This window comes from Oncorhynchus clarkii, chromosome 19 (genome assembly GCF_045791955.1).
Source record: "Oncorhynchus clarkii lewisi isolate Uvic-CL-2024 chromosome 19, UVic_Ocla_1.0, whole genome shotgun sequence".
Lineage (NCBI taxonomy): Eukaryota > Metazoa > Chordata > Actinopteri > Salmoniformes > Salmonidae > Oncorhynchus > Oncorhynchus clarkii.
The window spans coordinates 48,975,592-49,097,487 of record NC_092165.1 but is presented as its reverse complement, the minus strand read 5'-3'; the positions used below and the strand labels follow the sequence as shown (position 1 = coordinate 49,097,487).

Genomic DNA, 121,896 nt, shown 5'->3' with positions numbered 1-121,896 from the left:
TTGAAATGTAGCCTACACGTTTTGTGCTAGGAAGCAGTAAATCCCTGTTGCTGACCAATATTTAAAACTGGGCTAATAGCTTGCTAACTAACAAAGAATATCAACAAACGTGCACACGCTATGCTCGCTGACCTGAACAGCACATTCACTTATGGGTGTTTGAAAGACGGTTCACACCTGTCAATAGAATTCTATTCCGTGGCACTCTGGCAACTGCCTACAACAAAATCACAGACTCTTGCAAAGTTAGATTTGTTTTGTTGCATTGAAAAGGGGCATATATGTTTATTCGATCACATGAAATGGTGCAATCTAATGGGGCGAACTCAGTGAAGTTTAATCTCGTGTCTCTGTGCGGCCTGGCACTTCTTCTGCGCAACAGTCTTGGAGGAGGTCCACGCCGCATGCGGTTTAGAGGGGGAATTGTTGTGACCATTGTGATTCAAATATTGTTTGTTGAAATCTTTCTTTTACACTTTTTTGGATAGTTTGAAAATCGGGATCTATGCATAGAGTCGACATGGAAATAAATAATATTGAAAGCATTTTAGAAAAATTCCAAAAACAAATCTTTTCACTTATAGAATTCCTCTAAAATGTACATTTTAAGCTCAAATAATGCAACAAAATGTAAAAAAATTAAATGAATAAATTTCCCCGCCGGACAAGGATTGACCCGACTTTCAAGAATCTATGAGCTATGAGCTAATTTCCTGCTATTTTACACATTTTGCCATGAGGCTGAGGGAACATTTTGCAGTTTTAAAGGTAATGTCCTGTAATTCTAAACATTTCCTTCATGGCTTATGATGTGTTCATATGCTTTCTGGGGGGGGGGGGGCTCGACAAAAACAAATATTAATAATACTTTTTTTTTGGGGGGGGGGGGGTTGAGGGCCCCACTGATGTTCAACGCCCAGGTTCACAATACTTGTCTTCTGGATACGTGACCTAATCTTTAAGTCATTCATTCAAACTCATACTTGGAACCGCCAGACAAACAGCAAGTAATAAAGTGTCTTTAATGGAAGTCAGTAACTTCAGAACAAATCCAGAAAAGGCCATACATCTTTGAGTATGTCCTTTACATGACCATGATAATGTCACTCATCTGAGTAGCTCTGTATTCATTAGTTTCACCTCATACAACTGAGGTCTGCTCTCGCTTATGGACCTCCGCACCTCGCTCCCCCTGTACGGCATCTCCATGGTAATGGATAGGGGTAAAGCCCACCTTCTGCTCTATCCACTGGGCTACTGTCAGCAGCAGTCCTGGAGGGTGGGGCCTATTAGCTGCAGGCCAATGGGAAGGTATGCTCGATAACGCTGTTGTCACAGAAACAGCAAGGAGTCCTGGAGCAGAAAATTAGAGTTGGAGGGGTAAATGTGAGAAAGTCGAGAGGGAGAGGGGTTGGCAGGGTAAGGTTGTTTGAAGGCCAGACTGTGAGGGGGATAAAAGATGGGTTAAACTTTAACTGCCCGCAAAGTTATCAGCTTCCCTGATGGAGATGATTTGTTTCAGATAGACCTTCATCTGGATTTGTAATCAAAGGGTTGACCGAAATAGGAATTCCAACCCAATTCCTTTGAAAAGGGAGAGTTAAATGATGAACATATTATTTCCTGCCATGTTGCTGTGTGAAGATGTCCTCCTGGGCACTACGTGTGGGGTTGTCTTCCTGCATGAAGTCTGTGTTGTGCATGGCGTCACTCAGTGTGGTGGGCATGAGCAGCACGTCAACACCCGAGCTGGACACTTGCTTGAAGTCCTCTGCTATCAGACAATGCACCTGCTGGGTCATCACAAAGTAGTGCTCATAATTCCTGTTAGAAGGGAGGCAAACATGAGGGTCTGTCTTAACTCTTGTCCAAATATTCAAATTCCTGCTTCCATCCTCAACACGACCACCGATCTTACAGTAGCAGAAAAGTCTGGGTTTATACTGAAAAATGTGTTTGCTGTGTCTTACTGTCTGAGCAGGAAGTAGTTCCCCGAGAGGATTCTTCCTTGTATAACATTGTTAAATCCCTGGTGGCATACATGGCCACTACGGTGGCCTGTGGAGAACAATTCACAAATAATTCCATTTCAATCTTGCTTTACAATAACAAAATCCCTTGTAAATGTAAACAAATACGAAGTACACATACAGCAACAATTAAAATAAACAAAGGTCGCCATCAAGGGCTAGTTATAATAGCAGCATAATATTTAGAATCCACTCATGGTCAATTTGACTTTATTTGGCTTCATAGCAATGGACTTCTGTCTTTGTCTTGCATTAAGTAAGCGCTATTAATTCACATCATAGATCAACAATGAAACAACAGCATAGCCAGACAGACAAACAGTCTGACAGATGTGCGGCATGTGCCACATGCCTCACATGTTCAAAGTTTTACCAACAATCTTCATGTTAATGTTAAACCACTGGGATGAACTGAGATGCCTGATCCTACTGGGAGGATAGGGTGATCTCACCTTGGGAATGCCCACACAGATGTTCCTGACATCAAAGTCACCCGGTAGGTCTGTCAGTGTGGAAGGGTTATGGTAGTAGAGTCTGACATCATGGCCTTGGAGAATACCTGTGTGACACAACAACCCGCACCCCAGGTCAACAAACCCCACATTGCAGTTTTACATGCCATAAAATTAACATTTCAGAGTAATACTTTTTACCTGGTCAGGAAAAAAATACAGGCCCCATGGGATGGCCATATAACATGCCTGACCCAGGACGGTGGCTGAGTCATGATGCCTGGGACCTCCATCGAGTTGACCAGGCGGATGAGGCCGTGTCTGGACACCAGGCCGTAGGTTGGCTTCAGGGCCACTATGTCACACAGAGCCCTTGGGTTACGGGTGGAGCCACCTGTATCCGACCACAAAGAGCTGTCAGGGGCCAGAACCAGGAGATAAGACCTTTAGTGTTTCAGAGTTCAATAAAAAGGTGTTGTTGAGTCTCTTTGCTCCACTACGAGCTAAAAGTAAAGTGCTTCATAAATACATAAACTACGGTATTAGTCAATGCTCAGGAAGTTGCATTGTTAGCCACAGTGGTTGAGTATGTTCCTATTATGCAGCATTTTGCAACAGTATGGGAAACTTGAACTCAGACCTGTGTCTGCAGACTCACAGGAAGCTGGTGAGAGAGGCCATAGCTGCAGCACTTCCTCCAGAGCTGCCTTCCGTGATGACCCAGTTAGAGTCAGGGTCAGCCCCAGTCTGCTCTCTGTAAGGGGCGGCGTAGCTCCAGGTGTTCCGGACAGGTTCAAAAGCACGGTCAGTACTGCCTGCACTGGAAAATAATGGAGGGAGGGTACTATACACTCACTTTCAGTCATGAATGCAGGTTGGGGCAGTTTACAGATATGATAATACTTTGGTAATTCTGCAAATACATGTATTTCCTAAAGGGAGATTGAGAGCCTTAGCATATAGCAAACTCATCCAAGTTAGTTTCCCCAATGAGAACAGCACCCTGGTCAAGGAGCTTCTGAACCACTGTGGCATTGTATGGATGAGTGTATTCTACAAAACAGATACTATAATAATAAATGCATCCAACTGTAAAGAGGAGGAATGAATCAATTTTTAGGCCTGTCAGCAGATATACCTTTCAGCATTTGAGGTACAAGTGTTCTTGATGTTCTCTGTGTAGAAGTTGTCCTTCACAGCAAAAGGGATCCAGTGGACCTTTGGGGGCACCTGCAAGGAAGATAAAAATGTGAGACCAGATCATAATGTGCAACACATGCACGTCCAGTACACACAGGCAGGCAGACAGACAGACAGACAGACAGACACAACACACACCTTTGAGGAGCCTGCGCTCAGCCTCCTCTACCTGTTTCAATGCCAGCTCCTCTGTCACCGTGATGTAAGCATTGAGATTGTGGGTTTTCTTGATAAGTTTCAGGCATTTTTTAGAGCCAAGGAGACCAATAAAATAATGTTGAATAGGTACTGTATAATTATTTCCATTTGTTATTATTACCAGTATGCTAGCTGAATCAACATGACTGAGCAGACTGCTGAAAGGGTGGAAAATAATGTGTAACGTTCCAACAGGAATCTGTTCCAAAAACGTTGTAAAGTACAATGTTGCCAACAAACAACGCATACAAAGTAGCACGATCAATTCATGAAGCTAACTAGCTGCCGAATAGGCATCAACTCACCACGTAACATATTCTTAATTCTTGTCCATAGGCTACCAGAGTGAGGACATACATTTTTCGGAATAAACGTGGGGAGTTAAAAACTTAATGAAATAGCCCACTCCCTACCGGGTATCTTATTCGGCCGCTATACAGCTTTGTATGCGTTGTTTGTTGACAACCTTGTATTTTACGTTTTTGGAACATATTCCTGTTGGAACGTTCCACAAATTATACCCACCCCAGCTGAAATGGTTGGAAATGTGTGCCATTCAACTTTGACCATGTTTTTGCTAGATGTGATAACGTTAATAACTAGCTAGCTCCCACCAGAGTTTGATGTAATAATTGAGTTGTGTAATTGTTACATTGCAGCTAGCAGACTAAATCAAATCAAATTTATTTATATAGCCCTTCTTACATCAGCTGATATCTCAAAGTGCTGTACAGAAACCCAGCCTAAAACCCCAAACAGCAAGCAATGCAGGTGTAGAAGCACGGTGGCTAGGAAAAACTCCCTAGAAAGGCCAAAACCTAGGAAGAAACCTAGAGAGGAACCAGGCTATGTGGGGTGGCCAGTCCTCTTCTGGCTGTGCCGGGTGGAGATTATAACAAAACATGGTCAAGATGTTCAAATGTTCATAAATGACCAGCATGGTCGAATAATAATAAGGCAGAATAGTTGAAACTGGAGCAGCAGCACAGTCAGGTGGACTGGGGACAGCAAGGAGTCATCATGTCAGGTATTCCTGGGGCATGGTCCTAGGGCTCAGGTCCTCCGAGAGAGAGAAAGAAAGAGAGAATTAGAGAGAGCATATGTGGGATGGCCAGTCCTCTTCTGGCTGTGCCGGGTGGAGATTATAACAGAACATGGCCAAGATGTTCAAATGTTCATAAATGACCAGCATGGTCGAATAATAATAAGGCAGAACAGTTGAAACTGGAGCAGCAGCACAGCCAGGTGGACTGGGGACAGCAAGGAGTCATCATGTCAGGTAGTCCTGGGGCATGGTCCTAGGGCTCAGGTCCTCCGAGAGAGAGAAAGAGAGAAGGAGAGAATTAGAGAACGCACACTTAGATTCACACAGGACACCGAATAGGACAGGAGAAGTACTCCAGATATAACAAACTGACCCTAGCCCCCCGACACATAAACTACTGCAGCATAAATACTGGAGGCTGAGACAGGAGGGGTCAGGAGACACTGTGGCCCACTCCGAGGACACCCCCGGACAGGGCCAAACAGGAAGGATACACGCATTGTGACAAAATTAATCAGAATACAAACTAGCTAATGCTATTGGTAACGAGTTGATTTAACTTACGTCTCTTATTGACAAGCTCAGCATGCTTTCTGTGTGTCAAATCAACCCAAATATACAGTAACCTTCAGTTTATGCGGTGACAGGGGGTTCTACCATGTTTGTTTAGCTTCTGGAAGCTCAACATCGTACTCTGTGATTGGATGTAGGATGAGTAAACCGCACTCCAATTGCTTGAGTATTAGCTGTCAAATGGTGTTTGCCAGATGAGGAAGCAGCATGAGTGCAAGAGCTAGCTACATTTTTGTCCTTCCAGAGTGTAAAAACGATAACACAGGTAGAACAATGAGACAGATATTTCAACGGATGTACAAATGTGAAGCATCCGTTTGGCGTTTCTACTCAGTACCAAATATGGAAGTGAGAGGGATCCCATCCCAGCAGTTGGAGAATAAGGAAGGAGAAGGATTTTGGCCGACATTCTGCAAAATCGATTAAACATTTGATCTCAATACAGTTTTCTGTTCCCAAAACTAAAATATGTTATGAACAGGGTGGACTAAGTTTTGTAGACTTTACCGTTTGCCAAAGTTTATAAAATGTCATTGTTTAGACGAAGTACAAATGCGAATTGAGTTATTGCACATGTGCACTTCACAGAGTAATTATTCCCTTACTGAAATATGCAGATGTGTGCTAGAACAGACCAATTTGAATCTTGCTAGCTCGTACTTGGCTCTGTCACCTTGCTTGTTCTGACCGCTATGACTCATTTGTTCCCATTGGAAACAGCAGGCTGTGGTCTATCTATAAACATCTTTGGTAGTATCCAACTTCCTTGCTCATTTTTAGGTCAAATATACACTATGCAAACTACCATGAACGTCTTGCAAACTAGTTTTGCAAATTAAGACTAGTCTCAAATTATGGAAGCAACACTTCACTAAGGTCTAGTAAAAAAATATCGACCAAGACCACTGCTCCAGAGTTCAATGGCGGGCGAGCTTTACACCACTCCAGCCGACGCTTGGCATTGTGCATGGTGAACTTAGGCTTGTGGAAATTCCTTTCATGAACCTCCTGACAAATATTTATTGCGCTGACGTTGTTTCAAAAGGCACTTTGGCACTCGGTAGTGAGTGTTGCAACCGAGGACAGACGATTTTTACAGGCTATGTGCTTCAGCACTCCTGTTCAAGGTTCAGCCTTTACTGACATTTTTTGTCTATGGACATTACATGGTTATGTGCTCGATTTCATACACCTGTCAGCAACAGGTGTGCCTGAAATAGCCGAATCCACTAATTTGAAGGGGTCTGTAGTGTATCTGACTCTGCTCATTCATGTCACGTCCACTCCCGCTCCGGAGCTTGACATCGCCGGTTTACTAACCACCCGCCCTGGCCCTAGATACGCGACCATTTGGATCCGGCACAGTTACCCACATCACTGCAACACTCACCCTCACCAATGGACCCATGCACCAGGAAAGTCTTCCCTTCATCACCACAGCACCCGTACACAAGGTAATCCTCGGCCTCCCATGGCGCCAACGTCACAACCCCACAATGTCAACTCATGTTCCATATCTCCCTGGCACACTCCAGCAGGGAAACTCCTTCCCGTTCCCATGCCTCAGCGGCCATGGTCTCATCTGTCCATTGATCTCACTTCTGATGGTTACACTACTATTATGGTTGTTGTGGACAGATTTAAAAAATCCTGCTATTTTATCCCTATCTCTTGTCTCCCTACCGCTCTCCAGGTCGCTGAGGCCCTGTTCCAGCTGGTCTTTCGGCACTATGGCCTTCCAGAGGACATTGTCTCTGGCCGTGGCTCCCAATTCATGTCACGGGTATGGAGGGCCTTCCTGGAGAAGCTGGGGATCACTGCCAGATTCACTTCCGGGTACCGGCCTCATACGGGCAGGTGGAGAGGATGAACCAGGAGCTGGGGAGGTTCCTTAGGAGTCATTGTCAGTACCGGCAGGGGGAGTGGGCCCAGTTCCTTTACTGGGCGACGTTTTCCAAGAACTCACTTCGTCATTCCTCCACCGGGCTGTCTCCTTCCAGTGCGTCCTGGGGTACGAGCCGGTCATGGACCCATGGACCCCGATCCAGATTGAAGCCACTGTGGTGGACGAGTGGTTTTGCTGACAGAAGGAGCAGGCGGACCGCCACTGCAGTGAAGTTCCCGTGTTCCATTCTGGTGATCATGTCTGGCTCTCTCAGGAACCTCCCATCTGCTTGCCCTGGGTTCCAGTGGATGACATTCTAGATCCCAACATCATCTGAGATTTCCACCTTCGCCGTCTGGACTGGGATGTCTCATGGTCTGTCAAACATAGCTCTAGCTCTTTCACTTTTCACCGCAGATGCAGAAGTGAGACATTGGTGGATGTGGTGGATTGAGACAGGCGATTTCGTGAGAAGAGCGGGTTGGCATACTATTATGACCCCTCTATGGAAAGATGAGACTTTTACGAACACCATGGTGTACTCCGTTTTGCTCTATGACCCCCCACAAGCATCTGAAGTTGGTATAGCCGATCTGCCAACTTCTATCTGTAGCGTCAGTACAGCTTGAACTACACACTAATATTACCCCTCTGTGGAAAGGTGAGACACTCACGAACACGTACAGTGACAGTCAAAAGTTTGGTGGAGGGCATACAGAAGATATCCCTATTTGGTAAAATACGAATTCCATGTTATGGCATGAACAGCTCAAATAAGCAAAGAGAAACGACAGTCCATCATTACTTTAAGACATGAAGGTCAGTCAATCTGGAAAATGTCAAGTTTCTTCAAGTACAGTCGCAAAAACCATAAGCTCTATGATGGAACTGGCGCTCATGAGGACCTACTCAGGAAAGGAAGACCCAGAGTTATCTCTGTTGCAGATGATAAATTCATTAGAGTTACCAACCTCAGAAATTGCAGCCCAAATAAATGCTTCACAGAGTTCAATGATCAGACACATCTCAACATCAACTGTTCAAATGAGACTGCGTGAATCAGGCCTTCGTGGTCGAATTGCTGCAAAGAAACCACTACTAAAGGACACCAATAGGAAGAAAAGACTTGCTTGTAGGATTGTAGGATTTTTTATTAATTTATTTGCAAATTATGGTGGAAAATAAGTATTTGGTCAATAACAAAAGTTTATCTCAATACTTTGTTATATACCCTTGGTTGGCAATGACAGAGGTCAAACATTTTTTGTAAGTCTTCACAAGATTTTCACACTATTGCTGGTATTTTGGCCCATTCCTCCATGCAGATCTCCTCTAGAGCAGTGATGTTTTGGGGCTGTTGCTGGGCAACACGGACTTTCAACTCCCTCCAAAGATTTTCTATGGGTTGAGATCTGGAGACTGGCTAGGCCACTCCAGGACCTTGAAATGCTTCTTACAAAGCCACTCCTTCGTTGCCCGGGTGGTGTGTTTGGGATCATTGTCATGCTGAAAGACCCAGCCATGTTTCATCTTCAATGCCCTTGCTGATGGAAGGAGGTTTTCACTCAAAATCTCACAATACATGGCCCCATTAATTATTTCCTTTACATGGATCAGTCGTCCTGGTCCCTTTGCAGAAAAACAGCCCCAAAGCATGATGTTTCCAACCCCCATGCTTCACAGTAGGTATGGTGTTCTTTGGATGCAATTCAGCATTCTTTGTCCTCCAAACACGACGAGTTGAGTTTTTACCAAAAAGTTATATTTTGGTTTCATCTGACCATATGACATTCTCACAATCTTCTTCTGGATCATCCAAATGCTCTCTAGCAAACTTCAGACGGGCCTGGACATGTACTGGCTTAAGCAGGGGGACATGTCTGGCACTGCAGGATTTGAGTCCCTGGTGGCGTAGTGTGTTACTGATGGTAGGCTTTGTTACTTTGGCTCTCTGCAGGTCATTCACTAGGTCCCCCCGTGTGGTTCTGGGATTTTTGCTCACCGTTCTTGTGATCATTTTGACCCCACGGGGTGAGATCTTGTGTGGAGCCCCAGATCGAGGGAGATTATCAGTGGTCTTGTATGTCTTCCATTTGCTCCCACAGTTGATTTCTTCAAACCAAGCTGCTTACCTATTGCAGATGCAGTCTTCCCAGCCTGGTGCAGGTCTACAATTTTGTTTCTGGTGTCCTTTGACAGCTCTTTTGTCTTGGCCATAGTGGAGTTTGGAGTGTGACTGTTTGAGGTTGTGGACAGTTGTCTTTTATACTGATAACAAGTTCAAACAGGTGCCATTAATACAGGTAACGAGTGGAGGACAGAGGAGCCTCTTAAAGATGGAGTCACAGGTCTGTGAGAGCCAGAAATCTTGCTTGTTTGTAGGTGACCAAATATTTATTTTCCACCATAATTTGCAAATAAATTAATTTAAAATCCTACAATGTGATTTTCTGGATTTTTTTCCTTCTCATTTTGTCTGTCATAGTTGAAGTGTACCTATGATGAAAATTACAGGCCTCTCTCATCTTTTTAAGTGGGATAATTTGCACAATTGGTGGCTGACTAAATACTTTTTTGCCCCACTGTATATGTATATATATATATATATATATAAATAAATGTTTTCCTTGGTATGACCTTCTAAAAAACAAATTCCCCCTCTCCCCCCCGGGCTTTGACAGGGCTTAGAATGTAATGGGATTATACAAGACTGAAGAACATATTGACATATTATAGCTAGTTGATGAACATAATCATGCATCTTTTGAGACAGTTGTCATGCGGTCAGGGGTCTTGTCTCCTAATCAGGAGAGCACCATGTGTGAAAACATTCCTCCATGGAGGTCAGAAGAGACTGTTCAACACCACCTCCAACAGCCGTATGACAATCATGCCTGCTTGGGAGATCAATAGATACGGCAGCAATGATGTCTTTCGGTTCACTAAAAACGCTGGGTTATGGACTAAGGAAGTTATCCTCAAAGTCCATGCTGCAGGTCTTAACCACATTGACGTCAGCATGATAGGTTGTTGTGATATTCTAGCTTGATAGATTCCTTCTTCTTCTTCTTCTTCTTCTTCTTCTTCTTCTTCTCCTTCTTCTTCTTCTTCTATGAAGTTTAACGGCTGTTGACATCCAATAAATACTGCATTAACGCCACCAATTAGACTTGAGTACAACTCCATTATACTTTGCTTTATAAAAGGTAAATTAATCAACAAATAATCTACCTTCTAACCCTACATTCATTAAAAACCCACCACCTTACTCCACTATTTAAATCTATCTAGTCCTACCTCAGGCCAGCAGCCTGAAAGGAGGGGACACCACCACTCAACACAACCTGTAACACAACCTGACGTCAAATCTCTTACACCCAAATACTTTTCTGCAGCTGCCACCACAACCTCTATTTTCTGCGACTTGCATTCTATCCCTGCAGTACAGTTGATAACCATTGCTATGAACACTAAAAAGCCAATCTTACTGAAGCATATATCATTTATTGGCCTATCTCTCTGTACTGATACATATCTACTACTCACACGAATACTCTAAGGATCCTTCCCCCTTGACCCATCTTCCTCAACTTTCCTCACTGCCTCAGTATGCGACACCCTTCGCTCTACTCTAACCCTGGTAACCTCAACCTGCCTCTCTCACACTGGACATTTCTGATGCCTAGCCCCATGGGCACCCTTACAATTAACACATACCGCTTATTTCCCCAATGCTACACATTCCTTCGTCTCATGCCCTTCTGCACACTTCTCACACCTAGGAACCTCCCTCCTACGCACTGCTGCCAAATGCCCATAAGCTTGACACCTGTAACAACGTAATGTATTCAGCACATAAGCTCATACGGGATAACTGAAATAACCTAACAACACATTGTCGGCCAGAGACTCAACATCAAAACAGACAATGACTCTTCTGCTTCACCACTCACCCGATTAATTCCCTTGAAGTGACCTTATTTTTATAGGCTAACTCTTCATTTCAAGTCAGTGGTTTTCCTATGACCTTCTCAGAGTTCTTAAAGAAGATAGACTATCAGATCTTTTATAGATAGCTTATATGAAGACAGTTGTGAGACATCTTCACAATAGCCTTTTTGTGCACACACCACAGTCTCGTGAAAAGGAAACTGCCATCATTCAGAGCTGACTGAGCATCTGTTGTTTTGCTATTCACGTTTGGTCTGTGTATGAGAGAGAGAGATCTGAGTGTGCAAAATAGATCACCCCTGGAGATGAGGAGAGCTCTTCTGACACAAGGGAAAGTTGACTGCTATAGCACATTTGGTTTGGGTGTTAAATTCAAACTGTGAATGTTAGGCTAAACCTCACACGTAGGCCTAGATGTGCTCTTTAAAGAGGTGGGGACCTGCTGTTTCTTATTAGACCTCTCAGTCTAATCAGTGATGATCTTCCCAGCTAGTTTCAGTGTTCTTGTCATCTTGTGGCCTCTGTTCGTATCTGAATGTACTTGTCTACTTGAACTGATTGCGTTTTGCCTTATTCCTGTGTTGTTTCTGCCCTCTCAGGTGGGTATGGGGCTGCCACCAAGGCCATGAAGAGAGACCTCCTAAACATCAACCAATCCGGCAGTGAGTTTCCCCTGATCCTGGGCCGTGATGTGTCCGGAGTCATCATCGAGTGTTTTCTGGATGTGGCACCAGACTACTTCAAATAGGTGGATGAGATAACACAAACAAATAGGCCCCAGGATGCAGTACAATAGGGTGGTACTCTCTGTGGGAAGGGTTGGGGTTGTGTGTGTTTGTTTGTTTGTTTTTGTGTTACCGCTTTGTTTATTTAATCCAAATGCAGCTGAAATGTGAAGCACCTCATTGTATCATTGTTAATGTCAGTGGTTTTAATATTATGTTTCTCATAGCTTTCAGAGAACATAGACTATCAGATCTTTTACACAATAGCCTATAAGAAGTCAGATGCGAGACATGTTCACAATAGCATGTTCACAATAGCCTGAATTTCCCTTTCACCTAGTGAAAAGGATATTCAGCAACCCTTGGAGGACAGTGATAAAAGAGCTTCTTTATGGATAAAAAGTAAAACCAACGCGTTTTGTACCTTGGCCTTCGGGAATTACAGATGGTGATGAGCATTTTTTAAATGTTTGTATAATGTTACATCATCACACCACCTTGGGGCCAACTGGTCAACTCGTCGTCAGTGTGTCAGTGAAACACGATATGGATGTGAAGATATACACAAACAGAGAATTAAAAATGTCACAATCTTGGTATCTGTGCCATCCATGCAGGGTGTTACCAGTGCTTGGTTGGTTAAGCCAGTGTTTTTTTCCTTCTCAGGTGTGGGCGGCCATTCCCCCTTGGAAACATGGAAGCCTGGCTGAGATTGTGGTGTTGAGTGCAAATGTGGTACTGTTTTGTTTATGATCCCTTTATGTTTTTGTGTTGTAGTTTGTTTTCCAAACCATTGTTTGTTTGTGGTTATTTCTACAATAAACATATGAGTAGTGAATATTACTACTGCCAGGGATACTCTGCTTTCTTTAGCATGTTCAAGAGAGAATGCATTTGGATACATTAGTATAGGCAATTTTAGGTGTCTCCTGTGGGCTAAATGCTATTGCTAGGCTGGAATGGAATTTTGGGATGGTGTCAGATTTGAGAATAAAAGCTACCAGCAGAGTTAGACTCCATGGTGCTGCTCAGTGAGGCATGGTCATTAATGACAGACTCATTAAATAGGCTTTCTGTGTGATGAGGAGCCAAATGAGGAGCAAGCAGGACTGCAGACAGACTAGCCAGCTCTGAGTTGGCATCGTTACGCAGGGATTTTTAATGGATGATGATGACTCAACATTTTCAGATAGTGACAAGTTTGGTCGGAGGTTTGTGAGGCTCAAGGTAGAAGTTATCTAGGATCAGATTTCCCTTCCCCCTTATCCTACCTAACCTTTTGAAGGATGAACCTATATCTTTGACCTACTCTCGAGTCCTGAGTGTGACTGGGTCCGGTGTCCAAAAAGCCCAAATTTCTGAGTCACACGGAGGTGGCGGCCGCTCCTTACGTGTCTGTCAGAGCCTGGTCTGCCCTGGTCAACTCAGGAGGCCTTAACAAGGACAACTGTGCCAAGAAACAGCAAACACACACACACACATGCACATCTCCTGCCAATTTGAGGTCAACTTGTCTCTTTCCCCCTCGAACCCCTGCTGTTGTCCCTATTCATCCCAGATAATCCTCATGTCTTTGATCTTGTTGATTATTCCACTTGGTTATTTCATAAAAAGCCTGTCTGTATGAAACCAGTTGGTTATGAGCATGGGGAGGGAATTGTACTGTGGCATAGTGGGCCCATTGGAAATGGGCTTCAGCAGTGGCTTATATGGCATGGGACTTGGCACTCTGAAGCCACTGGTTCACATGCAATAGACAGAAGAGTTTAACACGTTTTTGTGTTGGATTTGATATAAATGTATTTTATTTTCTCCATTTTCACTCTGTGTCTACTTATCTGGTGTTTTTCCGTCCCCATACAGCACTCTGATCCTGGGAGCTTCAGGAGGCGTCTGAACATTTTCCATACAGATGTAGATACTGATGTTGACGACGACCATAATGTTCTGGTACTGTAAATTCATGACTTCATTTTCACTGTGAAAATGTTTACCGGCAATCTTAGGTATTCAAACCCCATCTCCATGACAATAGCTACATGGACATAATACAAAGCCTTAATAACAAATAACAATGACATATCATTTCTCTAAAAAAATGTTTATATTTGTGTGAGTAACATCATACGTGTGTCTGGGCCCGGCTGTCCTATTGTGTCGCCCTAACCCATTGCTGTGACCTCAATCAGCACATCTAGCAGTGGGGTAAAAATACTTTAAAGTACTACTTATGTAGTTTTTGGGGGTATCTGTACTCAACTTTACTATTTACAGTTTTGCCAACTTTTACTTTTACTTCACTACATTCCTGATGAAAATAATGTACTTTTTACTCCATACATTTTCCTTGACACACAAAAGTACTCATTAGATTTTAACACAAAAATTCCCACACTTATCAAGAGAACGTCCCTGGTCATCCCTACTGCCTCTGATCTGACGAACTCACTAAACACAAATGCTTTGTTTGTAAATTGTTTCTGAGTGTTGGAGTGTGCCACTGGCTATCCGTCAATAAAATTTTTTTAAAAAATGATGCTGTCTGGTTTGCTTAATATAAGTAATTTTTATAGATCATTTAGGCTAAAAAAACAACCTGATGATTGAAAAAAAAAATGGTTTGACATGTTTCTATGAACTTTATGGATACAATTTAGATTTTTTTGTCTGATTGTTTTGACTGAGTTTGGGCCTGTGGATTACTGAAGAAAACGTGCTAACAAAAAGGAGGTTTTTGGATATAAAGAGACTTCATCGAACAAAAGGAACATTTATTGAGTAAATTAATGTCTTCTGATTGCCACCATATGAAGATCATCAAAGGTAAGGGATTCTGCTTGGCTGGTTACTGTTTGTAATAATTTGTCAACTGGGCTATGTTCTGGGCTAGGTATGTTCTGGGCTAGGTATGTTCTGGGCTAGGTATGTTCTGGGCTAGGTATGCTTTCGCCGAAAAGCATTTTATAAACATGACACTGTGATTGGTAAAGTTAATCTTTAAACCTATGTAAAATATGTTTTCTTTTCTGAATTTTTATAATGAGCATTTCTGTATTTGAATTTGGCGCTCTGCAACCTCACTGGATGTTGGCCAGATCACATACCCTAGAGAGGTTAATGGGATTCTGAGAGATTCTGGCGTTTAAGCCCTTGTTCTACTTACCCAAAGCAATACTACTATACAGTCGACACAAATATTAATTTTCACAAAGTTTTCTGCTTCAATGTCTTTAGATATTTTTGTTAGATGTTACTATGGAATACTGAAGTATAATTACAAGCATTTCACAAGTGTCAAAGGCTTTTATTCACAATTACATGAAGTTGATGCAAAGAGTCAATATTTGCAGTGTTGACCCTTCTTTTTCAAGACCTCTGCAATCCGCCCTGGTATGCTGTCAATTAACTTCTGGGTCACATGACCCTGATGGCAGCCCATTCTTGCATAATCAATGCTTGGAGTTTGTCAGAATTTGTGGGGTTTTGTTTGTCCACCTGCCTCTTGAGGATTGACCACAAGTTCTCAATGGGATTACGGTCTGGGGAGTTTCCTGGCCATGGACCCAAAATATCTATGTTTTGTTCCCAGAGCCACTTAGTTATCACTTTTTCCCTATGGCAAGGTGGTCCATCATGCTGGAAAAGGCATTATTCGTCACCAAACTGTTCCTGGATGGTTAGGAGAAGTTGCTCTCGAAGGATTTGTTGGTACCATTCTCTATTCATGGCTGTGTTCTTAGGAAACATTGTGAGTGAGCCCACTCCCTTGGCTGAGAAGCAACCCCACATATGAATGGTCTCAGGATACTTTACTGTTGGCATGACACAGGACTGGTGGTAGCGCTCACCCTGTCTTCTCCGGACAAGCTTTTTTCCGGATGCCCCAAACAATCGGAAAGGGGATTCATCAGAGAAAATGACTTTACCCCAGTCCTCAGCAGTTCAATCCCTGTACCTTTTGCAGAATATCAGTCTGTCCCTGATGTTTTTCCTGGAGAGAAGTGGCTTCTTTGCTGCCCTTCTTGACACCAGGCCATCCTCAAAAAGTATTCGTCTCACTGTGCATGCAGATGCACTCACACCTGCCTGCTGCCATTCCTGAGCAAGCTCTGTATTGGTGGTGCCCCGATCCCACAGCTGAATCAACTTTAGGAGACGGTCCTGGCGCTTGCTGGACTTTCTTGGGCGACCTGAAGCCTTCTTCTCAACAATTGAACCGCTCTCCTTGAAGTTCTTAAAACGTTCTCAAAACGATCGCTAACTTCCTTCATGCTGCACGCAGAGACATACAAATGGTATCCACAAGTTCATCTGACTCTGGGTAAGTAGAACACAGAATCCCGCAGCATCCCTTAAAAACCTCCATGGTGGCATTTATCTGAATAGGATGAGGATTGTTCCCCTTGGGTCAGTTAACTGTAATCAAGGATTGGGCACCTCTCTCTCACTGCCACAGTAAACTCTCATTAGTGTGTGGGAAAATAAGTCTCTCCAGTTAATGAAATAAACTCTCCCTCTCTCCCTCTCTTTCTCTCTCCTCCACCGTCCTAGTTTTGATCTGGTTCTGGATAATGTGGGCGCGGACACAGAGAGCTGGTCTCTGGGCCTTCTGAATCCGTGGTATGGCACCAAGCACGTAACCCTGGTAACGCCCTTCCTCCGGAACACCGACCTGCTGGACATCGCTGACAGAATGCTCCGGGTCTCCGTGTTATCCAAAGCACTCAAGGCAACCATGGCAGCATTTCTGTATTTAATACAATGCATTCTTTATTTACACAGATTGACGACAGAACCATATACAACACCTACCATGAACATGTACAGCAAAGCACTTACTAGACTTTTGAAATGTCCCCTTATAAGGCAACACCCAATCTCACTCCCTTTGCTTGTCATCCCGCCCTCACATAGTAACACCGACATCCTGTTGGCATTTGTGGTGTACAAACTGCAAAATGTGCAGTGCATTTGAGGTTTTGTGCACGCCTTTTTTCTCTCCTTGTCATAGTCCCACCCACCACATCACCACATGATCCACAAGATGTACTGATAGCTGTATGTTTAAGTGGGTCTCATCACGGAGAACCAGAGCAGTGCTGATTACATTTATCACTGCTCAAATACTGTAGCAGGAATAGGTAGGACTTGAACACAACATTTGTTCCTCAACTGCAGTGTATGATATACCATTTTCTAGTCTCTACTTTTATCCACTGTAAAGAAAAACATTTCACATTTTGCTACATAGGATTGAATCCAGGTGGTAGGTCACAAATGGTACTCCAGTGCAATCAGTAATGTAGTAATTTCTAGTAACGGAAATGGAAAACCATTTACTCTGGGAAATAGAAACTTAAGATGAGGTGGATGTGTGTGTGAAGACATGGTTTGTCTTGGGGGAGCCCCATAGAAACATGCACTGTCCCTGTCCCCCACTATAGGTGGAATGGCACGGTGGATCTGAACCATGGGGTTTGTCCCGTAGCAGTGTTGACAGTAGAAAGAGACAGACCTTGGTTAGAATATAGAAGAGGTGGGGGGAGTAAAGTGTTATCACACCGTATCTATTTCGCGCCCCATACTGTCGATCACTTTTTGAACACCCACTTGTCTCCCCCTATTTCTCCCTTCTATCACTCACCCTGTCTCTCTCCACTCACTCATATGATCTCTCATTTCCAAGACAAAGTGCAACCAGATCTGTAAACCATGTGTCTTAGGAGGTACAGCCAGGGAGGCCATTGTGTCTGTGACAGAAAGTAGGAGGTACAGCCAGGGAGGCCATTGTGTCTGTGACAGAAAGTAGGAGGTACAGCCACGGAGGCCATTGTGTCTGTGACAGAAGGTAGGAGGTACAGCCACGGAGGCCATTGTGTCTGTCTGGGTCTTGACTTGTGTGTGCCAACACTGGCTCACAATGGTATAGTGAGTGATCAACTGCAAAAATAAAACCATTGCATTCGTAATGAGATTAATTATTAAACATGTATAACACATGCAACGAAGGAAAATGTAATCAGATATTCAGACTGAGGTGGCCATCTACATACAAATGTTTCTATATATTATTTCAGTTTATAACTCACTCATAGTTAGGAGTGAGTTATAAACTGGTAATAAACTCTGATTATGGACAGTTTGAACGAGATATGGTATACAGTACATCTTAGACACAGATCTTTACTTAAGCATCTGTACTTTAGTCTGTGTAAGGGCTGACAACAACACCCAACATAAATGTCTTTATTTTATTTGAGTGTAACAAAACACTAGTCTGGCACGTATACTGCATGTGGTTTCCTGTTTAACCTTGTTCCTATCTCTTTTTCGCCTTGTGCACTATCGCTGGGGGAAGTTTGCACCCAATGGACCCACACTTGATGACATCAGCGAGATGGTGGTTAACATGCATATGCATTTCTGTTGAACCACCAGCTGTAATCCCTTTTATAACAGCAACCGAGCTGATTAACAAAAGCTTAAAGCTTCCTGACTGAATGGTTAGTGGTACAATATTAAACTATACAACCATCTAGGAAATTATGAATACTTAATAGCAATGGCTAACAGAGCCACAAGCATGAAGATAATCAGACAGTGACGTTTCAAGGTTCTGTTCGACTCGACTTGTAACCTAACTTTTTAATCTGAATCGAACAAAGATACATTTTAGTGTTTCTCTCCTGTCTCATTTTTTGTGTATTTTATAGACTTGTTTTAGTACTGGTGAATCATGATTCAGGATTTGACGTAAATAGGGAAGTAAATTAATCAGCTAAATTTGACCTGTTTCTCAATCCCTATGGGTGTTCTGGCTCGGAAAAGGCTTGCTTACTACTTATCCTACTTCACAATCTCTTAAACCCAACTTGTTCGCTTTTTTGGCTTCGATTTTACTGTTACTTTAAAGCTGAACAAATCCTGTTTTCTCACTGCCATTTTATCCTGCAACATGAAAGCACACATCAAGACTAGAGGTTCAAACAGAGATAGTAGAATCAAATGAGGTGGACAAGTTGGCCATGATAGTATGAATTGCCAAGTTAGGAATCTAGCCAAGACACAGGGATTAACATCCCTACTCTTGGAGAATGTACCATGGGATGCTCAGTGACCAGCATCAAGACCATGTTGTCTATCATCTGAAAGAGATAAATGTGATTTGGACAAATATGTAACATTCATAACTGTATAGAAAACTTAACATGGAATAATTGTAACGGTTTTCTTCCTGGGAAGGATTGGAGGACCAAAATACAGCGTGGTTATTTATAAACATCTTTAATGAAAGATGAAAACATGAACACTATACAAAATAAGAAACCGTGGAAAAACTGAAACAGTCCTAACTGGTGCAAAACACAGAGACAGGAACAATCACCCACCAGATACCTAAAGAATATGGCTGCCTAAATATGTTTCCCAATCAGAGACAACGATAAACACCTGCCTCTGATTGAGAACCACTCCAGGCAACCATAGACTTACCTAGAACACTCAACTGAACACAACCCCATAGACTACAAAACCCCTAGACAAAACAAGACACATAAATCACCCATGTCATACCCTGGCCTAACCAACATAATAAAGAAATCACAGAATACTAATGCCAAGGCGTGACAATAATACTACCCCTAAAAATCATTTTGGTCATTGATAAAGATACTTTTTCTCATATCCACATCCCTCTTTGCCAATGTCAACAAGGTATTTACTGGCCTCCTGTACAGCAATGCAAAGTAGAGATGATTTTCTGCCAAAAACAGTTATCAAAGTTCTGAATGATTGCCTGTGTTTTTACAATAAAACAATATGGCTGCTCACCTGCATATTTATAATTTTGAGCCCCAATTATTTTGCAAAAAAGGCTTGCCTGTTTTGATATGGGTTCCACATGTTTATTGAATGAAACGCACAAAAACGCACAAAAACAATAAAGAACAAATGAAACGTGAAGTAAATGAAGTGCTCACAGGCAACTACACATAAACAAGATCCCACAAAACACAGTGGGGAAATGTCTGCCTAAATATGATCCCCCAATCAGAGACAACGATAAACAGCTTCCTCTGATTGGGAACCATACCAGGCCAACATAGAAATAAACAACCTAGATTACCCACCCTAGTCACACCTAACCAAATAGAGAATAAAAAGGCTCTCTATGGTCAGGGCATGACACGCGCATACAGTGACACACACACACGCACACACACACACACACACACACACACACACACACACACACACACACACACACACACACACACACACACACACACACACACACACACACACACACACACGCACAGAGTCGTGCACACACGCACAGAGACACACAGACACACGCACACAGACACACACTCACACAGACACACACACAGATTTGCACACAGACACACACACACAGAGACACACACACACAGAGACACACACATCTGGATGGGTTTTTGACCAACGAGGGATGTGACACACCATCAATGGGCACCCACTGTATTTGTAAAGCTGGAGACATGATATTATTACAGTTCATATGGTTGGCAAATTATGTCATATTGCGGCATACTGCAGCTAGGATGGAATGACATTGGTCAATAGTGGCACATTATATTGGTCAATAGTGAGATTTTTATGACCCTCTTGTCCAAGTGGAGGAAGTTAATCAGTGAGCTTCAGCCATTTCAATTGTCTGAAGCCACACACACACCTATTCTGCTCTCTCTGTCAGACATACAGTGAGGCAGGCTAGGTTTGATTTGGTATGGTCAGCCAGTGACGGTCAGACCAGATGAAGAACCGCTGTCTAGGGCTGTGCTGACCAACCAGGCTGCAATGCTAGTGTAATCCTGGTGCTAGGCCCCTAATCCAGTCCCATTATTCAGGCCCTTTGTCTGTGGCCCTGTCGGGGCTCCCGGGTCCGCTCCCCAGCTTGGAAGCAGAACAGATTCCTGTCTGCCTGGGCATTATGGAAGCGTTCCACCATGACATCATGGCTCCGTTTAATTCTGATGAAACAGCAACAGCTAGCCTGGTCACCAGAACCTCGGTTGGTTGCAATACCATACTGTTTGTAAGTTTGCCATGATAACAAACACAACAGGGTATATGTTGAGTGGAAGGAGATAGGCCTTACTTAATTATAATGTTAGGTTAGAGAAAGACTAAGCAGTATACTGTATCAATTTTGTATTTTTCTCTTTAGTGATCTCTTTCCATTCCATGTTTTCTACTCTTTCATATACCCAATACCCGATACTACGTACGATGAGAGCAGCTTTGTTCAGGTCAGGTGAGGCTGAACAGGGTGTTGTTGTGTATGGCGTTGGTGTGCATCATAGGTTGTTGTCTGATAAGGATGTCAGAGCATCCTCACCAGTTCAATACAGTTTATTCAATCCACACCGACGTACACATCATGTCATTCTGTGTAGAAGAGGAACTAGATACCCATGTGCTGGTCTAATCATCACCACAGCCATCCTCTCCATTTGATCTATTTCTATGATCTATTATTCATTTATTATTTGGAAGATGGCCGGTATTCATTCAACGGCGTGTTGCAGGGCTGCACACTGCACTACCGACAATTTTGCATTTACAAGGCAATTTCCCCGACATTTTCACCCTGCGGATGTCAGCTCAAGCATAAATTATCTTTAAATGTCAAGTGCAATGCACTTATTGAGAACAAGCCTTTTATTGAATCCCGACCGTTGCCCCGTCACACAGCTCTAAAGTCAGTTTAAAAAATATATGTTTTACTCCTTGTGACCTCTCTTCCTGTTCCTGGAGGAGGAGTTTACCATCTCCCAGGTGCCTCAGGCCATGCTGAATGTGGAGAAGGATCACGCTCAGGGAAAGACGTCAAAATCAGCAGCGGAGAGGACTCATCCGACAAACCACTGGACGACTCCACTGCCGACTCCACTGCCGCCTAGTGTTTCCTAAAAACGCAGGGGAACAACACCTACCACTGTCACTCCTAAAAACTATAAGGTTTTCCTTAAGCCTACACCGTGAGGCATTTCTGAGCGACAAACAGACTTGTGGGCATAGAGCGTAGCCTGATATGGAAATGCTGGGTGTGTTTCAGTCAGAGAAATGACTGCCTTTAGGATTGTCTGTGCTAAGCTTGTGAGTGTGTGTCTGTTTGAGTAGAGCTGTTGTAGTGGATGTGTTAAGGAAGTTGACGATAATTCAAGTCCTTGTCTTTGGAAGTGTTATTGAGATGCCTCAACAACATAACACAAATCAAGAAAAGGAAAAAAACATTTCTTTTTTTGTAGATCGTAACAGCATTTTGATGACATTACATTTAAGACAAAGTGGTTAGCATGATATTGTAGCACAGTGTTGAAACGGATCTTTAATCATTTGACATATGAAATACATGCACCTGTTGCAGCTAATGTTCTGTGAATAATGTGTGAAGTAAAGTATAAATCCAGACAAGAAAATTACTTATAAAACATGAAAAAACATATCAGTAACACTACTTGACTGTCATAACCATGTCATAATATATCATAACTGACAAAACTTGTCATAACCTGTCATAATATGGTCATAACACGGTCATGGCCCATATAGTTACACCTATTCTGACATATTGCATTATTTTTTGTCTGGTTATTACCCAAATGTATTCAAATGTGTTTTTCCCCTGCCAAGAAATGTCCTTTCGTTTGAAAGTTTGTTTCTTAAGTCCTTTGTTGTTGTTATGAATACTTTACATTAATTTTTTTCATAATATTTGAAATAACTTTTCATAAAGCATTATGACCATCCTATGTCACTTTACTTGGACTAAGAAAATACACTTTATGAAGCAGTCCAAATGCATTATGACCATCCTATGTCACTTTACTTGGACTAAGAAAATACACTTTATGAAGCAGTCCAAATGCATTATGACCATCCTATGTCACTTTACTTGGACTAAGAAAATACACTTTATGACACTGTTAAGAAGCATTATTACCATCATAATCATCTAAGCCATATAGGCCTATCACGCACATGCCCTTATGTCAGTCATCAGTCACAAAGAGGGTGTCTTGTCCTGCTCCTAAAATCTGCTCCTGCATTTATCCCAGTCATCAGAAACAGAGCATTGGGGTAGGCGCATGTCTAACATCAATGTGTGTGCAATTACAATGATAATTGTATATGGTCAATTTAAAAATGAATAACAAACATACTGTTGACAAGTAGGGTATGGTGTAATGGAATGTTTTGCCTTGTGCGGTAGTTTTTGGGTTATTTGACACTCTTATATACATGTCATAATCTTCCATAAAATAACTACCATGGTAGGTTTTATGTGTTTTGACACTCTTATGTAGGTGTCATAACCAGCCATAAAATAACCACCATGGTATGTTTTATGGGGTCATAATGTGTTATGACGCTGGGTGTCAAGTGTTACCAACATATCTACTCAAAACGTACCTTTGGAGAATTCAAGGAGTGTTCATCTATGACATGAAGAATGTGTGACTTCATAGACTAACCCTTGTGTGAAAACATACACATTTCAGTAGTTGACTGGTGAAGCACACTTAACTCATTGTAAATGCTATGAATATAGTAGAGACACACACATATCAATGAAATAATTAATTGTGGAATTTGTAAAGCATCATTCAAGTCCTGACTGTATATTGTAGTGCTCCTTAAATGTACTTTTAAGTTATTCATCAGATGCTCTTATCCAGAGGAATTAGTGCCTTGCTCAAGGGCACCTCAACATTTTTCACCTAGTCGGCTTGGGGATTCGAACCAGCAACATTTCAGTTACAGGCCCAATGCTCTTAACCGCTAGGCTACCTGCCGCCCTTGTTCCATAGATAGTTCTGTAGCCACATGTTGTTTGGTCTCTTTCTCGTTGCAGTGACATGGAAATGTGTAGTTTACTAGTTTATAGTTGTGTTTTACAAAGACAACCTAGTATGGATGCGCACAAGCTCAACACATGTTTCAGAATATCTCGAGGCCCACTGCAGACTAAAATCACAGAGCACTAAGGCCCTTGTAGGAACTGCATAAAGAAACAAGAGTATGGGTCCCACGGTGGAACTGCATCACAGAGCTTTGAGTCCCATGGCCTTCTGATGCAAGAAAGCTCTTAAACACTTGGCTTAGCTGCACCAGAGAGCTCTGAGGCCCACGGCAGAGCTGCACCAGAGAGTTCTGAAGCCCACGGCAGAGCTGCTGTAGAAGGGCCAGGCCTATTGACACTATATTACAGGATCTCCAAAGACCATCTTTGGTTGTGTTTTCTCTCATCAAATGTGTTGAGAATCACTTGAGTTTTGTCATAACTTTGTCCACCTGTGAGTAGAAGATATTATACAGTTTAGTGTAGGCTAAATATTCAATGGCATTGCAACAGATGGGTAATGAAAATAACTAACTAAACACTTCCTAAACTTACCACCAGATAGAGCCAGATAACTGGGGACAGAGCTCCTATTCTCTTTCTATGCTGAACGAAAATATAAATTCAACATGTAGTGTTGGTCCCATGTTTCATGAGCTGAAATAAAACATCCCATAAAATGTTCCATATGCAGCGTTTATATTTTTGTTCAGTATAGATACTACTGTAGCTGAGAGAGGAAGAGCAGGAGAGCGCATCTGACCTTTAACCTCAAGCACCAGATCAGGTTTGAGGTGGCATCGGACCAGGCCGTCTGGGGTAATGTTCCACAGCTGGTTGTCTTTCCCTGGCTCCGGAGGAGACACACTCAGCCTGCTGCCCGCCATGACAACGCTCCCCGTGATCTGCAGGCAACAGTCCTCCACCAGCTGTAGAGACAGGGAATAGAGGTTCAGATGTGGGTGGATTCTGTATTGAATACATACTTATAAGCATGATACAGATACAGTTTTGCAATGTTATATGAGAGACAAATGACAATTGTACTGGGACATGCTCAACACATGTGACATGAAACTATGTTGAAATAATGAGGAAGCCAGTTCTGTAACACTTGAAGGTGGTGATGATGGGAATGAATAAGGATGTCTGTGAGAGGAAAAGATGATCCATTGCAAAATCTGGAGCCCATGCGGTACCTTGCAGCGTAGGACTCCGTCATGGAACAGCCAGACCTGGTCCACTCCCCCAGTCTCCTCCAGGGCCTGGACCCGCAACAGCTTGATGTCATCCAGAGGCCCTGACAGGGACATCACGTAGCCCGTCTCCCTGCTTCGCAGACGGAAGTACACCTGCTTCTGTAGGGGGCAACAACACAGATAATATGATCTTGCCTTGACTAGGCTAGAAAAGTTATTTTCACCCGAAAGTGGTCATTATGAGTTATAGGGCTTGCTGTGGCTCCTTATAATTTCCATTGTGTAATCATTTGCATTGATGACTGAATGAGATTAGTGCAGAAGTTGAGTTGTAGTCAATAAGTTTGAACATTAGTCATGAAGATTAGGCTATTTGTATGTGGCCGATATGGGCCGATTCCAACCCGAGTTAAGCGAGCGTAAGTGCGTAAGAACGCATTTCCCTTTACATGCTTTTCAATATATGCGTATTCTATATTTTTGTATTTAAAAAAACTTTTTACCTCTTTTTCTCCCCAATTTTGTGATATCCAAATGGTAGTTAAAGTCTTGTCCCATTGCTGCAACTCTGCACTTGCTACTTGACACACTGCTCGCTTAACACGGGAGCCAGTTGCACCAATATGTCAGAGGAAACATTGTACAACTGGCAACTGAAGTCAGGGTGCATGCGCCTGGCCCACCACAGGAGTCGCTAGAGCGCAATGGGACAAAGACATCCCGGCCAGCCAAACCCTCCCTTAAACCGGACGATGCTGGGCCAATTGAGCGCAGCCTCATGGGTCTCCCAGTCCTGCCCCGTTCGACTCAGCCTGGTATGGAACCCTGGTCTGTAGTGATGCCCCTAGCACTGTGATGTAGTGCCTTAGACTGCTGCGCCATTCGGGAGGCCCCTATATGTGTATTCTGACCTTGAACTTAAGCATGACAACAGCATGCTATTCGTCCAGGGTGGAGATCAAATAATTGAAGGTGCTGCAGAGGTGTGTCTACAGATGCTGCATATTCTGACCTTGACTTAATTCCCCAACAAATCTACCACCTTTATGTGTGAATGAAACCTTGAATAAGGTCAAGCGAAGCTACCGGTTCCAAGTGGAAAAAGCATCCATTTTATATTTTCCAATAGAAATAACACCATTCTCTATGCACTGTAATTTACAACTTGATAAGAGCTATTGATAAGAGCTAGGTATATGATTAATCCGTTTGGATAAGGGAATTGTCAATATAAATTACACTTGTTTTAGATATATTTTACCTTATAATCCCTGGAGACAAATGTGAAACCAGTCATATGGCAGCAATCTGAAGGATGTCAACTTTCCCACAGTAAAGCTTATGAAATGCTGTGCATTATGCAGAATTTTAATTGTACGGCCTTTTAACTTAAAGGGATGAGCACTCTCTAATGTCGACTTTCTCTCTTTCCTATTTCTATCATGTTAAATATTAGCCACTATCAGTGTCGACCGTCAGTAGGCCTAATAACCACACATTCAACTGCCAATTTACGGTTAGTTCCCTTCACTTGGTATACATTATCACTACATTTAATTACATTATTTTGATGACCTTCATTTGCTTGCTCTGAAAACGTTGTCACAGCCGTGTGGTTGTTGCTGTCGATCATTAGGGAGAGTTGATAATATAAAAAAGAGGCTAAATAAATCATTATGGAGCGGAGCGCAGACCAAGCGGTAACAGTTTCAACTCGACGTGTTGCGCAATACTTGGCCGTGTCGTCACACAGTTTCATGGTATATCCTACTGTTGTACACTATTCTCCCTATTATAATTATATGTACACTAGTCATCCTACATTACCATGGGTTGAAGAACAATGTTTTCTTTCTTTCGTGCATAAAGGCTCCCCAAATCTGTTTTTTTTTATGATGAATAAATACTTTCCTAACCACAGGAGGTTGGTGGCACTTTAATGAGGGAGAATTTGCTCGTGGTAATGGCTGGAGCAAAATCAATGGAATGGTATCAAATACAGCAAACAGTTGGTTTCCATGTGTGTGATGCCATTCCATTCCCTCTGTTCCAGTCATTATTATGAACCGTCCTCCCCTCAGCAGCCTCCACTGTTCCTAACCCTGAATCATCTACAATATCAGAACATTTTAAAACAAACAATTGGTGCTGAAATGGAGACGAACATGCATATATTTAGATGTATTTCTTTCATTGACCCTAATATTCGTTCTCTCGATATATTGTAGTGAGCCTGTTGACAAAATTCTAACTAAAAGATACACCATATTTAAAGGGATGTCTTAAGATACATGTACAGAAAACTCTACTGAATGAAAACTCCCAGAGAAAATCTGTTGGTCCGCATGCCCCGCCTCCATACCTGCAATAGTGGTCGCAGGGATCCGATTCGCGGCCAGCTACTGAACTTGCACCAATCACCCAGTTTGCTGGGCGGTAGCAGGATCTGACGGCCGCGGTGATGACACCCCTCATACAGCACCCACCTGTAGAGCAGGAATTATCAATCACACACAGTCAGTTGCTCTACTTACACAAACCTCAAACACACCTTAAATGTGAACAATCCACATTCCTACAGCACTCCTCTTTACAATAAGCTAGCAAATCTAGTTGATGGGTTAATAGGTGCTTAGACAGTGCTTCATCAACTAATTTGAATAGTAGGTGCAACTCTTGCTTTACAATGTTCTGTTTTGTTTTATTGCCTAATAAAAACTGTCAAATCTATTCAGGTGTGACTTACATTCCTCCGTCGATAACCAGGGAGCGTATGCGTCCGTCCACCCCAGCCAGCTGCAGGTTCACCAACCCTTCCGTCAGCACCACCCTACGGCCTCTACAGCCAACCTTACTGAACAACGTTATGGACGGGAGGGAGAACTCCTGGAAAGATAAGGGGGAAGTGATGTGTGAAGCGTGAGATTATATATCATTATGGTATTGTAGGTACAGGACACATCCAAGATGTGCAGTTCACTTCACACAGACATGACATAGGTTTACAAATACATTCATGCCGTGCCAAAAGGGTTGGGTAGGTTACCTGTCCCAACTTTTGGATTACCCAAACTCAGTAACGTAATCTGATTACATTCCATTACTTTTAGAAACTTTCCCCTTAAGAGACATTTGAAGAAAGCAAAAATGTGTGTTACCAATTGAATGACATCCATTGCAGGATAAATCAATGTTAAAGTTTACATAGCTGCCCATATATGGATGTTAAATTTTACTTTATGGGTTGGTTATGTAGGCTTTTTCCATTGCTTTCTACTACATACGATTAAATTATTTCTTGACATTAAAAACCAAAGTCTATCAGAATTCCAGTCATTCCAATAAATGTTATACCCTTCGATCTTCAAGAATAGGACTTGGAAGAATGGAAGTATAGATTAGCCAAATTGTTTTACCTGAGGATGACGCCAAAAACGAAGGACTTATTAGCCAGCCCTACTCTGCTGTTTATGATTTTGTTGTCATGAAGGACTGATTGGGCTTATTGAGTTGAATTTAAAAATAACTGCTGCGCTCATGGAATGGCGTGCTTTGAGCACTACTGAAAAATGAATGCCATATCCTGCATCTGCTATAGGCCTATATATATATAGAGAGAGATGAAGTCGGAAGTTTACATACACCTTAGCCAAATACATTTAAACTCAGTTAAAAAAAAAAAAAATCCTGACATTTAATCCTAGTACAAATTCCCTGTCTTAGGTCACCACTTTATTTTAAGAACTTGAAATGTCAGAATAATAGTAGAGAGAATTATCATCTCATTCCCAGTTGGTCTGAAGTGTACATACACTCAAATAATATTTGGTAGCATTGCCTTGAAATTGTTTAACTTGGGTCAAACGTTTTGGGGAGCTTTCCACAAGCTTCCCACAATACGTTGGGTGAATTTTGGCCCATTCCTCCTGACAGAGCTGGTGTATCTGAGCCAGGTTTGTAGGCCTCCTTGATTGCACACGCTTTTTCAGTTCTGCCCACAAATTTTCGATAGGATTGAGGTCAGGGCTTTGTGATGGCCACTCCAATACATTGACTTTGTTGTCCTTAAGCCATTTTGCCACAACTTTGGAAGTATGCTTGGGGTCACTGTCCATTTGGAAGACCCATTTGCGACCAAGCTTTAACTTCCTGACTGATGTCTTGAGATGTTGCTTCAATATATCCACATAATTTTCCTACCTTGTGATGCCATCTATTTTGTGAAGTGCACCAGTCCCTCCTGCAGCAAAGCACCCCCATAACATGATGCTGCCACCCCCGTGCTCCACGCTTGGGATGGTGTTCTTTGGCTTGCAAGCCTCCTCTTTTTCCTCCAAACATAACAATTGCCAAACAGTTCTATTTTGTTTCATCAGACCAGAGAAGATTTCTCCAAAAAGTACGATCTTTGTCCCCATGTGCAGTTGCAAACCGTAGTCTGGTTTTTATATGACGTTTTTGGAACAGTGGCTTCTTCCTTGCTGAGCGGTCTTTCAGGTTATGTCAATATAGGACTCATTTTACTGTGGATATAGATACTTTTGTACCTGTTTCCTCCAGAATCAGCACAAGGTCCTTTGCTGTTGTCCTGGGATTGATTTGCACTTTTCACACCAAAGTACACACCAAAGGATTAAATGTCAGGAATTGTGAAAAACTGAGTTTAAATGTATTTGGCTAAGGTGTATGTAAACTTCTGACTTCAACTATATATATAAATAAATATAAATATAAATATAAATATATAAATATAAATATAAATATATAAATATAAATATATAAATATAAATATATAAATATAAATATATATATATATATATATATATATATATATATATATATATAAAATAATGGATGTAGGAACTACAGATTGCCCCTTTAAGTCAATCAAAAGTGTACAAGTTTGAGCATTTGTCCATTCGGCCTATGGATAATTTTTTTTTATCAGCATGAAGTAGATTGGGCAATAAAAGCCCCACTTTTATTCCATAGGTTGAATTCGCACTATGCAGCTGTTGCAAGAGTGCATTTTTCACTGGCTGTCCACTAGTTTCAAAAACAGTGAATGATATGCAGCTTAAACTTTTTAAACCGCGATCCATTAAACACATTTGGTGTGTCATCATAGTGGTCTCTGACTTGTGGTCAGACTCGCTCAGGTGGAAGAAATGTAAACTTGTGCCTTTTTTCAATGCTGATTTGAATGTCATTGAAAAAACAGAGAAGTGTCAAAAATAATTTTTCCGCAAACATCCTTTCTGAATGTAACTTCTCGGTGACAGGGGGGCAGTATTGAGTAGCTTGGATGAATAGGATGCCCAGAGTAAACTGCCTGATACTCTGTCCCAGATGCTAATATATGCATATTATTAGTAGTATTGAATAGAAAACACTCTGAAATTTCTAAAACTGTTTGAATGATGTCTGTGAGTATAACATAACTCATATGGCAGGCGAAAACCTGAGACAAATCCAACTAGGAAGTGGAAATCTGAGGTTTGTAGTTTCATTTAAGTGATTGCCTATCCAATATGCTGTGTCTATGGGGCCAGATTGCACTTCCCAAGGCTTCCAGCAGATGTCAACAGTCTTTAGAAAGTTGTTTGAGGCTTCTATTGTGGAAGGGTGTCGAATAAGAGCTGTTTCAACAAGTGGACTAGGCTGTGACCAATCAGTTGTTTACTGCGTGGTCACGCGGGCACGCCGTTCCTTCTTTTTCCTCTGTAATGAATACGCTATTGTCCGGTTGGAATATTATTGAAGATTTATTATAAAAATACCCTAAGGATTGATTGTAAACATCGTTCGACATGTTTCTACAAACTTTAATGGAACTCTTTTGACTTTTCGTCTGGATTTTGCGCTCACGCATTGTGCCTTAGGAATAGTGAACTAAACGTGCGAAAAAAACGGAGGTATTTGGACATAAATATGGACGTAATCGAACAAAACAAACATTTATTGTGGAAGTGGGAGTCCTGAGAGTGCATTCTGACGAAGATCAGCAAAGGTAAGGGAAGATTTATAATGCTATTTATGACTTTTGTTGACTTCACATCTTGGCGGGTAACTGTTTGGCTTGCTTTTGTGGCTGAACGCTGTTCTCAGATTATTGAATATTGTGCTTTTGCCGTAAAGCTTTTTTGAAATCTGACACATCGGTTGCATTAAGAACAAGTTTATCTTTAATTCTATGTAAAACATGTATCTTTCATCAAAGTTTATGATGAGTATTTATGTTATTTGATGTGGCTCTCTGCAATTTCTCCGGATGTTTTGGAGGCATTCTGAACATGGCGCCAACGTAAACTGAGGTTTTTGGATATAAATATGAACTTGATCGAACAAAACATACATGTATTGTGTAACATTGAGTCCTGGGAGTGTCATCTGATGAAGATCGTCAAAGGTTAGTGATTCATTTTATCTATATTTCTGCTTTTTGTGACTTTGGTTGGAAAATGGCTGAATGCTTTCTGTGACTAGTTGCTGACCTAACATAATGAATGATATGTTCTGCTTTCGCCGAAAAGCCATTTTGAAATCGGACACTGTGGTTGGATTAACGTGAAGTGTATCTTTAAAATGGTGTTTAAATACTTGTATGTTTGAGGAATTTTAATTATGAGATTTCTGTTGTTTTGAATTTGGTGCCCTGCACTTTCACTGGCTGTTGGCGAGGTGGGACGCTAGCGTCCCGAACGATCCCAGAGGTTAAAAGTAATCCTCGAAGTAATCATCTAGTTTTTCAAAAGTATCTGTAATCTGATTACAATATTTTAGCTGGTAATGTAAGGGACTATAGTTGCTGTTTTTTGTAATCCCTTACATGTAACATATTATATGTAATCTGTTACACGTAAGGGATTACAAAAAAGCCTGCATGTCAACACACATAACTCCAGGATCTCCTCTGTACTCACATGGCTGATGGTCTGTATGGAGCGGATGGTAGAGTCAGGACCCAGACAGCCCATGGACTTGGTATTGGGGTAGTCTCCCTCCTCCAGGACATACATGTGCTCTGTGAACTGGGATCCTTCATACGCCACCCAGCTGGAACACAGCGCAGAGGCATGCAGTCAACTACAGCTCTCTCCAGTACTAAGTCCTCTTTGAGTGTAATATACAACTAACATTTCTGTATTCTAAATGTCACTCTATAACAAGTAGAATGAACATGCTGTGTTTATAGTTGATGTTCTGCTCACCTCCCAGCCAGTACTCTACAGGAGCCAGGGAAGAAGTCTTCCTCCAGGGCTACCACACTGTCCTCCAGTACCACCACTCTGCCCTGGAACCCAGGCTTTGAGAACAGCTGGAGCTAAGGTGCATACACAGGAGAAAAACATGACCTACAACTACAGTGGATTACAGCTAAGATACTTCATGCAACATTGTGGTATAATCACATCCATAGACTATTGACTATGTTAAGATAGTTAATATTTTTTGTTTATCACAATCAGAACATACCCTGAACTTGCTTGATCCACCCAGGTTATCCTGAAAGTAATAAAGGAATTATGGGTAAACCAGTTCAAAGCTTCCTCACCAACCTCATAGTTTATCAGAGTCATGAAAGTACACTGTAAGTATGATCAAGTATGATACTACAAAGGTGGTACTACTGTGATTATTATTGTATCATAGTCTTGCCCTAGTCCACCCATTGACTGTGCTTAAATATGTTATGTTTACCTGGAAGACTGGCTGCAGTGAGGATATCTTGAGGTTCGGTCCTCCCCAGTCCTCTGGGCTTCCGTAGAGGCCTTTCTCTAGAATGTAAAGTTCTCCGGAGAACCCAGGGTTCTCAAAGGCAACCCACCTGTTTAGAACACATTCACAACAGGTAAACTGGTACATTTATACTTAGGACACTCCATAATAACATTTCACAATACAACATGTTGTAAATAGCATCATTCCCATCCGTATGTCATAAACTTTAAACAGGAGGTCTGAATATGATTGTTATAATTTTACTGTTGTTTCTAATCCTGTAATATTAGATGTTTATAACTTGAAATCACTAGCTCTAACTCCATTTTATCACTAACCAAACACTGAGCTATGGCATTTTAAAAGGCCATAAAACAATTAGCCAGGTAAACTACACAGGAAACAGTAGAAGGTTATAAAGAGATTATGTGAAGGCTATCCCTATTCAGTGGAGTTCATTTTCAACTACATAAGCTTTAGGCGTATGCTCTACTTAACCAGTTTGGAAAATTATATTAAAATGAAAGCTGTTCATTCTAACAGAGAGACTTTTGTGATAGCTTATGAACCACTGAGACAACTGTCTTCATCTATAAAAGAGATAGCCAATGAACTAATAGCCAATGAACTTCTAAGTGATTAAATTCAGATATGTCTGGAACATGGCCACTCCCTTTCTTTACTGAAATATGTACAAAGCTTATACAGTTTGAAATGTGACTCCGCGACTGGACCTTTACAATCTATTCTCCTCTCTAAGAATATATAACCCCAGAGATTGATCTCATTTTCCCACCTATTGTCTAACCTTCAGTATCACTTTACTAAGCGTGACATTCACACCAGTCTTTCACGTTTGTGCATGTGTGCGCATGTGTGTGTGTGTGTTAATTAAAATATTGCAATCAGAGGAAAGAGAATAGGAGTGACCCACCTATATTTCTCTAGCTCAGCCAGCCAAAGCCCTTGGCTTTTGTGACACACCAAGTTATTTGAATAGATGCAGGAGACTGCTACATAGGACTGTCAGAGAAGTTGACTTACACTCCACCCTGGACATTGATGGACTGTGTCTTCGAGCCGAAGCCTGTGTCCTCCATGTTAATGACAGGCCCTAGCAGGTCCATGTTGACCCCTCTCTCCCCAAAGTCCCTCTCACTGAACAACTTCACATGTGGAGACAGGACATCCTACAACCCAGGGAATGTAAACACAAACACCCAAACAATCTCTATTTACAAAGACCAAACTGACTTTATTTTGGCTAGGTACTTTCAATCATCACAAACATTCTATATATTCTTTGTAGAAGCAAACAGATTTAAACCATGGCTCTGAATAGATGAGAGTTCCAGTACTTACAGTGCGTACAGGGCGAAGTGACAGGAGCTGGTCTCCATAGCCTCCCCACTCCCTCCAGTCAGGATACTCCCCCTCCTCCAGGAGATACTGGTGACCTTCAAACTCTGGTTCATCATAGCCAACCCAGCTACAGGGACAATCAGGAACACACAGGGTGATAGAGTAGATCTGACCCAGCTACAGGGACAATCAGGAGCACAGATGGCTCTATTTGGGCTAGTTTCAAACACTAGCCCAAATTTTTGTCATATAAAAAGCGTCACACTGGCATGTTCCAGCCCGCCAGATTTGGCAATTGACCTGTATTATATCAGCTCGCTTGCGCTCAGATGGGCGGGGTGGAAATACTTAAGGTGTGTCATTAAAAACATAATCCAAAGTGCTAATTTCAGGTAGCACTGACAGGGATATGTAAAACCAGCCAGAAGCTGATTTTAGCGGTAACGCAGTGGGTTATGGCATGAATTCTGACAGCGGAAAGGCAGCCTATCCAGGCACATTGCCCAGGTGCGCATGGTACAAGAGTAGCCTAATGTGCTTTTGGTGACTGTATACTTCGTATTTAGAAAAAACATAAAAAATGCATGTTTTTCCCCATTTTGTTTAATTTGATTAAAAACCAAGCATAGCTCTCCTCTCAATGAAGGCTTTTTTGTCAGCCCAATACAACTGCAAATATCAAGTTGGAGAGGAGTAAAACAGTGATATATTATATTCCCTTTTTGTCTATGCATTGTAAGCATTTTTGCCATGCAGGTCCCATTTTGGACATCGGTAAACCCCCCCTACGTGTCCATGCCCATCCTGAAACTAGAGATGAGAACATTGGTGAATACCGGTGAACCTGGCATTTAGAAGTTATCTGTAACCTGTGAAAATGGCTTGTTTTCCGTTTCATATGTTCAAAACCCAAGCCCTTTAAGCCTACTGTATCGAAGGCTGGTTTTCAAATCAAAATCAAATCACATTTTATTAGTCACATACACGTGTTTAGCAGATGTTATTGTGGGTGTAGAGAAATGCTTGTGCTTCTAGCTCCGACAGTGCAGCAATATCTAACAAATAATATCTAACAGTTTCACAACAGCAATGTGTGTCTTTTTTATCCTGGGGATGATGTCATTACATTTTACATTTATTTATTATTGTTGTTGTCTAACAAAAATGGATTGCTTGTTTTTCGTTTACATTTATTACAGCCAAACCTATTTGAATGATTCACCTTTCCGGTTTCATGGTGACAATGTCCGTGGCGTGCTTGGAATGCAACTTCTGGAGATGTGTGAATGCGATCTGATCTGTAAAATGGTTCCCAATATATTCATAAAACATAGGCCTATTTGGGGGCACTATAACGGTGAGTGGACATTCTCCATTTCTATTTATTTAGGATCTTTGTCCAGCTACTGTGAAAAGTTTGGATGAGCCATGAAACCCTCCATTGTTTTATATGCCCACAGGGAGAAATTATGTTGCCTGTAAGTGTGACATAGCCTATTTAAAACAAGTTGTTGTTTAGTTTAGAATTTGATTAAAATGATTCATTCTCTTTTTAGGCCTTATCAATCATTTATTGAATCTTGTTTATTGACAATGTTTAGCATGTCCATGGCTCAGTCATAATGCAATTTACAGTAGGCCTAGCCCCTTTATCAGTGTGAATGCTATTTACAGTAGGCCTAGCCCCTATATCAGTGTGAATGCTATTTACAGTAGGCCTAGCCCCTATATCAGTGTGAATGCTATTTACAGTAGGCCTAGCCCCTATATCAGTGTGAATGCTATTTACAGTAGGCCTAGCCCCTATATCAGTGTGAATGCTATTTACAGTAGGCTTGGCCCCTATATCAGTGTGAATGCTATTTATAGTAGGCCTAGCCCCTATATCAGTGTGAATGCTATTTACAGTAGGCCAGGCCCCGATATCAGTGTGAATGCTATTGATGCCATGAAATTAATTAGAACAATGTGAACTGCAAATGGGTTCAAGTTTTAACGTATTTAGCAAAGATAGGATTAAATTTAGTTATTTAGTTTCTGTAAGCCATTTAACAAACTATAACAGACTAACATTGGAATTGATTCCAAGGCAATGCATAAAAGACTGTAAATACACCACTTGATGCAACCACATATTTCGTCATTGGGGCGCGTTCTGATTGGCCAGTGAGGGGCCAAGCCTCGACATACCCACAACTTGTTAATTCATTTAAACCCAGGCCTTTCGCGCACTTACCAATAATTGTGATAGTGAAAATAGCTAAAATATTTCTAACACACACCTGAACCCTATAGCTCTACCGCCTGTGCTTAATTTACCATTGCTTTAGGTTTGTTAAAATAAATCCCAGAGGGTGTTGTTAGAACAGATCTGACCCAATACAGTATAAAATGAATTGACCGTTAAAACCTTTTTGGGATAGGGGGCAGCATTTTCACTTTTGGATGAATAGCGTGCCCAGAGTGAACTGCCTCCTACTCTCTCCCAGATGCTAATATATGCATATTATTATTGTTATTGGATAGAAAACACTCTGAAGTTTCTAAAACTGTTTGAATGATGTCTGTGAGAATAACAGAACTCGTATGGCAGGCGAAAATCAGAGAAAAATCCAACCAGGAAGTGGGACATCTGAAGTTTGTAGTTTTTCAAAGCTTGGCCTACCGAATTCACATTGAGATATGGATAAAGTTGCACTTCCTACGGCTTCCACTAGATGTCAACCGTCTTTAGAAACTTGAATGAGGATTCTACTATAAAGGAGGGGCTCATGAGACCTCTTTGAGTCAGTGGTCTGGCAGAGTGCCTTGGTCTAATGAAGTGCGCTCCTGACAGAGTTACCTCTCGTTCCACTGCATTTCTTCAGACAAAGGAATTCTCAGGTTGGAACATTATTGATGTTTTATGTTAAAAACATCCTAAAGATTGATTCCATATATCGTTTGACATGTTTCTAAAGGACTGTAACGGAACTTTTTGAGTTTTTGTCTGGACAAAGTGCCTGCGCCTCATGAAGATGGATTACTGGGCTGAACACGCTAACAACAAGTGGCTATTTGGACATAAATGATGGACTTTATGGAACAAATCAGTAATTTATTGTTGAACTGGGATTCCTGGGAGTGCCTTTTGATGAAGATCATCAAAGGTAAGTGAAAATGTATGGTGTTATTTCTAACTTTGTTGACTCCAAAATGACGGATATTCCTCTGGCTGTTTTGGGTTCTGAGTGCCGTTCTCAGATTATGCTTTTTCCTTCAAGTTTTTAAAAAATCTGACACAGCGGTTGCATTAAGGAGAAGTCTACCTTTAATTCTGTCAATAACAGTTGTATCTTTTATCAATGTTTATTATGAGTATTTCTGCAAAATCACCGGATGTTTTGGAATCAAAACATTACTGCACGTAACGCGCCACTGTAAACTGAGATTTTTGGATATAAATATGCACATTATCGAACAAAACATACATTATTGTGTAACATGATGTCCTATGATTGTCGTCTGATGAAGATCATCAAAGGTAAGTGATTCATTTTATCTATATTTCTGCTTTTTGCTTTTTTATTTATTATTTCTGCTATACTATGACCTAACATAATCATATGTTGTGCTTCTGCTAGCGGAACCCCTGCCCTAAAAAGGTTAATCTGTGTTATGGCAGGTCAATATGGGCAGAGGAGGGGTTATTTCATTACAATACTATTCCCTGCTGCATGTCAGCTGAGATCAACCACAAGTACTTACAGTCCACGAATGATCTTGATGGATCCCACAGAACACAAAGTCTTCCTTCTGACTGGATTACCTTCTGCCTCCTCCCCCACCACCTCCTCCACCCGCCTCTCTTTCTCCTCTCCTCCCTCTCTGAAGTCGTACACATCATCGTCAATCTCCACACACTCGCCCTCGAAGCACGGCCTCTCGTACACCAGAGCCTGAAGGAGAGAGAAGGGGTTAAAGTTGAGGCTGATGTGCTGAGGTGGGCAAAGTGATCTTGTCCATACCTGTCAACATCCCAGGGATGCATGCTCCTCATACCACAGATTCCACCCCCCTAGGCCCTGTACCTCTGGACAGAACATTTCACAACTGCCTGTCTGACAGTGCAATATTGAGCCCAGAGGGCTAGGTGGTACTTTTCCTAAACCATCAATCAATTGTTTATTTTAATGGTTGAACAAATGTTCAGCAGATATTGAGCCATACTGCTACATTATTAGCCCCTTGAAACCTATGAAATGCGTTTGCATATTTCTACATTTTAGACCTCATCTGGTCTGCCAGAATGTCCTAAACAAACAGCTCTACTGGCAACCACAGCCCAGCATGCAGAGACAACACACTTTTGTGCTATGTGCCCATAGAGCTGCCGGGGCACACATAGTTTTCTCACTAGTCACTAGTCAATCCACCTGAAACAACAGGCCTGTTGGTCTGTTTCACAATTAACAGATTTTATAAGACAGAGAACTTAGGATGACAGCTGTGCTATAAAAATATGTGGTCCCATCATATCACAGCTAGTCTTCAGCCATGTCACCAGAAAAAAGCCAAGCATTTGGATATTATGAAGTTTTGTGGTAAGAGGCGATTGCAGTTGTTAAAAGTTCCCACTGTCATTCACAGACTGTTTAAAAAAAATGTATCCTTAAAACTTATTGTGGCTAGGGGTTCCGCTAGCTGAATCTTTTTTTATTTATAGAAATATAGAACTTTCATACATTCACAAGTGCAATACACCAAATTAAAGCTTAACTTCTTGTTAATCTACCCATCGTGTCCGATTTCAAAAAGGCTTTAAAGCGAAAGCACAACATATGATTATGTTAGGTCAGAGCCTGGTCACAAAAACACATACTGTACATCCATTTTCCAGCTAAAGAGAGGAGTCACAAAAAGCAGAAATAGAGATGAAATTAATCACTAACGTTTGATGATCTTCATCGGATGGCACTCATAGGACTTCATGTTACACAATACATGTATGTTTTGGTCGATAAAGTGCATATTTATATCCAAAAATCTCAATTTACATTGGCGCGTTACGTTCAGTAATGTTTTGCTTCCAAAACATCCGGTGATTTTGCAGAGCCACATCAATTTACAGAAATATTCATCATAAACTTTAATATAAGATACAAGTGTTATGCACAGAATTAGAGATATACTTCTCCTTAATGAAACCGCTGTGTCAGATTTAAAAAAAACTTTAAGGAAAAAGCAAACCATGCAATAATCTGAGTACACCGCTCAGACAACAAAACAAGCCATACAGATATCCGCCATGTTGGAGTCAACAGAAGTCAGAAAGAGCGTTATAAATATTCACTTACCTTTGATGATCTTCATCAGAATGCACTCCCAGGAATCCCAGTTCCACAATAAATGTTTGATTTGTTCGATAAAGTCCATCATTTACGTCCAAATACCTCATTTTGTTAGTGCATTCAGTTCACAAATCCAAACTCACGACGCGCAGGCAAGTCCAGGCGAAAGTTCATATTACAGTTCTTAGAAACATATCAAACGATGTATAGAATCAACGGTCATCCAAACGTGAAAATGCTATCCCAAACAGGTTTTAAACATTGATGTAAATATGAATGGTCATAGGAATAGCTATAAAAACAGGATAATTCAAAGAGGGGAAGCATACCTTTACTTCATTAGCCTCTTACAGACACCGAGATGCCAGCGTCTCACCTAGCCAACAGGAAATGGAAATGCGTAGCGCCAAATGCTAATAGTACTCGCTAAAACTCAAACTTTCATTAAATCACACATGCAGGGTACTCAATTAAAGCTACACTCCTTGTGAATCTAGCCAACATGTCAGATTTTAAAAATGCTTTCCGGCGAAAGCATGAGAAGCTATTATCTGATAGCATGCACCCCCCCCGAAATACCTGAAGGAGGTGTAAACAAAAGAATTAGCGTAGCCGGCGCTACACAAAACCAGAAATAAAATATAAAACATGCATTACCTTTGACAAGCTTCTTTTTTGGCACTCCAATATGTCCCATAAACATCACAATTGGTTCTTTTTTTCGATTAAATCCGTCCATGTATACCCAAAATGTCCATTTGTATAGCCCGTCTGATCCAGAAAAAAACAGCTTTCCAAAATGCAACGGCATTTTTTAAAATTCAAAAAGTTGCCTATAAACTTTGCCAAAAACCTTCAAACTACTTTTGTAATCCAACTTTAGGTATTTATAAACGTTAATAATCGATCAAATTGATCACGGGCCGATCTGTATTCAATAGCTGCAAGTCAACAAAGCATGGACGATTTTCTCTCTTTCATATCCATCCAGCGTGTACCCATTGACAGGAAGTGTCTATTCTTCATTTCACCAAGGATAAACTTCAACCCAATTCCCAACACTGGCGACATCGTGTGGAAGCTGTAGGAACTGTAAACTGGGCGCTATCTATTTTCCCTTGCCATAGACAATACATTGAACTGGCGGAGGGATTTATTTTTTTATTTTTTTACCAGTTTTTCCTTGGGGTCTCGCCTGCTACACACGTTCTGTTATAGTCACAGACATGATTTAACCAGTTTTATAAACTTCAGAGAGTTTTCTATCCACACATACTAATAATTTGCATATGCTATATTCCTGGCATGGGTAGCAGGACATTTAAATTTTGCACGCTTTTTATCCAAAAGTTGAAAGAATGCGCACAGATCTTTAAGAGGTACAAACCTCAGATTTCCCCCTTCCTGGTTGGACTTTTCTCAGGTTTCCGCCTGCCATATGAGTTCTGTTATAGTCACAGACATCATTCAAACAGTTCTAGAAACTTCAGAGTGTTTTCCATCCAAATGTACTAATAATATGCATATATTAGCAACTGGGCCTGAGTAGCAGGCAGTTTACTCTGGGAACGCTTTTCATCCAAACGTGAAAATGCTATCCCAAACAGGTTTTAAACATTGATGTAAATATGAATGGTCATAGGAATAGCTATAAAAACAGGATAATTCAAAGAGGGGAAGCATACCTTTACTTCATTAGCATGCTCCACCTTTATCCCACCCTGTAAGAGATGGAAAACCACACAGGCCTTTAGCATCATGGAGATAAAACAGTAGAATACACAGTAAGGGGACAGTGTTTTTTAAAAGATAATTAAGAATGACATAATGATCCAGTACCATTTTGAGTGTTTTCAGCGATCCGATGAAGGGCTGAGGGAATGCCCAGGCCTCTGGACAGGGGTACTCGCCCGCCTCCAACACCGATAAGAGACCCCCAAACCCTGGGTCACCATACACCAGCCAGCTATGGGATAGCAACAAGGGCCACACACAAACAAAGATTAGACACTTGTACAAGACACTAAATCACACCCTTGTTCTTCAGCTGTCATGTAAATATTAACTTTAAAACACATCCAAATACGATTTCAGGCCATTAGCACTATGATTCGACAACACACCTAAGACAGACAGACATGAGCAGATTCACTAAACTACATACAAAATAATCAACATACATCGTTAGCAACGCTTTTTCTATCTAGAACCTAAAAGAGTTATTCGGCTGTTCCCATTTGATAAACCTTTGAAGAAACCTTTTCGGTTCCAGGTAGAACCCCTTTGGGTTCCATTTAGAACCCTTCCACAGAGGGGTCTACATGGAGCTCAAAAATGTTCTACCTGGAACCAAAAAGGGTTCTCCTATGGGGACAGTCGAAGACCCTTTTGGAACTCTTTCTTGGAACCCTTTTTTTCTAAGAGTGTAGCAGCACCAATGTACTGTCTACAAAAAACAACAACATGTTTGTGACTGAGATAACATCTCCTAACAGCAAATGATGTCATTCCAACAAGCACATGCAGGCCAGCCTGAATTCCAATGAGAAAAGTGAAGAAAGATCAGCCTCCATGACAAGAGTTGCAAAAGAAACGCATACACACTATAGTGAGTGAAAATGCAAAATTATAGTTTGCACACCATTTCTTTTTTTAATTTAAAAACATTTTTTTACCTGTTTTTCGTGGTATCCAATTGTTTTAGTAGCTACTATCTTGTCTCATCGCTACAACTCCCATACGGGCTCGGGAGAGACGAAGGTTGAAAGTCATGCATCCTCCGATACACAACCCAACCAAGCCGCACTGCTTCTTAACGCAGCGCGCATCCAACCCGGAAGCCAGCCGCACCAGAGGAGGAAACACTGTGCACCTGGCAACCTTGGTTAGCATGCACTGCGCCTGGCCGGCCACAGTAGATGAGCGATGAGACAAGGATATCCCTACCGGCCAAGCCCTCCCTAACCCAGACGACGTTAGGCCAATTGTGCGTCACCCCACAGACGCGGCCGGTTGCGACAGAGCCTGGGCGCGAACCCAGGGTCTCTGGTGGCACAGCTGACACTGCAGTACAGCACCCACCACCCTTAACCACTGCGCCACTGCGCAGTGGTGCTGTACTGCAGTGCCAGCTGTGCCACCAGAGACCCTGGGTTCGCGCCCAGGCTCTGTCGCAACCGGCCGCGACTGGGAGGTCTGTGGGGTGACGCACAATTGGCCTAACGTCGTCTGGGCTAGGGAGGGCGCAGTGGCCTATATCATCCATCTCAACACGCTTTTGAACATTATCAAGCTTGCTGGGGCAAGTATAGTATATTGAATTTAATTTAATAATGAAGAAAATTCTAGGTAGAACTTACACTCCAGAGTGGACCTTGATGGAGCCGGTGTTCTGTATGTTCCCATAAGAGCAGATCTCAATAGTGTCGTCGCAGAAGGATGTCATTCTCCCCAGACCATTCACTTCAGTGAACAGGTCAATCCGAGGTAGACTGTAGTCCCTCACTGCCAGGCGGATAGATCCGATGACCATGGGTGAGGTTGGCACAGGCAGACCCATGTGATCCAGTGCCCCTGGTGTCACCTCCTCTGCCCACACGTTGACCAGCTCCATGGGCCCCTCCTCCAGGGCGATGGTCCGCCCCTGGAACCTTGGCTTCTCATACAGCAGCCAGCTACAGGGACAGGATGTGATGACACACTGAGAGACATGTTCCCAACAGTCACAAAATATTGAGTTGCTGTCATGCGTCTTTAACATGAGACATTAATCAATTAATAATGTAATAGAGGATTGTGACAAGTTAAAAATGGAAGATTTGTATGAAATAAAGCATTAATTTATGGAATACAGAGTGAGGGAATGAGGAATGAAGTTTGTCCCCAACAAACTATTGTCATTAGTTACCACAGCCACAAAGTAATTGCCTATTTCTACAATTTACCTTCTTAAAATTTAATTTTAAACCTAACCTTAACCACAATACTAACCTTCTGCCTAACCTTAAATTAAGACCAAAAAGCAACAACCAAAAATGTACGATATAGACAATTCTTACTTTGTGGCTGTTGTAACCGGTGACAATCACAACAAATAGTCTTACCATCCCCTGATGACCCTGACTGAGATGACAGGAGACAGCTTCATCATGGAGGCATCCTCTACGTCCCCAAACACCTCGTAGGCCTCTCCTTCAAACTGAGCCCGCTCATGGAGCACTATCTACAACAGGATGTAGAGATTTACAGTAAGTACATCTCATGGTCATTACAACATGTGACACTTGGTGATTGTATCATTGTCACTTGCAATTTCTGATACAATAGACTGAGTTGAATACTGCAGACGTTTTATGAAATATCTTTCCAGATAATCACCATAAAATACCAAAAGTATATGAGAATAAATAATGTAGAACTCCCCAACACACAACTAGTTGTAAACCTTGCATCATATCGTGTTACTATAAAACACTGGACGGTGGATGCAGTATTTTGTTTTGAATGTAAAGTCAATCGTACCTTCCCAGGCCGTTTGTGGAACCCTCTCACTTCTGGAATCTGAAAAGGAAAAGAAAGAATGCTGACTTTCATTTTCCTCTGAGGGACTGGGGGATGGAAAAGCACAAGTATCCTATGTATTTCATGTACTCACGGCAGAACACTGGACTGCCTCCAGATAGAAATAACTCAACAAAAGACTACCAGTTATACATTTGCCAGCTTAAAAACATCAATAGTTAGCAGCCTACATGCCATGTACTGTACATTAGTGTGTAAGAGCAAACCAACATTGGTCTACACACGCTGGGCAGAAAGTAAGATGGCAGTCATGTAAGCAAAACAATGCGAGAGAAGTAGGCTTATTTGCATGTTTGTGTGCCTGGTCTGAGCATTAAAATGTATGTACAAAATGGAGTGGTTCTGGCGAAGGCATATATAAACGTTTATTGAGGAATGCCTCTTCTTGTCTTTACTTGCAAACAATTCATGACTTGTTTCTAAGAGCCATAACTTGTAAACGTCTAGAACTTTTTATTGTATTTCAACATTCCAAAATACAAAGCTGGACCTGATTTGATTAAGTGGCGTGTTGCCATGGAGATACTTTAGATGCCTGTACAAAGTGAACAGGATCTGAACTATCTGCTCAGCCCATTAAACAATGCCCTGCAGGTCAGAACTAATTTAGTTGTAAAGCTGAATCCTCTGTTTCCAGGAGTAAAGCAGTACTGAGAGAATATGAGAGACTCGGGCAGGTAGAGACAACCATAGTTATGTCTCAATCATGCAATTTTAGTCTCTATGGAAAAAAACGTATTTCTCAATCTAGCACAAAGTACCCGTCTATAGAGATTTTAGATGGATAAAAAAACAACATAGATACATACAGTACAGTAATGATGCAAAACCCCAAACTGTCAGTTGGCTTCATGTAGTCTTGTCTGAGACTCTTACCTTGGGGTTGGCTGCAGGAAGACCATTCAGAGGGGGCTGTGGGATGTGGTTGGTGGCTGGATGAAGTCCTAAGGTAAGTCCCTTTAGTCCAGTAGCGTGACCTAAGCCCATTACAGGGCTAGCCATTGTACTCTGTGTAGCACTACTCTGTGAGGATCCTTTGTCTGTCCTGAGATACTGCTCCAGGGGATCTGGCAGCTTTAGCTCAGTGAACAAGGGGAGAGGAGGAGGTGAGGAAGGACTGATTATTGACTCACCAGTTGCAACCACACCCATACTCAGGCCCGGATTCATACTTCTCCAACCCGCCCTTTCTGGCACTGTGCCCTGGGTGGTAGGAGAGGGAGGAGCACCATTAGAGACTGAGGAGGAAGGATCCCCTTTGTTCCTTCTGGAAGTCCTGGGGGAGCTCAATAGGTTGGAGAGTAGGGACATCCTTCCTAGCCGTGACGTGAGCTGACCGGTTTCTTCCCCTTGCTCCTCTTTCTCGTCTACTTCCCTCTTCGCCTCTACCTTAATTTTCACCTCTCCATCTTTCCCATCTGTTTGACACCCTGGTTTTCTTCGGGCTCTAGATGGAGACTGGAGGGCTTTGAAGAGAAGGCTGTCCTCTGCATTAGCCCTTCTTGGCTGTGTCTTCTCCTCCCTGGCCTGTTTCTTTATCAACATGGCCGGGGTTTCTTCATCCTTTGTCCTCTTTTTCAGGCCAAACTGGAAGCCATCAGCGTCAAAAGGGTTCTCGAAGCGGTCCTCCTTGATGGCGGGCAGGGCAAAGGGGGGCGAGGAGGTCTTGGCATGGTCGTGGTGCCTCTTGGGGGGCAGGGGAAAGGGGGTGCCCAGTTCCTTAATGCTCCTGATGAAGTCATCCACATTGTCAATCTCAGCCAGACTCTCATCCTCGCTGACTGAACAGTCCAGCCTTCTCTTGGTCTCCCTCTTCTGCTCCTGTTTTGAGCCGCGCTCCACGTTCAGCCAGCTGGACGGAGATTCCTGTTTCAGAGGGAGAGGTTTAGGGGGAGAGGGGAGCTTCAGAGAAGTTGGCAGCTGAAGACGCAGCTCAGCCTTGGGGTTTGCTTTTGTCGTTTTAGGGGGTTCTTTGAGGAGCAAGACCTTCTTCTCCTGAGCTTTTGTTCTTATGGATATTGAGTCCTGTTTTGTGTCTAATATCTTAGTCGCTCCTTCGCTGGGTCTTTCTTCTTGTTTTGCCACTTTCTCCTTCTGATCTTTTATAGTTATGGTCTTTGATTCCTGTTTTGCATCCATCTTAGTAACTGTGCTCTTAGTTGCCGCCTCACCCAGTTTGTCCTCTTTGTTTTCTTTGTGTGGCCCGCTATGTGCATCTGCCAAATTCTGTGTCAGTGAAGGAAGCTCTTTGTTCAGTTGGACCTCACCATTTTTAATTGGTTTCAGAACAATCGCAGGCTCTGTTATGATGTCGGAGACCTTCACTGGCTCTCCCCCCTTCTGTACTTCAGTCTCTTTCCCAGACACTATGGATATATCAGAAACTTTGACATTACGAATAGGTACTATATCGGGGGTTTGAGCATTAGCTAGTTTCTTAGATTTTTCCTCTGAGCCAAAGAAAGGTGACTGTGTTGCCGTATCTTGACTCTCTCTTCTTTCAACCACAGTGGAGGCGTTTTTGGGTGAGCTATCCTTTGCTACATCCAGGCCATGTTCCACAGGCTGATTCGTATTGGATATCCCTTCCCCAGCACTAAGTATGAGCTTCTCTGAAGCTGTAGAAGTATTTTCATTGTACTCATCACTTTTCTGATTAGCTTGGTTCTCAGTGTCAGTATGAATGTAGTCAGTCAATTCAGGCTTGGTTGATGTATATATTACTTCCTCATGGGTAGGTGTGCTTGAGGCAGACACAATGAGGCTTGGTTCAGTTGGGCGTTTCTCCAGGACTACACCTGGGTTTACAGGACCCATCTGCTGCAGTGGTGTATTGGTTAAGGCTTCCACATAGTTGTGGTCAGAGTTCATAGTTTGCTCATATTTCTTGAGGGGCTTGCTGGGCTTGCCTTTAGGGGGAGTTACCTGACGGAACATTGCACGCTTGCTAGCCACAGTCACAGAATCACTTGGATCTTTCACTGGACTTTTCAAACTCAGTGGTGAAGCCTTCCCAGAATCATCAGCAGTCATGTCCATGGTGGGAGATGTGATGTCACTCTGCTTCTTAAGTCCAAGGGAGGCGGGTTTCTCTTGCTTGGTTGGTAACAGTGAGGGAGGGGTGGGTGTGTCCCCATCATCACAGGGGGTGCTCTTATTGGAGGCCTGTTGGGGCAGGTTTGTTTGCAAAGGGCAGGGCAGCTTGCTTCCTGTTGGTGATACAATAGTTAGTCAGACAGTTAGTATAGCAGTTTGTTGGTTAGTTTTCATAATGCATTGCAAAATGAGAGCTATCCCTTTCTCTTAAATATGTGACATTTACAATTCCTCTTGTCCATCAAAGAAATTAAACCATTGGATAATTTTGAAACATTACCACCACTAAAGACACAACTAAAATGTGTTAGCTAGACAGGGGCTATGAATAAGCAGACAAAATCTTATCAATATCCCATGTTCAAAATCCATGACAAGTTTGTCTTACCCTTCTCAGGTTCAGTGGTCATTGTCTCATCTGGGGGCATTTCCTCTGGGCTGGGAAGCTCCTGCTGCTTTGGGCTGGTTGGTGTGGAAGGCCTACTATTGACAACTGATGCTCTCTCAGTGGTCTTAGTAGTTTTACTCCCTGTGTCGATGGTTTGGAGTTTACCGTCTTTCATCTTTCTGACCAGAGACAAAGAGTTGTCAGGGGCTTTGGGTAACCGGTTCTTTGGTATCATGCTGCTGTTTGTGCTGTCTGGGCGTGTGGGAGCCTGCTTTTTGACATCTTTGGGTTCACTTGTTTTGGCTATGTCAGTGTTGTTGTCCTCAGGGTCTTTTTCCATCCCATTGGATAGGTTTACCTTATCTGAGTTCACAGGTGACATGACTGGTACTTTAGTAGGTGATGCCTCTTCTGACGTAACAGGCCCTGGAGTTGGTTTCCCCCCTGAACCCACTTCATTCACCTCCTCGGTGATAGGCTTTTTGTCTGTTTTAATCATTAAATGTTTAGGTTTAGGGGTCTTCTGGGGTTTGGAACCAAGCACAGGTAGAGACACAGCCACTGAAACATCAACCACTGAGGTTGTGCCTGGTGACAGTGGAGGTTTTGATACAGCTTCTGTCTGTGACTTTTTGGGAATTTTTGACTTGGGGCTGTCGGTGACCTCTGTTTTTCCTGCGGTGGGTTGATCTTTTAATGTAGGTGACATAACCTTTGTTTTTTCACTGCCATCTTTAGGTGTCCTTTGTGATGGAGCCCCACTAGAAATCCCTGCCTTTCCACCATCTTTCAGACCCTTTCCCTTAGCCATGCCCAGGACAGCTTTGGACTTGGGTCCAACCGGAGGAGGGGGGCACTTTGACCGACTGGCTACATTACCGACTTTGTCACCTGGTTTAGACGGGGTGACCTGGGTCGTCCCCTGACATCTAACCCTTGAACCACCTGTGTTGGGCTGTGTTTTACGTCCTGGCATAGTTGTGGTTGGAGAGGCCTCATCCAGCTCTGGGGTTGGGGACGTTGGGGAACTGTCTACAGCCATGGGGTCATGGTGTCTTTGATCAGAGTCTGTACCCTTGGTTATCTCCCCAGCAGTGATGATACAGTCATTGTTTGGTTCCTTGAGGTCTACATAAACTTTTTGGGGGCTTGGCGAGCTGTTTAGAGAAGAGAGAAAATGTGTGATTAACTTTGAGGACAGGAGGGTAAAATAATTTAGTGTGCAGAACAAACTTGTCACCACAAACAGGTGTTGTAACTACATTGATAGGGTACTTCATTCATACCAACCACTATAAAACCAAATAAACATGTTATTCGGATAAGGAAAAACAGCTTTTAGCAATACGTGCAAAGTGAACCTGAAATAAATCTTTCTGCACTGAGTAGCTTGACCAAACCGATTGTGAAAAACTGCTCTCACTTAAAACTTCCAGCAGTACAGAACATCTCCTCAGGTATCAGTAGAACAATAAATCCATGAAGAGTCTTGGATGAATTCCAAGCATTTTAATCTAAAAAACAGGCTACATCACATTAATATGATACAACAAAAAGCATGCCTTGTGGCATTACTATGTCTGAAAGATATGTGGATATCAGAATGGTGTGCCTTACTTTTGTCAGCCTTGTACTGAGTCTACTCATTAAACCCTTTAGTCAAACAAAGTGACTAGTTGCTTCTGCCATCAGTCATCATTCACGATGGAAATAAAACATGGAGTAAAGCTCCATTTTGATTGAAATAAAACAGTTCATTTGAACAACTGACTTAACAATTTAAGGTAGTGTACTGACTGGGCTGTAAAGTGCACACTGTATTTTGTGACAATGACATAGGAAGACAGAGTATTGTTGCATAGTCGATGACCTGTAGTAGTACGATCAGTAATCATGTAGTCCAAGTAAAGTATACATTAAGTAATGTGACATTTTAATGACGCAGGACTTTTTCAGCTGTACTAAGAACTGCTGTTATTGTTCTCCTTTGGTACAAATAGGCACAGCTCAGGTATTTTTTACTTTCTCTCACTCAATCTTTCAATCGCTCTCTCAATCTCTCTTTCTCACTTTAGGATCAAAGCACTCTTTAAAAAGACCAAAGAAAATGTAAAATAAAGATACTTACAGTTTCACCTCGGACTTCTGAGGAATCTTTGAAGCCAAGTCTGCGATGTCATTATTTTCTAGCTCTGTTTTTGTCTGCTCGTCCCCGTCAAAACTGGGCTCAGGGCTCACATACACCTTCTTAGGGAAAATCTTTTCACTGCGGGACAGTTTCACACTCCTGTGCTTTTCCTCTTTGCTCAGGGCCATCTGGTACTCTAGAGGGGTGCTGCCCTCTGAGTCTGTGCCTGGACTGTTCGCCTCTGGCTGGGCTTTGTTTGTTGTTTTGGACTCCTTGGAGGCTGGCGCTGTAGATACAGCCAGCTTTGGCTTTGGCTCTCTGCCACTGGCCTCTGCTGCTGATACTGCTGAAGGAGTTAGAGTGGCCAGGACACCTGCAATATCAGGGTACTCCACAGGGGCCACAGTCATAGGTATGGCCAGGACTGAATGTGAATTTACACTCTTCCTCTTCCCCTTCCTCTCCCCCTCCTCTTCTCCCAATTGTGTTTCCACCCACAAGGCTTTGTGTAGCTTCACTGGTGAGTCCTGCGTCGTCCCCTCCTCTCCCCCATGTAACGTGGTCTGTGTGGGGGGAGCTGTTTCAGGGGAGCTGCTGCTGATGGATTTCAGAGCCCTCCTCCTGTTTTTCTTCCCCATGGCTGGGCTGTCCTTCCCCTCCTCCCCCTCTGGCTGGGGATCTGAGGAGGACGGGGTGTGTGACTGAGAGCCTACAGTCACTCCCACCAGGTAACTCCCCTTCCCTCCAACAGATGTTTTCAGGGAGGTCTTTTTAGACTCTGTGACCAGAGAGGTGAAGTCAGCCTTAAGGTGAGATTGGGAGAGGTCAAACGACCTGAGGGTGTTTTGGACCACTGTGCTGCCCCCTCCAGACCCATCTCTGTCTTTCACAGTGGTTTGTTCCAGATGTACCTGTAGCCTCCTGCTCGCCTCTCCCACTACATCCTCAGTGGGGCTGAGCCCTGGGACTTGGTCTGCTCCGGAGGAGGACGAGTTCGTGGGAGTCAGATTCCAAGAATTCCTGTCTGCCTCTCCGTCTGCCTCTGCCTCGGCCCGGCTCGCCCTGCACACCTGCACCTCCCTCACGCTGCCACGACCGCTGCTGTCGCTGCCTGCAAACAAAAGGTCCCCTCTGTCCACCACCACCAGCGAGGCTAGGCTGGAGGTACCAGGGCTGGAGCTGGTACTGAACACCGATCCCTCCTCCTGGAGCTCTGACAAACTTCCCTGCACTGGCCCAGCTCCGGCTTCCACTACCTCCCCCTCTCTCCGGGTGGTGGTGGGGGTCCTTTGCCAGTCTTCCTGTGGAGGTTGGTGAGGGGAGAGAGGAGAACCAGGGGACTGGGGGGAGACGGGAGAACCAGGGGAATGGGGGGAGACGGGAGAGCCAGGACCCAGCCAGGATCCATCCTCTGAGTCTGCTGAGAGTGAACCGCTCCGGCTCTTCTTCTTCTTTATGGAAAAAAAACTGCCGATGCGGTTCAACACTCTGTCTGAGCTCTTGGAGGAGACAGAGAAAAAAAACGGAAAGATAAATACCCAGATGGAGAACAGACACACCTGTTGTTTTTGGCACAGCTGTACAAATAACCACAGACGTTAGTTCCCCTCTCACTTTTTTTTTGTCCTTGATATAAAGCTGGGTTCTCCAACCCTATTCTTGGAGAGCCACCGTCCAGTAGGTCTTTGCTCCAACCCTTATCTAGCACGCCTCATTGTAATAATTATCTGGTTGAATATCTGAATCAGGTTAGTTACAACTGGGGTTTGAACGAAAACTTACAGGGGGGTAGCGCTCCAGGAACAAGTTTTAGAGAGCCCTGATATGAGGTGTGCTCAATGATGTAGTACATTTACATAGAATAGATTAATTCTCTGATTAACGCATTAACCTTAAATCCTTAACATCAACTATTACCTCTAAGATTCCGTAAATATTCGATCACAATTTATTTGGATAGTTCTTCTGTAGATGCTATACAGATGGTCATACTATCAACAAATGATCTGATAATCAACTGACTATCTATTGATAAACAACTGCCTGCTAAGGTTACGGTTAAGGCAAGGTTTAGAATAAAGGTAAGGGTTAAGATTAGGGATAGTGTAAGGGTAAGGGTTAAGTTTAGGGTTAGGATAAGGGTTAGTGTTAGGGTTAAATTTGTAGATAGTAAGTTGAAATGTTACTGATAGTCTATAGTATATAGCATTCTTGTCAAAATCAAACAGGCCAAGCTGAATGGTATAGATCAGTGTTTCCCAACTCTGGTCCTCAAGTACCCTCCAACAGCACACATTTTTGTTGTAGCCCTGGACAAAACCACCTGATTCAACTTGTCAAGTACTTGATGATTAGTTGACAAGTAGAATCAGGTGTGCTTGTCCAGAGTTGGGAAACACTGGTGTAGATGTCTCTCTGGTAACAGCCAGGTAGGAAAATGATCAGGCTTCTACAGCACCTGGGCAATGACCATAGAGATCCTATTAAAGTAATTTTCTAATGGCTAATTCTATGGTATTGACAACATTAGGCAGACCTCGGGAGACTGAAAAGATTTGCCGTGGGTCCTCAGATCCTCAAAAGGATCTACAGCTGCACCACCGAGAGCATCCTGGCGGATTGCATCACTGCCTGGTGTGGCAACTGCTTGGTCTCCGACTGCAAGGCACTACAGGGGGTAGTGCGACACTGCCCAGTACATCACTGGGGACAAGCTTCCTGCCATCCAGGACCTCTATACCAGGCGGTGTCAGAGGAAGAACCTAAAAATGTTCAAAGACTCTAGCCACCCTAGTCATAGACTGTTCTCTCTGCTACCACACGGCAAGCGATACTGGAGCGCCAAGTCTAGGTCCAAGAGGCTTCTAAACAGCTTCTACCCTCAAGCCATAAGACTCCTGAACATCTAATCAAATGGCTACCCAGACTATTTGCGTTGACCCCCCCTCCCCTTCTTTTACACCGCTGCTACTCTCTGTTGTTGTCATCTATGCATAGTCACTTTAATAACTCTACCTACATGTACATATTACCTCAACTAACCGGTGCCCTCGCACATTGACCCTGTGCCGGTACCCCCCTGTATATAGTCTCGCTATTGTTATTTCACTGCTGCTCTTTAATTACTTGTTACTTTTATTTCGTATTCTTATCTGTACTTTTTTAAACTGCAGTGTTGGTTAGGGGCTCGTAAGTAAGCATTTCGCTGTAAGGTGAAACACCTGTTGTATTCGGCGCATGTGACTAATAAAATTTCCCACAAGTCAGTATCAACAGGTTTTGAATCCCACTGCCGGACAGGTCGAATGAGAACCAACGAGGCAAACAAGGAATGTGAGGATCACCAAATCATACTAGTTTTCTATAAGATCTATTGGATTACATATCATACCTAGAAATAAACACAACAATGTACGTCCATGTCTTATTCAATTTAGACAGTGGGTATCATAAATATTCACCCCCTTGGATTTTTTCAAATTTTGTTGTGTTACAAAGTGGGATTGAAATAGATTTAATTGTGATTTTTTTTGTCATTGATCTGCACAAAATACTCCATAATGTCAAAGTGAAAAGAAAGTTATATCCAGCCATGACGCACACTGCCCATATGCGCATGGAACAAGACTGTCCCAATGTTCTTTTGGTGTCTGTATACTTTGTATTCTGTCATTTAATTTATTTTCATTGATTTAGCCAGGATAGTCTATTTAGCCAGGATAGTCTATTTAGCCAGGATAGTCTATTTAGCCAGGATAGTCACTGTTCTCCAGGGAGTCCAGGATCCATAGAATCAATACAAACATACACATCACATAAAGGCTGTCTAAACAAAAACATAGTACACACAGTAGCATACATACAAAAGCCCAGCACACTCTGTTTGTCTGTTTCCTACTATGGTACAGGCTGGAAGAGTATACAGAACATCATAGCTAAAGATAAGACACACAAACACTTAAAATAAAACCGCTACATACCATTTTAGCGATACTTGCTGGATTTTAGCCTGTAGATTTATTTTCCTTTCAGTCCCGGTATAATAACCATATCCTGCACCAATAGCAAATCAGGTGCAAAAAGTGAATGTTAATCAGCTCATAACTTCCTGCTAAGCTGCTTGGTTGAAGATAACAATATAAAATTACTAAGATGGAATAAAAGTCAACGCCGCCAAATACAATAAGTGAACTGTCTAACTTTACAGACAGACAGAGAGACAGTGTGTGTGCGATATCCGTGTGTATCTATATCTTTCTAGCCCTGAGTAGACTTGTATCAAACAAACTAAGGTACATTGCTTCAGGGCATAATTCCACTTCTATCACAGGTGCAGCATAAAGGCTATTGTGAAAGAGCTTTCACATAAAAAAAAACCCACATGAACTAATTATCCAATGAGAATGTATGGACACGGATGTCTGACTAACATCTCCACCCTTCTTCCCTCAATCAAACTGGGGCAAGTCAGTAGCCCCGGGACATCTTTATCAATATCATAATACAGTGGAAAAGACTGAGACAAGGAAAAAACACAATATGTACATTTGTGAATATTTGCTAATTATTACATGATTCAGCAGTGTACAGTGTGAATGGTTCGAACAACTCTGACACACGAAAGGATGTACATTTTTGACCTTTTGTGCCTATAACTGGCACGAGTTGAACGATTTGCTGTTGTTGTTTCTTATGGACCTGTGCACATCCTTCCTTCAGTAGTAGAAACAGACTCTGGATCTCCACAGGATTTTCACCTATTAAAAATCCTGTTGAAACAGAGCTGATTGTGCTTCTGTTTCCAAATGGCCTCAGACCATTCAGGAAACACATGAAAGGTACAGGCACAAACTTAGTGGTTATTGTGTTCAAGTTCATGTTCCAAATTGTATGCCTAGCTTAGAAATACTTAATTTTAAATGAATACAATAAAAGACACAGGATCCTATTCTTTCTACTCCAGTAACCAAGTTTCCAGGGAAAACTTAATTCTTCTTGAACGGATTAATGTGCTCAATTACGTATTTGTGAAAGCTGGATTGATATCAATAGAACATAGATAGTGAATCCTACCCCATTCATAATAATAATTAATAATAACTATAATATACAGTGCACATGTTGGACAACATGTTGGACAAGTAGGTAAGATACTGCATCTGTAGGTGGGCATATAATTTACCCTTCAACCCTAATGATTTGTATACAACTTAGAGGGGCTTCTGATAAACGTGTCTACATTTATCTTAATAACCCAAGGCATTGAAGAAATTATCATATAGATCGGTATTCAAAACCTAAATGTTGCATAATACAAAGCTATAATCTGACTCAAACTTTTATTGAGGGGTCTGTCTGAAGAATCTGAACTGCTGTACTGTTTATGTACATCTCACATATCAAAGGGTCTAATTAGCACCTACATCCTCAATAACACTTGATCGTGCAAATGGAGGGCCGAGGAGTGAGGAGGGAGGAAGGGACTGGTCTGCGATTTACCTTACTTATTTTCCAGCCCTGCAAAGTGAGTCAATACTGCCCTCCTCTGCACACCTCCTATATGACTGCACAGCCAGGCTCAGTGCAAGAAGTGGCAAGAAGTAGTATGGGGTAAATGTCTCCAAGCAAATAAACAGATTCTGTCACTGAAATGATGTTTAGTAATCGTTTTGATCAATATCAAGTGTGTTGCATATGAATCTATCCACTCTGAAAGTTCTCTCTTTTGACACATACTTTTGACAATTGCCGAACAGAACTATGGTAAAAATGTATGGTACAGTATGTTTTGCTACTATGTATAGTATAGTCACATTTCATCATTACTCTTAGATGAGTCTGTCCTAAAAGACTTTAGATTGGCCTCACAGAAGGTAAAGAGGGTGGGGTTTAAAAGTACAGTAATTCAAATATAGAACAGATATTTCCAGATGACTTCTCCACAACACAACAGAGGACTCCTATTGTAGTCTACTATATAGTGACATACCTTATTTCTGGACTTGTTGGGACTGAGGCTGTTGAAGGCTGACATGTCATAGCTGATCATGGAGGTAGCATCCCTGTCAGTCGTGGTGCTGTATTCTGTTTTCACGCTCAGTTGGTCAAAACTCCTGACGCACGCACGCACAGACAGACAGACAGACACAAAGAGAGAGAGAGAGAGAGAGAGAGAGAGGTACTGTTAGGCTTAGATCAGGCTGCTGTTCTCACCCAGTAACCACTGATAAGATGCTGAAACTTGGTTTCTATCCCTTGCCCACTCTCGCAGTCTTTCTTTTGATTTCATCTTTTCTATCATGGTTTTAACCATTCAGCATTCAGGATTAGACCCACTTCAGGATTATAATTATAATTATAACATGTCCTTATCCTCTGGTCCACTTTCTCACACACACATTCACAAACCCCATGGCATGGCTAATTGTGCCACCCGCGACCCATTCCACCTATATGTTGCTATCACATTAATGATGTATGGCCTTTTCAAAATGAAAAGGTACAAAGGTCCAGTCATCGCCCATGGCCACTTGACACACTGAAAGTAACTCAGCTGTAAGTACACATTTCTTAAACATTAACATATCCAAGAACACAACCACAACGCTTCTGTTTCCTGTTTTAACTGTGACATCTGACACCCTCGTTGTGCTTTACATGACAGACTTGACGATTTATAGCAGAGAGAAATGGTACACTGGTCAGACGACAGTCACCCACACAACTTATTCACAATTCACAACAGTGTGTGTGCAGTAGTTAGAATAACATTGTGCTTTCTGGGACACACATGTCCATAGGCTCTGGTCTGTTTTCAGGAGGTCAAATCAAATCAAATGTTGTTTGTCACAAACACATGGTTAGCAGATGTTAATGCGAGTGTAGTGAAATGCTTGTGCTTCTAGTTCCGACAATGCAGTAATAACCAACGAGTAATCTAACCTAACAATTTCACAACAACTACCTTATACACACAAGTGTAAAGGGATGTAGAATATGTACATAAAGTTATATGAATGAGTGATGGTACAGAACGGCATAGGCAAGATGCAGTAGATGGTATTGAGTACAGTATATACATATGCGATGAGTAATGTAGGGTATGTAAACATTATATTAAGTGGCATTGTTTAAAGTGGCTAGTGATACATTTTTTACATACATTTTTCCATTATTAAAGTGCCTGGAGTTGAGTCAGTATGTTTGCAGCAGCCACTCAATGTTAGTGGTGGCTGTTAACAGTCTGATGGCCTTGAGATAGAAGCTGTTTTTCAGTCTCTCGGTCCCTGGTTTGATGCACCTGTACTGACCTCACCTTCTGGATGATAGCGGGGTGAACAGGCAGTGGCTCGGGTGGTTGTTGTCCTTAATGATCTTTATGGCCTTCCTGTGACATTGGGTGGTGTAGGTGTCCTGGAGGGCAGGTAGTTTGCCCCCGGTGATGCGTTGTGCAGACCTCACTACCCTCTGGAGAGCCTTACGGTTGTGGGCGGAGCAGTTGCCGTACCAGGCGGTGATACAGCCCGACAAGACGCTCTCGATTGTGCATCTGTAAAAGTTTGTGAGTGCTTTTGGTGACAAGCCAAATTTCTTCAGCCTCCTGAGGTTGAAGAGGTGCTGCTGCGCATTCTTCACCACGCTGTCTGTGTGGGTGGACCAATTCAGTTTGTCCGTGATGTGTACGCCGGAGGAACTTAAAACTTACTACCCTCTCCACTACTGTCCCATCGATGTGGATAGGGGGGTGCTCGCTCTGCTGTTTCCTGAAGTCCACGATCATCTCCTATGTTTTGTTGACGTTGAGTGTGAGGTTATTTTCCTGACACCACACTCCGAGGGCCCTCACCTCCTCCCTGTAGGCCGTCTCGTCGTTGTTGGTAATCAAGCCTACCACTGTAGTGTCGTTTGCAAACTTGATGATTGAGTTGGAGGCGTGCATGGCCATGCAGTCGTGGGTGAACGGGGAGTACAGGAGAGGGCTCAGAACGCACCCTTGTGGGGCCCCAGTGTTGAGGATCAACGGGGTGGAGATGTTGTTACCTACCCTCACCACCTGGGTGCGGCCCGTCAAGAAGTCCAGTACCCAGTTGAACAGGGCGGGGTCGAGACCCAGGGTCTCGAGCTTGATGACGAGTTGAGGGTACTATGGTGTTAAATGCTGAGCTGTAGTCGATGAACAGCATTCTCACATAGGTATTCCTCTTGTCCAGATGGGTTAGGACAGTGTGCAGTGTGGTTGCGATTGCCTCATCTGTGGACCTATTGGGGAGGGAAGCAAATTGGAGTGGGTCTAGGGTGTCAGGTAGGGTGGAGGTGATATGGTCCTTGACTAGTCTCTCAAAGCACTTCATGATGACGGAAGTGAGTGCTACGGGGCGGTAGTCGTTTAGCTCAGTTACCTTAGCTTTCTTGGGAACAGGAACAATGTTGGCCCTCTTGAAGCATGTGGGAACAGCAGACTGGGATAAGGATTGATTGAATATGTCCGTAAACACACCAGCCAGCTGGTCTGCGCATGCTCTGAAGACGCGGCTGGGGATGCCGTCTGGGCCTGCAGCCTTGTGAGGGTTAACACGTTTAAATGTTTTACTCACGTCGGCTGCAGTGAAGGAGAGTCCGTAGATTTTGGTGGCGGGCCATGTCAGTGGCACTGCATTGTCCTCAAAGCGAGCAAAGAAGTTGTTTATTCTGTCTGGGAGCAAGACATCCTGGTCCGCAACGGGGCTGTTTTTTTTTTTGTAATCCGTGATTGACTGTAGACCCTGCCACATACCTCTTGTGTCTGAGCCGTTGAATTGCGACTCTAGTTTGTCTCTATACTGACACTTAGCTTGTTTGATTGCCTTGCGGAAGGAATAGCTACACTGTTTGTATTCGGTCATATTTCAATCCACGGTTTCTGGTTTGGGAATGTTTTAATAGTTGCTGTGGGTACAACATCACTGTACTCAAAGGGTTTTAAGTTGACTCTGTGTTGTCAATGGAAGTGTTTAGGCTAGCTCACAACCATTGTGCCTTCCCAATATAGTGAGTTATGAGAATCTCTCTTAGAATTCAGAATGGGAACCAGCATTCCACTGTTGATTCTGTTGATCAGTGGAGGCTGCGGAGGGGAAGACAGCTCATAATAATGTCTGGAATGGAATGGCATCAAACACATGGAAACCATGTGTTTGATGGATTTAATACCATTCCAATCCAGCCATTACCACGAGTCCGTCCTCCCCAATTAAGGTGAAACCAACCTCCTGTGCTGTAGATACAGGTGCAACACCATGGATGTGTTCAGAGGGGTGAAATGTTCTGAGACATTTTTAGCAATGTTGAAGATAAATGCACTACACTTAAAAAAACTTTCCCCATCAGTCAATAAGATAATTGTCTTACTCTGCTACATGTGGGACGTTTCAACCACCTGAGTAAAACGAGCAGTCATGTACATTTTTCAACAAAAGAGGTTTGTTTGTTCATCATTGATCAGCATCTTCTGGCTTTGTTATACCATCTTTTCCCACAATAGGGTGTATGCAGAATATATTTTCATCATGACAAAGTTGCCTGATGAGTCATACAGAACCATAAATCACCAAACTGCTACTCTACAGAATCTATTGATTCCGTTGGCATATGTTAAGTTACCCTGGCCATGCCTACTTTGCCAACACATTGAAGCCAGTCTCGTCAGTTAATGATTTATTTGTACAGTGACTTTGGGTAAATAACAAACTGTGCAGAATAGATTGCTGTGACGTTGGGTCTATGAGCCATGAATTAGGGTTGAACCAGGGATCTTTTTAATGCATGAATGGTTTGATTATGATACATTTTTTTCCTAAATTATGCTGAGTTAGCAAGACTTCTACAGACGAAGCATCCATAAAGTTTTATTCTCTTGTTTTCTAGTGCTGCCCACTGGTCACAAACTGGTTGAATCAACATTGTTTTCATGTCATTTCAACCAAAATAAATCTATGTGATGTTGAATCAATGTGAAAAACTGATTGGATTTGGAAAAAAGTCAATTTTAAGATAATTTTATATTTGAATCTAAATCCAATGATATAGTGAAATGTTTTGCTGATTTCAAGTTGAATTCACATTTGTTGACAACTCAACCAAATGTAAATCAAAACTAGACGTTGAACTGACGTCTGTGCCCAGCGGGTGTCTACTTGCAGACAGCGGTATCTGTTCCAACTTCAAGCCCGAAGAGGAAGCACATCTGGCAGAACGTGTTATCTCACATACACAGCTTGATCTGAAAGGATATGAATAAATATGAATGCTAATTGCTTTTTCATTTTTCATAATTAGGACCCTGTGTTTTGGACAATCATGTCACAGGACCTTTCTCATGTTTCATAATGGATAATGACTATGACATATCTAATGCAACAACTATGCACTGAGTAATTATAAAGACCACAGGAACCATCCACACTCCCATGTGGCGCTGTATGCAGATGCAACATATTAACCATGCAGCAAATCAATATGACTTGAGGTCTGCGATCGGAAGTCAAATAAGTAAGATGGAACAAAACACACAAAAGCAATCGTTACGTAATTACATAAACTTAACCCCCAACCTTGCCCTTTGACCTCAGTAAGACATCAGTCAACAGTTTTGGGTAAACATTTCCTTAGTCTCTCTATCAGTTTGCAGCCTCTGAACAAGTCTGAGGCCTAAATCAACCAGCTCCAAACTGCTTGGAGTCTTTCTCTGTTACTCCATGCCATCTGATGCCATCCCTCCCTACACTCTTAGATAAAAGGGTTTCAAAAGAGTTCTTTGGCTGTCCCAATAGGAGAACCCTTTTTGGTTACAGATAGAACTATTTTGCGTTCCATGTAGAACACTGTGGAAAGGGTTCTACATGGAACTGAAAAGGGTTCTACCTGGAACCCAAAGGGTTCTTCAAAGGGTTCTCCTATGGGGACAGCCAAATGACATTTTTAAGCCCTGTTTATACGTGGTTCTAACATGCATATTTTGTCCTGATCGGATTGTGCCCACATTTTTAGACTGGTGTAGACGATTAAAATACTCATTGTGATCTGATTGTAATCAGATCTTCCTGGCCACCTCCGGTGGTAGTCAGGGACTCATTGTATCTGAATAGCAATCAAGTATAAACAGATATGGATGGATAAAACATTTAAATAATTATATCGGCCTCAAAATCATCGACAGGTAGCACCATTGACTTATGGCATCAATAATTGTCTTAAAATAAATAAATATTATTTTGAAAGAATATCTGTTAAATAATCTGCATACAGGGAGGCACCAGGAAATCTGGTTACATTGTGGACAGAGTGGATGGATAAGAGACACATTTTATCACCATGTGTAGATGCTACGTCTTCAATGTGGACACAATCAGAATGTGGATAAGATCAGGACAAAGGACGTGTCACGCCCTGAGCATAGAGAGCTGTTTATTCTCTATGTTGGTTGTGGCGTGATAGTGACTAGGGTGGGTCATCCAGATGATTAGTGATTTGTTGGCCTGGTATGGTTCCCAATCAGAGACAGCTGTTTATCATTGTCTCTGATTGGGGATCATATTTAGGCATCCATTTCCCCATTGTGCTTTGTGGGATCTTGACTATGGATAGTTGCCTGTTAGCACTGTTATTTAGCTTCACATTTTGTTTGGTATTTTGTCGTTTTTTGTTCGGTGTTCATTTAATAAAGGAAAATGTACGCCTACCACGCTGCACCTTGGTCCACTCATTTCGGCGAGCATGACAGGACGCATGTTAGCAACAGGTATCAATTTGGCTTTAGGCTCTAGATAAAACCTTTTTTTACTAAGAGTGTAGGAGATATTCAGATCTGGCACAATTCAACATAACAGGAAATACAGGCGGGTAATATTAAGTTATTTGAGATTTTCTGAAACACTAACATTCTAACTTGTTTTTAGACATTTTGGAAGTTCAATGAACTGTTGTGCAACTCCATTGGTCACTCCCACTAGTTTCCTGGGTATGTTTAGGAAATATGGCAGCTAGCCTACAGTGAAGTTATAGTATTACAGAAGTAGAACTGCCTCCCACGCAACATAACAGACGCTCTCAAGCAGATCATTTAGACAACACACTGTAATGTTGCAGAATAGTCAACAGAGGAGTTGACTGATAAAAGCCAGCAGCAGCCTAGCCACAGAGCATTATCCTCCTCAGTAAAACAATGGCTCTGTTGTTTTGCATTAACTGTATCAATACACTTTTACAATGGCAAAGCTCAACACAGCTGTTCAGTCAGCAAGGCTGGGTATCAAACACACACACACACACACACACACACACACAGAACAGCTTGGCACAGGCTACAGCTTGGCACATATCAATGGTATCAAAACAGTCACATGACTCGCATCACTCATCATATAGAAACAGACACAAACATTTTTAATAAACGTATGCAGGGAACGAACCTGTGGGACTTCATAAAGTCAAACAAGGGATGGAGTGAAGTCAAGGCATGACTCATACATCATTCTACAGGTTATGAGTGGGGCTGGCTGGGTGAGTCACCAGTGGCTGTTGAAAGATATATTTGCTCCTACCAGGCCCAATCTAATGCAAACTCCAAAACAAACTTTAACCGCTCTAGTTTGGACAGCAGCTTACAATAGCTGAATGATGCATATGTTTGAGTTTAATGAATGCATATAGAATATGAACATTAAATATCATTAAATGTGAATATGAACATTAAACACTATATAGCGCTCTGTGAACACACAGTACAGTACACAATTACCAGCAGAAAGCTGAAAGATAGAGCTACTGAACCTGAAACAATTACTGGAGACCAGTACAGTAGAGAGTAATAAAGACTCCATTTATCACTTTTTTAATCATCAAGGGACTGAGAAACAAGTGTGATGTTACCACAACAGCCCAATGCAGTGTGATCTGCTCGGATGACATGCTTTCACAACCAGGCCTGTCGTAACCCTGAACGTGTTGACTTTGGAGGAGGATGAGGAAAGAACGCACATTCATCCTGGCACTTATCTCTCTCCCCTGTTCACTGCTCCACATAAAGATAGACATCTTTGGGACATGTATAACGCAACACTTGACATGATGATGTTATGTCCATAATAACAACCTATGCAATGGTATTTCGATTAGTTTAGCATGAATGTGCAAGCTTTCAATTTCTGACAAATGGACCATGTGCTGTATTGGAATAATTTGTATTTAAAATATCACCAGAAAAAAAGTGGGTGGCACAGAAACAAGCACACCATATCTCCAAGTAAGCAAGTAGCCATGTCCGAGCCAGAATGGACACACCAGATGTCTGATTGTTAGTAAAAACAGGGTAAAGGGAATGGTGATAGGAAACAAATTTTTTCTTCAAACAGTCATGCAGTCTGTATGCTGCAATAATGACTAAGTCCAGAACTACCTTAACAAAGACAGCTTTATTTCCACTGGACAATGACTGGTGTCAGGCATGGTGTAGGCATGATACCTACTGCAGGTCTTTGTTGGATATTACTCGTGGGTTTGTGTGTAGATATACTATGTGATTTTATCTTCGTATACATGTTTGTTCAGGGGGTTAAGAGGTTCAAAGCAGGGTTATGTTTTCATTGCAGCCCCCTAGAGAGATTGTTTCTCTCTCTCTCTCTCTCTCTCTCTCTCTCTCTCTCTCTCTCTCTCTCTCTCTCTCTCTCTCTCTCTCTCTCTCTCTCTCTCTCTCTCTCTCTCTATGACATGACATTTTGAGCTGTAGAGATTTGCAGATTGATAAGAACTGCATTACCAACAGTCTGAAGGTAATGCAGCAGGTGTCAAAACAAACACATTCACAAGAGTAGCTTGGTTTCCATCCAATTGGCGACCAATTGATGACTGTACCGAAAAATAAATAAACGAGTTACATAGGTTAACTCTACTAAAAATGTCACAAAACATGTTGCTTTATATAGCGAATGTGCCCAATCTGGCATTGGCACGTGCGCTCTAGCCAACATCTCGCAGATAGAGTGTGGGTATAGCCTACATGATTAAATTTGTCAAACGGCAGCCAAGCATCGATCATCATGTGACCACAATAAGGCATTTAGTATGTATTTCATCTGTAGCCTAATAAACCGTATGCTTTCCAGAGTCGTGACAACATGTCATTGCATGACTCCAAGTTTACTTCAATACGATGGTTATTATATCAATATTTACACATAAAAGTATTTCCACTGCCATTTCTCGCATAATACATTTTAATGACACAAAAAGATCCCACCTTGTCTACAGTGGTGTAAAGTACTTAAGTAAAATACTTTAAAGTACCACTTAAGTATTTTTGGGGTTAATCTGTACTTTACTGTTTATTTTTTACAACTTTACATTTTATTTCACTATATTCCTAAAGAAAATAATGTACTTCTTACTAGCATAATGAATTCTACTGACACAAAATGATCCCACGTTGTCTAGCAAATTTACTAGTTTGGTAGACATTTGGAAAGTTTAGTGACAAATTAGCTCTTTCCATCAGGCCTGTCATGACATTTTTTTATCCAACAAGCATTTTACGGGCATAAAAAGGTTGGATGGAAACCTGGTTAATGTAGTTTGTTTAGTCAAACTACAATTTATATAGACTCAAACCTCCGCCCTATGTTGTGGCACAGAGTCCCCTGTCTTACAGCTCGAGACATTGGGTAAACAAATCAGTCCATTAAAACAAACTAATCCAGGTGTATGCACACATACACGCAGGGATAACAGGATGTGCACACACACACACACACACACACACACACACACACACACACACACACACACACACACACACACACACACACACACACACACACACACACAAACACACACACACACACACACACACACACACACCTATAATGCCCTCACCCAGATTGCTTTTCATTGGCTTTGGATGTAAAAACAATGCTACTCCTTTAATTTCAAGTCCTCTATTCCTAGGTCAGATCATTGTCACATGCCACCAGCTAATCTGGCCTTTTAACTAACTACAACTGAATCTGGATCAGTTGTAAAATGTTGCATATCTATCTAGACTCAGACCAAACCGGCCACATTCTTTTGACTGATTGATTGTCTCTGCTGTAACCAAGAGGCTTGGTCTTGCAAGCTAGCCACCTTCCGACTTTGACTGTAGACAAATCAGTCCATTAAACAGTGATGATGCTTCACAATGGAAACGATGCAGCCATGTGGGGCTGGGGCTCTTCAGCCTCAGAAGGCCTTCCCTAATGATCATACCAGTCATAGTCCTCCTCCCCTGACAGACAGCCCATATATACCGTATACAGGGGTATTTTGAAATACAGACGGTATGATTTTAAATACTCACTCACTTATCTTCGCTCGCTCCTTGGAGCACAGTGAACGCCACGCCATCCTATTCTAGGCAAGGTCCCAGGCTGATGTGGTGTTGGGTCCCAGGCTGATGTGGTGTTGAGTACCAGGTTGTGTAGGACAACCTCCAACTGGTGACCAAACCAGACTCTCGTTCTTTATCTTGGGTGTGGCCAGTTGGGGGATGGCTCCTTGAGGACAAGGGCAGGCTCCAGAGGTGGGTTTGATCTGACCAGGTGACCAAACAGTCGGAGTCGGGAGTTGGTTAGCTTGCAAGATCAAGCTTCTTGGTTACAGAAGAGACAATCAATCCTCTCCTGGATCAAGTGTGAGTAGCCTTTTGAGATAGTTGCATAACTTTATGAGCCAGGTTTGTCTGTCCTCTCTTGAGCTTGTGAGCATTTAGCTAGTGTCTGCTATGGGTAATCACTAGTACTTTGTTGGCATAATATTTTTTTAAATAACGTTTGAATAGAAATAGCGGCCCTTGTGTGCACTGCTGGTAATACCGTATAGCCAGCCGGGTATGGTACAGGTACGGTATGAAGGTATGGAAATCTGGATACGGCCCAACCCTGTTTACAAAGACCTAAATGATATTTTAAAAAATATGTAATACAACCTTTTACTTCAGGCTATGGTAGGGTAAGACACTTGTACTAAGCTCAAGAATCTAAATGACCATTGAACAGCAAAACCTGCATTGTCTCAAAATACAAGAGTTGGCCTTAAAGAGACACGACAACACCACCTACTCAATGCCCATCGGTGTCAGTACAAAGCTCTAGGCTACGTCCAGCCCTGTCCGTCCTTTGATTGTGTCAGTAATTATGCGTTGATGCTTAAAGTCTATATTAGAGTGTCATGGTTTTGTATGTACTGTGATCTTTTTTCTGCTTTCTGATGTAGTGTTGATGAATTTGGTTGGTTTTGTTTTCTATTTAATGTTTGAAATGCACTTTACAAATAAAATATTGTTATTATTAAATACTGTTATTATTATTAATTTAACCTGTGGATGTAGACAGACATCTGAAAAAAGTGGGGAGAGAAAATAATAAAGACCAATTGAGCAGGGATCAACACTAGTGTCACTCAGACATAGTGGTTACATGGTTACTGACACCTTGCTAACCACCTCGCTCAATGGGTAAATGGCTGTTAAGCTAAGTATTTCCTAGTTTTCTTAATGCATGCATTTTGTTTTTAAATGACCTAATAAAGGACTAGTTAAACAACTAATTTAATTCAGGAGAGAAAATTCTACAAGATCTCTCAACCTTGGTTCCAGGTTCATACCATACACATTCCATTTCACTGAATACAATATATATATAAAAATTCAAGTTAGACTTCTCAAAAGGCACCGAATTGATGTAACGAAACAGGGATCAATGAGCTGACATAGACAGAATGGAGAATCAATGTCTTATCTAATGGTCCTAAAGTAGGCACTATTTGTCAAAGCTTTGCTGGCTAAGTGCATTCCTCTGGAGTGACTCTGCTGATCTAGGGAACAAGGGGCAGGTATGTGAATAAATTATGTCACATCAGAGGAGATTTACTGCAGATTTCTCTGATAAAGAAAAGCCGTTCAAGCCTGGGGGATATGAATCATGTGAGCAGGGAATGTTTCAATAGTTGAAAACTTGATTGGAACTACAGTAGAACCATCTAGAATGTATTGCAATGGTGATCAATCAACACATTTTATTGATATGTCTGAAACATCATGTCAGATGATGAACTTCGCCACTGTGTCTGCATGCTGCGTCTCACCACAATATTATCAGTCAAACATTGTGGCAGCTTTCCTTTTGCTCTACAGGAAGTTGCATACAAACACTCTCCCTTGGCCAGCTGGGATCAAAGTCAAAGCAGGGAGCTGGAGAGAGACCACTGACAGACTGACTCTGATCTGCAGCAGTTGGCAGTCAGGCTGCTTCTGTTTATTGTTCATCAACTCCATCCACAGACGTGCAAATAACTGGTTATTACAGATACTATATGTGTCAGCTTCTGTTTGTATGTACACAATCTGTACCTGAACTGCCACATTCCCACAAAACCTATAGACAATAACATCCAATCATTCAAATGTATAATGAATCATAGGATATGAATCATACAGTATATGAATCATACAGTAAATGAATCATAGGATATGAATCATACAGTAAATGAATCATAGGATATGAATCATACAGTATATGAATCATACAGTATATGAATCATACAGTAAATGAATCATAGGATATGTGGTGTGTTAGAAATTGCTTCACTTGATCATCCAATCTACCTGGCCCTGCTCCACATCCTCCTCCCAGGCACACACCACAACGTGGCTGTGACATATCATACTGGAGAGCCTGTCAGTACAGAGGCTAGTAAGAATATCAAACACGAGTCCACTCAGCCATACTGCTAGAGACTTGTTTGTAAAGCTCATAGCCTCAAGTTCTGATTCCGTATCGTGGCGAAACATGCATGTTGGGGGAGTAGGACTACATGAGAGAAATTCAACAAAAATATTCTCATTCATGCTCTGCTCTTATGTTACTCCTGTCCAAAACATTAACTGACTACATAGCGTAAAATGTACAATACAACCACAAAATGCATACACGGATGAACACAAATACACATACAGTACTCATTGGCCTACACTGCATTGCACCAGGCCTAAGAACACCCATTAACTGTGTGTAATCCACAATATACCATGGGCTGTCATGCCTTATTACTTATTATAAACAGGGTCGTTTGAGCCCTGAATTCTGGATTGGCTGAAAGCCGTGGTATATGAGACAATATACGGTACCATTGGTATGACGCAACACTACTTGTGTACTGTTCTAATTACGTTAGTAACCTGTTTATAATAGCAATAAGGCACCTCATGGGTTTGTGGTATATGGCCAATATACCATGGCTCAGGGCTGTATGCAGTCCTCAGTGCTGCCTCGTGCCTAAGAACAGCCCTTAGCTGTGGTATATTGGCTATATACCACAAACCCAGGCCTTATTGCTTACAAATGCCATTACTCAATTCATATACTTTAGCACACAAAAAAAGAGCAAACACATGTCAATCAAAATGAACCCTTTCTGTCACAAAAAGCTGTAGACCTAAATTGAGCTATTGATTCTATACACTACAGTACAGTACAGTATGAAGAGCATAGAAGTAAAATAAAAATACAGTTATTCAAGCTGTAAGGTTGTGAATGTTTGGTCAAACTGTGCAAACTGAATATGTGGGTTCTATCTAAAACCGAAATATCACTTCCTACTATTACTTCGAATGAAGGAAAATTAGTAAGGCCAAACAAAAAAGGAACTCTTTTTCAGGTATGGTTGGTCTTATCATTCCAAAGGAACTCTGTTTCAGGTATGGTTGGTCTTATAATTCCAAAGGAACTCTGTTTCAGGTATGGTTGGTCTTATCATTACAAAGGAACTCTGTTTCAGGTATGGTTGGTCTCATAATTCCAATATGGGTCAGCAGGGCAGCAAATATTAGAAAGGGAAGCTGAAGAAATGCTAGAAGAACTAAAAGCCATGGGTTACTTGGTTAAAAAAGTTGAAATGGAGATGGATGATCAAGTAAGAATCTGAAGTTTACCAAAAGCATCTACAGTACAAAATAACCTTATGGCACAGTGCAAATGGTATGTGACATGTCTTTTCTCACCCACAACCATAACTTCAGGCATGCTGGAGCCATGAACTACTGTAGCAACACACTACACCTCACACACTTTTGGCTTGCAGTCTGGCAACTGTGCCTCCTAACAACCCAGAAGGATATCATTCCATATCCTTATTCAAGGATTGTATGACTACTCCGTACACACTTTCAGCTGAAGGCCATTTGAGACCGTACACTTATTTTGAGCAGAAGACATGTCATTCAAGAGGGTAAAAGCTACTGCAAAACGTATACCTGATGACTGAGAATAAAGGACAGCACTAGTTACTGTAGGGTGCTAAAAAATGGGTTTGTAAAGGTGTTGTTGACAGAGTACGGTAGAAGGTTTGTTATGTTATGTAAACTGAATGGTCTGTGTTTCTTTGATGGTATCAGTAGGAGGAAAACAACATTGTCTCTGAATTAATTTGATTGAATTTGATTTATTAGGATCCCCATTAGCTGAAGTCAATGGCGACAGCTAGTCTTACTGGGGTCCGACATGTAACTAAAAAGACATTACAGACAAAATACTTTACAATTGACATACATTTAAGAACATTAACATGTAGTGTTGGTGTGTGTGCATCTATCAGTTACACATACATGTCAGTACATACACACAACAAGTAGGTCACATGTTGGGACTGTGAAAAGACCCCTGGTGACATGTCTGATGAGGTAAGTGTGTGTGTCAGTGCTGTGTGTAACAATTTTGAATTTCCAACACATTAACATTTCTCATAAAAACAAGAAGTGAAGCAATCGGTCAATTTGTCATTCTACCCATAATTTCCTATAAAATATCAATTTACACCATTTGTTATATAATTGATCTTGGCTTCATAATACAGTTTCTTCTTATTTTTGCTGAGTTTAGTCACATATTTTCTTATCTTGCAGTAAACCAGCCAGTCAGTTGCTCAGCCAGACTTATTAGCCACTCATTTTGCCCCATCTCTTACAACCATACAGTTTTTTGGAAGTTTACATACACCTTAGCCAAAAACATTTCAACTCAGTTTTTCACAAATCCTGACATTTAATCCTAGTAAAATATTCCCTGTCTAAGGTCAGTTAGGATCACCACTTTATTTTAAGAATGTGACATTTCAGAATAATAGTAGAGAGAATGATTTATTTCAGCTTTTATTTATTTCATCACATTCCCAGTGGGTCAGAAGTTTACATACACTCAATTAGTATTTGGTAGCATTGCCTTTAAATTGTTTAACTTGGGTCAAACGTTTCAGATAACCTTCCACAAGCTTCCCACAACACGTTGGGGGAATTTAGGCCCATTCCTCCTGACAGAGCTGGTGCAACTGAGTCAGGTTTATAGAACTCCTTGCTCGCACACACTTTTTCAGTTCTGCCCACAAATGTTCTATGGGATTGAGGTCAGGGCTTTGTGATGGCCACTCCAATACCTTGACTTTGCTATCCTTAAGCCATTTTGCCACAACTTTGGAAGATTGTTTGGGGTCATTGTCCATTTGGAAGACCCATTTGTGACCAAGCTTTAACTTTCTGACTGATGTCTTGAGATGTTGCTTCAATATATCCACATCATTTTCCTACCTCATGATGCCATCTAGTTTGTGAAGTGTACCAGTCCCTCCTGCAGCAAAGCACCCCCACAACATGATGCTGCCACCCCCGTGCATCACAGTTGGGATGGTGTTCTTCGGCTTGCAAGCCTCCCCCTTTTTCCTCCGAACATAACGATGGTCATTATGGCCAAACAGTTCTATTTTTGTTTCATCAGACCAGAGGACATTTCTCCAAAAAGTATGATCTTCGTCCCCATGTGCCGTTGCAAACCGTAGTCTGGCTTTTTTATGGCAGTTTTGGAGTAGTGTCTTCCTCCTTGCTGAGTGGCATTTCAAATTATGTCGATATAGGACTCGTACTTTTGTACCTGTTTCCTCAGGCATCTTCACAAGGTCATTTGCTGATGTTCTGGGATTGATTTGCACTTTTTGCACCAAAGTACATTCATCTCTAGGAGACAGAACACATCTTCTTCCTGAGCGGTATGACGGCTGTGTGGTGCCATGGTGTTTATACTTGCGTACCATTGTTTGTACAGATGAACGTGGTACCTTCAGGCATTTGGAAATTGCTCCCAAGGATGAACCAGACTTGTGGAGGTCTACAATCTTGGCTGATTTCTTTTGATTTTCTCATGTCAAGCAAAGAGGCACTGAGTTTGAAGGTAGGCTTTGAAATACATCCACAGGTACACCTCCAACTGACTCAAATTATGCTTCTAAAGCCATGACATCATTTTCTGGAATTTCCCAAGCTGTTTAAAGGCACAGTCAACTTAATGTATGTAAACTTCTGACCCACTGGAATTGTGATATAGTGAGTTATAAGTGAAATAATATGTCTGTAAACAATTGTCAGAAAAATGACTTCAAAAGTCAAAATTATTCAAAGTTATTGCCAAAATGCACTAACCGTCTTGCCAAAATTATAGTTTGTTAACAAGACATTTGTGGAGTGGTTGAAAAACAAGTTTTAATGACTCCAACCTGAGTGTATGTAAACTTCCGACTTCAACTGTACATTCAGCAGTCCATTAATTAGTTGGTGTGTGTAAGTGTCTGTGTGTGCTGCGGGACCCATAGGCTTGGCTTTCTCATCCCTTCCAGGCTTTTGGGAGGGAGGACGGACAATGAGCCTTTCATTGCGGATGTAAGCAATGAACGCATGCATATTTGCAAGGCCAATTACACTGGAAAGCACCTTGTGAGTCCCACCATGTACAATCAGTGGTGTAGAGGCTAAACGCAAGTAAAATGCAGTTTGTCCACCTTTTGTATTTTGCGCGACAGTTTAGCCACCTTCAGTGGAAAAATGCAATGAAAGTATAGGAAGCAACTGGTAACAGAATTTACCAACACCCCTTTTTTTACCACTACATCACACAATAGAATGTATTTGTCTGACAGTGGAACCCAGTTAGGTTGTGGTTGTTGGTTATCATCTAGTGGGGATGTTATGGAATATGTTAATGGAAAACATATACAGTACACTTGCACAGCCATGAGAAGAGTCTATAGCTTGTTGAAAGTAATGTATTTTCTTAACTTTAGCTCCACCGTAAGGACAACATAACACTGTCATTGTCATGAGATAACCACCATGAACAATTAGCAGCTGTCATGACTGTTTATGCCATATGGTATGTCATGTGTAGCTTCAAAATACGTTTAAACTATCGAGAAACATTTCCTCAACCCCATTCCTCAGCTTTCCAAACTGTGGCAGGGTTAGGCTGTTTAAAATTACAGACTGCACATTTAAATACACCAAACATTTAAGAACAAAATAACTATAAAATACAGCTTAACATAATTTGCTTTCCATTTTTAATTTTCACCTCTTTCACCCCTATCACACCTTGCTGTTACTTCTCTTGCTTTTCCCATTGATATGCTGTTGCTGCTTGCTGGTAAATTCCCCATTTTGTCTCACAGATGGATGGATGCCAGTCATGACCCAAACTTCAGATCAAACTTGTCTGCCTTCAACAGTTAACAAAACCGGCGCAAGTCCGAACTAGACAAGCAGGAACAAGACACCTCACTGGTTTACCTGTACAAACTGCCACAGGGAAAATATTCACTCTGCTCTGCGTTTAAAATGAAATGAATACATCAAAACACATTTCAGTCGACAAACACCTCCGGTGTGGTAGGACACACACGACCATAAGGAGGATTATTTAGTTGAACTTGAGAAACATATGTCTGGTCTGGTGGTGTTTTGTTACAGTATTTATTTATTGTTTACTTAAGAATGTATTTACAAAATAAACTGAACACTTATTTTTTCTTAAAACTGCATTGTTGGTTAAGGGCTTGTAAGTAAGCATTTCACTGTAAGGTCTAGACCTGCGCATGTGACAAATACAATTTGATTTGATTACCCGGGATTCAGGGTTGTAATCTATGTAAATATTTGAGGAGCTCAGTTTATCTTTATAAGTGTAGAGTGCAGATGGAGAAGTGCATATTACCGAGCCTGGTCCCAGATCTGTTTGTGCTATCTTGCCAACTCCTTGTGACTCATTGTTTGGAATGAAAATTACCCAGCCCAGTCATACCAGATAGGCCTATATCTGTTGAAATCCAGTAGCTGATCCCAACTACATTGCTAACAACACACACACACACACACACACACACACACACACACACACACACACACACACACACACACACACACACACACACAATATGCAGGTGTGCAGGTCATGAGCAATCACAAAAAATGTTTATTTTATTTTGTGAATTTTTACCCCTTTTTCTCCCCAATTTTGTGGTATCCAACCAATTGTTGTAGTAGCTACTATATTGTCTCATCGCTACAACTCCCGTACGGGCTCGGGATTGACGAAGGTTGAAAGTCATGCGTCCTCCGATACACAACCCAACCAAGCCGCACTGCTTCTTAACACAGCGCGCATCCAACCCGGAAGCCAGCCGCACCAATGCGTCAGAGGAAACACCATGCACCTAGCCACCTTGTTTAGCGCACACTGCGCCCAGCCCGCCACAGGAGTCGCTGGTGCGCGATGAGTCAAGGACATCCCTACCGACCAAGCCCTCCCTAACCCGGACGACACTAGGCCAATTGTGCGTCACCCCACGGACCTCCCGGTCGCGGCCGGTTACGACAGAGCCTGGGCGCGAACCCAGGGAATCTGATGGCACAGCTGGCGCTGCAGTACAGCGCCAGCGCCACCCGGGAGGCCAAATCACACATTATTTGATAAAGAAAGTACACTGTAAAGGAGTGGTCGTGAAATTGACAGTAATTTACAGGCAGCTCAGTGTCAAGTAAAATTATGTATTTCATATTACAGTACACCTACTGTAATATAAATATGGTATCAAAAAAAGTACTGTACAATACTGTAAAATGTACTGTATTAGGACTATTCTGTCAAAAAGTAAATTCTACCGTAATCGTGATGAATTAATGAATGGATAGATGAAACTCATTGAGGGAAGGGGTTTGTATTTCACAGTATCTTATTGTAATTACAAGGGATTGGCACAAGCAGCTTGGCCGCTAGGTAAAGTGTTTGCATATAACAGCATATTAATGAATATATGGTGTTTTATATCACTTGCACCTCTAGAGTCCTTAACAAAGGTTTCCAAACCGGCAGCGACTACAAGACAAAACAGACCAAAAGGACATGGCAAAATGCAATCTGTCCCCTATATACTGTATTTCAAATTGATTGGGCACTATAACCACATACTGTACCAGTTACATTGGTACAGCATTTTCACAGGCCGATTTATTTTCCATCACTCACAGCTGAAGATATTAGCATTTTATATTCATCCAATGACTGCCATGTTTTGGATGACGTGATGATATTGTCGCTGCTCACGCTGGTTCCTGTGCGCACTGAATACTAGTGTGCATGTGAAGTTGGGCTGTGTAAAATATAGACAGTCCATGAATCAGTGTATGCGAACGTGAGTAGATTATGTTGAAAACAACGGTCAGACATCTTGGACGCAGTCTCCAGTTCTTTATACCTCAGTGGTGAAATAACAGTACCATTTGAAAATGAGAAATTCTTTCCCTGCCCACCACATTTTCGCAAAATGCACCATAATTTACAGTATGCTGTAGTAAAATGTTTCAGGGTATTTTACTCTTGATATCCCCCAAATTACTGTAGAAATGACAGTTTTCCATTTCAGTGTAGCCAGTTCTGATATTGCTTAAGATATAAGACAAGAAAGTGGGATAAGGATTAGGCCATCAGTTGAGGATCTGGGATAACTCCATAGTGATTTAAAAGCTAAGCTATTCTTAATCACATCTCTGATTGTGCATAACTTATTGCTCAATAAAGTAAAATCCCCAATAATTATTTATAGAGGGCTTTTAGGGTAGGCAAATCATACTGTTGAAATCAGTCTATATATTAATTTGTTGTCAGAAGTATAACTCTCCCTGAGATTAGGTGCCTGTATCATAGCCTAAATGCTGGCTAACTGTACATTTGAATACCAAGCAGGTGCTGACAGGTATCAACGCAGGTAGGCGGCACGGTAAGACATGAATGGATGGCATGAAAAATTGGGGGCAAACTAGGATAGGTAGGCCTATCTATTTTGTGTCTTACCTTTAACCACAAAATCTAGGCTACCTACAGTGCCTTCAGAAAGTATTCACACCCTTGACTTTTTCAACATTTTGCTGTGTTAAAGCCTGAATTTAGAATGGATAACATACAAATGTATAAAAAATGAGAAGCTGAAACGTCTTGAGTCAATAAGTATTCAACCCCTTTGTTATGGAAGCCTAAATAAGTTAACAAGTCACATAATAAGTTGCATGGACGCACTCTATGTGCAATAATAGTGTTTAACATGACTACCTCATCTCGGTACCCCACACATACTGAATCTGTAAGATCCCTCGGTCGAGCTGTGAATTTCAAACACAGATTCAACCACAAAGACCATGGAGGTTTTCCAATGCCTTGAAAAGAAGGGCACCTACTGGTAGATGGGTGAAAAATACAAAAAAAGCAAACATTGAATATCCCTTTGAGCATGGTGAAGTTGTTCATTACTCTTTGGGTGGTGTATCAATACAGCCAGTCACTACAAAGATACAGGTGTCCTTCCTAACTTAGTTGCCGGATAGGAAGGATACCGCTCAGAGATTTCACCATGAGGCCGATGGTGATTTTAAAACAGTTACAGAGATTATTGGCTGTGATAGCAGAAAACTTAGGATGGATCAACAACATTGTAGTTACTCCACAATACTCACCTAATTGACAGAGTGAAAAGATGGAACCCTGTACAGAATAAAAAATATTCCAAAACATACATCCTATTTGCAACAAGGACCTAAAATAATACTGGAAAAAAAAAGAGGAAAGCAATTAACTTTTTGTTTTGGATACAAAGTGTTATGTTTGGGGAAAATCCAAATTTACCCCAAAATCCATATTTTCAAGCATAGTTGTGGCTGCATAATGTTATGGGTATGCTTGTAATCATTAATAACTGGGGAGTTTTTCAGGATAAAAAATGTACCTCTATGGGATCTGTGTCCCGTCCATGGGATGGTTGAGCTAACATAGGCTAATGTGATTAGCATGAGGTTGTAAATAACAAGAACATTTCCCAGGACATAGAAATTTCTGATATTGTCAGAAAGCTTAAATTATTGGTAATGTAACTGCACTGTCCAATTTACAGTAGCTATTATAATTAAATAATACCATGCTATTGTTCGAGGAGAATGCAGTGCAGTTTTGAACTTGAAAAGTTATTCATAAATAAATTAGGCACATTTGGGCAGTCTTGATACAAACGGTTGAACAGAAATGCAATGGTTCATTGGATCAGTCTAAAACTAGTGGCCATAATCTAAATTCCGCTTGGGCTGGAATTACACATTATGGCCTTTCTCTTGCATTTCAAAGATGATGGTACAAATTATTTTTTTTCAACTGTTATTTTGTTCTTTGTATTATCTTTTACCAGATCTAATGTGTTATATTCTCATACATTCCTTTAATATTTCCACAAACTTCAAAGTATTTCCTTTACAATGGAATCAAGAATATGCATATTCTTGCTTCAAGGCCTGAGCTACCGGCAGTTAGATTTGGGTATGTCTTTTTAGGTGAAAATTGAAAAAAAGGGGTGGATTGAAAAACACTTAAGGAATGGAGCTATAAGCGCAGGCTAAATCCTAGAGGAAAACTTGGTTCAGTTTGCTTTCCACCAGACACTGGGAGATGACTTTACCTTTCAGAAGGACAATAACTTAAATCACAAGGCCAAATCTACACTGGAGTTGCTTACCAAGAAGACAGTGAACAATCCTGACTGGCCGAGTTACAGTTTTGACTTAAATCTACTTGAAAATCAATGGCAAGTCCTGAAAATGGTTTTCTAGCAATGATCAACAACCAATTTAGAGCTTGAAGAATTTAGAAAAAAATGATGGGCAAATGTTGCACAATTCAGGTGTGGAAAGCACTTAGACACTCACAGCTGTAATCGCAGCCAAAGGTGCTTCTACAAAGTATTGACTCAGGGGTGTGAATACTTACGTAGATGAGACATTTCTGTATTTCACTTCCAATACATTTGAAAACATTTCTACAAACATGTTTTCACTGTTATTATGGGGTATTGTGTGTAAATGGATGAGAAAAATAAATCCATGAAATTCCTTTTGAATTCAGGCTGTACAACAAAATGGTGAATAAGTTTTAATAATTTCTGAAGGCACTAAATGGTGTATCCTGGTACACAAATCAAGGTGATAATAGACCTACCCCAGTGAGCACAATTTCGATAAGGTAAATAAAGGTTTAATTTACATGTTACTGCTGAAGCTGTGGAGCCCGTCAGCACCGTTATAGAACAGTGGGTCGTCGATGCGCCCTTCCTCCTTTGAGCCTTTCTTCTTGAGCTGCAAGGACAAGAACCGCTTCTTCTTCTTTTTCTTCTCACATGCTGGACTCCTATGCAGCGTCCCATCCAGGGGGCTGACGGGACTGACAAGTCCGGGACTCGACGGTAAACTCGGGCCTGGGCTCGCAAGCTCTCCATCTCCATATGAAGTTGCATCTTTAAATGTGTGCTTTTCCCCGTCCTTGTTTTCTTTATCCAGTGGCTTTGTTTTATGAAACAAATTCTTTATTTTTAATGTTCCTGATTTACTCATGGTTGCCCGAAATGCTGCTTTTAAAAAAAAGTCGATAATAGACTTATTTGAAAAAAAACTATACAACAATTGAAATGTGAAACCAAAAAAATTGATAGAACCAATCCATGCAGACTATTTGTAGACTACAGCGATTGAAAAAGCGCATACCAAGTGCCCAAGCGCGTGTTTCCAAATGCGCAGCGATAAAGATTCTCTACCCGTCTACCCGTGAAACTCCTAAATGTTTAAACTCCCTCACTGCAGAGTGTCGTCTTCCGGGTATTAACGGAGTTCAAGCACATATAGTAGGTAGTCTTGGTTCATTGTCAGAGCCACCTGCAGCTACAGGTAAAATGTGTTCATATCTGTCACAGTGATATATGACATAAATCACACATTGCTCATGCAGAGCTGTATGCACTTTTCTGCACAGCCTGGCCTCAGAGCAATACGAAATGTGCTTTTCATCTTTCTGAGCACCTCCAAGTCTATGATACCTATTATTAGTCTAATAAATTACTTGAAACATAAACAAAAGTAGAGGTTGGACAGGCGGGTGTAATCCACAACCATTTAGCAATCTTAAGGTTATATGTACGAGTTGCATCCGGGACAACTGTAGCATTTAAGCTAACCCTTCCCCTAACACTTATTATACATTTAAACAACGGGTGGTTCTAATCTTGGACGCTGATGGGTTAAAACCGTATTCCAGCAGGTGTCTATTCAACAAATTTACCAATGGCTAAAGCTATGATATTGAAATGCCTATTTACTCTGTTCCATCTCACTGCGCAATCAATCCACTGTCTCATCAGCCCAGCCAGCCAATTTCTAAACTCCACTGTAAAAAGCATCTAGAAATGAGCTCCCATTTCTTTTAGACTAACAATTGGTTTTCAATAGTGGAGATTTGCATAAAACTTGTGGTCTGTCTCTGACATTTGGAACATTGTTTCAACATTGAAATTCGATCTCATGTCCCATAGTAATGAACGTGTAGGGGTTGGGATGAGACAGAAAGGCAGGGAGGCAGCTTTTCTCAGCCAGTTGAAATCATGAATCAGCATAATTTTTATGGACATATACAAATAAATGTCAATCGAAAACAGGTAAAACGTTTATTAATGTTAGCGGTTTTTGGCTAGCTCTGAACAACAGTGACCTGACGAGAGTGCATTTTTACTATGCCAGTTGAAATCGCGCATCATTAGCTCATTCTTACGAATGTATCCAAATAAATGCCACTAGAAAACAGCTTAAACAAATGCCAATGCAGCTACTTTAATATTATTCTGGCTGCACTGTTTGACGTGACTGTAAATTAGCCGTAGTTGGCTAGCTAGCAAGGGATAAGAACGCTGCCAGCCAGTATGGTGATAGAACATTTAGAACCAACGACTGGGTCACGTCCATAGATACAGAACAAAAGACATAACGACTGGGTTACGTCTCCGGCAACTGAATGATAGAACGAGCAACCAGCCGGCTTGGGTAGCAACCCTAGATTTGTGTCAGAACTATATTTTGTGGAAAGATGAAATAGTACTTTAAGGATCTGCCCCTTTAAAAACATTTTTTGCCTAAAATGACATACCCAAATCTAACTGCTGTAGGTTAGGCACTGAAGCAAGGATATGCATATTCATGGTACCATTTGAAAGGAAAAACTTTGAAGTTTGTGGAAATGTGGAAGGAATGTAGGAGAATATAACACATTAGATCTGGTTAAAGATAATACAAAGAAAAAAACAATCGTTTTTTTTCCTGTTTTTTTTTTGTACCATCATCTTTGAAACGCAAGAGAAAGGTCATAATGCATTATTCCAGCACAGGTGCAATTTAGATTTTGGCCACTATTTGGCAGCGGTGTATGTGCAACGTTTTAGACTGATCCAATGAACCATTGCATTTCGGATAATTTTTTTTAACCAAGACTGCCCAAATGTGCCTAATTTGTTTATTAAATACTTTCATGTTCAAAATTGTGCACTCTCCTCAAACAATAGCATGGTGTTCTTTCACTGTAATAGCTACTGTAAATTGGACCGTGCAGTTCGATTAACAAGAATTTAAGCTTTCTGCCAATATCAGATATGTCTACGTCCTGGGAAATGTTCTTGTTACTTACAACCTAAATCTAACCGCATTAGCCTACGTTAGCTCAACCGTCGCGTGGAAGGGACACTGATCCTGAATAAGATTTTATTGAAAATATGTCAGTCATTATTTGAATATGTTGGTAACCCGTTGTATAAAAGTGATAATTCCCACAAAGCCGATGTTTGGAGGATTTATTGGCACGGTTGGCCCAACAACACCCGTGCCAATATCCTCCAAACACCAGCGTCTTGGGCATTATCACTTAATTAACCCAATTCACTTAACCTGCAACGTAAATTCACCTAACCGTTGCATTTTAGCTAACTCTTCCTCTAACACTTATTCTAAACTTAACATTCACCTAACCTGCTACTTAAATTCACCTGACCTTTGTCGTTTTAGTTCTCCTAACCTTTGCCATTAGTTCCCCTAACCACCAACATTTGTCTTTAGTTCCCCTAACCACCAAAGTAAACTATCCCCATAATTACCTTTGGTTGTTAGTGAAAGCAACCTGGTCTCAGATAAAGATGTGCAATACTATACATCCTCCAAGATGTATGAAAAGTTATGGAATTCAATTCCGAAACTTTACAACTAGTTGTAAAAGCATATATACATTTTAGATTTGTTGGCCCTCCCTGCTGGCCATATTGGGGAAGTCCAAGTTTCAAATACATTACAGTAATTCATTCACATGGATCCCAGCCCTATTCACTTTTGGAAAGGATTTAATAAGTATATGTAATGCTATTGCCATAGTGCTTATTCCCATCATATCCTTTCAGATGCTGTTCCTAGGGTGTTGGGCTTGGGTCCATGTTCGCATGAATGTCAATTCATCTAATTATAAACATGACCAGTGCTTGTTGTGTGCTCAAACTGTAAAAGTTAGATTTTAATATGAAGCTGGGAATGTCCCAGGGATGCCATACTGTGTACTGTTTTATTTCAGAGCGTGTGTTACATGAAAGCCTTTCTGTATCTTTGAACACAGGTGGGATTTAGATGTGCAGGAGACAAGACCAAAAGAGGAGAGATGAGATAAGCAATGATCAGATAAGCTATGCAGAAGCTGTTAGCTGTGGGGATTCCACCTCCCAGTAAATACACAACCAACCACACTGAACCTCTGTGTCCACCTCCCCGCCACACAAACAAACAGTAACTTCAGTCTGCCAAGAGAGTCAGGTAGCCTGTTGTTGTAGTTGCTATAACAGGAGTACTCTCAACTCAAGCTCATATTTCTAGGCATCGTAGTTTACAGGATTGACCAGCCTTTGTCTGATTTGATTTGGAGGACTTTATTTTGGAGAAAACCTGGCCAGAAAGTACTTCATCAATTGTTTTGTATCCCAGCAACCTGTTCTCCCAACGACTTTTCTACAGGTATGTACTGATCATTTACTAAATGCCTTTGAAATAATCTAGTTCTCAGTTACAACTGAAAATAAAAATGTTCGGCAATGAATGTGGCACATCAAAACTCAAGCAGGGTTGAGTAGGTTATTTCCTACATTTAGTCCGCTACAGTTACTATGTAGTTAACTGTCCAAAATTGTAATCAGTAACGTCATTTTTTGATTACTTTCCGTTACTTTTGGATCACTTTTCCCCTAAGAGGCATTAGAAGAAGACAAAAAGAATCCATCAAACACATTTGGTGTGTCATCATAGTGGTCTTGGACTTGTGGTCTGATAAGATCGAACAAACTTTAAAGGTCTAATGCAGCCGTTTTTATCTCAATATCAAATCATTTCCGGTACTTAGGTTAGATGACATGAAAATAGAGCTCTTTGGCCATGCACATCAAACTCCACAAAGAAATGGTAAATTGGCCACAAAATTCTACATTTTGCAATGGCCATCTCAGTCTCCAGACTTGAAACCCATTGAAAACCTATGGTTTGAATTGAAGAGGGCAGTCCCGAAGCGCAGATGAAGGGTTTCAAGGATCTGAAAGAATTCTGTATGGAGCAATGGTCTAAGAATCTGTCCCAGTGCCACTAGAGATTCTGGCTTCAAGTCTAGGCCCTGTCGCAGCTGACCGCAACCAGGAGACCCATGGGGCAATACACTATTTGCCCAGCGTCTTCCAGGTTAGGGGAGGCTTTGGCCGGCAGGGATGTCCTTGTCCCATTGCACACTCGAAACTCCTGTGGAGGGCCGGGCGCAGTGCACGTTGACACGGTCACCAGGTGCACAATGTTTCCTCTGACACATTGGTGACGCTGGCTTACGGGTTAAGTGGGCATTGTGTCAAGAAGCAGTGCAGCTTGGTTGGGTTGTGTTTCGGAGGACGCACGGCTCTCGACCTTTGCCTCTCTCTCGAGTCCATACGGAGTTGCAGCGATGAGACAATTGGATACCACGAAATTGGGGAGAAAAAGGGGTAAAAGTTAAAAAATAAAAATAAATAAAAGAACCGGCCCAATGTGTTCTCCAGTTCATAAAACATTTTAGTTGAAAGGCTCAGTGCTGTTGAAGTATTGAAAGGTATTGAAAACAGGGGTGTCAATTTTGACCCCAACCTTTGTTGGTTTTTTTAGGGGTAGATCAGCTTTAATAGTGCAGATTGATTGTAGATTCCATCAATGTAATCTTTTGCATCATTTCCAATCCCCCATATATACTTTTTTATTCATCACAATTTTCTTTAGACAATTTTGGTCTTTAATGCCGAGAGACACGTTTCTAACTTTCCTCCTTCCACTTGCCACTTCCATTTTAGCTGTAATGTTGCAATTAGTTTGTTTGTAATTGAGTAGAGCAGAAATTCCCATATATTTTTGTTAGCTGCATGTGTGACATAACTATTACATGTTCAAGAGAATCTCTCCCTCTCTCTGAGCAAACGATTAGTATAAAAAAATATAATTTATATTTTTTTTGCTTACAATATAGCTCTGTATTTGAATCGTTTATTTTATAGTCATTTTTGCTCTTCTTTATCAAATGTGTCAATCATTTCAGAACCCACTGTGTACACAGTTGAAGTCAGAAGTTTACATACACCTTAGCAAAATACATTTAAACTCAGTTTTTCACAATACCTGACATTTAGTAAAACTTCCCTGTCTTAGGTCAGTTAGTATCACCACTTTATTTTAAGAATGTGAAAGGTAAGAATAATAGTAGCGAGAATGATTTATTTCAGCTTTTATTTATTTAATCACATTCCCAGTGGGTCAGAAGTTGACATACACTCAATGAGTATTTGGTAGCATTGCTTTTAAATAGTTGATCTTGGGACAAACGTTGTGGGTACCCTTCCACAAGCTTCCCACAATAAGTTGGGTGAATTTTGGCCCATTCCTTCTGACAGAGCTGGTGTAACTGAGTCAGGTTTATAGGCCTCCTTGCACGTACTTGCTTTTTCAGTTCTGCCCACACATTTTCTATAGGATTGAGGTCAGGGCTTTGTGATGGCCACTCCAATAGCTTGACTTTGTTGTCCTTAAGCCATCCTTAAGCCATTCCTTTTGAATTCAGGCTGTACAACAAAATGGTGAATAAGTTTTAATAATTTCTGAAGGCACTAAATGGTGTATCCTGGTACACAAATCAAGGTGATAATAGACCTACCCCAGTGAGCACAATTTCGATAAGGTAAATAAAGGTTTAATTTACATGTTACTGCTGAAGCTGTGGAGCCCGTCAGCACCGTTATAGAACAGTGGGTCGTCGATGCGCCCTTCCTCCTTTGAGCCTTTCTTCTTGAGCTGCAAGGACAAGAACCGCTTCTTCTTCTTTTTCTTCTCACATGCTGGACTCCTATGCAGCGTCCCATCCAGGGGGCTGACGGGACTGACAAGTCCGGGACTCGACGGTAAACTCGGGCCTGGGCTCGCAAGCTCTCCATCTCCATATGAAGTTGCATCTTTAAATGTGTGCTTTTCCCCGTCCTTGTTTTCTTTATCCAGTGGCTTTGTTTTATGAAACAAATTCTTTATTTTTAATGTTCCTGATTTACTCATGGTTGCCCGAAATGCTGCTTTTAAAAAAAAGTCGATAATAGACTTATTTGAAAAAAAACTATACAACAATTGAAATGTGAAACCAAAAAAATTGATAGAACCAATCCATGCAGACTATTTGTAGACTACAGCGATTGAAAAAGCGCATACCAAGTGCCCAAGCGCGTGTTTCCAAATGCGCAGCGATAAAGATTCTCTACCCGTCTACCCGTGAAACTCCTAAATGTTTAAACTCCCTCACTGCAGAGTGTCGTCTTCCGGGTATTAACGGAGTTCAAGCACATATAGTAGGTAGTCTTGGTTCATTGTCAGAGCCACCTGCAGCTACAGGTAAAATGTGTTCATATCTGTCACAGTGATATATGACATAAATCACACATTGCTCATGCAGAGCTGTATGCACTTTTCTGCACAGCCTGGCCTCAGAGCAATACGAAATGTGCTTTTCATCTTTCTGAGCACCTCCAAGTCTATGATACCTATTATTAGTCTAATAAATTACTTGAAACATAAACAAAAGTAGAGGTTGGACAGGCGGGTGTAATCCACAACCATTTAGCAATCTTAAGGTTATATGTACGAGTTGCATCCGGGACAACTGTAGCATTTAAGCTAACCCTTCCCCTAACACTTATTATACATTTAAACAACGGGTGGTTCTAATCTTGGACGCTGATGGGTTAAAACCGTATTCCAGCAGGTGTCTATTCAACAAATTTACCAATGGCTAAAGCTATGATATTGAAATGCCTATTTACTCTGTTCCATCTCACTGCGCAATCAATCCACTGTCTCATCAGCCCAGCCAGCCAATTTCTAAACTCCACTGTAAAAAGCATCTAGAAATGAGCTCCCATTTCTTTTAGACTAACAATTGGTTTTCAATAGTGGAGATTTGCATAAAACTTGTGGTCTGTCTCTGACATTTGGAACATTGTTTCAACATTGAAATTCGATCTCATGTCCCATAGTAATGAACGTGTAGGGGTTGGGATGAGACAGAAAGGCAGGGAGGCAGCTTTTCTCAGCCAGTTGAAATCATGAATCAGCATAATTTTTATGGACATATACAAATAAATGTCAATCGAAAACAGGTAAAACGTTTATTAATGTTAGCGGTTTTTGGCTAGCTCTGAACAACAGTGACCTGACGAGAGTGCATTTTTACTATGCCAGTTGAAATCGCGCATCATTAGCTCATTCTTACGAATGTATCCAAATAAATGCCACTAGAAAACAGCTTAAACAAATGCCAATGCAGCTACTTTAATATTATTCTGGCTGCACTGTTTGACGTGACTGTAAATTAGCCGTAGTTGGCTAGCTAGCAAGGGATAAGAACGCTGCCAGCCAGTATGGTGATAGAACATTTAGAACCAACGACTGGGTCACGTCCATAGATACAGAACAAAAGACATAACGACTGGGTTACGTCTCCGGCAACTGAATGATAGAACGAGCAACCAGCCGGCTTGGGTAGCAACCCTAGATTTGTGTCAGAACTATATTTTGTGGAAAGATGAAATAGTACTTTAAGGATCTGCCCCTTTAAAAACATTTTTTGCCTAAAATGACATACCCAAATCTAACTGCTGTAGGTTAGGCACTGAAGCAAGGATATGCATATTCATGGTACCATTTGAAAGGAAAAACTTTGAAGTTTGTGGAAATGTGGAAGGAATGTAGGAGAATATAACACATTAGATCTGGTTAAAGATAATACAAAGAAAAAAACAATCGTTTTTTTTCCTGTTTTTTTTTTTGTACCATCATCTTTGAAACGCAAGAGAAAGGTCATAATGCATTATTCCAGCACAGGTGCAATTTAGATTTTGGCCACTATTTGGCAGCGGTGTATGTGCAACGTTTTAGACTGATCCAATGAACCATTGCATTTCGGATAATTTTTTTTAACCAAGACTGCCCAAATGTGCCTAATTTGTTTATTAAATACTTTCATGTTCAAAATTGTGCACTCTCCTCAAACAATAGCATGGTGTTCTTTCACTGTAATAGCTACTGTAAATTGGACCGTGCAGTTCGATTAACAAGAATTTAAGCTTTCTGCCAATATCAGATATGTCTACGTCCTGGGAAATGTTCTTGTTACTTACAACCTAAATCTAACCGCATTAGCCTACGTTAGCTCAACCGTCGCGTGGAAGGGACACTGATCCTGAATAAGATTTTATTGAAAATATGTCAGTCATTATTTGAATATGTTGGTAACCCGTTGTATAAAAGTGATAATTCCCACAAAGCCGATGTTTGGAGGATTTATTGGCACGGTTGGCCCAACAACACCCGTGCCAATATCCTCCAAACACCAGCGTCTTGGGCATTATCACTTAATTAACCCAATTCACTTAACCTGCAACGTAAATTCACCTAACCGTTGCATTTTAGCTAACTCTTCCTCTAACACTTATTCTAAACTTAACATTCACCTAACCTGCTACTTAAATTCACCTGACCTTTGTCGTTTTAGTTCTCCTAACCTTTGCCATTAGTTCCCCTAACCACCAACATTTGTCTTTAGTTCCCCTAACCACCAAAGTAAACTATCCCCATAATTACCTTTGGTTGTTAGTGAAAGCAACCTGGTCTCAGATAAAGATGTGCAATACTATACATCCTCCAAGATGTATGAAAAGTTATGGAATTCAATTCCGAAACTTTACAACTAGTTGTAAAAGCATATATACATTTTAGATTTGTTGGCCCTCCCTGCTGGCCATATTGGGGAAGTCCAAGTTTCAAATACATTACAGTAATTCATTCACATGGATCCCAGCCCTATTCACTTTTGGAAAGGATTTAATAAGTATATGTAATGCTATTGCCATAGTGCTTATTCCCATCATATCCTTTCAGATGCTGTTCCTAGGGTGTTGGGCTTGGGTCCATGTTCGCATGAATGTCAATTCATCTAATTATAAACATGACCAGTGCTTGTTGTGTGCTCAAACTGTAAAAGTTAGATTTTAATATGAAGCTGGGAATGTCCCAGGGATGCCATACTGTGTACTGTTTTATTTCAGAGCGTGTGTTACATGAAAGCCTTTCTGTATCTTTGAACACAGGTGGGATTTAGATGTGCAGGAGACAAGACCAAAAGAGGAGAGATGAGATAAGCAATGATCAGATAAGCTATGCAGAAGCTGTTAGCTGTGGGGATTCCACCTCCCAGTAAATACACAACCAACCACACTGAACCTCTGTGTCCACCTCCCCGCCACACAAACAAACAGTAACTTCAGTCTGCCAAGAGAGTCAGGTAGCCTGTTGTTGTAGTTGCTATAACATGAGTACTCACAACTCGAGCTCATATTTCTAGGCATCGTAGTTTACAGGATTGACCAGCCTTTGTCTGATTTGATTTGGAGGACTTTATTTTGGAGAAAACTTGGCCAGAAAGTACTTCATCAATTGTTTTGTATCCCAGCAACCTGTTCTCCCAACGACTTTTCTACAGGTATGTACTGATCATTTACTAAATGCCTTTGAAATAATCTAGTTCTCAGTTACAACTGAAAATAAAAATGTTCGGCAATGAATGTGGCACATCAAAACTCAAGCAGGGTTGAGTAGGTTATTTCCTACATTTAGTCCGCTACAGTTACTATGTAGTTAACTGTCCAAAATTGTAATCAGTAACGTCATTTTTTGATTACTTTCCGTTACTTTTGGATCACTTTTCCCCTAAGAGGCATTAGAAGAAGACAAAAAGAATCCATCAAACACATTTGGTGTGTCATCATAGTGGTCTTGGACTTGTGGTCTGATAAGATCGAACAAACTTTAAAGGTCTAATGCAGCCGTTTTTATCTCAATATCAAATCATTTCCGGTACTTAGGTTAGATGACATGAAAATAGAGCTCTTTGGCCATGCACATCAAACTCCACAAAGAAATGGTAAATTGGCCACAAAATTCTACATTTTGCAATGGCCATCTCAGTCTCCAGACTTGAAACCCATTGAAAACCTATGGTTTGAATTGAAGAGGGCAGTCCCGAAGCGCAGATGAAGGGTTTCAAGGATCTGAAAGGATTCTGTATGGAGCAATGGTCTAAGAATCTGTCCCAGTGCCACTAGAGATTCTGGCTTCAAGTCTAGGCCCTGTCGCAGCTGACCGCAACCAGGAGACCCATGGGGCAATACACTATTTGCCCAGCGTCTTCCAGGTTAGGGGAGGCTTTGGCCGGCAGGGATGTCCTTGTCCCATTGCACACTCGAAACTCCTGTGGAGGGCCGGGCGCAGTGCACGTTGACACGGTCACCAGGTGCACAATGTTTCCTCTGACACATTGGTGACGCTGGCTTACGGGTTAAGTGGGCATTGTGTCAAGAAGCAGTGCAGCTTGGTTGGGTTGTGTTTCGGAGGACGCACGGCTCTCGACCTTTGCCTCTCTCTCTCGAGTCCATACGGAGTTGCAGCGATGAGACAATTGGATACCACGAAATTGGGGAGAAAAAGGGGTAAAAGTTAAAAAATAAAAATAAATAAAAGAACCGGCCCAATGTGTTCTCCAGTTCATAAAACATTTTAGTTGAAAGGCTCAGTGCTGTTGAAGTATTGAAAGGTATTGAAAACAGGGGTGTCAATTTTGACCCCAACCTTTGTTGGTTTTTTTAGGGGTAGATCAGCTTTAATAGTGCAGATTGATTGTAGATTCCATCAATGTAATCTTTTGCATCATTTCCAATCCCCCATATATACTTTTTTATTCATCACAATTTTCTTTAGACAATTTTGGTCTTTAATGCCGAGAGACACGTTTCTAACTTTCCTCCTTCCACTTGCCACTTCCATTTTAGCTGTAATGTTGCAATTAGTTTGTTTGTAATTGAGTAGAGCAGAAATTCCCATATATTTTTGTTAGCTGCATGTGTGACATAACTATTACATGTTCAAGAGAATCTCTCCCTCTCTCTGAGCAAACGATTAGTATAAAAAAATATAATTTATATTTTTTTTGCTTACAATATAGCTCTGTATTTGAATCGTTTATTTTATACAGTCATTTTTGCTCTTCTTTATCAAAGGTGTCAATCATTTCAGAACCCACTGTGTACACAGTTGAAGTCAGAAGTTTACATACACCTTAGCAAAATACATTTAAACTCAGTTTTTCACAATACCTGACATTTAGTAAAACTTCCCTGTCTTAGGTCAGTTAGTATCACCACTTTATTTTAAGAATGTGAAAGGTAAGAATAATAGTAGCGAGAATGATTTATTTCAGCTTTTATTTATTTAATCACATTCCCAGTGGGTCAGAAGTTGACATACACTCAATGAGTATTTGGTAGCATTGCTTTTAAATAGTTGATCTTGGGACAAACGTTGTGGGTACCCTTCCACAAGCTTCCCACAATAAGTTGGGTGAATTTTGGCCCATTCCTTCTGACAGAGCTGGTGTAACTGAGTCAGGTTTATAGGCCTCCTTGCACGTACTTGCTTTTTCAGTTCTGCCCACACATTTTCTATAGGATTGAGGTCAGGGCTTTGTGATGGCCACTCCAATAGCTTGACTTTGTTGTCCTTAAGCCATTTTGCCACAAATTTGGAAGTATGCGTGGGGTCATTGTCAATTTAGAAGACCCATTTGTGACCAAGCTTTAACTTCCTGACTGATGTCTTGAGAAGTTGCTTCAATATATCCACATAATTTTCCCACTCATAATGCATTCTATTTTGTGAAGTGCACCAGTCCCTCCTGCTGCAAAGCACCCTTGCAAGCCTCCCCCTTTTTCCTCCGAAAATAACGATGGTCATTGTGGCCAAACAGTTCTATTTTTGTTTCATCAGACCAGAGGGCATTTCTCCAAAAGGTAAGATCTTTGTCCCCATGAGCAGAGCAGTTGTAAACCGTAGTCTGGCTTTTTTATGGCGGTTTTGGAGCAGTGGCTTCTTCCTTGCTGAGCAGCCTTTCAGGTTATGTCGATATAGGACTTGTTTTACTGTGGATTTAGATACATTTGTGCTGTTGTTCTGGTATGCACTTTTCGCATCAAAGTACGTTCATCTCTAGGAGACAGAACGCGTCTCCTTCCGGCTGCGTGGTGCCATGGTGTTTATACTTGCGTACTACTGTTTGTACAGATGAACATGGTACCTTCAGGCATTTGGAAATTGCTCCCAAGGATGAACCAGACTTGTGGAGGGCTACATTTTTTTTCTGAGGTCTTGGCTGATTTCTTTTGATTTTCCCATGATGTCAAGCAATGAGGCACTGAGTTTGCAGGTACGCCTTGAAATACATCCACAGGTACACCTCCAATTGACTCAAATTATGTCAATTAGAAGCTTTAGGATCAGAAGCTTCTAAAGTCATGACATCATTTTCTGGAATTTTCCAAGCTGTTTATTAAAGGCACAGTCAACCTAGTGTATGTAAACTTCTGACCAACTGGAATTGTGATACTGTGAATTATAAGTGAAAAATCTGTTCGTAAACAATTGTTGGAAATATGACTTGTGTCATGCACAAAGTAGATGTCCTAATCGACTTGCCAAAACAATAGTCTGTTAACAAGAAATGTGTGGAGTGGTTGAAAAACGAGATTTAATGACTCCAACCTAAGTATATGTACACTTCCGACTTCAACTGGTGTATGTAGTTCAATGTTTTACACTCTTGAACTCTTTTCAGTAATTTTTTTCATTCTCATCAAACAGAAGTGAAACCATAGTACTATTAGTGTTGACTCCTGATAACAGTCTGTGAGCTGATTCTCAATGTGCTTATCTTTGATTATGACCAGCAGACTCCACTAGCACCACTTTGACCCGTTATAGTCAGATGCCCTGTACAATGTGTCTGAGTATCTATTATCAAATCAAATTTATTTATAAAGCCCTTCTTACATCAGCTGATATATCAAAGTGCTGTACAGAAACCCAGCCTAAAACCCCAAACACTAAGCAATGCAGGTGTAGAGGCATGGTGGCTAGGAAAAACTCCCTAGAAAGGCCTTAACCTAGGAACAAACCCAGAGAGGAACCAGGCTGAGGGATGGCCAGTCCTCTTCTGGCTGTGCCGGGTGGAAATTATAACAGAACTTGGCCAAGATGTTCAAATGTTCATAAATGACCAGCATGGTCAAATAATAGTAATTACAGTGAACAGGTCAGAGTTCCATAGCCGCAGGCAGAACAGTTGAAACTGGAGCAGCAGCACGGCCAGGTGGACTGGGGACAACAAGGAGTCATCATGCCAGGTAGTCTTAAGGCATGGTCCTAGGGCTCGGGTCCTCCAAGAGAGAGAAAGAGAGAATTAGAGAGAGCATACTTAAATTCACACAGGACACCGGATAAGACAGGAGAAATACTCCAGATATAACAGACCCTAGCCCCCCGACACAAACTACTGCAGCATAAATACTGGAGGCAGACAGGAGGGGTCAGGAGACACTGTGGCCCCATCTGATGATACCCCCGGACAGGGTCAAACAGGAAGGATATAACCCCACCCACTTTGCCAAAGCACAGTCCCTACACCACTAGAGGGATATCTTCAACCACCAACTTACCATCTTGAGACAAGGCCGAGTATAGCCCACAAAGATCTCCGCTATGGCACAACCCAAGGGGGGGGGGGGGGGGCGCCAACCCAGACAGGAAGACCACGTCAGTGACTCAACCCACTCAAGTGACACACCCCTCCTAGGGAAGGCATGGAAGAGCACCAGTAAGCCAGTGACTCAGCCCCTGTAATAGGGTTAGAGGCAGAGAATCCCAGTGGAGAGAGGGGAACCGGCCAGGCAGAGACAGCAAGGGCGATTCGTTGCTCCAGTGCCTTTCCGTTCACCTTCACACTCCTGGGCCAGACTAGTTAGTTAGACAAGTTAGATTACTTGTTATTACTGCATTGTCGGAACTAGAAGCACAAGCATTTCGCTACACTCGCATTAACATCTGCTAACCATGTGTATGTGACAAATAAAATTTGATTTGATTTGATTTGATTTACACTCAATCATAGGACCTACTGAAGAGATGAGTCTTCAATAAAGACTTAAAGGATGAGACTGAGTCTGCGTCTCTCACATGGGTAGGCAGACCATTCCATAAAAATGAAGCTCTATAGGAGAAAGCCCTGCCTCCAGCTGTTTGCTTAGACATTCTAGGGACAATTAGGAGGCCTGCGTCTTGTGACCGTAGCATACGTGTAGGTATATATGGCAAGACCAAATCAGAAAGATAGGTAGGAGCAAGCCCATGTAATGCTTTGTAGGTTAATAAGACTCCAGCTTCAGTAATTTTTGCATTTCGTTCCAGTCATTGGCAGCAGAGAACTTGAAGGAAAGGCGGCCAAAGGAGGTGTTGGCTTCAGGGATGACCAGTGAAATATACTTGCTGGAGCGCGGTAAGTCCCATGGTCTTGTAGTCAACCTTTATTTCCAGTGGTGGACAAAGTCGTTCACAGAGAGGTAGGAGGGAAGAAAGAAGAAAGAGTAGCTGGAGTAGCAGTGTTCTTTAGAGTGATCCATGTCTCTGTCAGGGCAAAAAGTTAAGGGACTGAAGAGCAGTGTCATGACGTTGGCCTGGGGGTATGTTTATGACAGTCATAAATACTTCTCCCCCCTTTTTCCTCTCTCTACCCTACTGATGTGACATTTGAAAATCCTTTGGTTAACATAGAGATTCTGGGAACATCAGAAGGTGTGGGAAAATGAACTATATTCTGGTAATCCGACTAATTGAACATATGCGGTGGTACTTAATGAATATGTCAGTTTAGTTGTCATCTGAGACATTCTCATCAATGATAGGATGACAAACTCTACAGTGGAAAGTCTGCACATTGTAGTTATCGGATTCACATGGAATTGTTGTTCAATTTAAATTGTTGACTATAAAATTATTGGTGAAAAGATTAAATGTAATTTTAGCTTCCAAATGAGAGATTTGGGTTTTCATAAGGTTAGGGCTCTGCTCAATCAGTGGCCCGCCAATGTGATGAGACATGGGTTATAAAACTTTTCAAACACACCCTTCTCGCTCCACTATATAAAGCCTTGACGAAAATGTAATCTCCTGTTCCGAGGATGTGAGGACGACGGTCCGATGTCAGAATGGTTCAGATAATAACTACAGAACAAAGCCAACCTCAGCATGAGCTTTGGTTGCGAAAGGTATGAACTTTGAACTCTTATTCACTACAGAAGTGATACCTCCTAGCCTTTGAGTTAGCAACAGCAGCTGCAAACGTGGGCAAGGAAAGCACAGACAGAGTATCCCGTTTACCACACAACAATGTTACTACAACGTATCCATTTTACCCCCACATTCTTCAAAGGACAAAGGACTCGGTTGGGCAACACGGCCTTCCATCTACCACCAACCTACCGAAGCGCAGCTCAGAGTAAATATTTATTGCATTTTCCTTTTCCAAATGGGCGGTAATTTAGAATGCATAAAATACTGTATTTACGATAGAGACATCGCTTCTCCCTTTGTTCTTCCGTCTTCCCGCTCGAACCCAGCCCCCTTTTCTTTGTGTAACCAGCTGTCATATCTGTTCCGTCCGCTAGGGACGTTTTCCTTTATGACGTAATTTGTAATCAAGGTAGGATTCATTCTGTGTATATGTAATTCTGTGTGATTAGTTAGGTATTTAGTAAATCAATAATTAAACCCAATTTTGTATTGCTGATTCAACTTGTTAGCCAGGGTTCGTGAAGACAACCAAGAATTTACAACTTTCAGATGAGACTGAAATAAGGTGACGATTAATATTGACTGCTATTGATGTAAAATATTACTAGGTCTAAGAGTTTATTCCGAAGATAACAGCTCTATAAATATTATTTTGTGGTGCCCCGACTTTGTAGTTAATTATATTTACATGATTAGCTCAATCAGGTAATATTAATTACAAAGAAAGGAATTTATAGAAAAGCATGTCATATCACTTAATCCGGCATAGCCAAAGACACGACAGTAGCATAGGCTGAGATGAACTCGGCGTTCTTGACCACAGATCGGCAGTTCCAAATGCTGCCTGAGACTCGGAATTCCACTTGGGTTGTGCGCGCAGGGTACACTAAATTAGAAGGATTGCAGCCAAGGGGTGGGGAGCATGTGTAAAGCCTACAGGGAGAGGTGCGACGGTATAGAAAACACATACATAGTTGACAAAGCTACAAAAGAGCAAAATTTGATAATCTGTAAATAACTAGGCAAAATACTCAAGTGAGAGAGTGGTGTGGAGCCTTCCTCTCTTTCCTTCCTCGAACTCTTCAGAATAACTCAAACCGTCTTTGTTTTAAGACAAAACCGCCACTGACATCACCGACACTTACAGAAGCTGTTGAGAAACTAGGGGAGACTGAAGAACTAACTCTAATTGCTAATAGCCTAGCACAGGTGGAGAGCACACTTCCCTGTACTAATTGCTAAGTTGTCCCCACCCCCACAATCCTGGTTGATGTGTCAATAACTAATTGGCAAATTATGCACAGTCAGCAGTTCACACTGCCAGTAGGCCACTGGGAAGACAGGCAGCAGTTAAAGTAGATGGCCCTAGTTAACAAAAAGGTAGTACTAGACCACAAAAGATAAAGAGACAAAAGAAATATACTTATAGATTGAAGTATGACAATGCCCCCGTGCACAAAACGTAGTCCATACAGAAATTGTTTGTTGAGAGTAGTGTGGAAGAACTTGACTGGCCTGCACAGAGCCCTAACCTCAACCCCATCGAGCACCTTTGGGATGAATTGGAATGCCGACTGCAATCCAGGCCTAATCACCCAACATCAGTGCCCGACCTCACAAATGTTCTTATGGCTGAATGGAAGCAAGTCCCCGCACCAATGTTCCAACATCTAGTGGAAAGCCTTCCAAAAAGAGTGGAGGCTGTTATAGCAGCAAAGGGGGGACCAACTCCATATTAATGTCCATGATTTTGGAGATGTTCGACGAGCAGGTGTCCACATACAGCATTCCATATAAGGCATCCAGACCTTATGAAATTTGCACAGTATACCCTTGTAATAAATCAAATCTAATGACACATAACTTTACATTTCTGCCATCCATTTTGACATTGTGGGAGGATAACCAACATCCCAATTAATGGCAATGCATTTCATACCCGCTATAAATGCTAGGTTACACTGTTTCTTCTGATAACAGTCTCCAGTATCAACATTTCCAAGCAAACAAAAACAGGGAGGGAGAATCTGTAGACATACTAAGATAAAATAACACACTCTTTGCCAGAATTCGCTCAGCATTCACCAGAGCATAACATATGCAATAACATTGAAATATATCCCCTTTTGTGTTTTATACCTCCAGTAGAGGAATTACATATCTGAGTGCATGGTGTTCAGTTTCACTGGCATATAGTACGTTCTATGGATGGTCTTAAACTTAAGTAATTTATGTCTGAGATTATATGTACATGATTGGTTATTCAAACATATCTGTATCCATTCATCATCATCAGTAGTGTCTCCCAGGTCTTCCTCACATTTTGTTTGTGTCATCGGTAAAAGCCTCTGTCAACCCTTGATACAGTTTGGAAATCAACTTTAGAGGTTTGCCACACTGTTTTAAAATAGTTTCAATCTTTGAAGCTCCTGGCTTGTCCAGTGTTTGCTGCGCAGAGAGAATAAAGTGGTGCATCTTCAAAAGTTAACCTCCAAGCCATCACAGACGGGTCTTCCCTGCTTCCCTGACCCTGCTGAGACCCCTGTCACCATCTGATCCTGGTGTACATTTATACATTATATTATCCAAGAATAGAATCAATGGTTTAATAATTGAAATGACCATTATTCCCAGATCCCAGACTGTAACCTACCTATCAACTCAAGATGGAACTTTGTATCCATTCACTGATTGTTATAATATACTTCAAAATTCACCTCCGCTCCGAAGACTGGTCTTCCCTGGCTGTCTGACCCGGCTGGGACACCGGTCACCATTTGATCCTGCTAAGACATGATGTGCATAGTGTTGTGTACTGAATGTTCCACCATGACAGTGAAGGCTGTAGAGCTGTTTATACCATGTCAGTGTGAAAAGTAGGGAATTAGCTAGGGAAACTGACAAATCAATAACGTTACATTGACTGTGATTGGGGCTGTGATCACTGACTGTGAATTGGGCAAAAAAAATATCTAACGTTAGCCAACTTTTGCCAATTAGCCAACATTTGGCGTTATCCAACTGGCGAAAACGAGCCATTTACTTCTGTTGAAACCGGACAAAACAAAGTGGTGTCCCTGCGGTCCTAAATCCACTTGGCTGAAACCGCCAAACAGCCTGACCGCTCTGGTACTAAAGCACACCGATGCCACTTTTTGTATCACAATGCCATGATAAACTGTGGGGTGGGGGTCCAAATACAATTTTAGGATGTGTGTGTGTGTGTGTGGCCCCTGGCCACAACAAAGCGGAATTCAGAAAATATACACTACCGGTCAAAAGTTTTAGAACACCTACTCATTCAAGGGTTTTTCTTAATTTTTTACTATTTTCTACAATGTAGAATAATAGTGAAAACATCGAAACTATGAAATAACACATGTGGAATCATGTAGTAACCAAAAAAGTGTTACAATTTTTATATATGACAAGGTAGGAGGGTATACAGACAATAGCCCCATTTGGTAAAAGTCAATTTCATGGCAAGAAAAGCTCAAATAAGCAAAGAGAAACGACAGTCCATCATTTCTTTAAGACACAAATGTCAGTCAATGCGGAAAATTTCAAGAACTTTGAAAGTTTCAAGTGCAGTCGCAAAAACCATCAAGCGCTATCATGAAACTGGCTCTCGTGAGGACCGCCACATGATTGGAAGACCCAGAGTTACCTCTGCTGCACAGGATAAGTTCATTAGAGTTACCAGCCTCAGAAATTGCAGCCCAAATAAATGCTTCACAGAGTACAAATAACAGATACATCAACATCAACTGTTCAGAGGAGACTGTGTGAATCAGGCCTTTATGGTCGAATTGCTGCAAAGAAACCCTTACTAAAGGACACCAATAAGAAGGAGACTTGCGTGGGCCAATAAACACGAGCAATGGACATTAGACCGGTGGAAATCTGTCCTTTGGTCTGGAGTCCAAATGGGAAATACACATGATCTCCGCATGTGTATTTCCTACTGTAAAGCATGGAGGAGGAGGTGTTATGGCGTGGGGGTGCTTTGCTGGTTACAGTGTCTGTGATTTATTTAGAATTCAAGGCACACTTAATAAGCATGGCTACCACAGCATTCTGCAGCAATACGCCATCCCATCTGGTTTGGGCTTAGTGGGACTATCATTTGTTTTTAAACAGGACAATGACCCAACACACCTCCAGGCTGTGTAAGGGCAATTTTACCAAGAAGGAGAGTGATGGAGTGCTGCATCAGATGACCTGGCCTCCACAATCCTCCACAAACGCAACCAAATTGAGATAGTTTGTGATGAGTCGAACCGCAGATTGAAGGAAAAGCAGCCAACAAGTGCTCAGCATTTGTGGGAACTCCTTCAAGACTGTTGGAAAAAGCATTCCAGGTGAAGCTGGTTGAGAGAATGCCAAGAGTGTGAAAAGCTGTCATCGAGGCAAAGGGTAGCTATTTGAAGAATCTCAAATATAAAATATATTTTGATTTGATGAACACTTCTTTGGTTATTATATGATTCCATATGTGTTATTTCATAGTTGTGATATCTTCACTATTATTCTACAATGTAGAAAATAGTAAATAAAGAAAAACCCTTGAATGAGTAGGTGTTCTAAAACTTTTGACCTGTAGTGTATATATTGCAAATTCTTAACATAATGTACAAATTGGATGATGGACATCCACAAATGAATACATACCATACGAAATGTAACATACCATACTAAATGGAGGGAGACAGATTTACATTTACTATGTTACATCTATCCCAGAGTCCAAGTTGCAGCGCTCTACAGTATGTGTAAAATAAGAAATGTCACATTGTAGCTACAGGCTAGTTCACAAATACTGTGATGTTTATCTCTTCTTTTTTGTCATGGACTTGATTGTACAACATTAAAGAGTAATTGAATGACTAAATCATTATAGAAGACTACTATTTTCTACAGCAAAATATGTCTTCTCCACAGGTGATAAAACATGAATGAGACGTTCACAGAAGCATATGATTATGACATCACAGAAAATGACGCTAAAGATTATCCAGATGATAACGAATATATCTGTAACCTGAATCCCAACCGTGGTATGGAGATAGTCATACAGACCTACTTCCATTCCTTCATCTGTGCATTCGGTTTGTGTGGCAATGCATTTGTGATAGTCACATATGCCTTCTACAAGAAAGCCAAGACCATGACGGACGTGTACCTTCTGAACGTGGCGGTGGCAGACCTGCTCTTCATCGTGGCCCTACCTCTCATAATTTACAATGAGCAGCATGACTGGAGCATGGGCTCAGTGGCCTGCAAGGTATGGAGTTCTCACAGTTCCTAATGAAGTTCCCAATACAGGTTCTAAAGTTCAACATTTGTTCCTTTCCACATTGCATGGACAATAATGTTTCTTAATTGTCTTCATTATTTGAATTTATAAGGCTTTGCGAGGAGCCTACAGCATCAACCTGTACAGTGGCATGCTCCTGCTGGCCTGCATCAGTGGAGACCGTTACATCTCCATCGTCCAGGCCAGGCGCTCCTTTGGCCTCCGGTCCAAGAACCTGATCTATAGCCGCCTAATCTGTACAGCCATCTGGGCTCTGGCCATAGCCCTGTCCGTCCCCACTGTCATCTACAATGAGCGGGTTGAGGAGACCATCTTGCTGGAAGGGACTATAACCGTGTGTCAGGAGCAGTTCCAAAGTAACAGGACCGCCCGGCTGATGAAGGTGCTGGTGCCGAGCCTGCAGGTGGCCATGGGGTTCTTCCTGCCCCTCCTGGCCATGGTCCTCTGCTATGCCAGCATCCTATGGACCCTACTGAGGGTCCAAAGCACCCAGAGACACAAGGTTTAAGTATCCACCAAAATTCCAGTCATAGAATTGGAATGTTTAATTATAAGAATATATTTGTGTCCAAGTAAATGTCTCTTATTAGGTCAATTAAGTTTCCCATCTTCTCTTCAGGCGGTTCGTGTGGTCCTAGCCGTGGTGTTGGTCTTCATCGTGTGCCACCTGCCCTACAATGTGGTGCTACTCTACCACACGATGGCGCTGTTCCAGCAGAGGGAGTGTGAGGTAGAGAAGATTATCCTTACCACCCTCACCATCACCAGGAGCCTGGCCTACCTCCACTGCTGCCTCAACCCCATCCTGTATGCCTTCATCGGGGTCAAGTTCAGGAGCCACTTCAGGAAGATCCTGGAGGACCTGTGGTGCATGGGCAGGAAGTACATCTACCCATCTGGACGCTCCTCACGCATGACCTCTGACCTCTATATCCCAGCACACAAGTCCACCGACGGATCCAACAAATCCAACAAGAATGTCTCGTCGTTTACCATGTGAACATGGGAGTAGGTAGAGATTGCCTCCAATTACTATGGGTGATGATAGCATGGTTAGTCAGGAAATCAAGTGGTGATTTATATTCTGTGTACAGTGTGAGTATTTGTTTGCTACTGTATCTACATAATTTACCTATAGTATTTGCTGTATTAATCCAATTGAATGCTCATCGCTACTCTAATTACAGATAAAAGCCGGGCATTTTACCAGAGAATTTTAGAACATGGACACTGTCTCGTTGGCCTAACGTTATATCCTATTTTGACTTTGGTGCAGGTCATGTTGTTCTTCACGTTACCATCTCTGGTAGATACATACTACAGTCTATCAAATAAAATCTGTTCATTTCTCACATGAACAGGATACAGAAGGTGTGGTGAAATGGTTACTTGCATAGTGTAGTCTTTTGTTTAGACATGTAGCTAGCTAGTTAGCTAGCTAAACAATGAAGCATAATCCCAACTCAAAACATTACTACCCTGCATGACACACACACACACACACACACACACACACACACACACACACACACACGATGACATATGCACTATACACACACATGGATTTAGTACTGTAGATATGTGGTAGTGGTGGAGTATGGGCCTTAGGGCACACAGTGTGTTGTGAAATCTGTGAAGGTATTGTAATGTTTTAAAAATTGTATAAACTGCCTTAATTTTGCAGGACCCCAGGAAGAATAATTGCTGCTTTGGCAGCAGCGAATGGGGATCCATAACATAAACAAATCTGGGAGGTAGCTAGCTAGCTAACATTAGACTATAACTAGCAATGCAAATGGCTCTGAGATGCGTATAATATTACTACACAGATCATACATGTAACATTAGCTAGCTAGGTAACAGTATGCTATAACTTGAAATTAAAATTACTTATTATACATTTCTAATTTAGCCTATCTGAAAATGTAGTTAGCTAGAATATCATACCTTTATAAATGAATGGATGCTTCTCCCTCTCTGTCACGGATGCTATGGTTGCAGATGTATAAAACACTTGTCTCTGGATTATATCAGCCTTCTGTGTGTTTTCTTTTCAACTCGCTCTGCATAGTTGCAATCAAACGCCAGAATTTTCTCCATCTCCTTAGCTATCATACTCTAATTCCACCAGCATTCCACTGATTTCAAAACTCGGTCCTCCAGAAAGTGGAGAGCAACACTTTTGCAGTTCTACTACGTGAAATCTTTCACAAAGCTGCATTAGAAAGGATTGCCTACACATACTGACCAGCTCATGTTATAGACAGAAGCATGCCACATGGCTGACCAATCTGAACTCATCTCTCGGCATGTCCAGCCCATCTATTATCTCAGCCAATCATGGCTAGTGGGAAGGTTCCTGTCTTTTTCTGTGGATAAACCAACTAGGCTCATAATTTAACAATTGTATTTGTATTTACAGATGGCACACAAGTTCGTTTTTAGGGACATGAAAGACCACGTTCCAGAAGGCATTTCTGCCAAAAAAAGTTTACGTTCAAATGCCTCTCTTGTGAAGTAGAGACGTGCAACATGCGCCTAGTTTTCTGAAACTAGTCACATTTTTCGGACCAGAGATGTACAGTACTTGATGTCAAACTCATACGGTGCCAGCTTGGCAACCCGTCTCTGCTCACAAGCTTTAACCTTAGTTTTTGTCAGGATGTACATTACCAGTCAAAAGTTTGGACACATCTACTCATTCAAGGGTTTTTCTTTATTTGTACTATTTTCTACATTCATTAATAATAGTGAAGACATCAAAACTATGAAATAACACATATGGAATCATGTAGTAACCAAAAAAGTGTTAAACAAATCCAAATATATTTTACATTTAAGATTCTTCAAAGTAGCCACCCTTATGACAGCTTTTCACACTCTTGGCATTCTCTCAACCAGCTTCATGAGGTAGTCACCTGGAATGCATTTCAATTAACAGGTATGCCTTGTTAAAAGTTCATTTGTGGAATTTCTTTCCTTTTTAATGAGCAAATCAGTTTTGAGCCAATCAGTTGTGTTGTGACAAGGTAGGGGGGTATACAGAAGATAGCCCTATTTGGCTAGTACATTTTATGGCAAGAATAGCTCAAATAAGCAAAGAGAAATGACATTCCATCATTACTTTAAGACAAAGGTCAGTCAATGTGGAACATTTCAAGAACTTAAGTTTCTTCAAGTGCAGTCACAAAAAACATCAAACGTTATGATGAAACTGGCTATCATGAGTGACTTGCTTGTGAAGGCTAAAGTACAGCATCTAGACCATTGCTGGATGCCTCCACAGAGAGGAAGGGTTTGTCGAAGTTGGGGTGGGCCAACAAGATCTTGTCCAGTAAGGCTTGCTTTAGTTGGAGGAAGACCTGCTTACACTGTTGTCCAGGCAGCTGCCGTCAACTTCTTGACAGGTGAGCGTCTCTTGCAGTGTGGAGCCTTGTGCCCAGTTGTCATCTAAAAGAGAGGCTTTGCGATGGTCAAGCATCCTTCAATTAACTGTTGGTAATACACCACCATCCAGGGGAACAACCTTAGTTTATTCTGAGAGGGGATGTCAGTTCCGTCTTCCATCAGGTCAACTTCCGTCACTTTGCCTAGTTAAATAAAGGTTAAATAAAATGTAAAAAAAATGATATGCCCCAACAACATCAAAAGTGACACCTTTTCAGGTTGAGCTTGAAGTTGTGGGCCTTAAGACGTTCAAAGACCATTTCCAGTCCCTGCAGAACCCAGGTCTTCAGTGGGCGCATAGACCAAGACATCCTCAAGGTAACACAGCAGGCTAAGAAAGTTCTGATCTCCGAAGATGTTTAGCATCATCCTCATGAATGTTACAGACTGTTACATAACCCCTATGGAATATGGTTGTATTCATAAAATCCAAATGGTGATGTAAAGGCTGTGAATCTCTGGTAATCTCTGGTCATCCAATGTGCATCTCCACATTGTAGTAGCCAGAGGTAAGGTCCATTGTCGAAAAAAAGGCATTTCCACCTAAAGCAGCCAGCGCGTCAGCCTGGTGAGGAAGTGGTGAGCGTCTTTGATGGTGCGACATGCAGAAATCAGTAGCGCTGCTATAGATATCATAGAAAAGGAGAGACATTTAAATAAATGGCCTCATGTATTATTTATTTTATGAAATTGCTATGGATTTTTACAAGAATTACATTATTTTGCATATTTTGTATTGTGAAATGTTGAATTACTCCTCTGTGTTTATCAATGCCAATTTCACAGCATGATATGCTCTTTTGTCAAAATCTAGCAAAGAATTACTAAAACATGTAACTGGATGCAACCTAACACAATACAAATACTGCATTTCAGGTCTCTAAAAGAAATGTATTTGCCTAGGACAGATATAATCTCGCACGGAAAATACAAATAAGCTCTCACTAACATTTCCATGGGATGATTTGAATATACCAATCTTTTCCTTCAAAAGTAACTTGGTGCCAGAGGGAGCCTTTCCAACAAAAATACCAGACAGAAGCAGGGTGTGATCTTATTGGGTGATAGGAAGGAATACTACATCCCTAATAAATCTCTAATTGACCCCTGTGCCATTCATATCATTACAGCCTTAGCATACAGTATACTGTTTTTATCAAAACAATTACAGTACTCTGATCACTTACCCATGTCCAATATCACTACAAAGACACATTAAGACCTTCCTCTTTATTCTATTAACATCCTGTTTGTGATTCAACCACCACGGTTATTTATGAGCTTTTCAGGGAAAGGGCACATTTCAACAACATAGGTTTTGGTTTGTGAAAAATTATAGGATGGAAAGTAAAGACTGCAGTAAAGACTGCAGAAACACATGAAAGTGTTTGTGTTGAGTAGAGTTAAAAGGCACTAGCCCTGTTACTACTTGGTTCTAACATGCTCTCTTTGTCCTGATCTTGCCCACATTTTTAGACTGGTGTATACATTAAAATACACATCTTCCTGACCACCTCCAGAGGTAGTCAAACTCGCATTGTATCTGTATATCTTACAAGTGTAGTCTGCTCTGGACAGCGAAACCATTTCAATCATTATTCCACCCTCTAAAACAGTTGACAGGTGACACCATTGACTTATAGCATCAATATGTGTCTTAAAATAAATATATATTATTTTGAAAGAATATCTGTCAAACAATTTGCATACAGGGAGGGACCAGGATATCTGGTCACACTGCGAACACAGTGGACGAATAAGAGACACATTTTAGTACCATGTGTAGACGCAATGGCTACAATGTGGGCCCAATCAGAATACGGATGCATGTTAGCACCAGGTACAAACAAGGCTTTAGATGCAGTGGAAGAAAAGGTTAAAAAGTGGCATCCATAAAACAGTTGTACAACATTAGCGGTAGAATTGGAGCGAATAAACAATAACGAAGTGACTACTGGTAGGACAATGTCCACTGTATTTGTGTGTTTGTAATGGCCCTAAACCTCTACTAAACCCTAATGATGATACACTAACTTTTTCCAACCATGTAGACAGTACCCATTGGAAAAAATGCTGGAAATATTCCTTGTGAATATGGTATTTTGGACTAATACAGATTCTCATGCCATCTGCCTTTGAATAAAGCATTCAGAGGAAGCAGAGGGGAGAAAGTACAATGAGATAGTCAGTGATATAATATAGCCTATCGTATGCAGTGTTGATTTTATCACACTGCATACAGTATGCACTAGAAACTATAGCTTCAACAATAGCAGTAACATTGAAGACGTTCTATACTGCAGTACAACTGTCTCTAAGATGACAGAAAACGCTCTCAGGGCATGGTGACAGAGTTCATCTCATATTTTCCTATGAGGACAATATCTGTAGATATGAAACAGTCATGGAGCCGAGCTGTGAGCAGCACTTGATTATCATCAACTGCTTAGGCTTTTCTCTAACCATCAAGTTAGAGATTTTCAGGTACTTTTGTATATTTTTTTAGTCAGTAGTTCTGAAAGTAGCGTTCACGAGCCAAAAGTGGTCGCCGAAAATTGCTACTACGTCACAAACACTACATGGCCAAAAGTATGTGGACACATGCTCATCGAACATCTCATTCCAAAATCATGGGCATTAATATGAAGTTGGTCCACTCTTCTGGGAAGGCTTTCCACTAGATGTTGGGACATTGCTGAAGGGACTTGCTTCCATTCAGCCACAAGGGCATTAGTGAGGTTGGGCACTGATGTTGGGCGATTAGGCCTGGCTCGCAGTTGGTGTTCCAATTCATCCCAAAGGTGAGGTCAGAGCTCTGTGCAGGCCAGTCAAGTTCTTCCACACTGATCTCGACAAACTATTTCTGTATGGACCTCAATATGTGCACGGGAAAGGGCCTTCCCCAAACTGTTGCCACAAAGTTGGCTGCACAGAATCGACTAGAATGGCATTGTATTCTGTAGCTTTAAGACTTCCCTTCACTGGAACTAAGGTGCCTAGCCCAAACCATGAAAAACAGCCACAGACCATTACTCCTCCTCCACCAAACTTTACAGTTGGCACTATGCATTGGGGCATGTAGCATTCTCCTGGCATCCTCCAAACCTAGATTAGTCCATCGGACTGCCAGATGGTGAAGCGTGATTCATCACTCCAGGGAACGTGTTTCCACTGCTCCAGAGTCCAATGGGGGCAAGTTTTACACCACTTCAGCCACCGCTTAGGATTGCACATGGTGATCTTAGGCTTGTGTGCAGCTTCTCGGCCATGGAAACCTATTTCATGAAGCTCCTGACAAACAGTTATTGTGCTGACGTTGCTTCCAGAGGCAGTTTGGAACTCGGTAGTGAGTGTTGCAGATGATTTGGAAACGTCAGTCCTCGCCGGTCTCGTTCTGTGAGCTTGTGTGGCCTACCACTTCGCGGCTGAGCTGTTGATGCTACTAAACGTCTCAACTTCACAATAACAGCACTTACAGTTGACCGGGTCAGCTCTAGCAGGGCAGACATTTTACAAACTGATTTGTTGGAAAGGAGGCTGAAATAGCCACTAAGTCTATGCCCTGTCAGTCATTTGTCAGCAGTAGGGATTATTCAATTAAGTATTTGTTGTCATTTAACAATAGACTTGTTTTCATGCAAATTTTTTCACTTGAGAAATACTGCACCAAACATCTTAGTTATTAATAAAATATTTATTGAGTTCGGCAAGGCGCCAGCCCAACCGAAGCATAAGGAAGGATTTAGGGCCCCTTTGAGCAAAGGGACATTTTTCAAACAACCCCAACACTCCATTTGCAAGAATTAGCATAGAGATAAAGGGTCTTCCCCATAAACTGAAGTTTCCTGCACCAAGAGAAAGGTAGTTAACACCAATAGAGGGGAAACTGTTATTATGCACATCAATTTGAAAGCCTATGGATTCTGTAGTGATAATGTACTTAGAATTGAGGTTGTATTCTTGACAAGTTTATTGCATAAAGCATTGTGTTTAAAGTATTATAGTAAATAACTGAGAAAAACAAACTGGTATAAAGAACGTTGCATACCACTTCTTGAATAAAATAACCTAACCTTTACACAAATGCAGAGTACTATATATAGCTGACACTAACAGTGCTCTGTCATGGTTGGTTCAACCCCCCTCATGCAGACCAAGGAGCATCAAACCACTCTGGGTTCATCCTGCCGTTATCTGCACGTGGGTTGTTGTCTTTACCCCACCCTGGCTTAGATGATTTAGAGACAATGAGGAATTGTTCTAAACTCCTCCTGGCTATCTCCATCTCGGTTACACCCACCACATCTTGTCTATGTAAGGCAGTCTAACTAAATTGTCAGCTCAAGCCATCTCTGGTGACCATATGCCCAGATTAGCTGCAGGAAACTAGAGGGGAGACCATAAAAACACAGACACTAACAGGACAGAAATATCCTCCTATTTGTTAAGTATCAATTGCTAACTATTAATATCAAACAAATCAAGTAAATATGTAATTTTGTGGTTATGAGTGAAGCATGCAGATGCAAGACACAGTAACATGCCATTGAATCCTCTTAGTAACATCCCGAACATCTTCTATTCACAAGCAAGTTTGCAACACAGAATAAGTGAGAAGCGCAATGTAAAAATATTGCACATTACAACATAACACAAAGCCATACACTTTCTCTACTGTCACTCATAATACAGATATTCTCTATTTGGAATAAAGCATTGCTTTTCTTTTGTTGTACATGGGACTGAGGTAGAAAACTGCATCAGTGACCCATGTCGGCAGATAGGGAAAGGCATAGAAGAACAACATATCCAGCTTAGAGACCAACAGATATCTGCGTTTAGGTCTGTCTGCTGTGAGGGCTTCCACCATAGCGTCTATGACCAGGCTGCTGTCCTGGTTGCCAGTCATACACGTAGACATGTGGTAGTTATTAGCCAGGTCCACATACTGTCTGTTGAACATCTGTTGACGCTCCTCGTCCAGTTTCTCCCAGATTTCTGTCCCTGTTCTCCGCCTCAGGATGCTGGTAGCAGGACCAAAGTTACCTGGCTGGATGATGCTCACCTGAGATCATCACCACAATGTTAAATGGGCACTCTGAAGTTCAAACAATAAGCAGTCACACCGCCAGTGTCTTGGTGAAGACCTGAGGGATGGGGCTGGAGAAATGTGACCTTTCTCAAATTCATAAACAGAGCTGTATCAAAGTTATAGATTTAATTGTGTTTTGAAGCTATAGTGTTTGTTTACAATTACATTGTTAACCAACAAAGAAGTGAAACAAGCTTATATTTTGGATTCTGATGGGGTACCACAGTTGAACTACGTTCATGAGGCATTTATAATGTTATATTCTTCAAGAATAAATGGTTATACTGTATATCATTAACTTAAATGTCCATAAATGGATATAGCAATCACAGATTAACATTTTAAGGGGAATGTGTTGATTACAATCAATGTAAAACAATCTACAGAGTATTAAAAAGACACACAGTAATTATGATTACCAACAGTTGTCTTTACCTTTACTCCAAAACAGTCCATCTCTACCCGTAGGCAGTCGGCAAACGCCTCCAGTCCTCTCTTTGACATACTGTAGGCCCCCATGGTCAGACAGTTGAAGAAGGCAAAGATGCTTGAGACGTACACCATCCGTCCTACGGAAATCAATGAACATTACACATTTTAGAACACTGTGGAGTAATATGAACATTGAATGTGATAAATCAAGAACTGTGATCACCATTATGAAATGGTGATGGTAAAATAATTATTGAACGTACCTTTTGAGGCACGAACCAATGGGAGGAAAGCTATGGAGGTCCTGATGCTGCCAAATAAGTTGACCTCAGCCATATTGCGATAATCATCAATGGTGTTCCACTCTGTCTCTGACCAGTCTAAGATGCCAGCATTGTTCACAACTGCCCAAAGCCCTTCAAACAAAACAAATCAACTTATATTAACAATGTGTGTAAAACCTGTTAAATCAGTTTTGTCATAAGTGTCTCACAATACAGCCTGGCCTCAGAGCCATATGAAGCATACTATACATAATTCTGAGCACCTCCAAGATGATTGAAACTGTATATACAGTTTTTGGGGTGGCAGGTAGCCTAGTGGTCAGAGCGTTGGGTGAGTCACCGAAAGGTTGCTAGATCGAATCCCCGAGCTGACAAGGTAAAAATCTGTCGTTCTACCCCTGAACAAGGCAGTTAAACCAATGTACCTAGGCCGTCACTGTAAATAAGAATGTTCTTAATAAACTGACAAGCCTAGTTAAATCAAATATATACTAATGGTTCAGTTACTTTAAACGCTGTCATTCTTATTGAAAGCAAGTCTAAGAAGCGGTAGATATGCTCTGTGTGCGTTCTCTATTTCTATGTTTTTGCATCTTTTACTTTCAGTTTTCCACACCAGCTTATAACAGCTGAAAGTACAATATTTTTGGTTATGGACAAGCTATTTCGCAGTGGTTTAGAACTACTATTTTAGCAACCAGGAAATGGCAGAGTGATTTCTGCATAGTACATCTTAAACATATCTGGAGCAGGCTGTAAAATGGTTTTGATACGCCCGCGGATTGGAGATGAGCTCACGATTCACAGTGACTAGGCCTTCATCAAGGAGCTTAGGCCTTGTGCTGGAAAGTTTTTGTAGGATATTAGCCTACATTTACTGATTGATTCATCTTAATCTATTAACCTACATGGCTATATAGCAACAGTATCATATTTAGAGTCAGCAAACTAGCTAAGTGTTTTGATTTTCCACTACATCAGGAGGTGAAATAATATTGCCTATAGGTGTCTGCAAATTCTCTGAAGAGCCCCCAAAAAATCTGATAATTCTGGATAATTTTTTACAGGTTTCACATCACAATTTCAATCATGCATTCCCTGGATAGGTTTGATGAAATCGCTACTCTTTGAATCATATATAGGCTACCATCTCCGTTGTCTTACTTGGCACTGGAAAAACATATTCTAGAGCCCTGCAAAGTAACCGTCCATCAAAATAGTTACATTTGTCACATTACTTTTTGTCCATATTATCGTCAGGCTCTATCTAGCACCTCCCACAAAAAAATGATTTATCGCTGATTCATCATCAAAAAAATAAGTCAACATATTGGGATATGGATTTTTGTCCGTGTCACCCAGCTCTACCCTAACCTTAATTCCTGCAATCCAAAGGTTGCGAGTTTGAGTGACAGTACAAGTCCTCTAATTCGTAAGATATTGTATGACCGCTATTCAATTCATAATGTTACCTAAAGAAATGTAATATAACATGCTAAATGGAGGTATGCACAAAATCCTACACATTGCCGTGAGCCCAGGTTGCACATTTTATGTTTTAGTTGACAACAGGTGCTTTTGAGAAGGAAAAGGTTCACTCTTCGTGTTAATAACAGTCAATCCATCATTAATAAAGCCCTGGGGGAAAAGGGACTTGTGAAGAGCAGGAACATTAACCTCTGAATAGACTTAGTCATGGGTCAGCAACAGGTGTCCCACAAGCCAAAAGCAGCCCCCAAGTAATTTTTTTTTTTTTAAAGAGGCTAAAATCACCAGGAATTTATGACATCTGTTCCAAAGTACTCCCACAAATAAAAAGAGATGTGATGATGTATGACATGATTCTTAAAAAAAATAAATCTTATTGTGTTTAGTCGTGCTCAATTTGCAGTGTACAGTTGGGCTATGTTCCGCCCCTGACTATCCGCTCCGACAAAAATTGGCCCATGGCTGAATATACTGTAGTTGCCTACCCCTGCTTAGTCTTAAGAGTTTATTTTGAGAAGGAAATTGGATCATATTAATACATTTGATTTGATCATTTTTTTTGCATTAACAGTCCAAAATTGTTATGTTACGTAACCTACTTGTAACAAAGCTCACCTTTCTCTGGCAGGTTAGATTGGACCACAGTCCTTGCCTGTGTCACATCTTCATCTTTAGTGACGTCTAGCTTGAGAATGTTCATATTGCTGGAGCTCTCTCTGTGCAGAGTTTGGGCACCGTCTCCGTTGGGAAACAGACAACCAGCGAAGACCACAAACCCCTGAGCATCCAGCCTGCGGGCCAGATGATGACCGAATCCGCTGTCACAGCCCGTTATCAGCACCGCATGGCCCGCTCCTATCACCTCTTGGTTCCTGCCTCGGCATGACAAGAGCATGAGGGCCAGGAGAAAGATCGCACAAACGGATGAGACAACTATTCCTCCAAAGGGGAAGGAAGTGAGCGCAGCGGCATCCATTCCAACAATGTTTAAAAGTTATCCAATAATGCTTCCCATCATTGCAAAATTGTCAGCAACTGCGTCCATTCTCAACCAGGGGTGTAGGCTATTTATTCCTGAAAGACAACAAAGAAGTTTTTTGTGCAGACTGTTGGGATGTTCTCTATGCTTTAGGACAGGGTTGTCAAACAAACATGCTTGTGTTTGTAGCTCCAACAGTGCAGTAATAACTAGAATAACTAGAACTAAAATATTATAATTAAGTTCTGTATAGACAGTATATGAATAGAAAAGGTGCACAGCAGTAGTCATGTAGGATGAGCCATGACTACATATGAAGTGGGTAAAACAGTATGGAAACATTAATAAAGTGACCAGTGTTCAATGACTGTACATAGGGCAACAATCTCTAAGGTGCCGGGTAGAGTACCGGGTGGTAGCTGGCTAATAACAGTGACTGAGGTTCAGGGCAAGGTACTGGGCGGAGGCCGGCTAGTGGTAGCTGTTTAACAGTCTGATGACCTGGAGATGGAAGCTGTTTATCTCTCGGTCCCAGCTTTGATGCACCTGTACGGTCTCCACCTTCTGTGGTGAACAGAAGCCGTGGTTCGGGTGGCTGAGGTCCGGGGGAGTGGAGTTCGGGATCCATGGTTTGGCCCACTGAAGTCTGGCCTCTGGCCATCCAGGCCAGATCACTTTTTTAAATTTTATTTCACCTTTATTTAACCAGGTAGGCTAGTTGAGAACAAGTTCTCATTTGCAACTGCGACCTGGCCAAGATAAAGCATAGCAGTGTGAACAGACAACAGAGTTACACATGGAGTAAACAATTAACAAGTCAGTAACACAGTAGAAAAAAAAGGGGAGTCTATATACATTGTGTGCAAAAGGCATAAGGAGGTAGGCAAATAATTACAATTTTGCAGATTAACAACACTGGAGTGATAAATGATCAGATGGTCATGTACAGGTAGAGATATTGGTGTGCAAAAGAGCAGAAAAGTAAATAAATAAAAACAGTATGGGGATGAGGTAGGTAAAAATGGGTGGGCTGTTTACCGATAGACTATGTACAGCTGCAGCGCTCGGTTAGCTGCTCAGATAGCAGATGTTTGAAGTTGGTGAGGGAGATAAAAGTCTCCAACTTCAGCGATTTTTGCAATTCGTTCCAGTCACAGGCAGCAGAGAACTGGAACGAAAGGCGGCCAAATGAGGTGTTGGCTTTAGGGATGATCAGTGAGATAAACCTGCTGGAGCGCGTGCTACGGATGGGTGTTGCCATCGTGACCAGTGAACTGAGATAAGGCGGAGCTTTACCTAGCATGGACTTGTAGATAACCTGGAGCCAGTGGGTCTGGCGACGAATATGTAGCGAGGGCCAGCCGACTAGAGCATACAAGTCGCAGTGGTGGTGGTATAAGGTGCTTTAGTGACAAAACGGATGGCACTGTGATAAACTGCATCCAGTTTGCTGAGTAGAGTGTTGGAAGCAATTTTGTAGATGATATCGCCGAATTCGAGGATCGGTAGGATAGTCAGTTTTATTAGGGTAAGTTTGGCGGCGTGAGTGAAGGAGGCTTTGTTGCGGAATAGAAAGCCGACTCTAGATTTGATTCGATTGGAGATGTTTGATATGAGTCTGGAAGGAGAGTTTGCAGTCTAGCCAGACACCTAGGTACTTATAGATGTCCACATATTCAAGGTCGGAACCATCCAGGGTGGTGATGCTGGTCAGGCAGCGAACGGATGAAAAGCATGCATTTGGTTTTACTAGCGTTTAAGAGCAGTTGGAGGCCACGGAAGGAGTGTTGTATGGCATTGAAGCTCGTTTGGAGGTTAGATAGCACAGTGTCCAAGGACGGGCCGGAAGTATATAGAATGGTGTCGTCTGCGTAGAGGTGGATCAGGGAATCGCCCGCAGCAAGAGCAACATTATTGATATATACAGAGAAAAGAGTCGGCCCGAGGATTGAACCCTGTGGCAACACCATAGAGACTGCCAGAGGACCGGAGCGTTGCCCTCCGATTTGACACACTGAACTCTGTCTGCAAAGTAATTGGTGAACCTCGGAAACCAGATTGCACAGCGGAGAAGGTACGGTGGGATTCGAGATGGTCAGTGACCTGTTTGTTGACTTGGCTTTCGAAGACCTTAGATAGGCAGGGCAGCATGGATATAGGTCTGTAACAGTTTGGGTCCATGGTGTCTCCCCCTTTGAAGAGGGGGATGACTGCGGCAGCTTTCCAATCCTTGGGGATCTCAGATGATATGAAAGAGAGGTTGAACAGGCTGGTAATAGGGGTTGCGACAATGGTGGCGGATAGTTTCAGAAATAGAGGGTCCAGATTGTCAAGCCCAGCTGATTTGTACGGGTCCAGGTTTTGCAGCTCTTTCAGAACATCTGCTATCTGGATTTGTGTAAAGGACAACCTGGAGAGGCTTGAGCGAGTAGCTGCTGGGGGGGCGGAGCTGTTGGCCGAGGTTGGTGTAGCCAGGCGGAAGGCATGGCCAGCCGTTGAGAAATGCTTGTTGAAGTTTTCGATAATCATGGATTTATCGGTGGTGACCGTGTTACCTAGCCTCAGTGCAGTGGGCAGCTGGGAGGAGGTGCTCTTGTTCTCCATGGACTTCACAGTGTCCCAGAACTTTTTGGAGTTGGAGCTACAGGATGCAAACTTCTGCCTGAAGAAGCTGGCCTTAGCTTTCCTGACTGACTGCGTGTATTGGTTCCTGACTTCCCTGAACAGTTGCATATCGCGGGGACTATTCGATGCTATTGCAGTCCGCCACAGGATGTTTTTGTGCTGGTCGAGGGCAGTCAGGTCTGGAGTGAACCAAGGGCTATATCTGTTCTTAGTTCTGCATTTTTTGAACGGAGCATGCTTATCTAAAATGGTGAGGAAGTTACTTTTAAAGAATGACCAGGCATCCTCAACTGACGGGATGAGGTCAATGTCCTTCCAGGATACCCGGGCCAGGTCGATTAGAAAGGCCTGCTCACAGAAGTGTTTTAGGGAGCGTTTGACAGTGATGAGGGGTGGTCGTTTGACTGCGGCTCCGTAGCAAATACAGGCAATGAGGCAGTGATCGCTGAGATCCTGGATGAAGACAGCGGAGGTGTATTTGGAGGGCCAGTTGGTCAGGATGACGTCTATGAGGGTGCCCTTGTTTACAGATTTAGGGTTGTACCTGGTGGGTTCCTTGATGATTTGTGTGAGATTGAGGGCATCTAGCTTAGATTGTAGGACTGCCGGGGTGTTAAGCATATCCCAGTTTAGGTCACCTAACAGAACAAACTCTGAAGCTAGATGGGGGGCAATCAATTCACAAATCATGCACAAATGGTGTCCAGGGCACAGCTGGGAGCTGAGGGGGGTCGGTAGCAGGCGGCAACAGTGAGAGACTTATTTCTGGAGAGAGTCATTTTCAAAATTAGTAGTTCGAACTGTTTGGGTATGGACCTGGAAAGTATGACATTACTTTGCAGGCTATCTCTGCAGTAGACTGCAACTCCTCCCCCTTTGGCAGTTCTATCTTGATGGAAAATGTTATAGTTGGGTATGGAAATCTCAGAATTTTTGGTGGCCTTCCTGAGCCAGGATTCAGACACGGCAAGGACATCAGGGTTAGTAGAGTGTGCTAAAGCAGTGAGTAAAACAAACTTAGGGAGGAGGCTTCTGATGTTGACATGCATGAAACCAAGGCTTTTTCGATCACAGAAGTCAACAAATGAGGGTGCCTGGGACATGCAGGGCCTGGGTTTACCTCCACATCACCCGCGGAACAGAGGAGGAGTAGAATGAGGGTGCGGCTAAAGGCTATCAAAACTGGTCGCCTAGAGCGTTGGGGACAGAGAATAAAAGGAGCAGATTTCTGGGCATGGTAGAATATATTCAGGGCATAATGCGCAGACAGGGGTATGGTGGGGTGCGGGTACAGCGGAGGTAAGCCCAGGCACTGGGTGATTATGAGAGAGGTTGGATCACTGGACATGCTGGTTGTAATGGGTGAGGTCACCGCATGTGTGGGAGGTGGGACAAAGGAGGTATCAGGGGTATGAAGAGTGGAACTAGGGGCTCCATTGTAAACTAAAACAATGATAACTAACCTGAACAACAGTATACAAGACATATTGACATTTGAGAGAGACATACAGCGAGGCATACAGTAATCACAGGTGTTGAATTGGGAGAGCTAGCTAAAACAGTAGCTGAGACAACAGCTAATCAGCTAGCACAACAACAGCAGGTAAAATGGCGTTGACTAGGCAGGGAGGGTCGGATTAACTACACACAGAGCCTGAGTGCGGCTGGGGCCGACAGATAAAACATAAACAAGCAGAATGGAGTACCGTGATTAATGGACAGTCCAGCATGCATCAGCTATGTAGCCAAATGATCAGTGTCCAGGGGGCAGCGGTGGATGGGGCAGGGAAGCTGGACTGGCGAGTATTATCCAGGTTAAAAAACTGGCTGGCTGTGCAGAAGGTAAAAGCCGCTAGCAGTGGCTAACAATGACTGAATAGCTCGTAGCTAGTTAGCTGGCTAGCTTCTGGAGGTTCTTGAGTGTGTTCTAAAAATGTAAAATAATAGCGATTCCGTATCACATTGGGTGAGGCAGGTTACCGGAAGGTATACACAAAATAAAAATCGAAAAGAGATTGAAAGTAAATATGGGTCCAGTGAGTGTTTGGGACGCGGCGATTCAGACGGTTAGCAGGCCTGTGCTAACAAACTAACAGTTAGTAGGCCGGGGCTAAACAAGGTAGCAGTTAGCAGACCGGGGCTAAACAAGGTAGCAGTTAGCGGACCGGGGCTAAACAAGCTAGCAGTTAGCAGGCCGAATTAGCAAGCAAGGAGATAGCAAGGGCTAGAAAGTTAGCCTTTGGGGGGCGTTGCGATGGGGTGAGTCTGTTTATGCCTCCATGCGGTGACATCGATAGACCGGTCGTGGGTCTGGATATTGTAGGAGTATGCTTCGGTGGTAGCACAGGAGCTCTGGCCGGGCTAGCTTCAAGCTAAGTGGGTGGAAACGCTAGCCAGGAGTAATCATCCGGGGTTGCGGTTAGCTAGTTAGCTAGTTGTGAAGATCAGTGGATTGGCCAGTGGAGGTCACAGGAAATGTCCAGGAGACAGTTTATGAGACCTTTTTGACCACTTTTTTATTAATTGATTTTTATTTCACCTTTATTTAACCAGGTAGGCCAGTTGAGAACAAGTTCTCATTTACAACTGCGACCTGGCAAATATAAAGCAAAACAGTATACAAAAACAACAGTTGAAGAGCGTGCATTTAGTTTTACTAGCATTTAAGAGCAGTTGGAGGCCACAGAAGGAGTGTTTTATAGCATTAAAAGGTTGTTTGGAGGTTTGTTAACACAGTGTCCAAAGGGCCAGAAGTATACAGAATGGTGTCGTCTGCGTAGAGGTGGATCAGAGAATCACCAGCAGCAAGAGCGACATCATTGATATATACAGAGAAAAGATTCGGCCCAAGAATTGAACCCTGTGGCACCCCCATAGAGACTGCCAGAGGTCCAAACAGCAGGCCCTCTGATTTGACACACTGAACTCTGAGAATTAGTCGGTGAACCTATTGAGTCTGCCGATAAGAATGCAGTGATTGACAGAGTCGAAAGCCTTGGCCAGGTCGATGAAGACGGCTGCATAGTACTGTCTTCTATTGATGGCGGTTATGATATCATTTTGGACCTTAAGCGTGGCTGAGGTGCTCCCATGACCAGCTCGGAAACCAGATTGCATAGTGGAGAAGGTACGGTGGGATTCGAAATGGTCGGTGATCTGTTTGTTAACTTGGCTTTCGAAGATTTTATAAAGGCAGGGCAGGATGGATATACAGTGGGGCAAAAAAGTATTTAGTCAGCCACCAATTGTGCAAGTTCTCCCACTTAAAAAGATGAGAGAGGCCTGTAATTTTCATCATAGGTACACTTCAACTATGACAGACAAAATTAGAAAAAAAATCCAGAAAATCACATTGTAGGATTTTTTATGGATTTATTTGCAAATTATGGTGGAAAATAAGTATTTGGTCAATAACAAAAGTTTCTCAATACTTTGCTATATACCCTTTGTTGGCAATGACAGAGGTCAAACATTTTCTGTAAGTCTTCACAAGGTTTTCACACACTGTTGCTGGTATTTTGGCCCATTCCTCCATGCAGATCTCCTCTAGGGCAGTGATGTTTTGGGGCTGTTGCTGGGCAACACGGACATTCAACTCCCTCCAAAGATTTTCTATGGGGTTGAGATCTGGAGACTGGCTAGGCCACTCCAGGACCTTGAAATGCTTCTTACGAAGCCACTCCTTCGTTGCCCGGGCAGTGTGTTTGGGATCATTGTCATCCTGAAAGACCCAGCCACGTTTCATCTTCAATACCCTTGCTGATGGAAGGAGGTTTTCACTCAAAAACTCACGATACATGGCCCCATTCATTCTTTCCTTTACACAGATCAGTTGTCCTGGTCCCTTTGCAGAAAAACAGCCCGAAAGCATGCCGTTTCCACCCCCATGCTTCACAGTAGGTATGGTGTTCTTTGGATGCAACTCTTTGTCCTCCAAACAGGACGAGTTGAGTTTTTACCAAAAAGTTATATTTTGGTTTCATCTGACCATATGACATTCTCCCAATCTTCTTCTGGATCATCCAAATGCTCTCTAGCAAACTTCAGATGGGCCTGGACATGTACTGGCTTAAACAGGGGGACACGTCTGGCACTGCAGGATTTGAGTCCCTGGCGGCGTAGTGTGTTACTGATGGTAGGCTGATAAGTTCAAACAGGTGCCAGTAATACAGGTAACGAGTGGAGGACAGAGGAGCCTCTTAAAGAAGATGTTACAGGTCTGTGAGAGCCAAAAAATCTTGCTTGTTTGTAGGTGAGCAAATACTTATTTTCCACCATAATATGCAAATAAATTCATAAAAAAATCCTACAATGTGATTTTCTGGATTGTTCCCCCCTCATTGTGTCTATCATAGTTGAAGTGTACCTATGATGACAATTACAGGCCACTCTCATCTTTTTAAGTGGGAGAACTTGCACAATTGGTGGCTGACTAAATACTTCCTTGTCCCACTGTAGGTTTATAACAGTTTGGGTCTAGAGTGTCTCCTTTTATGCTGGTGATATATGGCCAATATACCATCTCTAAGGGCAGTTTCCAGACACGCCTTGTTGTGTCGTGCCTAACAGCCCTTAGCCGTGGTATATTAGCCATAAAACACACCCCCTTGGGCCTTGTTGCTTAAATATAATATAACATTGTGCCAAGACTATAGATGTTATTGTTCAAAACAGTGTCATCATCATGCGGTCTACTTTTTCCTGAAAGAATTCACACAATGAATAGGCACTTCAGTTAAATACTTGGAAAACCAACTGCATCTTACGCATGGTGGATCAACAAAGTGGTTATCTTCTGGACTCTTAGAATGCCTGTCCTAGCAGTAATCGCCTGTGACAAACCAGTTAGAGATACTTGGAAGGGGCACATAACAAACAAGTGAAAGGTATTTTCTTATGGTGGGGTATATTTTACCAATGTGAAGTTTATAGGAGACTGTCAAATCTGGTGTTAAATGAAAGCGAACTGTCTATATTTGAGAAATTAAGGCATGTACTGTATACACATTTGACTAATATCTTCTATTCAAAATAGTAGGAATAAGCAAATACTTTGATTTCTGTTCAAACAGATAGATGTTTTCCAATGCCCTTTTTCTAACAGAAAATGTATTAAAGTATTAGAAATACATCAAAACACAATAAATGTTGAAGTAACGACCCCTGCCAACTAATATCAACATATATTTAGTTTTGGAGAAATTATTTGCCTTGTGCAAGATTAAGAAACATTGCCCTGTGCCTTGAAATTCCGTAGCCAAAAACAAATCTTTAAGATTCATAGGTTCTAAAATCTCAGGAGGGAGGATAATGAAAGTTCACAGAAGTAAAGTTTTTTTTTTTACTGATATCTATGTGGTGTATGAATCATTAAGTGATTAAACATTAAATTCTGTTCCCAAATTGGTAGCGGAACTTCACAAATATTTGTAATAGAATTACTGCAATTGAAATGGCATCAATGGGTAATCATAGTAGTCACTAACCACAGTTGGGTCACTTGCTACAGTCCTCCATTCCACTGATATACGCTTATATTCAACTCATAACGGTTGTCTTTCTCTTTCTGTCCTCTGGTTGTCAAAGCAAGTGTGAAAACAGTCTGGACAACCACTCCATCTCTCTCTCTTCTTTCCATTTAATGTTGCCTCTCCCGGCTTTTACTGACACCTACCCATGGGCCCAATCTCTTTCCATTTAATGTTGCCTCTCCCGGCTCTTACTGACACCTACCCATGGGCCCAATCTCTTTCCATTTACTGTAACCGGCATCCTCACCCACAGAACACCGACCAACACTGGACATCCATGGATGTTGAAAAGTAGTTGATTTGGTGAGTCCAAATTTTGGGGTTTTGTTATGGTCCAGACCAGCTTTAATTTCAACGTCGAGAGATGCTGATTTGGCCCAATTATAGATGTCTGTGTTTCACAAGTTTTGACATCAAAGTACAGCACAGCACAGTAGAGTTAAGTAGAATACATTACATTATAATGTCCTCAATTATAGTGTTCTCTACTGTGTTCTGGACTGAACTATACTTTACTAGACATAGTTTCTTTTTTACTTTACTGTGCTCTCAACACTTGTGAAACATAGACGTCTATGATTGGTTCATATTTGTTCCGGTCCAAACAATTGGTCTTGTTTGGGGGAAGAGCTCATTAAAATAATAGCCAGTGTGTCTCCATAAATATGCATGTCTGTGTAGTACAGATCAAGGACCCATGATGAAATTCCACTTCCTGTAAATCCACTTCCTGTAAATCCACTTCCTGTAGTTCAATAACCAAAATAGATTTCAATGTGTCATGTCATAGCTGACAACCCATTCTTTCTGCAGACATCTTTGAATCTTAATTCGGGGGAGATATTTAAAAACAGAGGTCACAAACTGAGGATGAGTTTACCAAACGTTGCATCTCCACATAGTATACATTTTTGTAAATGAAAAAAATCGGACTCTCAGCGCAATTTCGTTACCATTGAGTTGCCCATTAACTCTGTTGGGTTTAGGGTGTTCTTGATATTATGGCAATATGATGGTTGTCGAGTTGCTACGTTCCCAAAAGACAAACTGAAAATGTTGTGTCACTGATCTACACACAATACCCCATAATGTCAAAGTGGAATTATGTTTTAAAAAAAAGACAAATTAATTAAAAATGAAAAGCTGAAATGTCTTGAGAACCATTTTGTTATGGCAAGCCTAAATAATACATGTGCTTTTCAAATCACCTAATAAGTTGCATGGACTCACTGTGTGCAATAATAGTGTTTAACATGATTTTGAAATTACTACCCCATCTCTATACCCCACACATACAATTATCTGTAAGCTAAATTGAGCAGTGAATTTCAAGTACAAAGAGCAGGGAGGTTTTCCTATGGTTCACAAAGAAGGGCACATATTGGCAAATGGGTAAAAAAGCAGACATTTAATATCCCTTTGAGCATGGTGGAGTTATTAACCTTATACTTTGGTCACTACATAGATACAGGGGCCCTTCCAAAAGAGGAAGGAAACCGCTCAGGGACTTCAACATGAGCCAAATGTGATTTTAAAACCGTTAGAGTTTAAATGTCTGTGATAGAAGACACCGGAGGATGTATCAACAACATTGTAGTTACTCTACAACACTAACATAAATGCCAGAGTGAAAAGAAGGTAGCCTGTACAGAATATGAATACTCCAAAACATGCATCTTGTTTGCAATAATGCACTAAAGTATTACTGGAAAAAATGTGTCAAAGAATTGAACTTTTTGTCCTGAATACAAAGCATTTTGTTTGGGGCAAATCCAACACAAGACACCATTGAGTACTACTCTTGATATTTTCAAGCATGGTAGTGGTTGCATCATGTTATGGGTATGCTTGTCATCGGCAAGGACTAGGAAGTTTTGTAGGATAAAGAGCAAAATCCTAGAGGACAACCTGGTTCAGTCTGCATTCCAAGAGACACTGGGAGACAAATTGACCTTTCAACAGGACAATAACCTAAAACACAAGACCATAAATACACTGGAGTTGCTTACTAAGACGCCATTGAATGTTCCTAAGTGGCCTAGTTACAGTTGACTTAAATTGGCTTGAAAATATATGGCAAGACTTGAAAATGGCTGTCTAGCAATGATCAACAACCAGGGCTTGAAGAATAATGGCAAAAATTGTACAATCCAAGTTTATTTTTTTCATTTCACTTCACCAATTTGGACTATTTTGTGTATGTCCATTACATGAAGTCCAAATTAAATATTTATATTACAGGTTGTAATGCCACAAAATAGGAAAAAGGCCATGGGGGATGAACACTTCTGCAAGGCACTATAATTAGTGTTTTATTTTTAATAAAACATCTATAAATTCCTTCACTTTGAGTATTTTGTGTAGATCGTTGACAAAAAATGACAATTAAATCAATTTTAATCCCACCCCAAAATGGGGAAAAAGTCAATGGATATGAATACTTTCTGAAGGCATTGTGTTGTCTATAGGTGTATCAATTTCACATGTATATTCCCCCCCCCCCCCCTACATACACCCCCCTACCCCTGCTCAGTGGATCAGACACAAGTTTCAAAAACGCACACACACACACAGGTTTGGCAGTGAGTGGGAGACATAACTCACTTTCATGGGTTGCTCAAGTGAAACTAATTGAGACAGCATGTAAAATGGAGGCTATAACCCATCTTTGTTAAAGAGAAGACTTTCTTTCTGACATGTTCAACAGCAGCCTGTGCTAACTGATTATAGTCAAACAATCAACAAGTCTATCACATGTTTGGGAGCCCAATACTCCTACAGTAAAAATGACTGAGGAAATATAACAAATTTTCAGAAAAATACAAATAAATAAAAAATTTAAATCGCACAATGAATAGACACTTCAGAGAAATACTTAGAAAACAAATTGTATCTTGCGCATGGTGGATCAACAAATCTTCTGGACTCAGAGAGACTGTTCTAGCAGTAATCGCCTGTGAAAAACCAGTTAGCAATACTTGGAAGGGGCACATAACAAGCCAGCGAATGGTAAAAGATAACCCACCATAACAAATGACCTACAGTTGAAGTCGGAAGTTTACATACACTTAGGTTGGAGTCATTAAAACTCGTTATTCAACCACTCCACAAATGTCTTGTTAACAAACTATAGTTGTGGCAAGTCAGTTAGGACATCTACTTTGTGCATGACACAAGTCATTTTTCCAATAATTGTTTACAGACAGATTATTTCACTTATAATTCACTGTATCACAATTCCAGGGGATCAGAGGTTTGCATACACTAAGTTGACTGTGCCTTTAAACAGCTTGTGAAATTCCTGAAAATTAGGTAATGGCTTTAGAAGCTTCTGATAGGCTAATTTACATAATTTGAGTCAATTGGAGGTGTACCTGTGGATGTATTTCAAGGCCAACCATCAAATTCAGTGCCTCTTTTCTTGACATCATGGGAAAATCAAACGAAATCATCCAAGACCTCAGATTTTTTTTTGTAGACCTCCACAAGTCTGGTTCATCCCTGGGAGCAATTTACAAATGCCTGAAAGTACCACGTTCATCTGTACAAACAATAGTACGCAAGTATAAACACCATGGGACCACGCAGCCGTCGTACCGTTCAGGAAGGAGATGCATTCTGTGTCCCAGAGATGAACGTACTTTGGTGCGAAAAGTGCAAATCAATCCCAGAACAACAGGAAAGGACCTTGTGAAGATGCTGTAGGAAACAGGTACAAAAGTATCTATATCCACAGTATAACGAGTCCTATATCGACATAACCTGAAAGGCCGCTCAGCAAGGAAGAAGCCACTGCTCCAAAACTGCCATAAAAAGTCAGACTACAGTTTGCAACTGCACATAGGGACAAAGATCATACTTTTTTGGAGACATGTCCTCTGGTCTGATGACACAAAAATATAACTGTTTGGCCATA

At 41.7% G+C, this 121,896-nt stretch overlaps 3 protein-coding genes and 2 pseudogenes across 5 annotated transcripts in view; 2 read left to right on the top strand and 3 right to left on the bottom strand.

Annotated features, from left to right (window-relative positions):
• Positions 1–942: 942 nt before the first annotated feature.
• LOC139374510 (glutamyl-tRNA(Gln) amidotransferase subunit A, mitochondrial-like) lies at positions 943–6,906 on the bottom strand (annotated as a pseudogene).
• Positions 6,907–10,138: 3,232 nt separating this feature from the next.
• On the top strand, positions 10,139–22,003 carry LOC139374509 (reticulon-4-interacting protein 1 homolog, mitochondrial-like; annotated as a pseudogene).
• A 973-nt stretch (positions 22,004–22,976) lies between these two features.
• LOC139375344 (beta/gamma crystallin domain-containing protein 1-like) lies at positions 22,977–77,813 on the bottom strand. Of its 2 annotated transcripts, XM_071117039.1 has the most exons (22): positions 77,208–77,813; positions 55,742–55,865; positions 49,753–51,251; positions 47,625–48,781; positions 45,017–47,349; positions 44,081–44,119; positions 43,663–43,781; positions 42,919–43,233; positions 41,399–41,525; positions 41,245–41,280; positions 37,977–38,167; positions 34,230–34,356; positions 33,912–34,057; positions 32,847–32,973; positions 32,622–32,651; positions 32,357–32,469; positions 32,069–32,201; positions 27,892–28,031; positions 27,508–27,631; positions 25,146–25,304; positions 24,710–24,875; positions 22,977–24,398 (listed from the first exon to the last, which is right to left on the bottom strand). In XM_071117039.1, exons 1-22 carry the CDS (start codon positions 77,552–77,554, stop codon positions 24,310–24,312), a joined length of 7,641 nt encoding a protein of 2,546 aa, XP_070973140.1. In that variant the 5' UTR covers positions 77,555–77,813; the 3' UTR covers positions 22,977–24,309. The 2 variants fall into 2 exon arrangements, with proteins under 2 accessions (XP_070973140.1, XP_070973141.1); XM_071117040.1 differs by lacking the exons at positions 55,742–55,865; positions 77,208–77,813 and adding an exon at positions 53,733–53,800.
• A 19,923-nt stretch (positions 77,814–97,736) lies between these two features.
• Positions 97,737–99,102, top strand: LOC139375346 (C-C chemokine receptor type 6-like). The gene is made up of 3 exons (XM_071117043.1): positions 97,737–98,069; positions 98,194–98,604; positions 98,722–99,102. The coding sequence occupies exons 1-3, from the start codon at positions 97,737–97,739 to the stop codon at positions 99,100–99,102; spliced, it is 1,125 nt and encodes a 374-aa protein (XP_070973144.1).
• Positions 99,103–105,501: 6,399 nt separating this feature from the next.
• Positions 105,502–121,896, bottom strand: part of LOC139375347 (D-beta-hydroxybutyrate dehydrogenase, mitochondrial) — a 26,873-nt gene continuing 10,478 nt past the window's right edge. Inside the window, exons 2-5 of one of the 2 annotated variants that reach the window (XM_071117044.1) lie at positions 109,461–109,919; positions 107,337–107,489; positions 107,077–107,210; positions 105,502–106,614 (exon numbers count right to left, since the gene is read on the bottom strand). In XM_071117044.1, coding sequence (XP_070973145.1) covers positions 106,249–106,614; positions 107,077–107,210; positions 107,337–107,489; positions 109,461–109,821 — 1,014 coding nt within the window. In that variant the 5' untranslated portion in view covers positions 109,822–109,919 and the 3' untranslated portion in view covers positions 105,502–106,248. The remainder of the gene's footprint in view (positions 106,615–107,076; positions 107,211–107,336; positions 107,490–109,460; positions 109,920–121,896) is intronic. The other variant, XM_071117045.1, reaches the window with a different exon arrangement.

What these genes read in the sequence shown, in the direction of transcription:
- LOC139375344 (XM_071117039.1), bottom strand. Translation starts at nt 77,554, where the DNA reads ATGAGTAAATCAGGAACATTAAAAATAAAGAATTTGTTTCATAAAACA. An exon ending in CAGAAGTCCGAGGTGAAACT is followed by an intron (nt 48,782 to 49,752) that starts GTAAGTATCTTT and finishes TTCTCTAAACAG; the next exon opens with CTCGCCAAGCCCCCAAAAAG. An exon ending in TGTAGAGTACTGGCTGGGAG is followed by an intron (nt 32,202 to 32,356) that starts GTGAGCAGAACA and finishes GCTGTGTTCCAG; the next exon opens with CTGGGTGGCGTATGAAGGAT.
- LOC139375346 (XM_071117043.1), top strand. Translation starts at nt 97,737, where the DNA reads ATGAATGAGACGTTCACAGAAGCATATGATTATGACATCACAGAAAAT. An exon ending in TGGGCTCAGTGGCCTGCAAG is followed by an intron (nt 98,070 to 98,193) that starts GTATGGAGTTCT and finishes TGAATTTATAAG; the next exon opens with GCTTTGCGAGGAGCCTACAG. An exon ending in AAAGCACCCAGAGACACAAG is followed by an intron (nt 98,605 to 98,721) that starts GTTTAAGTATCC and finishes TCTTCTCTTCAG; the next exon opens with GCGGTTCGTGTGGTCCTAGC.